This window comes from Bufo bufo, chromosome 2, assembly GCF_905171765.1.
Source record: "Bufo bufo chromosome 2, aBufBuf1.1, whole genome shotgun sequence".
Lineage (NCBI taxonomy): Eukaryota > Metazoa > Chordata > Amphibia > Anura > Bufonidae > Bufo > Bufo bufo.
In genome coordinates, this window is record NC_053390.1 from 348,564,726 (window position 1) to 348,708,904 (window position 144,179).

Consider the following 144,179-nt stretch of genomic DNA (forward strand, 5'->3'; position numbering starts at 1 on the left):
GGAACACCCGCGATTTTTCCGCGCGAGTGCAAAACATTGTTTAACTATGCATTCTGTATTCAGAAGGCTATTATTTTCCCTTATAACCATGTTATAAGGGAAAATAATACAATCTACAGAACACCGATCCCAAGCCCGAACTTCTGTGAAGAAGTTCGGGTTTGGGTACCAAACATGCGCGATTTTTCTCACGCATTACAATGTTTTGCACTCGCGCGGAAAAATCGTGGGTGTTCCGGCAACGCACCCGCACATTTTCCCGCAACGCCCGTGTGACAGGGGCCTAAGGCCTCTTTCACACGAGCGTGACGAATTAGGTCCGGATGCGTTCAGGATGCGTTCAGTGAAACTCGCACTATTTTGCAAGCAAGTTCAGTCAGTTTTGTCTGCGATTGCGTTCAGCTTTTTCTGCGCGGGTGTAATGCGTTTTGATGCGTTCTTCACGCACGTGATAAAAAAATTAAAGGTTTTTAAACAACATCTCTTAGCAACCATCAGTGAAAAACGCATTGCACCCACACTTGCTTGCGGATGCAATGCGTTTTTCACGCAGCCCCATTCACTTCTATGGAGCCAGGGCTGCGTGAAAAAACAGAATATAGAACATGCTGCGATTTTCACGCAACGCAGAACTGATGCGTGAAAAACAACGCTCATGTACACAGACCTATTGAAATGAATGGGTCAGGATTCAGTGCGGGTGCTATGCGTTCACGTCACGCATTGCACCCGAGCGGAAAACTCGCTCGTGTGAAAGGTGCCTAAGGCCTCGTTCCCACTTCAGTGTTTGGTCAGTGATTTCCATCAGTGATTTGTGAGCCAAAACCAGAAGTGGGCTCCTTCACAGGGAGGCGTGGCTGGGCTCCAAGAAGGTTCGTACAGCCCCTTGGGCACCTTACAAGGCTCATTTACATATCTCTAAAATCCTTTTTTTAACAAAATAAAAGGACACAGCCCTATAGGACCGGTATATTGCAGACATGCTAGCGGCGATCTAGTCATGCATGTCCGCATCTCTATAAGCTAAAACGAGGTGACAATCCCTTTAACAAGGCTTTGTGTACAAACTCTGTCATTGTTGGAAAACACTGCTCAGCTGACCTAGAGTATCTCATGGTTAAGTGTAGACCGTTCTATCTGCTGAGGGAGTCCACCTCCACTATAATAACAGCTGCATATATCCCACCGGATGCTAATGCCAAGCTTGCTATGAACGAACTTCATGCGGTCATCAGCAAACAACAATCTGCACACCCCGAGGCTGACTAACCACTACCCGCTACAACCTAAAGTCAGTACTACCTAAATTTCATCAACATGTCTCCTGCCATACTAGAAGGGATAACACCTTGGACCATGTCTATACAACATTGTTGGAGCCTACAAGGCAACGCCCCTCCCCCAACTGGGACAGTCTGATCACCTGTCTTTGTTTCTCACCCCCAAGTACTTGCCGTTTATTAACAGCGTGAAACCATCAGTGAAGACCATCAAAGTGTGGCCAGCGGGGTTAGATTCTGTACTCCAGGACAGGTTTAAAGTCACGGACTGGAGCATGTTTGCCTCTCAGGCCACCTGTGGTTCTCACACTAACATCACACTCGTGTTTTGGTCATGGACGGATCCATTCAGAAAATACAACCGCATGCATCCGTTCTGAACGGATCAGTTTGTATTATCTTTAACATAGCCAAGACGGGTCCGTCTTGAATACCATTGAAAGTCAATGAAGGACGGATCCATTTTCTATTGTGCCAGATTGTGTCAGTGAAAAAAGGATCTGCTCAGAATGCCTCAGTTTGCCTCCGTTCAGTCACCATTCCGCTTTGGATACAGACACCAAAACGCTGCTTGCAGCGCTTGGAATCCGTCTGATGAAACTGAGCCAAACGGATCCGTCCTGGCACATCCCCATTGTAAGTCAATGGGGACGGATCAGTTTAGCTCAGTTTCATCAGACGGACACCCCGCTTCAATCAGTTTTTTTTGGAGGGCGACTGGTATATGACACCGGTAGAAATTATTTGTTCCAATAACGCTTGTCCCTCTATATACCTGCAGTATCGCAGCAGAACCGCACACAACTGCTGCACAATACAAATGCACTATAATATACTTTCTAACATAGAAAGTATATTATAACATTGTACAAGGAAGGCAATCCATTAGAATATACATAAAGATAAAACGTAACCTTTAATAATGTGACTATGAGGGGCCATTTACACGTCCGTAAGTGTTTTGCGGATCCGCAAAACACGGACACCGGCAATGTGCATTCCGCAATTTGCGGACCGCACATAGCCGGCACTATCATAGAAAATGCCTAATCTTGTCTGCAATTGCGGACAAGAATAGGACATGTTCTATTTTTTTGCGGAAACGGAAGCACGGATGCGGCCCCATTTAAAATGAATGGGTCTGCACCGGTTCCGCAAAATTGCGGAACGGATGCGGACCCATTTTGTGGACGTGTAAATGGAAAAGATATCCCTCAAAATGAAAATAAATTAAATTATTAAAGTTAAGCAAAAAGCATAGATGTGGTAGGCAATAACAAGTGCTCGGCGGCACCAAATCAGAAACCATATGTCCTACCACAATCCGGGGGGTTCCAGTGCACATCCATGAATCCCGGAGGGAAAGCAAAAACCATCTATCCCTGGGCTAGATGATGATGTGGTATTGAAGGACAGGTTGGGCAAAGAACTGTCCCTGATATTGCCCTACAGGGGGGTGCTATTCTGGCCCTGATAGTCTAACCACAGACCACCCGCCCTGATAAGAGGACCCCGTCCGGAACCTTACCCTATATAAAAATGGCCCTAGTAAGCCCCTAGCCCCTAGGCCCCTAGGCCCCTGACTTCCAGGTGATCACTATATAGATCTATGTGTTTTTGACTTATTATAAAAGTATATTATAAGTATATCGCACCCCTCTGTGTATCACACCTATCGATAGCACACCTATACCAGTCCTTAAAATGACTTTTGTAGGCCTATTAGCTAGTGTTTGGTGTCCCTAACAGCCTGTCCCTGCTCCACACAGCAACCTCCCCCTACACTGGCAATAAACTGAATGTAAAATGGCGGCCAGATCAGGTTTATTTATAAGGTAGAGGGTATGTCCATGTGCTGAAATGTCTCAATTGGCTGTCCTGTACCACCTGATGGATGTGTCATCGGTCAAAGTTCTTCACAATGTAAAAGAATATGGCGGACGCGAATATCTCCATATGTTTGTATGTTCGGCGAATCGCGTACACGCAAAGTTCGCTGCAAACCGACCGCCAGGCGAAACGCAAGGCCATCTTTACTCACGAGATACGGTATAGACGTGACGTTATGCCCTCCCTGGGAGCGTAAAGGTCCGCTTGGTACAGTTTACACAGACGCCTCCTGTCCAAGCTGGCACAGAGAGTCCACAAGCTGAGAGAGCCTTTCCACTGACCCAGGGAAACAGCGCTGTCTCAGCTGGTAGACTGCCACCAGTTCCTCGTTTGATATAAGCCTGGTCCGCTAACGAGATTATATAGGGTGAGAAACCAACCCGCAGTAGCGTATGACTTTGCCGAAACACGGACGTGGGGATTCGTGATCGAGATTCAAGGACAGCACAAGATTAAATTATATATTTAATTGCCTTAAGGGCGCACTAGACATAACACAATATACACAGAAAATATATACAGTGGTCAGATGTGCAAATACAGATGATATGGTACAGCCAACGACCCACAAAACCCATTAGGGCTCATAGCTCCAGACCAGAAGGTCACAGGGAGATGGTTCTCGGACCAACGGAGCCGCCTGGGTTCCGGCTACAGGTAGAGCACAAACATGGTACCATTACTAGGTTTCTGTGGGGAGATCTGTGTATCTCCCCTTCCTGGCACCCTACTACCAACCTATGACCAGGGGCATATGTGTCTTGGCCCCGGGGTCACAGATATATAACTGACTTTTGCCTGTGATGGACAAGCGATTCATAATTCCTTATGAATCGCCGGTTCCATGATGTCTGAGGGATCTGATTGATCTGGGCAATGGTTGAGACCCACTATAGAGAGGTTTTTCCTGTTAAATTAGCTGGGCTCCTGGCTGGCTGTGTGAAGGTGTGAAATGTAAACAAGTGGCCTGCTTGAACCAGGACCTCCTGCGTAGTTCTCTGCCATCTGACAGCAGATGGCTGGAATTGGATCATGGCTGGCATAGATCATAATTCCATATATCTCAAACACGTAACATTGCATTAAAGATTAGGTGACGATCAGGCCTATAGTACATCCCGGGCAGACCTGAAGAGGGGCATCAAGAAGGCCAAGCACAGCTACAAGCTGAAGGTGGAGAAACACTTTGTCAACTCTGACCCACAACGCATGTGACTGGGCATTCAGGCCATCTCTGACTTCAAGCTCAGCAATTCCACACAGACAGCCATTACTGTGTCCTCCCTCAATGAGCTAAATGACTTCTACGCTCGTTTTGACAATAAGTTTTGTTTGTTAAGGACAATAAAGAAAAGTTTGCCAAAACCCTACCTCCCTGTGATGACTGCCATACCCTCACTCTCACCATCATAAATATCCATAACGCACTGAGCAGTATCAACGCTCGCAAGGCTGCTGGCCCTGTTGGCATTCCTGGACGTGTGCTTTGAGCATGTACTGAGCAGCTTGCAGGGGTCATCACTGACATCTTTAACCTGTCGCTTGCCCAGGCAGTAGTACCAGCACGCTTCAAGACCACCTCTATTGTGCCAGTGCTGAAATGTCACCAATCACCAATGTGCCTAAACGACTATCGCCCCCCTGTAGCACTCACGCCTATAGTTATGAAGTGCTTTGACGGCTGGTCCTGGCACATCTAAAGTTATGCTTGCCCCCCACACTGGATCCTCACCAATTTGCCTATCGAAGTAATAGGAGTACAGCGGATGCTGTATCTACAGCGCTTCACTGTGTACTCTAACATCTGGATAACAAGAATACTTATGCAAAAATGCTGTTTGTTGATTTCAGCTCAGCATTCAATACAGTCATTCCTTCCAAGTTGATCACTAAACTTGTGGATCTTGGAATCAGTAACCCTATCTGTAACTGGATCATGGACTTTTTGACCAACAGACCCCAGCATGTTAGGTCAGGAAATAAATGTTCCTCCACCATCACACTCAACACTGGCACTCCACAGGGCTGCGTGCTGAGCCCATCCCTCTTCTCCCTTTTCACCTGTGACTGCAGGCCTAGGTATGGATCCAATTCCATCATCAAGTTTGCAGATGACACCACGGTGATTGGTCTCATCACTGACAATGATGAGTCTGACTATAGGAAAGAGGTAAAGCACCTAGCTGTGGGGTGCACTGACAATAACCTGATCCTGAATACCAGCAAAACAAAAGAGCTCATTGTGGACTTCAGGAAGGAGAAGAGAGACATAAATGGCACAGCTGTTGAACGGGTTTCCAGCTTTAAGTTCCTGGGGACCTACAGTACAGACCAAAAGTTTGGACACACCTTCTCATTCAAAGAGTTTTCTTTATTTTCATGACTATGAAGGCATCAAAACTATGAATTAACACGTGGAATTATATACATAACAAACAAGTGTGAAACAACTCAAAATATGTCATATTCTAGGTTCTTCAAAGTTCTATTCTAGGTTCTTCTAGGTTCTTCAAAGTGCTAAGCATCTCTGGGAACTCCTTCAAGACTGTTGGAAGACCATTTCAGGGGACTACCTCTTGAAGCTCATCAAGAGAATGCCAAGAGTGTGCAAAGCAGTAATCAAAGCAAAAGGCTTTGATTACTGCTTTGCACACTCTTGGCATTCTCTTGATGAGCTTCAAGAGGTAGTCCCCTGAAATGGTCTTCCAACAGTCTTGAAGGAGTTCCCAGAGATGCTTAGCACTTGTTGGCCCTTTTGCCTTCACTCTGCGGTCCAGCTCACCCCAAACCATCTCGATTGGGTTCAGGTCCAGTGACTGTGGAGGCCAGGTCATCTGGCGCAGCAGCCCATCACTCTCCTTCATGGTCAAATAGCCCTTACTTTCAAAGTTTTCCCAATTTTTCAGCTGACTGACTGACCTTCATTTCTTAAAGTAATGATGGCCACTCATTTTTTGTTACTTAGCTGCTTTTTTCTTGCCATAATACAAATTCTAACAGTCTATTCAGTAGGACTATCAGCTGTGTATCCACCTGACTTCTCCTCAACGCAACTGATGATCCCAACCCCATTTATAAGGCAAGAAATTCCACTTATTAAACCTGACAGGGCACACCTGTGAAGTGAAAACCATTTCAGGGGTCTACCTCTTGAAGCTCATCAAGAGAATGCCAAGAGTGTGCAAAGCAGTAATCAAAGCAAAAGGTGGCTACTTTGAAGAACCTAGAATATGACATATTTTCAGTTGTTTCACACTTGTTTGTTATGTATATAATTCCACATGTGTTAATTCATAGTTTTGATGCCTTCAGTGTAAATCTACAATTTTCATAGTCATGAAAATAAAGAAAACTCTTTGAATGAGAAGGTGTGTCCAAACTTTTGGTCTGTACTGTACATCTCTGAGAATCTGTCCTGGTCAACCAACATCTCTAGTCTGGTCAAGAAGGCACATCAGCTCCTCTTTTTTTGAGGACACTGAAGAAAAACCTCCTGCCTGCTGACATACTGGGTAACTTTTATCGCTGAGCGATAGAGAGCATCCTGACCAACTGTGTTACAGTCTGGTATGGGAATTCCTCTGTTGCTGACCGCAAGGCATTGCAGCGGGTGGTGAAAACCGCCCAACACATCACAGGGACTCCACTTCCTACTATTGAGGATATTCAAAAGAAGAGATGTCTACGTCGGGCACGCATCATTCTTATGGACTCTTCTCATCCTGTCAATAAACTCTTCCAGTTACTTCCTTCAAGAAGGTGCTACAGGAACCTTCAGACTAAAACCAGCAGGTTTAGGAATAGTTTCTTTCTCACAGCTGTCACCCTACTGAACTCAGTCCTCCGCTAAACCCTTTCATCCACACTCACTTAACCCTCTACACTCCTCCTCCCTCCATCCCTTCCTATGATCATGACTGTCATTCATTCATTCTCAACGTTCACGTATGTTCACATTGGTTACTGCTATAGTTGGGTCATAGCATAAGTCTCTGTTATAGTACGTACTTACACTTACACTGTTCACTATTATAGTCTGTTCATAGTGCTACTCTTCCACTTCTGGAGCTATATTCATAGCATTCTGCAGATCTGTTTGCTTATACATCTGTAAATTTGTACAAACCGGATTCCAAAAAAGTTGGGACACTAAACAAATTGTGAATAAAAACTGAATGCAATGATGTGGAGATGGCAAATGTCAATATTTTATTTGTAATAGAACGTAGATGACAGATCAAATATTTAATCCGAGTAAATGTATCATTTTAAAGGAAAAATAAGTTGATTCCAATTTTCACGGTGTCAACAAATCCCCAAAAAGTTGGGACAAGTAGCAATAAGAGGCTGGAAAAAGTAAATTTGAGCATAACGAAGAGCTGGAAGACCAATTAACACTAATTAGGTCAATTGGCAACATGATTGGGTATAAAAAGAGCTTCTCAGAGTGGCAGTGTCTCTCAGAAGCCAAGATTGGTAGAGGATCACTAATTCCCACAATGTTGCTCAGAAAGATAGTGGAGCAATATCAGAAAGGTGTTACCCAGCGAAAAATTGCAAAGACTTTGCATCTATCATCATCAACTGTGCATAACATCATCCGAAGATTCAGAGAATCTGGAACAATCTCTGTGCGCAAGGGTCAAGGCGGTAAAACCATACTGGATGCCCGGGATCTCCGGGCCCTTAAACGACACTGCACCATAAACAGGAATGCTACTGTAAAGGAAATCACAGAATGGGCTCAGGAATACTTCCAGAAACCATTGTCAGTGAACACAATCCACCGTGCCATCCGCCATTGCCAGCTGAAACTCTACAGTGCAAAGAAGAAGCCATTTCTAAGCAAGATCCACAAGCTCAGGCGCTTTCACTGGGCCAGGGATCATTTAAAATGGAGTGTGGAAAAATGGAAGACTGTTCTGTGGTCAGACGAGTCACGATTCGAAGTTCTTTTTGGAAATCTGGGACGCCATGTCATCCGGACCAAAGAGGACAAGGACAACCCAAGTTGTTATCAACGCTCAGTTCAGAAGCCTGCATCTCTGATGGTATGGGGTTGCATGAGTACGTTTGGCATGGGCAGCTTGCATGTCTGGAAAGGCACCATCAATGCAGAAAAATATATTCAGGTTCTAGAACAACATATGCTCCCATCCAGACGTCATCTCTTTCAGGGAAGACCCTGCATTTTTCAACAAGATAATGCCAGACCACATTCTGCATCAATCACAACATCATGGCTGCGTAGAAGAAGGATCCGGGTACTGAAATGGCCAATCTGCAGTCCAGATCTTTCACCTATAGAGAACATTTGGCGCATCATAAAGAGGAAGGTGCAACAAAGAAGGCCCAAGACGATTGAACAGTTAGAGGCCTGTATTAGACAAGAATGGGAGAGCATTCCTATTTCTAAACTTGAGAAACTGGTCTCCTCGGTCCCCAGATGTCTGTTGAGTGTTGTAAGAAGAAGGGGAGATGCCACACAGTGGTGAAAATGGCCTTGTCCCAACTTTTTTGGGATTTGTTGACACCATGAAATTCTGATTCAACATATTTTTCCCTTAAAATTGTACATTTTCTCAGTTTAAACTTTTGTTCCGTGATTTATGTTCTATTCTGAATAAAATATTAGAAGTTGGCACCTCCACATCATTGCATTCAGTTTTTATTCATGATTTGTATAGTGTCCCAACTTTTTTGGAATCCGGTTTGTATATACTATACGTAGCACATCTGTATACTTGTTCATAGTACATCTGTATACTTGTTCATAGTACATCTGTGTATTCGCCGTCTGTATAGCAATAGAACAGTTTAATTGTATATATGTATATATCAGTACATCTGTATATTTGTCAATAGTACATCTGTATATTTGCTCTCTATATAGCAATATAAACACCTGTATACTTAACTTATTTGTACATAATCTGTACATAACTATTCCTATTTTCTACACTATCCTTATCTGTATATAACTGGTTTTTATTGCACTGCTTCCCTTTGCACTTCTGATTAGATGCAAACTGTATTTCGTTACCCACTTACCCTGTATTTATACATGTGTAATGACAATAAAGTTAAATCAAATCAAATTAGTTGGAGACTGCCAATTTCAACAGCAGTAACCACATCTAAATTCAATTCAATGTACTGTATATTAAAACTAAATAGGGCAAAAAGAGGACCTGTCGTCTCTCCTAACAAGTCTGTTTTAGTAACTACTTCTGGGGCATCTATTCTTAGGTAGGTGGTGTAAAAATTGGTGAAACATCTCTAGACATATTTAAAGATTCAACAAATTTATTAGTATTGCGTGATATTTTGATACATTTGTTGTAAATAATAGCAACATTGCATCCAGAAAAAGTGAAAAAATGCAGCACAAATACTGCCTTATAAGTCCAAATAGCAAATGTTACTTGTCATGGGCTGTGCAGTGAAGTCCCAAAACAACACCCGCTCTCTGACATCACTTCCTGTTCTGCTTTCTCCTTCTCTTCAGGTAATTCCATTTGCTTTCTGGTTCAAATACAGTAGGTAAAACATTCTCAGTATTAATTTTATGTGCAGCGTGAAGGCAGGCGGTGAAGAGAAAAGGAAATCTGTAAGGTTCAACTTCATCCAATAGGTGCGGAGCAGGAAGTGATGTCAGGGGTTGCATTGGCAATTTCCCCTGTGCAGCCATTTTGTTATTTCCTGTGGTTCTGAGGACTCATAATATACAGAGTACCTTGAAAAAGTCCCAGACTTTGATATTGATGGATTATCTTTAGAATAGATAATATCAGATAGGTGGGGGGCTCAACACCCAGGCAACGATCGACTGCTAGCCACCATTGGGGATGTAGACAGCTCCCATTCACTAGACTGTGAGAGTTTCTGGCTCCATAAACTCTCGTAGTTCTGGTGGCCATGGCTTCTACTAGAAGTTTATCAATAGGGTTGCCAGGTGTCAGAAATCCTCTGATCTGATATTGATGACCTATCCTAAGGAATGATATAATATTAAAGTCCTGGAAGACCCATTAAGGGACCAGAGTGAAAGGAATAACAACCTTGATAGGATCAATAAGTTCATTTCACTAATTTTAAAATGATTACTGTAATAACAGTTTCTAATACATTAGAAGGAGATTACAAGCCACCTCATGATGCTGTGTAATTATATGATCTAAAATGACTCCTGCATAGCTATTCCTATCCATCAATATGCATAGAAGTGGAAAGAAGAAGAGGAAGTCTGTACTTTTCCTTATTACCCTAAGTATTATGCTAGTACAATGGAATAGGTCAACTTAATTACTGAGCTAATGTGCAGAACCAAATTAAAAGTTAAATAGAGGGAATTAGAATAACCTTTGATGGTTGTAATTCATTAATATATGGCAGTGCTGACGACTGGCCATGTGGATGGCTAAGTTGCTATGACAACTATCAAGAGGATATGCATTTATGAAGTAGAGAATGGGTCAGGGTAATGCATTTGTCATTGGATAACCAGTTTTTAAGAGGACCGAGATGATTGTTACTTCACATATCAGCAGTGCAGGGTCACATATTTACTATATCTACAATGGTAATCACTGCATAACAGCAAGATTTTTGAAAGATGTAGGGATTGGCATTTCCTGACAGTGCACACTGATTTTGATCATTTTTCAATGCTGTAAAACACCATGACCCAGACTCACTCATATAACATTAAAATACTGATTGGCAAAATTTAACAGTTTGTCTTAGTATTTTTATGGTGGTTTCAAGCAAAGCATTTTTTTTAAACACAGCCACAGTTTTAAAGCAGTTTTTTGTGCCAAAGCCAGGAGGGGATTCAAAAGAAATTGGAAATATTAAAGAAGGACTGTGGCTGCTTTCACACAGTCAGTGTTTGGTCAGTGATTTCCACCAGTGATTATTAGCTAAACCTGGTGTGGGTCAAAAACACAGAATAGGAGCAAATCATTCCATTATACCTTAACTCTGTGTCGACTCCACTCCTAGTTTTGGTTACAATCACTGATGGAAATCACTGAGCAAATACTGACTGTGTGAAAGCAGCCTTATTGCTCCTCATTCCCACCTGATCAAAACCACATAAAAACGGCAGTGGCTTTTTTCCAATGATGTGTGTGAAACCATCCTTATACAATAACTTTTTCAATTTCAATTCAACCTTCACAGCTGAACTCTGTCAATAGTGACTGGACTGTAGCCTCTAAGTAGATTAAGAGGGAGAGGGATCCCTCGGTCACCCATCTGCACCTGAGAATGGGATTGTGGGATGCCAATGCCTTTACATGACAGCCGGAGGTCTATTGAAGTCCCCTATCTCTGCCTTTAGTGTATGCCTATTAGGCTTTGCCAGAGGCACAGCCTATTACAGTTACTGCCAGTTTCCCACTGACAGCATAATGCATTGTACTACGTATAGTAATAGTCAAAAGGTTGGACTCACCTTTTCATTAAATGATTTTTCTTTTTCCCCCCTCTATTTTCTATATTTGTAGATTTACACTGAAGATGTGAAAATGACAAAGGGACACATATGAGATCAAGTAGTAAACAAATATATTAAATAGTAAATATGTTGTTAGCCCCCTTTTTGCTTTGACGACAGCGTTGAACACTTGGCATTCTGTCAATCAGCTTAATGAGGTAGTCACCTGGAATAGTTTTTAATTGACAGGTATGACTGAGTTAATTTGTAGAATTTCTTGAGTTAATTTGTAGAATTTCTTGCCTTCATAATGTGTTTGAGATCAGTTGTGTTGTGGAGATGTAGAATTTTTATTCCACTACTGTTCTATTCCACATTATGACAGATATCACTCAAGTAATTAAAAAGAAATGCCAGTCCATCATTACTTTAAGATATAAAGGTCAGTCAATACAGAAAATTTTCTGAACTTTGAAGGTATACTCAAGTGGAGTCAACTGCTTCAGGAAAGGAAGACCAGGAGTTATGTCTGCTGCAGAGGATACGTTCATTAGAATTACCATCCTCAGAAACTGCAAATTAACAGCATCTCAAATAAGAACCTACATAAATGATTTACAGAAATCAAGTACCAGACACATCTCAAATTCAACTGTTCAGAGGAGACTGTGAAAATTTATGGTCGAATTGCTGCAAAGAAGAGGAACAAGAAGAAGATCAGAATTGCTAGGGCCAAGAAACAATGAATCTGTGGAAATCTGCACTTTGGTTTGATGACTCAAAATTTGAGATTTTTTATTCCAACCGCCATGTCTTTATGAGATGTGCCCTAGGATATCAGCCATATACTTTTCCTCCTCCTCACTGTCCTGATTTTGGCTGTAAGACAAGTGGTTGTATAAGCAGCCACCTCATGCCTCCTTAGTTTAGTAGGACACAAATTTAGTTAAGCCTCACCCATTGCCTAAGCCCTCCCAATCCCTGTCCATAAATGCCGAACCCCACCCAGTCCCTATATGGTCCTGATGAGTCTGTTCACAGTATTGATGGCCCCTTAGTGCCCCCTAACAGTAAAGAATACCCCTAAGTCTCCTTTCACAGATTTAACGGTCCTTAGTGTTCCCCTACACAGATGCCCTCTTAGTGCCATAGTGACCCTAATGGAGTCCTCTTAGTTTCCCTTACACAGCATAATGCCCGCTTAGTCCATTTACATACTGTATGATGCCCCTTAGCCCCTCCCCACACAGTATGATCCCACCTAAGTGTCCCCCCATAGAATATGATACCCCTTTACTTCCTGCCCACACAATTTCATGACTATAAATTTCCCCACACAGTACTATGCCCCTCACACAGTATGGATGCCCCCTTAGTCCCTCCCCTCACAGTATGATGCACCCCAAGTGCCCCTCACACAGTATGATGCTCCATTAAGTGCCCCCACATAGTATAATGCCCCCTTAGTCCCTCCCCACACAGTATGATGCCCCCTTAAGTGCCCACAACATAATGCACCTTTAGTACCAAAATCCATTTCTGCAACTGTTTAAATGCCACTGCAACCTTATATTCGTTACTTTCATTTTTACAATGCCCTCTCCAGGTTTGTGAGTAGGGGTTGACCTTGGCCCATTTACTCTTGTAAATAATAGCTGAAATCTACAACAGCCCCAAGCTGCTGTAGATTTTTTTTTTTAATCATTCTCTTTTTATTTTGTTTATCAACACCAAAAAGCATATAAGTACATATACACAAGATCTTTAGAAAAGTCAGAACCAGTGCAACTGGTCAAATAGATCTATACATCGTGAATCACAAATATGACCTATAGCAAAATTAGAATAAGGGTCATCCGACCTAGCTTATCACGCATTGTGAATCTTACGATTTCTGATACATTCTTGATTCCAAGATCTGAGCATGTCAAACATCAACAAAAAGGAAAAAGGGTCGAACATGTTCACGTCATAATCAAACCTGACATAAGCATAAATCAAGATACTGCTTAATGCTATATTTAACTTCACACATTATTCTCCTATTCAGATACCAACAGAATGGTGTAGTAGGAAAGAGCAGTTTGACCTATGACTTGCCTGTTCCCAAGGTTCTAGCAAACCATTAAACCATAATTTCTAATCAGAAGGCCCTTGATCACTCTAATCAGAGTGAGTGTCCTTCCTCTGCTGTACTCCGATATGTGTCAACCATGGTTGCCAAGTGTTTAGGAAACCTTGTCTGTTATGAGTCTCCCAACTCGCCAACTCCTCCATTCTGCACAGTTGGTTCATTTTCTCGTACCACATGGTTACGCTTGGCGGTTCAGGAGATCTCCACAGCGCTGGGATGAGTAGCTTGGCTGCCATAATCATATGTGTCTGTAAGTTATTTTTATGGGGAGTGAAGTTGCCTTCGGGTTTCCATAGCAATACTAGTGGGGCAGTGAGTGTTAAGTGACCTGGGCAAATCTTATTAATGATGTCCTCAATTGTTCCCCAAAACTGCATGATTTTTGGGCAGGACCGCCAGATGTGGGATAGGCTGCCTGTGCCCTCTAGACACCTCCAACAGTCACTTGAATTACTTAAGTGAATTTTATATAGGAATTCAGGTGTGCGGTACCATCTAGTGAGAGTTTTAAGTGAATTATCTTGCACCCTGACACATCTGGAGAATCCAAGTGAGTGGGACAGTATGAAGGATCTACTAGACTCTTCTAAACTTATACCTAGTTCACGTTCCCAGTCTCTCAAGTAAGAGGGAGGTTTATCATCTCTTTTCTCTAAGATCTGTCTGTATATCAGTGAAAGGCTCTTAGGTGGTAATAAGACCATGGTCTCAAACCATGATGGATCCGTCATCGGAAGGTGTTTGGATGACTTAAACCTCCTGCACGTAACCTCAAAATCCCATCTTTGTATATTAGTACCAACTCTCGGCTATTCGCCCAGGAGGGACCAGTAATAATCAGAGGAGGTGGACAACCTTGAGAGATCACCCAATCTGAGCTCAGAAACTGAGTCCCACACCAGATTAGTCTCAACCACCCTGTCAGAGAGTATATGAGGCAAAGCATCTAGAGGGGTTACGGGGGATAAGCGGCCCTTACTGAGATTCAGCTCAGGAGACCTCTGACACCACTTAATAGTGCTGCTCGTGATACCACTTATAAGCCCCGAGGTGCCTGATGCAGGAACTTTGTGCCAAATCAAATGTTCACCCTGCTTCCCTAGAACTGCTCTTTCCATGCGCACGTGCAGGAGTGCATCACTCGGTCTGACTAAAGCTAACCATCTCTCTAAATGTATAGCCTGGACATATGCATACATATCCGGTAGTGAAATCCCTCCTTGTTTCTTCTTTCGTGTAAGTAGGGAGTAAGGTAGTCTAGCTTTCTTATTGGCCCATAGATATTTCCCCATGATGGACCTCAACTTATCTAGAAAGGCTTTAGGTACAGAGATTGGTAGGGAATGCAGTACATATAATAGCTGGGGAAGGATGTATGTAGTTAACACGTTTTTTCCTACCTATCCAGGAAATGCTAGGGATCAAGGATTTGTTCAAAAATGTTTGAACTTTCGCTACTAGGGGAGAGTAGTTTAGACAAAACATGTGGGCAGGATTAGCTGATATCAACACTCCTAGATATTTAATCGCAGAGGTGGGCCATTTGAATGGGGATATATCTTTAATCCGTCTCAGTTGGGTGGGGGTTAATGAAACCCTATGGCCTCGGATTTCTCAAGGTTATTTTAAAATTGGAGATCTCTCCAAAGGTTCTGAAGATATCTAATACCCGTGTCATGGCTTCATTAGGGTTGGTGATCATCAGTAGCAAATCGTCGCAAAGGCCGCCATCTTGTGTGTGTCGCCACTTAGTTGGACTCCTTTGATATCACAATCTTGTCTAAATTTCAACAGCAATGTTTTGAGGACTAAGATGAAAAGAGTTGGGGAGAGAGGGCAGCCCTGTCTAGTACCGTTCCTAATAATAAAAGGGTCAGACAGGGAGCCGTTTACCATAATGCGGGCTGTGGGAGCTGAATACAAGGAGAAAATAGCTGTTATGAATTCCATTGGGAAACCAAACGCTAGTAATGCGCTACGCATGTAAGTCCATCCTACTCTGTCGAAGGCCTTTTCGGCATCGGTCCCCAATAGGACTAAAGGCATGTTTTTCTTCCTGGCATAACAGACCTCGTTTACCACCCGGCTGATATTATGCCTCCCCTCTCTAGCTGGCACAAATCCTACTTGTTCCTCTCCCACAAGCCCAGGCAACAAACCCGCCATGCGGGGACTTAGTAGTTTAGCCCACCATTTTAGATCAGTGTTAAGGAGCGAAATCGGACGATAGCTTCCACATGCCTCTGGATCTTTCCCCTCTTTGGGGATGATAGTGATATTCGCCTCCTGGGCCTGTGGAGGAAGAGCCGAACCACATAGCAGGGAATTACATAGCTTAGTAAAATATGGGATCAATGTGTCAGCAAATTTTTTATAATATACTATAGGGAGACCATCCGCTCCTGGGCTTTTCCCTGATGGAATGCTATGGAGAACTTTAGCAACTTCATCCTCTGTAAAGGGTTTTAGTAGCTCTGTTTTATCCTCAGCAGATAAGGTAGGTATAATAATGGATTTTAAAAAATCGTTAATGCGGGATTGCAGGGGAAGATTCTCACGTGTTCCAGTCTCACCCTATTCCTCCAGGTTATATAGAGAGGTGTAGAACCTACAGAATTCCCTCGCAATTGCAGGGGTAGCGGTTAATCTATGCCCTTCCTTAGATTTAATTACCGGGATAAAAGATTTATTTCTCTGAGACTTCAACAGGTTCGACATTAATTTGGAACCTTTGTCTCCATGTAAGTAATATTTAAAACGCAATGCCTGAAGTATTTTAGCAGATTTAACATTCAGTTTATCCTTTAGTTGAGATCTAAGGGATTTTAGCTGATTCAGTACCTCGGCAGTCTGGGCTGCTTTATGTATTTTTTCTAAAGTGGAAATTTGCAAGAGCAGGAAATCTATAATCTGGGTCCTTTGTCGTTTGACTTTGGATCCTAAGCTGATAAATTCTCCTTTTACTACTGCCTTGTGGGCTTCCCACAAAATCGGGCTCGTAATCTGGAGGGTCTCATTCAGACTAAAGTAATCTAAGAGTACCTTATTAACACGTTTCCTATGCGCAATCTCATCTAACAAAGTGGTGTTCAACCTCCAGGACCAGGACTTCCTGGGCATATTTCTGATTTGTAACTTCATGCTCACAGGGGCATGATCCGAAATTGTGATAGACCCTATGGAAGCATTCATAACCGCAGTTATATCACTGTTAGAAAGGAACACATAATCTAGGCGCTGGTAGGTGCCATGGACCTTAGAGAAAAAGGTAAAGTCCTTAACCTCCGGGTAAAATAATCTCCATACATCAGATAGTCCCACGTCTGCCAGAGCTACTTTAAATCTACGTTTTTGTTTCTCTGATAGATGGGGCGTGACAGACGTGGAATCTACCGCATGATCCAATGCGAGATTAAAATCACCTCCTAATATTAAGTTTCCTTCAGCAAAGTTTTTCAAGGAATCAAGCATCTGAAGTCCCTTATTCGGTGCGTAAATAGCGGCTAAGGTGACCAATGAATTTAGGATTTTCCCCTTAATAAACAAAAACCTTCCATTGGGGTCTATCAATTTCGCTGTCACCTGAAGTGGGAGGTTTTTACTGAGGCCAATGGAGACACCTCTTGATGCCGAGGAATGAGCGGCGTGATGCCATTCTGGGAAATGCTAACTAGTCATATTGGGAACATGGTTGTGTCTGCAATGCATCTCTTGTAAAAACACTATATCTGGATTTTCTTTCCTAAGCGTATGATAAACCTGGCTACGTTTCTGTGGTATGTTCATTCCATTCACATTAAGCGAGTAAAGTGTGATGTGCGCCATGTCATTGTATCTTAGTACTAGCACCAACTTCCATTCTAATGGTTGTGAACCATGTGACTCGACTCAGAAAAACTAAATAATAAGACAGTTAAACAAATATTAACAAGGTAAAGGGCACAAGGGCCCCATAGGCGAAACATAGCGCAGTAGAGCCATGAAATACTGAAGATAAGAGATTGGATGAGGGGACATAGGTAGAGACTTCTAGAAAAATCTAGTTATTCCACTCACCCGATCTCTTGAATTAAATCTAGTAATCTGACCAATCAAATTCACAAAACTAAGCTTAGGAACTGATAGGCGGGGTGTGAAAACAGGAAATACTTCTATCTCACCATGTCCTGATAGCGTGTGGTGATGCTAAAGCACCAAACCCACCCCTCACTTCCAAAGCATGTCATTTTAAACATATGAGCAAAGTGCTAGGGAATGTCTGGGGTTAATCACGTGTGAACGCTGGAAACCCTGAAATCTAAACAGTATAAGGCACTCTTATAGTAAGGAGGAGATAACGTATCTCACTGGAACTAGAGTCAGCATTGAGGAAAGCTGAACCTGAACACATTAACCTCAGGGTTAAATAACTCAGTCCCCTGCCAGCGGCTTCTTCTTCGGTTGCTTTTCCTTGGACATAGCTTGCCAAGGTGTCGGAGCAGTAAGCTTGGGTAGCCTCTCCATGTTGGCAGAAGGAAGCCATGATGGGATATCCAGCGGGGAGATCTCAAGTGCCTCACAAATCTTGGGAAGTTCATCTGGGTGGCGAATGACTATCTGTCAGCCGTTGATTGTGGTGCTAAGACCAAAGGGGAAAAGCCACCTCATGGGGAGCCTCCTCTCTCTCAATTCAGCTGTAAGGGGCTTCAACGCCTTGCGTTTAGCTAGGGTGCTAGCAGCCAAGTCCTGAAACAATAGGATTTTGTTCCCTTCAAAGAGGAATTCTTCCCGTTCTCTTGGTACTTTGAGTACCGCAGCTGTGTCGAGGTAATTTAAGAGGGCGCATATTGTATCCCTAGGCAGGTCGCTTGCAGCAGGCTTCGGCCTGAGCACTCTGTGCGCTCTTTCAATGGTAATGTTATCGGCTCGCTCTGCTCCCACAAGTATGGCGAATATCTGCCTTACACTGTCTGTCAGTGCCTCCGCCGCAACAGATTCGGGGATGCCCCTTATCCTCACATTTTTCCAGGTGAAGATAAACGCTGTCTACTTGGGAACTGAGGGATTTTATTTGGGTTTGAAGTCCCTTGCTGTGCTGTACCACCACTGTCTGAAAGTCCTCCAGCGCCTCCACCCTTTGCCCCACGTGCGTTAACTCAGTTTTAATGGCTGCCAATTCCTTCAGCACCGGAGACAGGGCTTGTGCCAAAGACTGCTGTAGGGAATGTTGCAGAAATGCTCTGGTAATCGGTGCAGGATCGGCACCATCAGGCAGGTCTGAAGGAGAGCAGGAGCTGGCATCTTCCGACTCGATATCCAGGGCAGCCGCGCTGTCCTCAGCCGCCGCCATTTTCCCTCTAACTGCCGGAGAAGCTGCTTTCTTGTATAGGTATTTATTCATGTCTCCATGGGTTCTCTTTGCTCTGACAGCATGCCCGACATCTACGCTCCTCTCTTTGCTGAGTTTGCCCATATTTAGATCGGTAAGAGCGCTGTAAAAGCTGGTAGATCGGGTGATGTGGTGAGCAGCTCAGAGCTCACACGTCTTCCACCATGCTCAGGTGCCCCCCCCCCCCCCCCCCAAGCTGCTGTAGATTTCAGTCTGGTGCATGGACTGCCAGAGAATGCATTTAATTTATGACGAGACCTACGCCAGTCTTGATAATTCCAGGCCATAGTGCGGTAGCACCCCTAGGTGACTTTTACATCTGCTGTTGGTGGTAAAATCATTCCAAGTTGTAGTTTCTTTTTATCAACTATTTCAGTTCTAAGTTAAAAAAAAAAAATTCTCTACACCAGATAATATGACCTTCTGTTTCTATTACATCTACGTATTTAAGGTGTTGTGGATCTTTACCATATCCCTCACACATCTCAATTCAAGGAAAATACAGTTCGGTGTATACACTCAGAATTCAGCAGAGGGCAGTATAGTCTTATACTGTCTCACATAAAGCAAAATCCCACAAGGGGAATGTATACTATACTCTTTCACACAACATACCTTCGTTAAAATGCTCATTTATATTTTATAACTAATATTTTATTGAAAAGTTGAACGCTAACGCATGAATGGAGGTGATGGAGCTCGCTAAAGTGTTGACTGGAGGAAAATAATTGATGGTAGTTTTAAATACATTAAAACATCACAATTACCAGAATAAACAGAGGGAAAAGGTCACATTATATTTTAGCATGCTTGGTTATTGGCAGCATTAGGAAACATGTATTTTCATAGCTATATCATTTGGCTGTGAAGAAAAAAAAAATTCAATTAGCAAATGTGGAACTTGTATATAGACTATGGGGTACATTTATTAAGACCAGTGTTTTAGACGCCAGTCTTAATAAAGCCCTATAGCTGGCAGAGGATCCGCAAAGTCATGAAGAGGCACAGAGAGGCCTCTCCATACCTTCTGCACATCCAGCACCAGTCTAAATGAAAGACAGCTTCCGAGCTGTCTTACATTTAGACCATTTTCTACGACTAAAACAGGTGTAGAAAATGGTGAATGAGACGGGCCTGTCGAACCGCCCCTTCCCCGCCCACGCCACAGCCACAATATTAGAAAAACACATAGTGCAACAGCACTCTACAAACCAAATAGAGTACAAAAGTATATTACAGTGCAAATGCTATGCTATGCTAATAACTTAGAGATGCTTAGCAAATACATTTTGTACAAAATCATTTGAGCCCGTCTGCCGCACGCCAAGGCGATCTCTATAAGACGGGTGCTAACACTAAGTTCACCTGTTATGTGCCATGACAGCGACCATGAAATCCAGGAAGTGCAGGTCCCACATGCATGCTGGGCCCCTTTTGGTTTATATCTGTGTGGTGCCAAAATGGCCTTCATTGAATCCAGGGACTACAAATACCAGCATGCATGCTGAGCAGACTATGTACTCATGCTAATTAAAAATCAGCCTGTGATGCAGAAGAGGGGCTACAGGAGTGCACGACCATAGGAGTCAACCACCTCTCCTATATATAATACTACAAACACAAAAGGGGGGGAGGGGTCAGCACATCCCAATGCGCAGGTGCACGTTGCTTGTGGCTGCAAATATATATCTGACAAACACACTCTACAAACCAAATAGAATACAAAAGTATATTACATTGCAAATGCTATGCTAATAACTTAGAGATGCTTAGCAAATACATTTTGTACAAAATCATTGAGCCCCCCCCTTTGTGCTTATAGTAGTATTATATAGGAGTGGTGGTTGACTCCTATGGTCGTGCACTCCTGTAGCCCCTCTTCTGCCTCACAGGTATCCATCAATGCAACTAATATCATAAAAATATATAGAAATCTTTATTTATCAAAAATCCATAATATTGATGGACATACAATACAGAAAATATACACGGGGCACATTACCAGACAGCGTAATAATCATCCATCAAAATAATAAGAATATGGCCCTAACATTGCAAAATTCCTAATAATATAAGGGAATTATCCCTCACTATAATTCTACCTCAATATTAATAGATAGTGCAAAAAGACCATAAGTATCGTTAGCTGCCTGAACTGTAGACAAATGACAAGCAGACAGGGCCGGTTCTAGGTGAAATGGGGCCCTGGGGCAAAAAACAATAAGGACCCCCCCCACCCCCCGACACTTGCTGACTTTAACGTCCCGTATTGACTCTGGAGATTTAATTTGTGGACGTTCATACAGAAGAAACTGTATATTATGTGGCACAGTGTATGCTATATGTGTATAACAAACATATTTCACATGAAAACTTACAATTACTTGGCTTGGCCCTTGGGGATTTCGGACACCACTTCAACACTTTGTCCGGGGGCTCGGCGGAGCTGATGTTGTGTTTTATCCTAATGAGAAAGATTTCATAATAAGGATTTGGAGAAGGGGCAGAGGGACAGCAGAGAGGCTGGTGCTGCTACTAGGGGGTCATATCATGGGGGAGTAATAAAGCCCACCATAATGCCCCCCCCAGTAGAAATAATTCTCCTTATATTGTGACAGTGCAAAAAATACCCCCTTGTAATGCCCCCATAATGTGCCAGTATAAAATACCCCTATATAGTGCCCCCAGTAAATTCCCCCATAGTGCTCCTCTCCCCCCTCCCTCCTAGTGCCCCCATAATGTACCAGTATAAAATGCCCCATATATAGTGCCCCAGTAGATGCCCTCAGTGTCCCCCATAATTTGCAAGTATAAAATACACCTTCTTAGTTCCCCCGTAGATGACCCCATAGTACTCCTCTCCCCCTTCCCCATAGTACCCACCATAATGTGTCACAGTATAAAATGCTACTGTACAGAGCCCCCCATATAAAATACCCCTTCTTTGTGGCCTCAGTAGATGCCCCTATAGTGCCCACCAATAATGTGCCAGTAAGAAGTGCCCCCATAGATGCCCCACAATCATTGTCACGACCGCTATCCCAGCAGCAGTCGTGTCGCACCAGATGGAGGGGAAGGGGGACCCTTATCTACGGATGGGAAATAGAATGGCCACCCCTGACTAACCCTAAGCTGGCACCTGTCTGCCCTGATACCCTAGACGGGGTGTGAACCCGTGCGGCGAGCAGGATGCCTAAACCCTCAGTCGCCCTAACAAGACTGGACTGGGGAAAGGCCGATGGGAGCGCTAGTCACCATCACTCACGTCTAGGAAAACAACAGGGGAAGACAGCAACAAACAAACAACAGCAGAGATAGACTTATCCAGTCACGAGCAGAGAAGGCGATCCCAAACACGACAGTCCACGCCGGACAAGAGCTCCACAGCAACACCATCAAACGATCTCCTTCCAAGGTCAGAGTAGCACTGGAAGTAAGGACTATATCTGGCAATGACTGCAAGTGAAACTGAAACTAATATAGTAGCTGGGAGTGGCAGACAGGACTCACCTGAGAAGGATGCCTACAAACTCCCAGTCAGGACAAAAAGGTTCACAAGGCAAAACCCAGATGACATACCCTGAACTACGGAGCAAACTCACAAGCTATCGCGAGTAGCAAGTCGCTGCGACCTTCTCCTCCCAGACCTGTCTGGATCAGTCACAGTCGTGACAGTACCCCCCTTTCTACGAGGGGCCCCTGGACCCTCAAGACCAGGCCTCTCCGGATGGGAGCTATGAAAAGCCCGAATGAGTCTGTCCGCTTTTATCTCTGATGCTGGAACCCACATTCTCTCTTCGGAACCATAACCTTTCCAGTGCACCAGGTACTGAAGAGAGCGGCGAACATATCGTGAATCAACAATCTTTTCTACCTGAAACTCAAGACTGCCATCAACAACCACCGGTGGAGGCGGTAGTGGCAATGGTTCAGGAGGTTCTACATATCTCTTAAGCAGAGATCTGTGGAAGACATTATGGATCCTTAGAGTCTGAGGTAGCTCCAGACAAAAAGCCACCGGGTTAATGATCTTAATTACCCTATAAGGACCAATAAATCTCGGACCTAATTTCCACGAGGGAACCTTCAACTTGATATTTCTGGTAGACAACCACACCAAGTCATTCACCCCAAGGTCCGGACCTTCAGAGCGCTTCCTATCAGCCGCACGTTTGTATCTACCACCAATTCTCTTCAAACTTTCTTGCACACTCTGCCACACTGAAGAAAGTGAAGATGCAAATCGTTCCTCCTCGGGAATCCCAGACGGCCCCCCCTCACTAAACGTACAAAATGTGACTTATCAGTGGATTATCGGTGGATTCTTGACGACGATTATTAATGGCAAACTCGGCTAACGGTAAATAAGATGACCATTCCTCCTGATTTTCGGAAACAAAGCATCTCAAATATGTTTCTAGGTTTTGATTGGTACGTTCAGTCTGACCGTTGGACTGCGGATGGAAAGATGAAGAAAACGACAGATGAACCCCTAAACGAGAACAAAAAGCTTTCCAAAATTTAGAAACGAATTGGGTACCACGATCCGAAACAATATCGGAAGGGACCCCGTGAAGCTTCACGATGTGGTCAATAAAAACCTGAGCCAGTGTGTTAGCATTAGGCAATGCGGCAAGAGCAATAAAGCGCACCATTTTACTGAATCTGTCAACAACTACAAGAATAACAGTCTTCCCCGCTGATACTGGTAGATCCGTAATGAAATCCATTGACAGGTGCGTCCAAGGCCTGTTGGGGATGGCCAGAGGTAAAAGACGCCCTGCCGGACGAGTATGATCTACCTTAGAATGAGCACAGGTAGCACATGCAGACACAAAATTCAACACCTCCTGGCGCCATTTAGGCCACCAGAACCGACGAGACACTAACTCAGAGGTAGCCCTACTACCTGGGTGTCCTGCCAGTGTGGAGTTATGGTGTTCTTTTAGTATCTCCAGTCGTAAATTTTCTGGCACAAACAGTTTACCCGAGGGGCAGGAGGCCGGGGCGTCCCCCTGAGCTTCCAACACCCTCCCCTCCAAACCTGAGTGTAATGCAGAGACCACCACCCCCTTTTGCAAAATGGGCTCTGGTACCTCAACATCACCCCCTCTGCTCGTGACTGGATAAGTCTATCTCTGCTGTTGTTTGTTTGTTGCTGTCTTCCCCTGTTGTTTTCCTAGACGTGAGTGATGGTGACTAGCGCTCCCATCGGCCTTTCCCCAGTCCAGTCTTGTTAGGGCGACTGAGGGTTTAGGCATCCTGCTCGCCGCACGGGTTCACACCCCGTCTAGGGTATCAGGGCAGACAGGTGCCAGCTTAGGGTTAGTCAGGGGTGGCCATTCTATTTCCCATCCGTAGATAAGGGTCCCCCTTCCCCTCCGTCTGGTGCGACACGACTGCTGCTGGGATAGCGGTCGTGACAATGATTGTGGGGCATCTATGAGGGCACTTCTTACTGGCACATTATTGGTGGGCACTATAGGGGCATCTACTGAGGCCACAAAGAAGGGGTATTTTATCTCTTTTTTTTTTTTTTTCTGCTCGCTGTTTTGCTTTGTATTTTGTCTGTTCCACTATGGATCCGGTTTCGGTTTTGGCGAAACAATTACAGGGGTTATCCCTTGAAGTGGCAGGATTAAAAGCAACAGTGCTGCAGCAGCAATCCTTGGGTTCCACCGTTGCTACGGGAAACCAAGGTACTCCTGAGCCAAAAGTGGCTTTACCTGATAGGTTCTCAGGAGGGAGAGACCAATTTGTAACCTTCAGAGAAGCTTGCAAATTGTTCTTCAGGTTAAGCCCTAGATCCTCCGGCGGTGAGGAACAACGGGTGGGCATTGTATTTTCTCTCCTGCAAGGAGATCCGCAGGCTTGGGCTTTCTCCCTACTATCAGACTCTCCGGCCTTACGATCAGTGGAGGAGTTTTTTGAAGCCCTGGGTCTCGTATATGATGACCTGGACAGGGTCTCACTGGCTGAGTCTAAGCTACGTAGACTTCGGCAAGAGAACCGGTCTGCTGAACTATATTGTTCCGAATTCCGTAGGTGGGCTACTGATACGTTATGGAACGACTCGGCCCTTAGGAGTCAGTTCTGCCAGGGGTTGTCTGAAAAATTAAAAGACGCGCTGGTGGTATACGAGGTCCCTGGGTCTCTTGAGGCTGCTATGTCTCTGTCCATAAGAATCAACAGACGACTCAGGGAAAGACTATTAAATTTTACGGAGGCCTCTATAGGGCAGGGATCGGTCTGTTATGGTCCAGTCGAACCAATGCAAATAGGGGGCGCCACTAGACGGGTGAATCCTCCTAAGTTCCGCCGTAGGTCAGAGGTTTGTTTTCGTTGTGCGGGAAGGGGTCATTTTGTAAAGGTTTGTCCCTCAGAACCCAAGAGACCACAAACAAAGGAGCCGCCGGAAAACTAGAGTCCCCAGATTGTGCGGAGGAGAACAGTCTGGGCGTATTCGTTTCCTCCATACGCATGTCTCAGTTTTTGTTGTCCGCTACCGTTGAGGCGGCAAATAAAACTGAGATCTGTTCCGTCTTTTTGGACAGTGGGGCGGGGGTCAACTTGGTGGATTCACGGTTTGCTCAGGCTCTGGGTTTTACTCCGGAACCGGTATGCAGAACTATTCCTGTTTTTGCCATCGACTCCTCCCCTCTTACTCAGAGAGAGTTAACTCAGATCATCCATAATATCCATCTGCAGGTAGGGGACCTCCATAAAGAGCATATCTCTTGTTATGTCCTGGACGGTCTTCCGGCTCCTATGGTATTGGGGCTTCCCTGGCTGGTGACTCACAATCCAGTGGTGGATTGGCAGGCCGGGGAGATTGTGGAGTGGAGTGAACATTGTAAGGACAACTGCTTGAGTAGTAGGTGCTCTACACTCTCTGTAACATCTTTACCTGCCTTTCTGTCAGATTTTATGGATGTGTTCTCTGAGAAGGGTTGTCAGGGGTTACCACCTCATCGTCCATATGATTGCCCGATTAATCTATTACCTGGGGCAAAACTACCTAAAACCCGGTTATACAATCTTTCCGGCCCGGAGAGGAAGGCTATGAAAGATTATATTTCGGAGAGTTTGGCTAAGGGACACATCAGACCCTCTTCTTCACCTGTGGCTGCAGGGTTCTTTTTCGTTAAAAAGAAAGATGGGGGCCTACGTCCTTGCCTGGATTTCCGGGAATTAAACCGGATAACTATCCGAGATCCCTATCCTCTTCCTCTCATTCCCGACCTCTTTAATCAGGTTGCTGGTGCTAAATGGTTCTCCAAAATGGATCTCAGAGGAGCCTATAACCTGGTTCGCATCAAAGAGGGGGATGAGTGGAAGACGGCTTTTAATACTCCGGAAGGGCATTATGAAAATCTGGTCATGCCATTTGGTCTTACTAATGCGCCTGCGGTATTCCAACATTTTGTCAACGATATTTTTAGTCACCTTATCGGGAGATTTGTTGTGATATATCTTGATGACATCCTGGTCTATTCCCCGGATCTGGATACTCATAAGATCCATGTGAGACAAGTGCTGCAGATATTAAGGGCCAACAAATTGTTTGCTAAGTTAGAAAAATGTGTGTTCGCCGTAAAAGAACTGCCATTTCTGGGGTATGTGTTGTCAGATTCAGGTTTCCGCATGGATCCAGAGAAAGTCCGGGCGATTATAGACTGGGATCTGCCTGAGAACCTGAAGGCATTGCAACGCTTCCTGGGGTTTGCCAATTTTTATAGAAAGTTTATAAAGAACTATTCCTTGGTGGTCAAACCACTGACGGACATGACCCAAAAGGGATCCGATTTTTCAAAATGGTCACATGCAGCCAAAACTGCCTTTGCATCTCTGAAGGAGAGATTCACCTTGGCCTCTATTCTCGTACAGCCAGATGTCTCGCTTCCTTTTATTGTAGAGGTTGACGCATCAGAGTTGGGGGTGGGAGCGGTACTATCTCAGGGCCCGTCCCCTTGTGAATGGCGTCCGTGTGCTTTCTTTTCGAAGAAATTGTCTACTGCAGAAAGGAACTATGATATTGGCAACAGGGAACTTTTGGCTATTAAGTTGGCTTTTGAGGAGTGGCGTCATTTTTTGGAGGGGGCGGTTCATCCCGTCACGGTGATTACTGATCACAAAAACTTATTATATCTGGAGTCTGCTAAACGTCTCACCCCTAGACAGGCTCGGTGGTTGTTATTTTTTACTAGGTTTAATTTTGTAATAACCTATCGCCCGGGGGCAAAAAATACTAAGGCGTCTAGGAAAACAACAGGGGAAGACAGCAACAAACAAACAACAGCAGAGATAGACTTATCCAGTCACGAGCAGAGGGGGTGATGTTGAGGTACCAGAGCCCATTTTGCAAAAGGGGGTGGTGGTCTCTGCATTACACTCAGGTTTGGAGGGGATGGTGTTGGAAGCTCAGGGGGACGCCCCGGCCTCCTGCCCCTCGGGTAAACTGTTTGTGCCAGAAAATTTACGACTGGAGATACTAAAAGAACACCATAACTCCACACTGGCAGGACACCCAGGTAGTAGGGCTACCTCTGAGTTAGTGTCTCGTCGGTTCTGGTGGCCTTAATGGCGCCAGGAGGTGTTGAATTTTGTGTCTGCATGTGCTACCTGTGCTCGTTCTAAGGTAGATCATACTCGTCCGGCAGGGCGTCTTTTACCTCTGGCCATCCCCAACAGGCCTTGGACGCACCTGTCAATGGATTTCATTACGGATCTACCAGTATCAGCGGGGAAGACTGTTATTCTTGTAGTTGTTGACAGATTCAGTAAAATGGTGCGCTTTATTGCTCTTGCCGCATTGCCTAATGCTAACACACTGGCTCAGGTTTTTATTGACCACATCGTGAAGCTTCACGGGGTCCCTTCCGATATTGTTTCGGATCGTGGTACCCAATTCGTTTCTAAATTTTGGAAAGCTTTTTGTTCTCGTTTAGGGGTTCATCTGTCGTTTTCTTCATCTTTCCATCCGCAGTCCAACGGTCAGACTGAACGTACCAATCAAAACCTAGAAACATATTTGAGATGCTTTGTTTCCGAAAATCAGGAGGAATGGTCATCTTATTTACCGTTAGCCGAGTTTGCCATTAATAATCGTCGTCAAGAATCCACCGATAATCCACCGATAAGTCACATTTTGTACGTTTAGTGAGGGGGGGCCGTCTGGGATTCCCGAGGAGGAACGATTTGCATCTTCACTTTCTTCAGTGTGGCAGAGTGTGCAAGAAAGTTTGAAGAGAATTGGTGGTAGATACAAACGTGCGGCTGATAGGAAGCGCTCTGAAGGTCCGGGCTTCAAAAAACTCCTCCACTGATCGTAAGGCCGGAGAGTCTGATGGTAGGGAGAAAGCCCAAGCCTGCGGATCTCCTTGCAGGAGAGAAAATACAATGCCCACCCGTTGTTCCTCACCGCCGGAGGATCTAGGGCGTAACCTGAAGAACAATTTGCAAGCTTCTCTGAAGGTTACAAATTGGTCTCTCCCTCCTGAGAACCTATCAGGTAAAGCCACTTTTGGCTCAGGAGTACCTTGGTTTCCCGTAGCAACGGTGGAACCCAAGGATTGCTGCTGCAGCACTGTTGCTTTTAATCCTGCCACTTCAAGGGATAACCCCTGTAATTGTTTCGCCAAAACCGAAACCGGATCCATAGTGGAACAGACAAAATACAAAGCAAAACAGCAAGCAGTAAAAAAAAAAAAAAAGAGATAAAATACCCCTTCTTTGTGGCCTCAGTAGATGCCCCTATAGTGCCCACCAATAATGTGCCAGTAAGAAGTGCCCCCATAGATGCCCCACAATCATTGTCACGACCGCTATCCCAGCAGCAGTCGTGTCGCACCAAACGGAGGGGAAGGGGGACCCTTATCTACGGATGGGAAATAGAATGGCCACCCCTGACTAACCCTAAGCTGGCACCTGTCTGCCCTGATACCCTAGACGGGGTGTGAACCCGTGCGGCGAGCAGGATGCCTAAACCCTCAGTCGCCCTAACAAGACTGGACTGGGGAAAGGCCGATGGGAGCGCTAGTCACCATCACTCACGTCTAGGAAAACAACAGGGGAAGACAGCAACAAACAAACAACAGCAGAGATAGACTTATCCAGTCACGAGCAGAGAAGGCGATCCCAAACACGACAGTCCACGCCGGACAAGAGCTCCACAGCAACACCATCAAACGATCTCCTTCCAAGGTCAGAGTAGCACTAGAAGTAAGGACTATATCTGGCAATGACTGCAAGTGAAACTGAAACTAATATAGTAGCTGGGAGTGGCAGACAGGACTCACCTGAGAAGGATGCCTACAAACTCCCAGTCAGGACAAAAAGGTTCACAAGGCAAAACCCAGATGACATACCCTGAACCACGGAGCAAACTCACAAGCTATCGCGAGTAGCAAGTCGCTGCGACCTTCTCCTCCCAGACCTGTCTGGATCAGTCACAGTCGTGACAATCATGTGCCAGTAATAAGAGCCCCCCCACCATCTTCTGCCAGTAACAAGATCCCCCCATATCATGTGCCAGTAGCCAGAGACCCCCCATCATGTGTCAGTAGCCAGAGCCCCCCATCATGTGCCAGTAGCCAGAGCCCCCCCATCATGTGGCAGTAGCCAGAGCCCCCCCATCATGTGCCAGTAGCCAGAGCCCCCCCATATCATGTGCCAGTAGCCAGAGCCCCCCCATCATGTGCCAGTAGCCAGAGCCCCCCCATCATGTGCCAGTAGCCAGAGCCCCCCCCCCTATAATGTACCAGTAGCCAGAGCCCCCCCTATAATGTGCCAGTAGCCAGAGCCCCCTATAATGTGCCAGTAGCCAGAGGCCCCCCTATAATGTGCCAGTAGCCAGAGCCACCGCTATCATGTGCCAGTAGCCAGAGCCACCGCTATCATGTGCCAGTAGCCAGAGCCTCCCCTATAATGTGCCAGTATCCAGAGCCCCCTATAATGTGCCAGTAGCCAGAGGCCCCCCTACAATGTGCCAGTAGCCAGAGCCACCCCTATCTTGCGCCAGTAGCCAGAGCCTCCCTATAATTTGCCAGTAGCCAGAGCCCCCCTATAATGTGCCAGTATCCATAGGCCCCCCTATCATGTGCCAGTAGCCATAGGCCCCCCTATAATGTGCCAGTAGCAAGAGCCCCCCCTATAATGTGCCAGTAGCCAGAGTCCCCCCTATAATGTGCCAGTAGCCAGAGCCCCCCCTATCATGTGCCAGTAGCCAGAGCCCCCCCTATAATATGCCAGTAGCCAGAGCCCCCCCCCCCCCCCCCTTCATATCAGTAGCCGCCAGTATTGTACACAAAAAACACACACACAAAAAAAATAATACTTATACTTACCTCCATGTCAGTGATGCGATGCAGGCCTCTTCCGGCCTGTGTCCCGCGCTGTACGGCTCAGGCGGCGCGATGACATCCTCACGCCACCTGCGCCAGCCTCTGATAGGCTGCCGGCCTAGTGCCGGCAGTCTATCAGAGGAACAGGGGAGGGACACACCTCTCACTCCCCTGTCGCACAGCCATCTGTATCGCTGTCCTGAGGACGGCGATACAGATGACTATGGAGATGAGCGCGTCCCCAATGGAAGCACTCATCTCCCTGTGCCCTGCCGCCGCTGCCCCCACTTGCCGCCACGAGGGACGGGGCCCACGAAAATATATTTAGTTGCGGGCCAGCAGGGGCCCCTAGGACTTGGGGGCCCAGGGGTAATTGCCCCCCTTGCCTTAATGGAAGCGCCGGCCCTGCAAGCAGGTGCGCTTTTAGAATAACAAAAGTACACACACTGAATCACACCTAGATATAGATATCTGGTGTAATAAATTAAATATAATATCAATAGGCACACATGCTTATCTCCCCAATTCTGCAGCATAAATACACTTGTTGCACTTATAAGTCCATCTATGAATATAGGACTGACTATAATAAGTCTAAGACATACCCAGGGACATGGTTCGCAGAAACTGGAATGTCACCCCATGTACTGACACCTCGACACGTGTTTCGCCTCGCCAGGCTTCATCAGTGAAAGTCAGTGGTGTCTGGTGTTAGGGTCAGCTTTTAGGGTCAGAGATAGTTACATAGTTACATAGTTGTTAAGGTTGGAAAAAGACAAAAGTCCATCAAGTTTAAGTTGTTTATAGATACATTTCCAAGGAAAGGAATTAGCTCACTGCTTAGTGGTCATCTGGCGTGGAATCTGCGTGGAGATAGGTGCATGGAGAAATGCCAGGCCCGTTGCCACATAGTAAATAAGAAGGTAAATTAAGAAAGTCCAGCACCCTCAGTGAAAAATATTTTTTTTTACATTTAAATATTCATGTTAAGAACGAATGGTGGTGCGCATCCAGAGAAGTCAGCTGTATTTCAAACCCCTTCAGAATTCTTTGTCAACTAGGAACCCTAAAGGGATTAGAATTAAAAATGCATAAGCGGAATGGTCCCCTGTGAATGAACACTTTGTTTATAACATGAAAATTTAAGTAAAAGTTGGATTTTGAAGGTGCTGGACATTCATTTCCTTCATCAGTTATTGTTTGTTTGTTCAATCAATCAACCATTCGATCATTTTTTCACTATATCATCGCCAACATCTGTTTGTTCCATCATCTGACTACCATCACCATCCTGTTCCAGTCATCTATTGGTGATTTCCTATTCTCTTGCCTTCTTTTTACCAGCTAGTGTTGTGATATGTGCTTCACATAAGTTCGAGTTCGGGACCCGAACTTAACCCCGAACCCCATTGAAGTCAATGGGTACCCGAACTTTTGAGCACTAAAATGGCTGTAAAAATGTCATGGAAAGGGCTAGAGGGCTGCAAATGTCGTCAAAATGTGGTTAAGAGCATGGAAAGTGCTCTGCAAACAAATGTGGATAGGGAAAGGACTTAAAAAAAACATAAAATACGTAAAAATAAAAAATAATAATCTTGATCTAGGAGGACCAGGTCCATATGGAGTAGGAGGTTGAGGAGGCGGTGGATGTGGCGGTGTAGGTAGAATTGGCGGTGGAGGAGGTAGCCTACACTGGTTTTTGGTTTAAAAATTTTTTTGATTTTTTTAAATTAGTGTACACCCCAAAACATTGGGAAATGTAACCCTCCAGTCGTGCTAAACACACGTTCAGACAATACACTGGCTGCAGGGCAGGCCAGCACCTCCAAGGCGTAAAGGGCAAGCTCAGGCCATGTGCCCAATTTGGAGACCCATAAGTTGCAGGGGCTGACCCCTGTCAGTTAGTTCGTGTAGGCGTGTGCATACTTACTGCCCCACCATGTCGCACGTCGCCGTGATGTTCATGATCCAATTTGATATCTTTCGATGTTCTTTTATGCGCCTACCATGGTGATTACGGGTGGCGGGGAATCAGGGTTCAAGGCCGGAGAGGGAGCGTGAGAAAAAAAGAGACCAAATTTAAGGGAGATAAATTTATTTGAAAAAATTGGGATCGAGCAGAAATGTGGGAAAAGCTATTGAGGCGCAAATGTGGGACAAATTACAGAAGCCCAAATGTGGGCCAAAAGAGTCAAGCGGAAATATGGGAAAAGCTATTGAGGCGCAAATGTTGGCCAAAAGAGTATAGCGGAAATGTGGGACAAAGTATTGGAGCTTAAATGTGGTACAACTTGAATCAAAGGAGATGGCGCGCATCAATTAAATAAGCATTTCAGAAATTGTATTCCCTGTCACCTATGCAGAGCAGGGGTTTATTCACATCTAAAATTGTATAATGTCAACCCAAGAATGTAGCAGAAAAATTACAGAAATTTATTAACCTGTCTACTTGGTAGAGCAGGGGTCTATGACAGAAAACAATTGTTTATTGTCACCCGAAAATGTAAAATAAAAATTATTGAAATTTATTAAGCTGTCAACTAGGTAGAGGAGGGGTATATTACACCCAAAAATTGGTGAATTTGACCATAAAATGTAACTGACAAATGTTATTTTTTTTTTTACCGGTCTAATAGGTATAGCAGTGGTACATCACACCAAAAAATTGCTTGAATTTCACCAGAAAATGTAACTGCCAATTATTTTTTTTACCGGTTTACTAGGTATAGCAGTGGTACTTCACACCCCAAAAATTGTTGAATTTCAACTGAAAATGTAACTGACAATTTTATAATTTTTTTTAACCGGCCTACTAGGTATAGCACTGGTACTATACACCCATAAATTGGTGAATTTCACCCGAAAATGTCAATGACAATTTTTATTTTTTTTAACCGGCCTACTAGGTTTAGCAGTGGTACATCACACCCAAAAATTGGTGAATTTCACCATAAGATGTAACAGACAAATTTTTTTATTGTTTAACGAGAGGTTACTAGGTATAGCAGTGGGACTTCACACCCAAAAATTGTTGAATTTCAACTGAAAATGTAACTGACAATTTAATTTTTTTTTTTTTACCGGCCTACTAAGGTATAGCAGTGGTACATCACACCCAAAAATTGGTGAATTTCACCCGAAAATTTAAATGACAATTTATTTATTTTTTAACCGGCCTACTAGGTATAGCAGTGGTACATCACACCCAAAAATTGGTGAATTTCACCCGAAAATGTAAATGACAATTTATTTTTTTTAACTGGTCTACTAGGTGTAGCAGTGGTACTATACACCCAAAAATTACCTTTTGTGAAAGGACTGCTCCTGCGCCATCCTCGGACGCATCCACCTCCACAATAAAAGGTCTCTCCTGATCAGGCTGGAGCGCTACTGAATGCCTTTTTTAATTTTTCAAATGAAGAAATGTACTCAGTAGACCAATTCTCCAAATCCGCCCCTTTCTTAGTAAGGCCGGTCAACGGTTTAGCAATTACGGAAAAATTCATAATAAATTTACGATAGTAATTGGCGAAACCTAAGAACCGTTGTAAGGCCTTTAACCCCTTCAGGACCGGGCTCATTTTCACCTTAAGGACCAGGCCATTTTTTGGAAATCTGACCAGTGTCACTTTAAGTGCTAATAACTTTAAAACGCTTTGACTTATCCAGGCCATTCTGAGATTGTTTTTTCGTCACATATTGTACTTCATGACACTGGTAAAATGAAGTCAAAAAAATTATTTTTTTTGCACAAAAAAATACCTAATTTACCAAAAATTTGGAAAAATTTGCAAATTTAAAAGTTTCAGTTTCTCTACTTCTGTAATACATAGTAATACCCCTAAAAATTGTGATGACTTTACATTCCCCATATGTCTACTTCATGCTTGAATTATTTTGGGAATGATATTTTATTTTTTGGGGCTGTTATAAGGCTTAGAAGTTTAGAAGCAAATCTTGAAATTTTTCCGAAATTTACAAAAACTCAATTTTTAGGGACCAGTTCAGGTCTGAAGTCACTTTGCGAGGCTTACATAATAGAAACCACCCAAAAATGACCCCATCTAAGAAACTACACCCCTCAAGGTATTCAAAACTGATTTTGCATACATTGTTAACCCTTCAGGTGTTGCACAAGAGTTATTGGCAAATGGGGAGGAAATTTGAGAATTTCATTTTTTTTGTCTAATTTTTCATTTTAACCCATTTTTTCCACTAACAAAGCAAGGGTTAACAGCCAAACAAGACTGTATCTTTATTGCCCTGACTCTGCCGTTTACAGAAACACCCAATATGTGGCCGTAAACTACTGTAAGGCCACACAGCGGGGCGTAGAGTGAAAGGTGCGCCGTTTGGTTTTTGGAAGGCAGATTTTTATGGACTGGTTTATTTACACCATGTCCCATTTGAAGCCCCCTGATGCACCCCTAGAGTAGAAACTCCCTAAAAGTGACCCCATCTAAGAAACTACACCCCTCAAGGTATTCAAAACTGATTTTACATACGTCATTAACCCTTTAGGTGTTGCACAAGAGTTATTGGCAAATGGAGATGAAATTTGAGAATTTCATTTTTTTGCCTAATTTTCAATTTTAACCCATTTTTTCCACTAACAAAGCAAGGGTTAACAGCCAAACAAGACTGTATCTTTATTTCCCTGACTCTGCTGTTCACAGAAACACCCCATATGTGGCCGTAAACTACTGTATGGCCACACAGCGGGGCGTAGAGTGAAAGGTGCGCCGTTTGGTTTTTGGAGGGCTAATTTTGCTGGACTGTTTTTTTTACACCATGTCCCATTTGAAGCCCCCCTGATGCACCCCTAGAGTAGAAACTCCATAAAAGTGACCCCATCTAAGAAACTACACCCCTCAAGGTATTCAAAACTGATTTTACAAACGTTGTTAACCCTTTAGGTGTTGCACAAGATTTAATGGAAAATAGAGACACAATTTCAAAATTTCACATTTTTGGCAGATTTTTCATTTTAATATTTTTTTTCCAGTTACAAAGCAAGGGTCAACAGCCAAACAAAACTCATTATTTATGGCCCTGATACTGTAGTTTACAGAAACACCCCATATGTGGTCGTAAACCGCTGTACGGGCACACGGCAGGGCGCAAAAGGAAAGGAATGCCATACGGTTTTTGGAAGGCAGGTTTTGCTGGACTGATTTTTTTGACACCATGTCCCATTTGAAGCCCCCCTGATGCACCTCTAGAGTAGAAACTCCATAAAAGTGACCCCATCTAAGAAAATACACCCCTCAAGGTATTTAAAACTGATTTTTACAAAAGTTGTTAACCCTTTAGGTGTTCCACAAGAATTAATGGAAAATAGAGATTCAATTTCAGAAATTTCCCTTTTTCGGCAGATTTTCCATTTTAATATTTTTTTTTCCAGTAACAAAGCAAGGGTTAACAGCCAAACAAAACTCAATATTTATGGCCCTGATTCTGTAGTTTACAGAAACACCCCATATGTGGTCGTAAACTGCTGTACGGGCACACGGCAGGGCGCAGAAGGAAAGGAACACCATATGGTTTCTGGAAGGCAGATTTTGCTGGATTGTTTTTAGACACCATATCCCATTTAAAGCCCCCTGATGCACCCCTAGGTTAGAAACTCCAAAAAAGTGGCCCCATTTTGGAAACTACGGGATAAGGTGGCAGTTTTGTTGGTACTATTTTAGGGTACATATGATTTTTGGTTGCTCTATATTACACTTTTTGTGAGGCAAAGTAACAAAAAATAGAAATTCAGAAATTTCATCTCCATTTGCCATTAACTCTTGTGGAACACTTAAAGGGTTAACAAAGTTTGTAAAATCAGTTTTGAATACCTTGAGGGGTGTCGTTTCCAAAATGGGGTAATTTTTTGGAGTTTATACTCTAGGGGTGCATCGGGGGGGCTTCAAATGGGACATGGTGTCAAAAAACCAGTCCAGCAAAAACTGCCTTCCAAAAACCATATGGCGCTCCTTTCCTTCTGCGTCCTGCCGTGTGTCCATACAGCAGTTTACGACCACATATGGGGCATTTCTATAAACTAAAGAATCAGGGCAATAAATATTGAGTTTTGTTTGGCTGTTAACCCTTGCTTTGAAAATATGGAAAAATATGGAAAATATGCCAAAAAATAGCTGTTTTAGCACTGTTTTTATTTTTTATTATTTACAACGTTCATCTGACAGGTTAGATCATGTGCTATTTTTATAGAGCAGGTTCTTACGGACGTGATGATACCTAATATGTATACTTTTTTATTTATTTAGGTTTTACACAATAATATCATTTTTGACACAAAAAAAAAACATGTTTTAGTGTCTCCATAGTCTGAGAGCCATAGTTTTTTCAGTTTTTTGGCGATTGTCTCAGGTTGGGTATCATTTTTGCGGGATGAGATGACGGTTAGATTGGTACTATTTTGGGGTGCATATGACTTTTTGATCGCTTGCTATTACACTTTTTGTGATGTAAGGTAACAAAAAATAGCTTTTTTGACACCGTTTTTATTTTTATTTTTTTACAGTGTTCACCTAAGGGGTTAGGTCATGTGGTATTTTTATAGATCAGGTTCTTACGGACATGGCAATACCTAATATGTCTACCTTTTTATAATTTATCAGGGTTTTACACAATAATATCATTTTTGAAACAAAAAAAAATCATGTTTTAGTATCTCCATAGTCTGAGACCCATAGTTTTTTTATTTTTTGGGCCATTGTCTCATGTAAGGGCTCATTTTTTGCAGGATGAGGTGACGGTTTGATTGGTACTATTTTGGCGTACATGCGACTTTTTTGATCACTTTTATTACCTTTTTTGGGAAGTAAGGTGGGCAAAATTTCAATTTCCTCATAGTTTTTATTTTTTTATTTTTATGGCGTTCACCGTGCGGGGAAAGTAACATGACCGTTTTATAGATCAGGTCGTTACGGACGCGGCGATACCTAATATGTGTAGTGTATTTTTTTTTTTTTTTTTTATTCAGTGATAAATGTGTTTTTTTGAAACTTTACTTTTTTAACTTTTTTTAACTTTTTTTTTGACCCAGACCCACTTGGTTCTTGAAGATCCAGTGGGTCTGATGTCTGTATAATACAGTACAGAACAATATATATTGCACTGTACTGTATTTTACACTTGTCTGAACAGATCTATGCCTTTTAGCATAGATCTGTTCAGCACCATGGACAGCAGGACGCCTGAGAGGCGTCCTGTTGCCATGGGAACCTTCCCCGTCTGCTCAGTACTGGTCAGAACTGCGCAAACGGGGAAGGGTAAGCACAGGGCTGAGGGGGGCTCTCTGGGGGCTCTCTCCCTCTCCCATCGGGGGGCTGCAAAGGCACAGCAGCCCCCCGATGGGAGAGGGAGGGAGCTCCCTGCGCTGTTAACCTTTTCCATACAGCGGTCCGTACGGACCGCTGTATGGAAAGGGTTAAACGGCTGACATCGCATCGCAGATGTCAGCCGTTTATACCAGGGTGCCAGCAATGTGCTGGCACCCTGGTATACCCACTAGACACCAACGATGATTCAAGGGGAGGCGGGCGGGGGATCGCGATCCCGCCTGCCGCACCGCCCGCCTCCCGCACCTTACCGCACCTCCGCACCGCTTGCGACACCCCCCCTGCACCACCTGCCCACATAATATTATTCAGGGGTGCAGGGGGGGTGAAAAATATTTATCAGAAACTGCAGAAAGCGCTACAAACCGCAGGTCTGAATTGACCTGCGGTTTGCAGCGATCGCCGACATGGGGGGGTCACAGGACCCCCCTCGGCATTGACCCAAGGTGCCCGGCCGGGATCTCAGCGCTGTCACCATGTCTGCAGACATGGTGACAGTTTATGCCATGACGTGTATACTCATCATGGCGCGCTAAGTAGCAGTGCGCCATGACGAGTATACTCGTCATAGGTCGGGAATATTTTTACACTATCTCCTTCTCTGATCGCTTCCCTGACAGGAATTGGGGCGATCAGAGAAGGAGAAGCACATAGTCCCTCCCTAACCCCCCCTTACCTGCCCCGATGCGCTGCGATTGGTCCCTCTGCAGTAATGTACCAATCACAGCGATCGTGGGCGGGTCAGAGCTACAATACAGCTCCTGCCGGCTTCTCTGGTTGCCTAGCAACCCCAGCACGCCGGCTTCACTGAAGCTTCAGCGCTTCGCTCCCTGCGCTGACAGTGAAAGCCGATCACGTACATGCACGTGGGGATGCGGTGAGGCACCACATTCCCCCACGTACATGTACGTGATGTTGCGTGAAGGGGTTAAGGATGAAGGTCTTACCCATTCCTTAATTGCTAGTACCTTACCAGGATCCATCTTGAAGGCGTGAGGAGTCAGAACATGCCCTAGAAACAGAATCTCCTGTACACCAAAGACACATTTCTCTTGCTTAGCGGATAGCTGATTCTCCCTCAACACCTCTAATACTTGTTTAACATGAGACACATGGGATTCGAAGTCAGGAGAGAATATCAAAATGTCGTCAAGATAGACAATAACAAATTTACCTAAGAATTCTCTAAGAATGTCATTCATGAAGTTTTGGAACACAGCTGGGGCATTGCTGAGTCCAAAAAGCATCACCTGATATTCAAAGTGTCCTGCCGGAGTATTGAACGCCGTCTTCCATTCGTCTCCCTCCTTGATTCGGATTAGATTGTATGCCCCTTTCAGGTCAATCTTGGAAAACCAGGTTGCCCCCAGAACCTGGTTAAATAATTCCGGAATCAATGGGAGGGAGTATCTATTCTGGACTGTGATTTTATTTAATCTCCGGTAATCGATACATGGCCTAAGACCACCATCTTTTTTCTTAACGAAGAAAAACCCACCCCCATAGGAGAGATTATAAATTTGCCCCTTAGGAAACTTGGCCCCCTCTACTAGCTCTATAGTACAATCATAAGGTCTATGGGGGGGTAGAACCTCCGGGGGTTGGTGATGAGAATACATCAGAATATTCCCTAACAACAGTGGGTAAAGTATCAGACTTTACTGAGACCCCAGCCTGTACCACGGACAAGCACGAGTCACACTTAGGCCCCCATCTCACCAACTCCCCCTTGGACCAATCTATAGTGGGGTTATGTAGTCGGAGCCAAGGCAACCCTAGTACCACCAGCACTAAAAGGGAACATCTCTCTGAGTGGCACACACCCACGGTTAGAGAAATCTCTGAGGTACATGAGCTCACCGTACCACCAATAAGAGGAGTAGCATCAATAGCCATGACATGGATAGGAGTTGGTAAAGCAAACATTGGAATACCCAATCTTACAGTGTACTCAGAGTCAATAAAGCTGGCCGCTGAGCCAGAATCAATAAAGGCCTTACCCGGCCATTTATCTACCCCCAGAGAAATCGTAATGGGTACCAAAAGCTTACATTTAGAAAAATCAGGGTGTACCTGGTCTTTAGGTTGCCTTGCCTTAGGAGACTTGACAGAGAGGACCTTCTTAGGACACTGGTTGATCCAATGGTCAGGATCTCCACAGTAAAAGCATTCTCCACGTCTGTGGCGAAGATTCCCTCGGGTCATGCCAACCTGCATGGGTTCCTCGGTGGAGACCTCAGCATTGTCTCTGGGATAGGCCTCTGGCTGGACCACCATCTGGGAAGAGAACTGTTGTTCCTGTCGTCTCTCTCTAACCCGTCGGTCAAGTCGGACAACAAGGGTCATCATCTCCTCTAAGGTCGCTGGAAGTTGATAACTGACCAGAAGATCCTTTAAATTATCAGACAGACCTGACCTGAACTGACTCTTCAGGGCTGGTTCGCTCCATCCTGAGGGGACACACCACCTTCTGAATTGGGTGCAATAATCCTCCGCAGGTAGATTGCCCTGAACCAGTGCCTTTAAAGCCGTCTCGGCTACTAGAACCCTGTCTGGTTCATCATAGAGGGTACCCAGGGCCTGAAAGAACCGCTCCAGCAGGTAAAGAGAACGCCCAGTCCTGGGGATCACCCTGTAGTCGGGAAATGATAATGCCCACGCGTTAACTTTCGGGGCCAGAGGACACGGGGCGCAAACGGAAGTAAAGTCTGCAACTCTCCTTAAAAGAGAGAAACTTCTTCCGGTCTCCAGAAAAGGGTTCTGGGAGCTTAATCTGGGGCTCAAAATGCGGACTGGAGGCCTGAGGAGTGGAAGAACCTTGCCCTAACTCAAAAGAACAGAGTTTTTCCCCTAGCTCCTGCACCATCTGCATCAGATTAGAGACATGGTCAGTCAGGGTCACCAGAGGATTCATTATACAGTGGTTATTAGGCCTGTTAATCTGTAACGGTCACGTACACACACACACAGGGGGGAGGATAGTGACCACTGCTTTCCACCCTCACCGCTGGCCCTGCCTACTTGCCTCACGAGTCCTGATGACAGGGGACAACTGGACGGCAGTCCCTAACTTAGTATACGTGCGGGAAGGACAGACAAGACAAATAACGGATAGTGAACGGACCGGGTCAAAACCAAGAGGACAAAGCAGTACAGAGGGATAAGCAAAGAAAGGTCAGGAGAAGCCGGGGTCATAAATACCAGGAGAGTCGAGAAGTACCAAAGTAGTCCGCAAAGAATAGTCAGGTGGAAGCCGAGGTCAATATACCAGGAAGAATGCGCAGTACAGGAGGAGCAGGCAAAGGATCGTCAGGGAACAGGATCAAGTAAGTACACAGGTATCCAACAACTGCCAGGAACCTAAATTAACAGGCAACCTGTGGCCAGCAGGTTGCCTGCATTTATAGTGGGGAGTGAGGATCATGTGACGTGGCCAGCGTCACATGACCGAAAGACCGACCAGTCGAGCACCGAGTGATCAGCTCGGTGCTCAAGGCAGACCTAGAAGCAGGGAGCCTCCCAGCTAGCAAAGCCGCCCTGGGAACGAGGTCAAACACAAATCCTCGCTCCCGAAGCTAAGCAGCAGGTCTGCGGCTGATGGGAGACCGAGTGTGCCTTCAGCACCCCGTTACAGGGTGTTTAATTAATAGTAGAATAGAACGACAGTATGTAAAGGGTGTATCTCACATGGCCTGAACCAGACTAGGCCTCAATTAATTTTTTTTCCCCCAAAATGGCTGTATTTCAAATGCCTAATTCAAACCCCTGTATGTAGAGGTAGTATCTCAGAGGGCCTGAACCTCTGTAGGCCTGCAGTAAATATATCTTTGCACAAAATGGCTGTATTTCAAATGGCTGTACTTCAAATGGCTGAATCAAACCCCTGTATGTTTAGGGGGGATCTCACACGCCCTGAATCAGTGTAGGCCTGAAGTAAATATATCTTTGCACAAAAAGGCTGTATTTCAAATGGCTGTATTTCAAATGGCTGAATCAAACCCCTGTATGTATAGAGGGGATCTCACACGCCCTGAATCAGTGTAGGCCTGAAGTAAATATATCTTTGCACAAAATGGCTGTATTTCAAATAGCTGTATTTCAAATGGCTGTATTTCAAATGGCTGAATCAAACCCCTGTATGTATAGGGGGGAATCACACACGCCCTGAATCAGTGTAGGCCTGAAGTAAATATATCTTTGCACAAAAAGGCTGTATTTCAAATGGCTGTATTTCAAATGCCTAATTCAAACCCCTGTATGTATAGGGGGGATCACAAACGCCCTGAATCAGTGTAGACCTGAAGTAAATATATCTTTGCACAAAATGGCTGTATTTCAAATGGCTGTATTTCAAATGGTTGAATCAAACCTTTGTATGTATAGAGGGGATCTCAAACACCCTGAATCAGTGTAGGCCTGAAGTAAATATATCTTTGCACAAAAAGGCTGTATTTCAAATGGCTGTATTTCAAATGGCTGAATCAAACCCCTGTATGTATAGGGGGGATCACACACGCCCTGAATCAGTGTAGGCCTGAATTAAAGATTTCTTTGCACAAAATGGCTGTATTTCAAATGGCTGTATTTCAAATGGCTGTACTTCAAATGGTTTAATCAAACCCCTGGATGTAGAGGGGGATCACACACGCCCTGAACCTGTGTAGGCCTGAAGTAAATATATCTTTGAACAAAATGGCTGTATTTCAAATGGCTGTATTTCAAATGCCTGATTCAAACCCCTGTATGTATAGGGGGGATCTCACGTGCCCTGAATCAGTGTAGGCCTGAAGTAAATATATCTTTGCACAAAAAGGCTGTATTTTAAATGGCTGTATTTCAAATGCATAATTCAAACCCCTGTATGTATAGGGGGATCACACACGCCCTGAATCAGTGTAGGCCTGAAGTAAATATATCTTTGAACAAAATGGCTGTATTTCAAATGTCTGTATTTCAAATGGCTGAATCAAACCCCTGTATGTATAGGGGGGATCACACACGCCCTGAATCAGTGTAGGCCTGAAGCAAATATATCTTTGCACAAACAGGCTGTATTTCAAATGGCTGTATTTCAAATGCCTAATTCAAACCCCTCTATGTAGAGGTGGTATCTCACAGGGCCTGAACCTCTGTTGGCCTGAATTCAATATTGGTGCACCAAATGGCGGTATTTAAAATCTCTGAATGTAACCCAAATGTATTAAGGGTGTATCTCACAATGACATCTACATCAAAGGCTGCCAATTAAATTTTTTGTGCCCGAACGACTGTTTGTTTAACAACTGAATTTGATAGCAGTATATAAGCCTGTAATTTCACACGTGCTGATGCTGCAAGGTCTAAAAATTGTGTTTTTGTAAAAAAATTTGTTTTTCAAACCCCAGAAAATGATGGGTGTATTTCTAGCTTAAATTGTACACTGACTAATACAGATGTTGTAGATTGCCCAAAAATCTTTTTTTGCTAACAGAATATGAATGCTATATATATTAAACTTGAATTTAACACTTGCAGATCTGGAAAATACAGTTTTTTGAAAATAAAAGTGTGTTTTTAAAACCCCAGAAAATGATGGGTTTATTTCTACCTTAAATTGCACACTGAATAATCCAGATGTTGTAGTTTGCCCCCAAAAAATGGTGATTTGCAATGTCCCAAAAGCTCAGATGCAGTGCTGGTGCACTGAGCATGCATAAAATGGCCGCCGCCACCCACCTAACTAACAGAATTATAAAAGATTTTTTATTTTTTTGGTCAATGGCCTCAGGGCAGGGTAAAACGATTGTGTCCTGTACCCACACAACTATTTCTAGGTAGATCGCTGAGTTAGATTCTCTCCTATTCTCTCCCTGAAATCACTAGTCCAGCAGCATCCTCTCCCTACACATGTAACAGCAGAGTGACGTACAGCGCTACGTGACTCAAGCTTATATAGAGCCTGGGTCACATGCTGCTCTGGCTATTAGTAGGCATGGCTGTGATGACCTCTTGGGGCAAGTAGTATGACGCTAGTTGATTGGCTGCTGTGCAGCCTTTCAAAAAGCGGCAAGAAAGCGCCGAACAACGAACCCAAACTTTTACGAAAATGTTCGGGTCCGGGGTCCAAAAATCCTAAAGTTCGGTACGAACCCGAACTTTACAGTTCGGGTTAGCTCAACCCTAATTCTGAATATTAATATTAATCCCTTCCTCAGGATACATTGACATAAATACTGGGTCTTAATGGCTAAAACACTCTAGACTACAGGAATACTATTATTAGCTCTTAATGTATCCGCTATCACTAAACTTTAAACCATCCTATGTAATATAATATATGAAAAACATAGTGTGTATTATTGAGGGTGACACAAACATTTTTTGAAATTCCCTATAAAATTCCTGCTTTTGCCCCTGACCTAGTTCCCAATTTTGAAGGACATGGGTCACTGAGTCATTGGACCTATCCAAGTTGTTGCTTGTGGGTCTAAGAACAAATCTGCATACCGTAAATTGTTCATATGTTGTTTTATTTACACATACAATACAGTACATATCACTAAGTCCAGGTCCATATAGGAGGGAGGTCTTCTAAACCGATTCTAAGGGACACCTGAATCAGGCAGATTACTAATGCTCATTCCCAATAGTTGGCCCCTGATAAATGAGCAAAAATCCTTTTTGGGTGATTGCATTTTTGATGCAGCACCCATAATTGTTATTTCCTGGTGGTGGCATGTCACCCTGTATAAACAGTGAATGTGCTGCCCACATTATACAGAATGCATGTGGAATGAATAAACATTCATAATATCTTTACTGCCTTTGGTGCTCTCTCAAAAATGATTTCAAAATAGTTTTTTTTCTAAAACAATCGATAGAGCTCGCCACATGCGTGGTCACCTCTCCATTCTCTGCCTTGTCAGAAGCGGATTGGCTATACACCCTACAGAGAAATTTCCCGGTGGGCTGATGCCCAGAGGGCCCACCTCATGGACACTGGTCAGGTACATACCGATCTCATACTCTCAGCATTATTTAATGCAAGAAGAAACAGGTACTTATGCACCTGGCCAGCAGCTGTGGGTGCCCTCCTGAATTCAACTGTATTGCCATGCTCCGCATGGTGATAAGGCAGTAATTTTAGGCTTCACTGTGGTGGACGATATTTTGTGCTGCACTACGGTATTGCTGGACTCACTTACTTTTGTTGTCCCTGCTACTTGTGGCTTGTGTTGTCCCTGCCTACTTGTGTTGCCTTTTGTCAATTTGGACTCACCTACAACTTGGGGCCAGTTTAAGTTTTTTTTTCCAGAGCCACTTTAAGTTTCCAGACCACCCCTGTGCTTTGTTGAACTCTATGTGTTACCAGAGTAAGGTAATTTAACCTAACAGTATAATTACATGTGGCACATTTACTGCTGTGACTGAAAATCAGTTTGGAACATATGAATGAGATTACTTAAAGAGGACCTTTCATCGGTCCAAACATTGTGAACTAAGTATCATGATCTGTACAGCGGCGCCCAGGGATCTCACTGCACTTACTATTATCCCTGGGCGCCGCTCCATTCTCCCGTTATGTCCTCCGGTATGTTCGGTCACTTGGTTATAATAGGAGGAGACTGCCCTTGTTCTCCTGGGCGTCTCCTTCTCCCAGGCTGTAGCGATGGCCAATCGCAGCGCAGAGCTCACAGCCTGGGAGAAAAACTGGTATTGTATACATGTAAATCCTCTGACATATATGCATTTGCATAGGGCGGGGCCACATTCGACCCCATCGCGGTCCCCCACCGCTGCAGGTAGTAGTCATCCTCAAACATGAAATCATTTTCATATAATACAAGTTTTAATAAATCCAGAAAAAATTACTGCTACCTAATGATCTAACTGCTTGCATGCAAATTACATGGTCAATAGAGGTATATAAACTAACCACGTCTATGGTTACCAAGAGACTATCAGGGGTGACAGATTCTAAGCTGGCAATTGTGTTCAGAAAATGTTGCGTATCAGACAAATAAGATTTAGTATCCCTAATTAAAGGAGTCAATGGTTTTTCTAGCACAATTGCCAGGGGTGATAATATTGACCCTACAGAGGCTACAATAGGTCGCCCTGGAGGGTCCACTAGGGTCTTGTGCACCTTAGGCAAAATATAGAAAACCGGGGTGATAGGTGTGTGATTAATCAGAAACGTATGCAATTTACCATCAATAACCCCTATGGATAAAAAATGGTTAACAGTGTGCACAATTTTATCCGTAATGTGAAAAACTGTATTTCCATCCGAAAGTTGGCGCATAACTTCTGCGACATATTTTCCTCGATCCATCAGAACAATCGCACCGCCTTTATCCGCAGGCTTTAGGACAATATCTTTATCCTCCATTAATGATCGAATAGCCATTTTATCTTGCAGAGTCACATTATGCGCAAACCGTAATTCACCCCTCTTTATCGAATCCATCTGACTCTGTATATCTTTATTAACTAGATGAACATTAGTCTCTATAGGGTGGTATATCTTAGGAGGCATGAAATGACTCTTAATCTTCAGACCTAAATCAGCTAATCTTTCAGTTGTTGTTCGGTGGCAACAATTTGTGCTTGTATCTCACCAATAGCAATCTGTATGCGATTAATAGTCAACAACATAAGATCGTACAAGCATGATCCGTTCAAAATCTTTGCAGTATTCGATATCTTCTGGAAAAAAGGTTGGACGCAAATGCACCCTAAGACCCCTCGGGATTCTCTTTACCTTGTGGTATTCCGCCAAAGTAATGGCATGTAACTCATATGATGTGAGTCGTCTGAGTTCACGTTCCCAGTGTCGCTTTTTAAATTCGCTGGTAGGAATATTCAAAAAATCGGAAGTCGATGTCACTTGGGAAAGGATCCTTTTGGCATCAGCATTATCGAAGCTCAGAGTCATCGAAGTAGTCATCTGGGGTGGTGCACGACTCACAAGAATCAATCACAGGAAAAACAGCCGGCACTCACTCAATGTTGCGCGTTGCACGGGATAGGAAGAAATCTCCACGAATATTCAAAGAAAATCCCAGCAATCGTGTCTTCAAGTATACGGTGTTTATTGCATCAAATCAAAAGATGTCCTCAATCCAGGACGCGTTTTGGCTAGCATGCCTTTATCAACAGGTACCTGTTGATAAAGGCATGCTAGCCGAAACGCGTCCTGGATTGAGGACATCTTTTGATTTGATGCAATAAACACCGTATACTTGAAGACACGATTGCTGGGATTTTCCACAATTCACTGTCTGCTGAAAATGCCGGAGAGGAACAAAAAACAGGTCAAAAGAAGTCCAAAGATGAATCCTATGAACTCCGTTTGATCCTTTAAAAGCAATATACCCATCATGGTATATGCTAAAATACTGTTTTTGGCAATTAAAATGTAAACCACCGACAGAAAGCCCTGTGGAGGGCTAAAACACTATGTGAATGTGTTCCTTTTTTTTTTCTTTTTTTTTTTATTCTTTATTGTTTTCTTAGACAAATGTATACATTTCGCAACGTACAGTTTGCAAATAATAAATAATAAAAAGTGATTATACACAAGATTGATACAGTTAACCCCATTACCCGCCCACCCCCCCTAATTCACTGTTGCGAGGTCCGACCATACCTTTGTTGATACTTTTATTTCAGTTACCAATGCTACAAATGACCGGGGATTAAGGGGCGGAGATCCAACCCATTCTAGCTACGCTTTAATTTTCTTGCTATTCTACCATAGACATCGATGGTGTCCATCAGGGCCAGCCACTCGGAAAAACTAGGGCTATTATTGGTGCCCCAATATTTCACTATCAGGGGAGAAGAAACACAGTATTGCCTGCATAAAGCAACGGTCCAATTGGACCTTGTGTCTTCTAGATAATTCCTCATAGATACAGGTCCAAAAACGACTTATTTCTGGGCACTTCCATAGTATGTGACTCAGATCAGCATTTTCTGCCGAACACTTCCAACACTCATCCTTTTTTTCTTTATATATTTTGGCGAGGAAAGCGGGGGAGTAGTATAGGCGATGTACAATCTTGAACTGGATCAGTCTATATTTCTGGGAGATCAATACTTTTTTTTATATTTTTGTATACTATATCCCAATCCAAGATACTCCCATCGCCCAGTTCAGCTTCCCAGCTTCCCTCGCTTTTAAATGTTATTATTTCACCAAGAGAGTCCCAAAGTCTGTGATATATTTGGGAAAGTGTGAGTTGTGTATCCTTAAATTTAAAACAATAATCCAAAAAGGAGTTTGCCCTAATAGTCAAAAGGCATTTATCTTGAGTGCTCATAAATGCGTGACTGATTTGTGCATATCTATACCTATCTAAAAAAGTGGCAGTTGTTCCTTTTATTAATTTATCTAAGGGGATAATATTGCCATGTGATGAAATGTGAGTTAAATGATTGATAACACGTGCATTCCAATATTTGTAATCTGCAATTAACATAAATTCATTTAAATTATGATTGTGCCAAAGTGGATTAAAGTGAGTGGGATATGTTACGCCTAGTATCTTTTTAATTTTATTCCAGACCTTATTTAACGTATCACTAATTTAGACACTTTTTTCCTTTTCCCCGGGTGACCGGTCTCCAAAATAGAAAAAATATCCGCATACGACCCCTGAAAGTCCTTTGACAGGATACTTAACAACAGGGCAGGTTGGTGATCCCCCCCCCCCCCCCGTCTCACCTACCACATTATCTGAGCTGCAATATAATATCCCTGAAGGAAGGGGAGGGAGAGACCACCATCTCGCTCAGAGAACCAAAGATATTTTTGTTTGATCCTAACCCTACCCCTCCCCCAGATTAACTCATTCAGCAGTCTCTCCAACAGACCAAAGAATGAGTCGTCGATCCATATCGGACACGCAGTCAGAGGTTATAGAACGATGGGGAGGATCACCATCCTGACTAATGTGATCCTTTCCGCCTGTGACAGAGGCAACTTCTGCCAAGTGCTGATCTTCTCCCTCACCTTGTTGATCATAGGGGTAATGTTTAAGTGATTGTATCTAGTCAAATCCGCGCTAATTCTAATACCCAGATATTGAATAGTGTCGGTGGGTTCAAGTGACCTAATACCTAGAGGGCCATCAGGAGGTGATCGAACAAGGGGGAGAAGTTCAGACTTATCCCAGTTTACTTTATATGTGAATGTGTTCTTAAAGGGGTTATCTGACTCTTTGCAACTGATGAACCATCCTTAAGTGAATGGAGCTGACCTGCACTCAGGCTATGTGACCAGTGATTGTGACGGTACCTAGTGTTGGTCTAGGGTAAGCAACGAGAAGGTTGCATTGCTCACAGGAGCTTTAGAGCTTTCTCAAACAGCTGATTGGCGGGGTTCCTGGGTGTTGGACCCCCACCAATCAGATGTTGATTACCTATCCATAGGATACAGTAGATCATCAGCTACAAAGCCCTTTAAGGAGATTGATATGCAAGGTTGAGATAACTTTTACAGCTATTACAGAATATTTTTTTGGCTGCACAAATTAAAATTAATGCATAATATAAAAATACAGGAATTTTGGGACAGTTTTGAGGACAAATTTCCAATATTGCAAGATTACAGTATATATGAAATATTGGAGTCTGGAATGGGCAAATACACCAATAAAGAGCTATGTATTTGAGAGATATATACAGTACAGACCAAAAGTTTGGACACACCTTCTCATTCAAAGAGTTTTCTTTATTTTCATGTCTATGAAAATTGTAGATTCACACTGGAGGCATCAAAACTATGAATTAACACATGTGGAATTATATACATAACAAACAAGTGTGAAACAACTGAAAATATGTCATATTCTAGGTTCTTCAAAGTAGCCACCTTTTGCTTTGATTACTGCTTTGCACACTCTTGGCATTCTCTTGATGAGCTTCAAGAGGTAGTCCCCTGAAATGGTTTTCACTTCACAGGTGTGCCCTGACAGGTTTAATAAGTGGGATTTCTTGCCTTATAAATGGGGTTGGGACCATCAGTGGCGTTGAGGAGAAGTCAGGTGGATACACAGCTGATAGTCCTACTGAATAGACTGTTAGAATTTGTATTATGGCAAGAAAAAAGCAGCTAAGTAAAGAAAAACGAGTGGCCATCATTACTTTAAGAAATGAAGGTCAGTCAGTCAGCCGAAAAATTGGGAAAACTTTGAAAGTAAGGGCTATTTGACCATGAAGGAGACTGATGGGGTGCTGCGCCAGATGACCTGGCCTCCACAGTCACCGGACCTGAACCCAATCGAGATGGTTTGGGGTGAGCTGGACCACAGAGTGAAGGCAAAAGGGCCAACAAGTGCTAAGCATCTCTGGGAACTCCTTCAAGACTGTTGGAAGACCATTTCAGGGGACTACCTCTTGAAGCTCATCAAGAGAATGCCAAGAGTGTGCAAAGCAGTAATCCAAGCAAAAGGTGGCTACTTTGAAGAACCTAGAATATGACATATTTTCAGTTGTTTCACACTTGTTTGTTATGTATATAATTCCACATGTGTTAATTCATAGTTTTGATGCCTTCATAGTCATGAAAATAAAGAAAACTCTTTGAATGAGAAGGTGTGTCCAAACTTTTGGTCTGTACTGTATATACACACACTATTGTATGTTAGTTATCTATAAAAAAAAATCAGGATATTACAGTGTCAAAGTTTTAGGATAACTATTTTCTTTGTGAAAATACAATTTGGATACATATTCTGATCTCTAGATTTCATCAAGTACATAAAAATAGATGGCTGAAATATTTTGTTGAGTTGGTTAAGGAATATGGAATTGGTTATAAGGAAGTATTTCAGAACATTCAACTTAAACATACTATGGGCCAAATGCAGGAAACAAATTGTGAGGAGTATGATAAAAATCCATTGAAAAAAACCCCTACTGAATGTCATGCAAAGATTTTGGGGAAAAACTAGGTTGTTGAAGATATATAAAAGAATTGTGAACAAAATGCAATGGTAGCTATGGAAAATTGGTAACAAGATCTAGGCAAGGTAAATCAGAGCCAATGGGATAAAGTTCTGCTACAAATGTCAAGTACTGGTATTTCCTTTAGACTTACAATTTATAACATACAACTGAATATTGAATATTATTCTCCACATAGGTCCTTGAAAATGTATAAGACCAAAGATGCATGTTGCCTAAAATATGGAGAGCCAGTTGAAGCTGTTTTACCAGAGAGGGTCCTGTTGGTTAATAACACAATTTTGGAAGAAAATGATAGGATGTATTGATGAGGTATATACGGCAAATATCCTTTTGGACCCAGTTATCTGTATTTAAGTAATGGAGTTAACAATTGGTATTCGTTAAATTATTATATTGTGCACATAAAATGATTATGACTGAGTGCATATTAGAGTAATATCCAACAAAGGAAAGTAGGATGATGTATCTAAATAGGATGTGATAAGAGAATATAGAAGAATATAGAAATATTTTTGAAATAAAATATGGGAATGATGTATACACACTTGGGAAATATTAATATGTATGATAAACCATCTGGACATATTTTTCCTTTCTTTATAATTTAAATAATATTTTGAGGTGGGCAGGAGATGGGGATATAAGAGGAATACATATTTATAAAATTAGATTTTTTACATATTTTGAATAAAGATCTATTCAATTATTTTGAATAAAGAATGATCTATTTACAAAATGTTACTATGTTTTTTGGAATGAATCACATTATTAATGGTTTGATGACTGTAATTTTCCATTTTACTGCAAACATTCTGTCTTATTTCCTGGCTTATAAAGTAAAAGGTCTTTAAACCACTGTTTAGTAACAGTTCCAAAAGAACAGTGGGAAACAAAGTGTTCTGAGCAGATCATAGCAGTTCACCTTCCATGACACCACTTTAATCTGTCGGCCTTTTAAAGCTCTGAGTTTCCCTTTCGTGCTTGCTATAGGTAATTTGCTTGGCTCATAACTATGGGATGTTGAAAGTACTATGTTTGGCATAAATAGAGGATGCTTTTCAGACGCTTTTTGGAGGCATCGTAGCCTATGGCACATGAAAATATCACCACAAAGTGATAACAGTTTAAGGATATGAGTCACCGCCATTGTCTTGCAAAGTTTCCTGTTATGAGCTCATATAACAATTTAATTATTAGCAAAGGATGCCCTTTTGGTATTTTGACACCAGAATTACAATCTTGTATGCAAATATCACAGATAAGTAATTAACTTTGTATATTTACATGACAATGCTCCTGATACTTGGGTCAATTAGTCAGCATTTTGTGTGTGTATATGAAAACAGAAAAAGAATCCATAACACAAAATTTCAAACAAATGGACCTGACTACCAGTTAGTCTATCACCACATGTGCATAATATTGGACAAAAGCGCTCTAGTTTTTGTAACTTGGTTTTATTATTTATTATTTGGCTTTAGCTCTAGCTAAAAGCACCATGTGAATTAAAGGGGTTATCTGGGTTACAGATATAGATCACCTATCCTTGGGATAGGTCATCACTATGTGATAGTTAGGGATACAACAGCCAACACTCCCACCAATCAGCTGCTTCGGGCAGCCATAAGAACCAGGAACTATACAGTGTTCTGAGCTGGAAGGAGACAGCTCTGTACACTTTGTGGCCATGCCAGGGTACAGCAGCTCATCTCCCATTCCAGTGAATGGATGGGGAGTAGACAGTACGCTGGCGCCGGAAACTATACAGTGTACGGAACCTTTTGCTTCCATCCATACACTGTATAGTTTCCGACACTATGGCTGCCAACAAGAGGTGATAGGTGGGGATGCTGGGGATCAGACCCCCACAAAACTAATATTGATGACCCATCTTGAGGGTAGGTCATAAATATCTGTATACCGGACAACCTCTAGGGATATTCCAATTTTGCAAAGTAATGGAATAACCACAGGACATGCCTGCTAGGACCCTCACCTATCAAGTGGTTTCCATTACCCTTATTACTTATTTAAAGCAGCCACATTCACCATTGAAATATGGCTATTCTTGCGCCCAGCTCTGTCCTTTGAATTCTATTGGACTTATGAAAAGTTGTGCTTGGCTCCTTCTAAAATACTTGTTGCTGGTGTCCTACCCGTCACATCTGTCTTTTACATACTTCACAAAATCTGATTTCTTGCAGTCTGACGGTTCCTTAATTGTAACAGGCACTTCCTCTGTCTTCCTCTAACTTTTTAGATCCTGTCTTTTAGATAGAAGATCTTTTTCAAGATTTATTAAGAAGGAGGAGGCTCAATACAATCCAGAATACTATATACTACAGAGAAACTGCTGTGCTACTTTGCTCTGAATTATCCTAAATTGAAACTGTTTCATACAATTTTTTTTACAAGTCATGGGAGTAATGGTGCACCACCATATGAACATACACTGTAAAGGAAAAGACGCATGAGTGTCCATGGTGAAAGTTCCGCTGCAGATTTTAGTTGCACTCAAACGACCATGTGTATTTACGGACCACAAAATGCGGATCTGCAAAAAATATGGATGACATCTGTGTAACTTAAAATTTTTTTGTGAACCAATTGTAACAATTCCTATTATTGTCTGAAAAACGGACAAGAAAACTACATGTTCTATCTTTTATGCGGGGCTGCGGAACGGACATATGGATGCGAACAGCACATGGAGTGCTGTCCACATTTTTTACTGCCCCATTGAAATGAATGGGTCCGCATCTGATCCGTAAAAAAAAGGCGGATGTAGAGCTAAACTACGGTCGTGTGAATCCATTAAGTGGAATTTCAAATGCAGACTTGTGGATTTGTCATTGCAAAGAGGGAAATCTGCTGTGAAAATCCACAGCATTAAACTACATGCACACGACCGTATGTGTTTTGCGGTCCGCAAATTGCGGATCCGTAAAAAAAATTGATGACATCCGTATGCCATCCGTTTTTTTTTTTTTTTTTGCAGATCCATTGTAACAACGGACAAGAAATTTTTTTTTGCGGGGCTACGGAACAGACAGACTGATACGGACACATTTTTTGTGTAACGATTGAAATGAATGGGTCCGCATCCTATCAGCAAAAAAAAACTGAACGGACAAGGAAACAAACAATGTTCATGTGCATGTAGCCTTATTTATATCCTGCACAACAGGTCAATTTCCATTATCGATTTTACAGTCAGGTCCATAAATATTGGGACATTGACACAATTGTAACATTTTTGGCTCTATACACCACCACAATGGATTTCAAATGAAACGAACAAAATGTGCTTTAACTGCAGACTGTCAGCTTTAATTTGAGGGTATTTACATCCAAATGAGGGGAACGGTGTAGGAATTACAACAGTTTGAATATGTGCCTCCCACTTGTTAAGGGACCAAAAGTAATGGGACAATTGGCTTCTCAGCTGTTCCATGCCCAGGTGTGTGTTATTCCCTCATTATCCCAATTACAATGAGAAGATAAAAGGTCCAGAGTTCATTTCAAGTGTGCTATTTGCATTTGGAATCTGTTGCTGTCAACTCTCAAGATGAGATCCAAAGAGCTGTCACTATTAGTGAAGCAAACCATCATTAGGCTAAAAAAACAAAACAAACTCATCAGAAAGATAGCAAAAACATTAGGCGTGGCCAAAACAATTGTTTGGAACATTCTTAAAAAGAAGGAAGGCATGGGTGAGCTCAGCAACACCAAAAGACCTAGAAGACCAGGGAAAACAACTGTGGTGGATGACCGAATAATTCCTTCCCTGGTGAAGAAAACACCCTTCACTACAGTTTGCCAGATCAAGAACACTCTCCAGGAGGTAGGTGTATGTGTGTCAAAGTCAACAATCAAGAGAAGACTTCACCAGAGTGAATACAGAGGGTTCACCACAAGATGAAAACCATTGGTAAGCCTCAAAAACAGGAAGGCCAGATTAGAGTTTGCCAAACGACATCTAAAAAAGCCTTCACAGTTCTGGAACAACATCCTATGGACAGATGAGACCAAGATCAACTTGTACCAGAGTGATGGGAAGAGAAGAGTATAGAGAAGGAAAGGAACTGCTCATGATCCTAAGCATACCACCTCATCAGTGAAGCATGGTGGTGGCAGTGTCATGGCGTGGGCATGTATGGCTGCCAATGGAACTGGATCTCTTGTATTTATTGATAATGTGACTGCTGACAAAAGCAGCAGGATGAATTCTGAAGTGTTTCGGGCAATATTATCTGCTCATATTCAGCCAAATGCTTCAGAACTCATTGGACGGCGCTTCACAGTGCAGATGGACAATGACCCAAAGCATACTGCAAAAGCAACCAAAGAGTTTTTTAAGGGAAAGAACTGGAATGTTATGCAATAGCCAAGTCAATCACCTGACCTGAATCCGATTGAGCATGCATTTCACTTGCTGAAGACAAAACTGAAGGGAAAATGCCCCAAGAACAAGCAGGAACTGAAGACAGTTGCAGTAGAGGCCTGGCAGAGAATCACCAGGGATGAAACCCAGTGTCTGTTGATGTCTATGCGTTCCAGACTTCAGGCTGTAATTGACTGCAAAGGATTTGCAACCAAGTATTAAAAAGTGAAAGTTTGATTTATGATTATTACTATGTCCCATTACTTTTGGTCCCTTAACAAGTGGGAGGTACATATGCAAACTGTTGTAATTCGAACACCGTTCACCTGATTTGGATGTAAATACCCCCAAATTAAAGCTGACAGTCTGCAGTTAAAGCACATCGGGTTCGTTTAATTTCAAATCCATTGTGGTGGTGTATAATGTTAGAATTGTGTCGATGTCCCAATATTTATGGACCTGACTGTATATGCAGGATATAGGTGAGATTTGTTCATATCTCATCCTGTTTGTTCCAACACAAGATCTGCTGCATTTACCCCATGTGTGGCTGTACCCTGATAATCAGAAAATGAACTGTGCCAGTGGCTATGCGTTTGACTTTTGAAACTGTCGCAGAGACAAGCTGGAGAAGAACAGAACAAAACTCATGGCTCATCCATTCAGCAATTCACAAGGTTGCGGTCAGCAGCAAAATTTTTAAACAAAGTACAGTATATTACAAGGTGTTAACCAGGGGCGGACTGAGAACCCTCAGGGCCCCCGGGCAAAATAGATAAAGGGCCCCCTTCCAGGCCCCACCCATGTTCTGCCTCCAGCCATGCCCATGTTCCGCCCCCAGCCAAACCCATACCCCGCCTCCACCCCCGGTCGCGGTCGAACCGTGATTGTTACGCCCCTGATCCCATCACTACAGAAATACAGCGCCCCATACCTCTTACATCCAGTGACGTCTCCTTTGATGTAGATGTTCTTTGTCCTCGTCTTCTCCTTTCAGACCAGACCACCATTTTGTTACCATTTTCCGTATGTGCAGTTTGAGAACAAAAAACAAATCTTAGTTTACTACTTTTCCATCATCCTCCCATCTTCTGGACAAATCATCCTTCTACCCCCAATACTGTGCCGCTGTGCTCCCCAATACTATACTGCAGAAACAGATAATACCCCTGATAATACTAGTACCACACAGAGCCCCCCATATAAAATACCCCTTCTTTGTGGCCTCAGTAGAAGCCCCAATAGGGCCCCATAATTATGTGCCAGTAACAAGTGCCTCTCGATGCCCCCCCATGTGCCAGTAACAAGTGCCTATCTTCCCCCATATGCCAGTAACAAGTGCCTATCTTCCCCCATATGCCAGTAACAAGTGCCTCCCCCCATGTGCCAGTAACAAGTGCCTCTCCCCCATGTGCCAGTAACAAGTGCCTCTCCCCCCATATGTCAGTAACAAGTGCCTCTCTCCCCCCATGTGCCAGTAAGAAGCGCCTCCCCCCCCCATATGCCAGTAACAAGTGCCTCCCCCCCCCACCATATGCCAGTAACAAGTGCCTCTCTCCCCCACCATATGCCTGTAACAAGTGCCTCTCTCTCCTCCCATGTGGCAGTAACAAGTGCCTCTCTCCCTCCCATATGCCAGTGACTAGTGCCTCTCCTCCCCCATATGCCAGTAACAAGTGCCTCTCCCCCCATGTGCCAGTAACAAGTGACTCTCTCCCCTCCATGTTCCAGTAACAAGTGACTCTCCCCCCATGTGCCAGTAACAAGTGACTCCCCCTCCATGTGCCAGTAACAAGTGCCTCTCCCCCATGTGCCAGTAACAAGTGCCACCCCCCCATGTGCCAGTAACAAGTGCCTCCCCCTCCCATATGCCAGCTCTTCCCCCATGTGCCAGTATCAAGTGCCTCCCCCCATATGCCAGTAACAAGTGCCTCTCTCCCCTCCATGTGCCAGTAACAAGTGCCTCTCTCCACCTATATGCCAGTTCTCCCTCCCCATGTGCCAGTAACAAGTCCCTCTCTCCCCCCATGTGCCAGTAACAAGTGACTCTCTCCCCTCCATGTTCCAGTAGCAAGTGACTCTCCCCCCATGTGCCAGTAACAAGTGACTCCCCCTCCATGTGCCAGTAACAAGTGCCTCTCCCCCATGTGCCAGTAACAAGTGCCACCCCCCCATGTGCCAGTAACAAGTGCCTCCCCCTCCCATATGCCAGCTCTTCCCCCATGTGCCAGTATCAAGTGCCTCCCCCCATATGCCAGTAACAAGTGCCTCTCTCCCCTCCATGTGCCAGTAACAAGTGCCTCTCTCCACCTATATGCCAGTTCTCCCTCCCCATGTGCCAGTAACAAGTCCCTCTCTCCCCCCATGTGCCAGTAACAAGTGACTCTCTCCCCCCATAACCCATATGCCAGTAACAAGTGCCTCCCCCCATATGCCAGTAACAAGTGCCTCCCCCCCATGTGCCAGTATCAAGTGCCTCCCCCCATATGCCAGTATCAAGTGCCCCCCCATGTGCCAGTAACAAGTGCCTCCCCCCCATGTGCCAGTAGCAAGTGCCTCCCCCCCATGTGCCAGTAACAAGTGCCTCTCTCCTTCCCCCCATGTGCCAGTAACAAGTGCTTCCCCCCATGTGCCAGTAACAAGTGCCTCTCCCATGTGCCAGTAACAAGTGCCTCTCTCCTTCCATCCCCCATGTGCCAGTAACAAGTGCCTCCCCCCATGTGCTAGTATCAAGTGCCTCCCCCCATATGCCAGTATCAAGTGCCCCCACATGTGCCAGTAACAAGTACCTCCCCCCCATGTGCCAGTAACAAGTGCCTCCCCCCCATGTGCCAGTAACAGATAGTCTGGTATAAAAAAAAACCAAAAACTTTTACTTACCTTTTACTTACCTCCGCTGCGATGCAGGCCTCTTCCGGCCTGTGTCCCGTGCTGTACGGCTCAGGCGGCACGGATGACAACGCCTGCACCGACCTCAAAAAGGTTGCGGGCTTGTGCCGGCAGCCTATCAGAGGAACAGTGAAGGGAGTTGCCTCTCCCTCCCCTGCCCCACAGCACTGCCATCTGTATCTCTGTCCTGAGGACGGCGATACAGATGACTATGGAGATGAGCGCTTCCACAATGGAAGTGCTCATCTTCCTGTGACCTGCCGCTGCCGCGGTCCCCCTTCCCAGCCGGGCCCTCGGACCACGTCCGAAGTGCCCGACCGCTCAGTCAGCCCCTGGTGTTAACCCTTTCCGTAGTCATCGACATGGCTTTTACATGAACAACAGACTTTAGTTCCAATTGCCATGTCATGCAACAGCTAGAAGCATGCAACTTTTTTCACTCCATGTGTTTGCTAGGCTCTGTTCACATTGGCATCAAGGGTTCCACTTTATGATAGATACATAATAGCCACATATTTAAAGGGCATCTGTCGGCAGATTTGTACCCAACTGAAGGCCTCATGTTCATATGTGCTAGCATTTCTGAGAAAAATGTTTTAATATATTCAAATGAGCCTCCAGGAGCAATGGGGGCGCTGCCATTAATCCTAGATTCAACTGCACTTCGATTGACAGGGACTGGCAGTGTAAACATCATCTTGCCTGGCACTGTCAAAGTGCAGAGGGCGCTGAAGTTGCAGAGAGAGCAGAGCCTCTAGGAGTAACGGCAATGTCCTCGCTGCTCCTAGAGGCTCATTTGCATATATTAAAACATCATTAGTCTCAGTAATGTGGACACATATGAACATGGGACCAACACAGATGCCTTCAGCTGCCAGGTGTACATGTAACAGGTCAGCCAGTTTCATAAGTACAAGTCTGCTGACAGATTTCCTTTAAATAAATGCATATTTCCATGGCATTTCATACAAATATTTATTATCATTATTTGTTATTCTGAACAATTACATACACTAGTCTTCTGCCTGTGGCAGTAATGTTCTGCAGAATTCTTCTTCACATGTGGTTTTCTGTCCTTGATATTCTATTGCCAAGGCATTTTTGAAAAAACACAATTTGTCCATTAAGTAAGAATCAATCATTTTGCAACTGTAACAGTTCTATGTGATTTGCCAAGTGATTTTGCCAGTTCTATGAGATTAGCCAAGTGAAAACCCAGATCCCACAGAGGTTGTCCCTGAACCTGCAACCCCTGATGCCACCCTATTCATTTTTATAGAGCAATACATGCTCATTGATGGGAGTCAGGTAACAAAACTGCTGGGGGATAACTAGAAACTTTTGTAATATTGTGATATCATATTATATTTAGTATTACTCACTTGTGCAAACAAGGTCTTGGGTTCCTATAACATAACTAGCTAATAACTAGTAATTTTATTACATGACACGGAGGCTCCTATTGCTTTCTCTTTCTTTACTGAACAATCAATAGCAGCAAAGAAAAAACCATAACAAGTAACCATGGTGACAAGACCCTCCCACATAAGACCAGTATAATAGTCCTTGGTTGTCCAGATTCCTCCTCTTTCTTTGCTGCTGACCACTCAGATAAGTATTCACTGTGGTCTTTGTTTCAGAGATAATTTAGAATATTGCCTATATCTTATATATATATGTCTTATTAGGGCTGGGGGCAGGGCCGGCGCCACCTGTAAGGTGACCTAGGCAGCCGCCTAGGGCACAATTTAGCAGGGGGCGCCGTTGGTTAAGTGGCGGCCGGGCCGGTCCTGCCGCAAGTTTTTTTTTAAGTACGGCGGCGGGCCCTCCCCCGCACTGGGCGGCTGCCACACTGCCCGGGCTGGCGCGTCTATGATTGTGCACCGCCCGGGCGCAGCCTGAAGAGAGGGACTGACAGGAGGGAAGTGTGCACTTCCTTTCAGTCCGGCCGGGTACAGGAAACAAATGCTCCAGTACCGCGGACCGAACAGAGCTCGGCCACGCTACACTAGAGGTGGGGGGAATGAGAGTAACAAGGGAGGGGGGGGGCAAATGAGAGTGACAAGGGAGGGGAGGAATGAGAGTGACAAGGGAGGGGAGAATGAGAATGACAAGGGGGAATGAGAGTGACAAGGGGGGGAATGAGAGTGACAAGGGAGGGGGGGGGGAATGAGAGTGACAAGGGAGGGGGGGAATGAGAGTGACCATGGAGGGGGGGAAATCAGAGTGACAAGGGAGGGGGGGAAATGAGAGTGACAAGGGGGGGGGAATGAGAGTGACAAGGGAGGGGGGAAATGAGAGTAACAAGGGAGGGGGGAAATGAGAATGACAAGGGGGGGAATGAGAGTGACAAGGGGGGGGGGGAATGAGAGTGACACGAGAGAGGGGGTGTGAGAGTGACAAGGGAGGGGAGGACGAAATGAGAGTGACAAGGGAGTGGGGGGGAATGAGAGTGACAAGGGAGGGGGGGAATGAAAGTGACAAGGGGGGAATGAAAGTGACAAGGGAGGGGGGGAAATGAGAGTGACAAGGGAGGGGGGGAATGAGAGTGACAAGAGAGGGGGGGAATGAGAGTGACAAGGGGGGGGAATGAGAGTGACAAGGGAGGGGGAGAGAGTGACAAGAGAGGGGGGGGGGAGAAGAGAGTGACAAGGGAGGGAGGGGGGGGGGGGAAGAGAGTGACAAGCGAGGGAGGGGAGGGGGGAGAAGAGAGTGACAAGGGAGGGGGAAGAAGAGAGTGACAAGGGAGGGAGGGGGGGGAGAAGAGAGTGACGAGGGAGGGGGGAAGAAGAGAGTGACAAGGGAGGGAGGGGGGAGAAGAGAGTGACAAGGGAGGGAGGGGGGAGAAGAGAGTGACAAGGGAGGGGGGGAGAAGAGAGTGACAAGGGAGGGAGGGGGGAGAAGAGAGCGACAAGGGAGGGGGGAAGAAGAGAGTGACAAGGGAGGGGGGGAGAAGAGAGTGACAAGGGAGGGAGGGGGGGAGAAGAGTGTGACAAGGGAGGGGGGGTAGAAGAGAGTGACAAGGGAGGGGGGGAAGAGAGTGACAAGGGAGGAGGGGGGAAGAGAGTGACAAGGGGGGAGAAGAGTGTGACAAGGGAGGGGGGGAGAAGAGAGTGACAAGGGAGGGGGGAATGAGAGTGACAAGGGAGGAGGGGGGAAGAGAGTGACAAGGGAGGGGGGGAGAAGAGAGTGACAAGGGAGGGGGGGAGAAGAGAGTGACAAGGGAGGGAGGGGGGAGAAGAGAGTGACAAGGGAGGGGGGGAGAAGAGAGTGACAAGGGAGGGAGGGGGGAGAAGAGAGTGACAAGGGAGGGAGGGGGGGAGAAGAGAGTGACAAGGGAGGGAGGGGGGGAGGGGGGGAGAAGAGAGTGACAAGGGAGGAAGGGGGGAGAAGAGAGTGACAAGGGAGTCCCCAGAGCCAGACCAAGAGCCAGACTGCAGCCAGAGACCAGATCATCTTATTGTCCTGGTGGTAAGTAGACAATGCAATATGTTTATTATGTAATTTTTTAGTTATTAATACTACATTGGAAAGTAATTTTACCTCACATTAAAAGGACACTATAGTCCCAGAACCTTACAGTTTAATGTAGTGGTACTGGTGTCTATAGCCTGTTCCTGCAGAGAAAAGACACTGTGCAGTACTGGTGGTAAAGGAGCACTATAGTGCCAGGAAAACAAACTCCTTTTCCTGGCACTATATAGTTGTTAGGAGTGGGGCACCCTCGTGTCCCCCTCCCACTGGGCTGAAGGGGTTAAAACCCCTTCAGCCACTTACCTTTCTCCAGCGCCGACACTAAGAACTCTTCTCCCCGATCCTCCTCTCAGCTGAGAATGCGCATGCGCACACATTCAGAACTATGTTCCGCGTCTTCCCACTGTAATTTTCACAGTGAGAATCGCGGAAGCACCTCTAGCGGCTGTCAGGGAGGCAGCTACAAGAAGCTTGATTAACCCTAAGGGAAACATAGCAGTTCTTTTAATTTAAATGCTGAGAAAGGGGTGGAACATATGTGATGTCATGATATGGGCAGATCATCTGATAAGGGGGGAAGGGGCGGGGGCGGCAATTTTTATCTTGCCTAGGGTGGCAAAAATCCTTGCAACGGCCCTGGTTGAGGGTCCCCCCCTTGCCTCTGTGTCTATGTGGTAGATATTTACTTGTTTATTCATATATTCAGGTTCTTTACTCTGCGTTTTAAACCCTCTTTACCTTCCCCACTCCCCGCTTTTCATGCTTGATAGATAATTGCCCATTACCTGCCTTTGGCTCCTCTGCTCTCTCCCCTCGGCAGCTGAAGTCTCGCGTGATTTCGGCCACCATTTCCCCTTCTTCTTCTCTGATCGAGATCTCCCTCTTCCTGTGTCTCCCAGCGCGATCGTAATCTCGCGTGATTTCGGACTCATCTCTGACTGATTCATCCTCACTTCTCTCAGCGCCAGGGCGAAATCTCGCGGGATTTCGGGCGCATCTTCAGACAGCTCCGGCTCCCTGCGCCTGTCATTTACCTTGGTCGTCCCCTCAGCCCTCTCCTGCGATTTCTCTATCAGTTTAGCCTGGGAATCTCTACTGTTGCTCCACACCTAGAGAGGACACATTTAATAGACGGTCCCTATTGCAGCTTTTCTATTAACAGACATTATCATGTCTGAGGATAGCCTCCCTATGAATCACCTTGTTCCTGAGGACATGGAGGAGACTCCTCATGCCCAGGAGTCAGATACCACAGCCAATGAAGCACAGGCTCTGTTACTGTAGCTATCCATGCTGCTATGGGCTCCATGTCTACAGCCATCTCTCAGTCTATTTCTGAGGCCCTTATGGCACATCCATCATCCTTCAAGCCCTGTGGCCGCCCAAGACCGCTGAGCTCACGGGCAGCTAACGCTGAACTATTAGCCTCCAGAACTAATAAGATTGGTGTGTTCCCTTCCACCCAAGATGGCACGCTATGTTCGCGCAAAAATGCCTATGCCCGCCAGGCAGAAAAGGCGAGGCCATGGAAATGCGCCAGAGCGCAATATGACACAGATTCTGAGTCAGAACTCAGATCTGAGGAGGAGGCGCAGGCAAAATCCATGGATAGTTCAGAGCAGGAGGACCTGGAACTAGTAGATGTGGACCCTCCTGGGCCATCTTCCGTTCCAGCCACCCCCCCTATTACCTCTACTAAGGTTCCTTCGGAAACCTCAACTGCTGTATTGGATCCCTCTGGGGAGCCTTTTTTCGACCCGGATGCACTCCACCATCCGAGGTCCGCGGAGTGGCTCCCTTCGGACCTTATCGCCAGATACCTAGAGGCCTGGGTGCATCAACCCCTTAGTAAGGAGGCTAGGAACAAATTGAGAGCTGAATGTCCTAGACCCATTGTCCCGAGCAAGGTCTGTGAGACCCATTGTGGACCCCAAAATGTCCCAATTTCTGGCCAAGTCAGGATGGAACCCCCGTAAGGGGCTTGAATCGGCCTTAAGGTCCTGTCAGGACAAACTACTAGACGTCCTAGGCCCCCTTACAAAGATATTCAAATTAACTAAATCCGCCAGAACCCAGAACTTCCAGGTGGATCCGGCGGAACTCCGGGGATGGGTGCAACGTGCTCTGTGCATCACAGGCAACGCAAACACTTCTCTCTCTATTGAGAGACGAAAGGCAATACTGTTCAAAATTGAACCTAAACTCTCTAACCTGGCCTTAACGGAGGCGGGCAAAGATGCCCAGGGCCTCCTATTCGGAGACTCTTTTATTAAAGATCTCTCCCGTTTCGTGGGGGCCTTCACCGCATTAGATAAGGCCCAATCGTCTATAAGACGTGTTTTCCAGGGACGGGTCTCCACCAGGGCCGGCAGTTCTAGGGGCCGTCTGTCCGGCCGGTCAACTTTCCAGGCCCGTGGATCGGGTCGAGGCTCCTTTTCATACAGAACCTCTAACCAAGAAGTCCGTCAGCCTCCCGCCTTCTTCCCCACCCACGATACTTCATGGCGACCCCGAGGTGCCAGGGGATACTCCGGATCCAGACGTCCATTCGGTAAGTCTACCAACCCCATTATCTTCTTCGACTGTTTGGGTAGGGGACAGACTCCATCTTTTTTCCCACGCTTGGTCAGCCATCACGACAGATCCATGGGTTCTTGCTACCGTCCACGGGTTCCATATAGAACTGGTATGTTCCCCGATCTGCATTCCCCCCCCTCACCCCATTATCCTCCCCACCCCAAAACAACTTCTTTTACACAAGGAATTGAAGGCGCTTTTTCTCAAGGGCGCAATAGAACTGGACCCGTCCTCTCCCAATTGCATCCTCAGCAATATGTTTCTGGTGGCCAATAAAGGAGGGCAGATGCGTCCCGTCATCAACCTTCGGGCACTAAAAGCCTCCGTCCGTTATCGCCACTTCAAAATGGAGGGCATTCACCTCCTCAGGGACATGCTCCTCCACGGAGATTGGATGGTCAAATTAGACCTAAAAGATGCCTATTTAACGGTCCCAGTTGCCGAGACATCCAGGGATTTACTTTGCTTCCAAGGGAACACAGAGGTGTGGAGGTTCACTTGCCTCCCCTTCGGGCTCTCCTCAGCTCCTTGGTGCTTCACCAAGTTGTTGCACCCAGTCGTATCCTGTCTCCGCAGTCGATTGTTTATCTAGACGATATCCTCCTCATGGCCCAGGACCGTTCCATCTTGTTGACACACTTGACCCGGACAAGGGACCTATTGTCCCACCTTGGTTTTCTCCTCAACCTGGAAAAGTCCTGCCTTACCCCTTCTCAATCCATGGAATTTCTAGGCTTTACGATCAACTAGACAACAGAGACTCTCAACCTCCCGCCATGCAAAGTCTGTGCCATCCGCAAGGAACTCCGCCACACGCTTTCCCTTCCTCAGGTTTCCTTACGCCACCTGGCCCGCATCATAGGCCTCCTCTCATCTTCGATCCAGGCAGTCCTCCCAGCACCTCTGCACTATTGAGCCTTGCAGAGCCTCAAGATCACCCACATTCACGCGGGGGTATCCTACGCGGACTTGATCACCTTAGACGAGGAAACCAGAGACGAGCTGACATGGTGGATCCGCAACCTGGAAGTCTGGAATGGCAAAGCTATTTTCGGTCCTCGTCCGGATTTCACTATAGATTCGGATGCCAGCCTGTTGGGATAGGGCGCTTATTACGACAGAGTGACCACGGGGGGACGCTGGTCCGAGGAGGAGTCTGGCCTCCATATCAACGCCTTGGAGCTTCTTGCAGGATCTTTCGCTATTCGCAGCTTTGCAAACGGTCTAGCCAGGGCCTGCATCAGACTGCGGATGGACAACATTTCCGCAGTGCGGTATGTCAACGCCATGGGGGGCACGCACTTGACTGTATTATCCCACCTAGCACGGGACTTCTGGACTTTTTGTCTGGCCAGGGATATCACTGTGATTGCGGAATATCTGCCCGGCCTTCACAATACTCACGCGGACTGGAGTTCTCGCTTTCTGTCCGACTCCAGCGATTGGAGATTGCACAGGACGGTCTTCTCATCCATATTCTATTTAGATCTCTTCGCGTCCCGTCTGAACACCCAGCTCTCCAGGTTTTTCATCTGGCGTTCGGACCCAGACACGGAAGCCATAGACACTTTTCTACAGAACTGGTCCGGACACCTCATGTACGCTTTTCCCCCATTTGCTCTGATCCATCGAGTTTTAACCCAGGTGCGCCATCAGAGAGCTGAACTGGTCCTGGTAGTCCCGTTTTGGACCACCCAGCCATGGTTTACACAGCTGCTGGAGTGCTTGATCCAGTGCCCTCTCCTTCTCCCAGTCTTCTTAGACCTCCTATTAGATCCGTCGGGTCTGCAGCACCCTCTCTTTTTAGAAGAATCCCTACAGCTCCTAGCCTGCAGGATCTCAGCGAACCCTGGGGCGTCGCGGGAGTTTCGGACTCAACTAGACGCCTCTTGGAGGACGCATGGGCTCCCGGAACCAGACGGGCAGCCTGGAAATCTTGCAATGACTGGTGCCTGGCTAGACACGTGGATCCCGTTTCAGCACCTGTGACGGAGATCCTTCATTTTCTCACATCGCTTTTCGAAGATGGAAAGGCATATCATACTATCAATGTGTTTCGTTCAGCCATTTCTTCCTCTCACCAGGGATTTGACGGGTGCCCTGTGGGAAAACACCCTTTGGTATGCCGCCTTCTTAGGGGCTCCCATCTTTCTCGTCCTCCCAGACCCCGTTTCACCTCTACCTGGAATGTGTCTTCGGCACAATCCTTGTTCTCTTCTTGGCCATCAAACACGGACCTTTCCTTGCGACAACTTTCGGCTAAGTTGGTTTCCTTATTCTGTTTCATTTCTTGCAAAAGAGTCTCGGATGTCCGGGCCTTGGACCACGACGCTCGTTCCTTTACCCCGGACGGTGTGGTCTTCAATATTACACGTTGCACCAAGACCAACATTTGGTCCGTGTCTTATCCCAGTTTCCCGGATGTTCCGGCCCTCTGGCCAATCGCCTGTCTGAGGGAATATGAGTCTCGTACCACTCCGCATCGCTCTTCAGCGTGCCCTCAGCTTTTTCTGTCCTACCGCCGTCCCTTTCATCCTGTCACCAGCATCACTCTGGCTCGATGGGTTAAGTGGATTATGTCCTCGGCAGGTGTGAACACTTCGGTTTTCACTGCGCACTCCTCGAGAGGAGCTTCTGCGACTTCCATGGCAGTTGCAGGTGCGAGATTGGAGGACATTATAAAACTAGCGGATTGGTCGCGGGTCTCTACGTTTCGTGAGTTTTACTTTTGTGCTCCTGTTCATGTGTTTTCCTCAGTTGTAAGTCAGCTTTAAACTCGCAATAGGAGCCTCTGTGTCATGTAATGAAATTGCATGATTTTCCTAACTTATGACGTAAAGTCATGATTTTATTAAAGACACGGAGGCGAGTATTGCCCCTCCCTTTTAACTATTCCCCCCCCTTTTTTCCTGTTATGGTCTATTTATTATTTCTTATTGATTCTCTCTATGCCTGTGGTCTTATTTGCAATTGATTATGCCTGTATATGCACTTTACAAGACTGCTGCCTTATCCGCATTACTTGCAGTACCGATTACCTGTTCTTCTCTTTGTTTTTCTTTCATAGGATGAAAATTACCAGCAGATACGACCTGGAGTCTGTGGTTGTTTAGTTCTTCTCCAGCTTTGTTATTCATTTGGAGGATTTATGTTCCGTTGTTATTAAATCAGAGTTTCTTCTTCTTCGGCTAGAGAGTAGTTGCCAGACATTCAGCGTTTACAAGGGACAGTCATCGTCAAAGAAAGAGGAGGAATCTAGACAAACAAGGACTATTATACTGGTCTTATGTGGGAGGGTCTTGTCACCATGGTTACTTGTTATGGTTTTTTCTTTGCTGCTATTGGTTGTTCAGTAAAGAAAGAGAAAGCAATATTCGCCTCTGTGTCTTTTATAAAATCATGACTTTACGTCATAAGTTAGGAAAATCATGCAATTTAGCAGAAAAGAGCCAGGAATAAGCAGTTCTGTAATTCTGTGTCACCACAGGTCACAAACTCATGACTTATGGAATGCTTTAGAATGCATGTAAAGCTACTGTAGCCAAGTGAAAACCCAGTTTCCACAGATGTTGTCCCTTAACCTGCAAACCCTGATGCGGCCCTATTCATTTTTATAGAGCAATACGTGCCCATTGATGGGAGTCAGGTAACAAAACTTCTTCTTGTGGATAACTAGAAACTCTTGTAATATTACGATATCATATTATATTTAGTATTACTCACTTGTGTAAACAAGGTCCTGGGTTCCTATAGCATAACTATCTAATAACTAGTAATTTAGCAGCAAAGAACCAGGAATAAGCAGTTCTGTAATTCTGTGTCACCACAGGTCACAAACTCATGACTTATGGAATGCTTTAGAATGCATGTAAAGCTACTGTAAGCTGTGTATCGGGGTGGGCTCCCCAGGATACAGCGAAGTCACGAACGAGGAAAGCAACTCCAACACCAGCTTTTGCCAAAACAGAATTTTACTAACACGTGATAATAAACACAATCACAAATGCTGAGAACATAAAATTAATTTACATACACCCAACCCGAAGGCTAAGACCCATTTGTTGCAGAGCATTGCGCCCTCTGATAGATGCCAAAGGAAATTTTGCGGTAATTTACCTACTGGTGGGCACAACTAAAACTGCCTCGCCGTACCTATTATTACCCTGAAGCAAACACGAACAATTGTTTGGGTGCTTAGTACGGGCTAGTCTGCGGTGCAACACTACAGTTTACAATCTTACCGTGCTCTATAGTATTCCCCCTCCCATAACTAGTCCGGTAGCACGTGCCTGAGTATTACTCCTGAGCAAAACGCTGAACTGGATTGAGTTTGTGGGGCTGTTTATCAGCTCTCAAATGTGCAATGTCCCTTTAAGTAATTGAGTCCTTGTAGTAAAAGTAGCAACACTTTAGGCCTGACACAAAGCAGAGACCCCAACTAGCTAACTACCGCCCTGGTCTCAGTCTCTAGGCTCCAACACTGCAGTGAGGTGCGTGCACGATCTTACCAACCCGGGTCTGCTTTTTATCTGCTGACAACTCTGAACCGAACAACCAGACTCTCCAGCAAGCATGAGGTCCCGAAGGGTATGCAGCTTTGTTCCTTAGCTCTTATCAGCCTTCCTGGAAACAATCCTCCTTTCCCTGGACAGGATCTGGGTCTTGGACAACGATCAGCTTCACTCAGCTGCAGCTGTGGTAACTGAGGGGTCCTCCCACTCCTGGATCCATCTGCTCACACACAGTACCTCAGTCTCAGCTAGCTTCTAAGATGGCTGCTGCTTTTTCTAGCAAGTTTTCAAACCCCACCTCCTTTGAATATTCAAATATCTGCAGTCTATTATCTGTGTTTAGGAAACAGAGGCATCTTGTGACCAAACAGCAGAATATCAGTCCTGATCATTTAATTTAATCCACACACAAACAATGTTCAAGCAATGAGAGCTGTTTCTCAATCTTACACTACACGGTTAAATTTTACAATCCTACTAGTGAAAACACATAAAAACCTTCCTACATAAATATAATTTATGGTTAGGCAGCATAAGGGCATATGACTTCTCACCCTAAAAAACTGATTTTATGCTTCTGGAACATACTGGCCTAATTGCAAGGACAGACACTTTTATAAAGCTTAAAAATATTGTAGGCATAACTCAAACTTAAAAAATCTCAAACAAGCACTAAAACAGCTTAAAGGGGTTATCCGAGCATGGAAATATCCCTTCATATGCCCGGGCCCCTTACACTGATTCTACTTATCTGGTTCCCCGATCCCTGTGTCGCTCCTGATCCCCGCATGGCCGCCGCTGCTGCTTCCCGTGTGTGGATGAAAACATACAGTGTCGGGGGGACAGCCAATGGTAGGCGTTGACGGGGACTAGCATCGCGGGTGTCGCTAGGGAGGCTCCTCCCCATCACCACCTACCATTGGCTGCCCCCCCAACACCTGGTGTTTTCATCCATGCATGGGGAGAAGCAGCGGTAGCCGCGAGGGGACCAGGAGCAGCGCAGGGAGCGGGATCCAGGTAAGTAGAATCAGTGTGAGGGGCCCCGGCGTATGGAGAAGGGGGGGGGGGGGCATTTCCAGGCTCGGATAACCCCTTTAAAAGTAAAAAAATCAAGTTATACTCAACCCTTTCACTAGTGCCATTCTGTGTGCCACTGGCCCGGTCCTACTTCTGCTGCTTCTTTGCAAGCAATGGAAATAAGCTGTATAAGTCCCTGCTGAGGACAGTTATTGGCTGAATTGTTTTTTTGGTTTAGTACAGTGATTGGCTGCAGCAGTGATGTGGCTTTGGACAGTGATTGGCTGCAACGGTGATGTGGTTTAGGACAGCGACTGGTTGCACTGGTGATGTGGCTTAGTTCAGTGATTGGCTGCAGCTGTGACTTGCCATTCAACTGCACGTCAGTGTGCACATCACAGGGTTTGTGGTATGTGTGAGATGGGGAAACAGCTCTCATTGTCTGAACATTGTTTGTGTAGATTAGGTTAAATATCTGGACTGACATTCTGTTGTTTGGCACACAAACACAGCTAACAGACTGCATATTTTTTCATATTCATGGAAGGTGGGGTTACAAAGCCTGGAGAGGAAGAGATAGAGCAGCCATCTTGAGGACGGCTTGAAAGAGGATCCAGGAGCTGTGTGTCAGGAAGATCCTTCGACATCCAGGTGTGGGAGCACCCTTCGGTGACCAGAGCTGCAGCCAAATGAAGCTGAGTGTGTCCAAGGCCCTGATCCTGTCCAGAGGAACGAGTATTGCTTCCAGGAACGCTGATGCGGAGCAAAGCAAGTTACACTGCGGTACCGCATGCTTGTTGGAGAGACATTTGTTCGGTTCACAGTCACCAGTGGAGGCAGAGCAGACCCAGGTTGGTAAGATCGTGCACCCACCTCATTACAGTGTTGGCGCCTAGAATCCTAGAGACTGAGACCAGGCCTGTAGTTAGTTAGACAGGATTTCTTTTTGTGTCAGGCCACAAGTTTTGCTACTGTTCATTGCAAGGACCCCACAATTTAAAGTGACATTTCACATTGGAGAGCTGATAAACTTCCCCACAAACTCAAGCCAGGCTGGCGTTTTGGCTCAGAAGGAATACTCAGGCACATGCTACATAACCAGCTATTGGAGGGGGCATACTGTAGAGCATTGTAAGACTGTAAGCTGTTGTGCTGCACCGCAGGCTAGCCCGTACCACACACCCATACAGTTGTTCTTGATTTTTTAGGGTAATAACAGTTAAGGTATGGCTGTTTAGTTGTGCCCACCAGTAGGCAAATTACGGAACCTTCCTTCTGCATCCATCGGAGGGTGCCGTGCTGTGCAGCACAAGGGTCTCAGCCTTCGGGCTGGGTGTATGTAAATTTATTGTATGTTCCCAGCATTTGTGGTTGTGCTTATTGCCACGTTTAAAACGTAAAATACTTTACGTTTTAACACGTAAAATACTGTTTTGGCAAAAGCTGGTGTTGGAGTTATTTTTTTCGTCTGCGACTTCGGTGTATCCTGGGGAGCCCACCCCGGTACATGGCTTACATATGCACAGTTATGTGCCTGTATATAGCACATTGTTGCTGCAGCCAGTCACTGTACTCAACATTAGGACAGTCATCACTGAAGTCAGTAATAGTTTTTAACCCTGTTTGTGCTGTCATCCAGTGGCATACCAAGGGTGTTTGCCACCCGAAGCGGGTCCTTTCTGTGGCACCCCCCCCCCCAACCTTCACAGTAGTTTTGTCCAGATATGTCCCCCCTCACGGTCGTTATTCCAACACTGTGCCGCCTCACAGTATTTGTGCTCTCACTGGACAACTTTCACAGTAGTTATGCCCACATTGTGCCCCCTAAAAGTACTTATCCCTTCATTGTGCACCCTTCACAGTAGATATGTCCTCATTGTGCCCCCCTCATAGTAGTTATGCCCTCTCTGTGCCCCTTTCACAGTAGTAATGTGCTGTGTCCCCTTCAATGTTGTAATGCCCTCTCTCTGCCCCTTTTACAGTAGTAATGCCCTCTGTGCCCCCTTTATAGTAGTAATGCTCTCTGTGCCCCTTCACAGTGATAATTCCCATTGTGCCCCTCCGTAGTAATAATGCCCATTGTGCCCCATTAATAGTAATAATGCCCTCTGTGCCTCATTAATAGTAATGATGCCCTCTGTGCCCCTTTGTAGTAGTAATACCCTCTGTTCCCCTTCACAGTATAAAGCCCATTGTGCCCCCTCCATAGTAATAATTCCCATTGTGCCCCCTCCATAGTAATTATGCCCTCTGTGCCCCCTTTATAGTAATAGTGCCCTCTGTGCCCCTTCACATTAATAATGCCCATTGTGCCCCCTTCATAGTAATAATGCCCATTGTGCCCCCTTAATAGTAATAATGGCCTCTGTGTCCCTTTGTAGTAGTAATGCCCTCTGTGCTCCCTTCACAGTAATAATGCCCTGACACACGCACACCACAGTGGGTGCTTTTTTTTTAACTGAAACAGCAGCAGGCTCAGTTCGGCTACAGTGTATATTTGCACACACACTGTGACACACAACACTGGTGGTCACTTCAATTCACTACAAGGCACACAGCCGTTTTCAGGAGGACTAGAGAGGAGCACTGGAACGAGTGGCTGCAAAGATGGAAAGTTTTTTCCTGCCTGGAGGAGGGCGAGCGGCGGCCGGCGGCAAGCATACAAGTGAGTGAGATAGGTGCGCGCACACTCTCTGACTCAGAGCACACACGCTACTTCATAGGCTCATCTACCTTCTGCGGCGGTGCCCACGTGACCTCCCCTCCTCTGTCTCTGTCACTGCTGACTGCGCTCATCCCATCTGAGCCATTCAGTTATTGATTCACTGAATGGCAATGGCTGGCCGAGATGCGCTCTCACTCACAGTTCGCTGCCTGATGCCGGCGGCACTGAACCCCCTGTATAGCTGACACCTGGGGTGGACCGCCCCTTCCCCCCGCCCCCACCTTAGCACGCCACTGCTGTCATCACATCCCATTATATTTAGAATCATTTGTATGTGAAAACAGCACTTAATAAAAGAGGCATTTATGCACATCATATAAGGTTAATATTACTGGTACGGGTACTTTCACACTTGCGTTTTTCTTTTCCGGCATAGAGTTCTGTCCTAGAGGCTCTATACCGGGAAAGGACTGATCAGTTTTATCCCCATGCATTCTGAATAGAGGGCAATCCGTTCAGGATGCATCAGGATGTCTTCAGTTCAGGCCTCTTTCACACGACCGTATGTCTTTTTCAGTGTTTTGCGGTCCATTTTTCACGGATCCATTGTTCCGTTTTTTTTGTTTCCGTTGTGTTTCCGTTTCTGTTCCGTTTTTCTGTATGGCATATACAGTATACAGTAATTACATATAAAAAATTGGGCTGGACATAAAATTTTCAATAGATGGTTCCGCAAAACTGGAACGGATACGGAAGACATACGGATGCATTTCCGTATGTGTTCCTTTTTTTTGAGGACCCATTGACTTGAATGGAGCCACAGAACGTGATTTGCGGGCAATAATAGGACATGTTATATCTTTCAACGGAATGGAAAAACGGAAATACGGAAACGGAATGTATACAGAGTACATTCCGTTTTTTTTGTGGAACCATTGAAATGAATGGTTCCGTAAACGGGAAAAAAAAAGGTAGTGTGAAAGAGGCCTCAGTCTTTTTGACTGATCAGGACAGAGAAAAAACCCCAGCATGCTACGGTTTTATCTCCGGTCCAAAAAACTGAACACTTGCCTGAATACTGGATTCGGCATTTCTTTCCATAGGAATGTATTAGTGCCTGATTCGGCATAAAATTTTAAAAAAATAAATGCCGGATCAGTTTTTCTGGATGACACCGGAAAGACGGATCCGGCATTTCAATGGGCATTTCAATGCATTTGTAAGACGGATCAGGATCCTGATTCATCTTACAAATGCCATCAGTTGGCATACGTTTTGCCGAATTCCGGCAAGCAGTTCCGGCGACGGAACTGCTTGCCGGATCACTCTGCCGCAAGTGTGAAAGTAGCCTTAGAGTCCATTCACACGTCCGTGTGTGTTTTGCGGATCGCACATCGCCGGCACTTAATAGAAAATGCCTAATCTTGTCCGCAATTGCGGACAAGAATAGGACATGTTCTATATTTTTCGGGATCAGAATTGCGGACCCGGAAGTGCGGGTCCGCAATTCTGGATCCGGGCAGCACATCGTGCTGCCCCATAGAAATGAATGGGTCCGCAATTCCGTTCCGCAAAATGTGGAACGAAATTGCGGACGTGTGAATGGACCCTTAGTTGTTGAAAACTGCACAGCTTTCCAAATACAAAGCAAATAACTAAACTGTAATGTTCCCTAGAGATTAAAAGATAAATATTGTATCTCATTTTTTCATTTGATGACAATTATTATCAAAAGCAAGCACAGCTGGCTTAAATTCCACAAATCCAGTAACTAGAATAAATTACATGTTTGCACATGATCGTTTTTTTTTTGCTCAGGAAGTATAATTTTCTCTGTTGGCATTTGAAGGTAATTTGGTGTGAAAAGCAGGGCTAAGCAGCTCTCATCATTGGCACATACACTATTAACGAGCCATAATGCTTTGCTGCTTAATTAGCAGGTAGTGAAAAGGAATGCACTTAACACTCATGTCATTACAGTATCAATCTGTTATGTGTAAAATATGTACATTTTGTGAGTTAGGTAATCTCTATAATATCTACATCACTATCTGTCAGTCTATCTACAATGCATTCTTTCACTTTTTTCACATTTCGTTAGGTTGCAGCCTTGTGCTGAAAACAAAGAGGCACATTTATTAAGACCGGCATTTTAGACGCTGGTCTTAATAAAGCCCTAAGCTGGCGGTGGATGCGCTGGAGTTATGAAGAGGCGCCGCCAGTTAGAAATGTAAGACAGCTTCCTACATTAGACCTTTTTCTATGCCTGAAACAGGCGTAGAAAATTGTAAACGAGATGGGCCTGCCGGCCGGTCACCTTTCCCGCCCATGCCACACCCACTTTTTTAGACCTGGCGTGAGCGGGAAGAAGCCGCAGATTGCGGTACAACTAGCTGCCTAATATAGGCTTATTTCAGCCTAGTAAATGACCCCCCAATTTTTTCCCCATCATTCTGCACTCATTACCCTATAATAATGACAAAGTGAAAAAAGAATGTTTCAAATCTTTGCTAATTTAATTAATTGCTCGAGTATCACCTCTTCTTCAGATACATTCTTACTTAAGACTTGCATCCTCCGCCAATTGCCTGCTCCTAATGCTGTCATAAGAACCATATACGGCCCCCCAGCTATGCCCCTGGGAGAAAGCAGAAAGGTGTAAAGTGCATACATGCACATACTGATTTGTGCGTTTATATTGTATAAAGCTGGGGAACTGCTTTCATTGCTCATGTGCCTTGTAATGGGCGGAGGGAGACAGCGGGACGGGTTTAGAGAGCTACTATTATATTTGTTATAATGGGCATGTAAGAAGGGGTCACTGTTCTGGCTCACCAGAGTTTGCAACTAGTGCACATACCACGGGACCCACCTGGCAAGAGACCAGAGTTATGACAACTTATGAAATGAGTCAGTAGCAGCTCCAAATAGCACTAGTTCTGGAAGTCTGTGGGTATGCTGAGAAGCCAAGCTGAATGCAGCTGCCATTCAGTCCATGACAGGCTGGGTGCCAGGCCAGAGATGCAGAGCACAGAATCAGACTAAGACTCCATTCACACGTCCGCAATTCTGTTCCGCATTTTGCTGAACGGAATTGCGGACCCATTCATTTCTATGGGGCCACACTATGTGCTGCCCGGATCCGCACTTCTGGGTCTGCAATTCCGTTCCCCCAAAAAATAGAACATGTCCTATTCTTGTCCACAATTGCTGACAAGATTAGGCATTTTCTATGATAGTGCCGGCGATGTGCAGTCTGCAAAATGCGGAACGTACATTGCCAGTGTCTGTGTTTTGCGGATCCACAAAACACATACGGATGTGTGAATAGACCCTTATGGTTGTACATACATATATTATGTGCTCAGTTTTGTATCCAATAATATCTCTAAATCCATTAGGGTATTCTAAAGGTTAGTTCCTACCTGCAAAAAAAGAATACCAGATTTGGGTAATCATACACATTTGATATAAGTATATTTATGTATCAGACATTGGGTAAAGTACAGTGATCCCTCAAGTTATGATGGCATCAGGATACACTATATTCAACTAACCGGCACACACGGCCCCTGGCTGCTGTCAGCTCAATCCTGATGTCTTCTGCTCGCTCTGCTCTGTCCCTCCCTCCTTCCACAGTAACACAGTGTTATAGATACCTGTACCTTCAGGAATAGAGAGGAGTACACAACTGAGCAAACTGTATTAAAGAAGGAGGAGAGTATCCATGGCGGAGTCTGTAGAGAAGGGTAGGGGGATCACACAGGCTTTACTGTATGACAGTGTGGATAAGGCATCATGCACCATGCCTTTTTTGCGGTGCTCCAAAACGGCGGCTCGGATGCGGACCCAAACAACGGTCGTGTGCATGAGGCCTAAGGAGGAGAAGATCCTCAGCAGAGTCTGCAGATGGAGGTATGAGAACACACAGGCTTTACTGTATGACAGTGTAGATAAAGAGGAGAAGATCCTCAGCAGAGTCTGCAGATGGAGGTATGAGATCACACAGGCTTTACTGTATGACAGTGTAGATAAGGAGGAGAAGATCCTCAGCAGAGTCTGCAGGTGGAGTTATAAGATCACACAGGCTTTACTGTATGACAGTGTAGATAAAGAGGAGAAGATCCTCAGCAGCGTCTGCAGATGGAGGTATGAGATCACACAGGCTTTACTGTATGACAGTGTAGATAAGGAGGAGAAGATCCTCAGCAGAGTCTGCAGATGGAGGTATGAGAACACACAGGCTTTACTGTATGACAGTGTAGATAAGGAGGAGAAGATCCTCAGCAGAGTCTGCAGATGCAGGTATGAGAACACACAGGCTTTACTGTATGACAGTGTAGATAAGGAGGAGAAGATCCTCAGCAGAGTCTGCAGATTGAGGTATGAGAACACACAGGCTTTACTGTATGACAGTGTAGATAAAGAGGAGAAGATCCTCAGCAGAGTCTGCAGGTGGAGGTATGAGATCACACAGGCTTTACTGTATGACAGTGTAGATAAGGAGGAGAAGATCCTCAGCAGAGTCTGCAGATGGAGGTATGAGAACACACAGGCTTTACTGTATGACAGTGTAGATAAGGAGGAGAAGATCCTCAGCAGAGTCTGCAGATGGAGGTATGAGATCACACAGGCTTTACTGTATGACAGTGTAGATAAAGAGGAGAAGATCCTCAGCAGAGTCTGCAGATTGAGGTATGAGATCACACAGGCTTTACTGTATGACAGTGTAGATAAGGAGGAGAAGATCCTCAGCAGAGTCTGCAGATTGAGGTATGAGATCACACAGGCTTTACTGTATGACAGTGTAGATAAGGAGGAGAAGATCCTCAGCAGCGTTTGCAGATGGAGGTATGAGATCACACAGGCTTTACTGTATGACAGTGTAGATAAGGAGGAGAAGATCCTCAGCAGAGTCTGCAGGTGGAGGTATGAGATCACACAGGCTTTACTGTATGACAGTGTAGAAAAGGAGGAGAAGATCCTCAGCAGAGTCTGCAAATGGAGGTATAAGAACACACAGGCTTTACTGTATGACAGTGCAGATAAGGAGGAGAAGATCCTCAGCAGAGTCTGCAGATGGAGGTATGCGATCACACAGGCTTTACTGTATGACAGTGTAGATAAGGAGGAGAAGATCCTCAGCAGAGTCTGCAGGTGGAGGTATGAGATCACACAGGCTTTACTGTATGACAGTGTAGATAAGGAGGAGAAGATCCTCAGCAGCGTCTGCAGCGTACTCAAGTAGTGTGCAGTAGGTGTTTCTGGGTGATGTAGTGCAATATACACTAACCTGGTACAGCTGACTCTCTGCAAGGGCAGGTATAGGTAGAAATAGTTCGTGACGCCAGTGCCAAGTAAACGGTGGCACGCCGTTTGCGGATGCAGGAATAAATTGAGGAAACGTAGTCTTAAAACAGAACTCCAACTTTAGTAGTTTTGAAGCAGAGACAATATTGGAAACGCAGTTCCTTGGCATACAGTCGATTTTGCAATTCGGTCGATGCAGGCAATTCAGTTACAGCAAGGTGATTACAGAGTGTTGAACACAGGACTTGCAGCACAGGAGCTTGCACTCTAATTCTGTCTGATCCTGGAACATAGCATATCTTCACCAAGGCCCATTAACCTAATTCTGGCTTTATATCCTTGGCTATAGCTTTAATAAGTACCTCCTCTGTCTTTCTGAGTACCTCTTGCTTTCCTGATCTTTGCCTCTGTCTCTCTCAGCTTCTGGAAACTTCCTCAGGCTCTTGAGCTAACATATTCCTGTTTCTGCATATGGGAATTCAGGAGGGAATCTTCTCCTGGACAGCAGGCTTCAGGCCTGGACTTGTCTCAGACATTGTCTAATCTCCAACTGTAGATTACAGACACTAGACTCCATCTGCTTTCTACTTCCCTGACTGGGCCTTATATAAACTAGGGCTCTCTAGCTCCCTCTAGCGACTAGAAGCTGGAATGACACCCCTGCAAGCCTGTACATGCAAGTGTCATAGTAACAGGGAAACACACAGCATTGCATTACATGACATTTTATAAAACTGACATATACCAACTTCTCCATAACTAAGGAGGGACGACAGCACACCAAGTGACACTTTGGTAGTGACGGGTATTACAGTTCCCGTACACTACACGTCTGCAGATGGAGGTATGAGATCACACAGGCTTTACTGTATGACAGTGTAGATAAGGAGGAGAAGATCCTCAGCAGAGTCTGCAGATGGAGGTATGAGAACACACAGGCTTTACTGTATGACAGTGTAGATAAGGAGGAGATGATCCTCAGCAGAGTCTGCAGATTGAGGTATGAGAACACACAGGCTTTACTGTATGACAGTGTAGATAAGGAGGAGGAGATCCTCAGCAGAGTCTGCAGATGGAGGTATGAGATCACACAGGCTTTACTGTATGACAGTGTAGATAAGGAGGAGAAGATCCTCAGCAGAGTCTGCAGATGGAGGTATGAGATCACACAGGCTTTACTGTATGACAGTGTAGATAAGGAGGAGAAGATCCTCAGCAGAGTCTGCAGATTGAGGTATGAGAACACACAGGTTTTACTGTATGACAGTGTAGATAAGGAGGAGGAGATCCTCAGCAGAGTCTGCAGATGGAGGTATGAGATCACACAGGCTTTACTGTATGACACTGTAGATAAGGAGGAGAAGATCCTCAGCAGAGTCTGCAGGTGGAGGCATGAGAACACACTGGCTTTACTGTATGACAGTGCAGATAAGGAGGAGAAGATCCTCAGCAGAGTCTGCAGGTGGAGGTATGAGAACACACAGGCTTTACTGTATGACAGTGTAGATAAGGAGGAGAAGATCCTCAGCAGCGTCTGCAGATGGAGGTATGAGATCACACAGGCTTTACTGTATGACAGTGTAGATAAGGAGGAGAAGATCCTCAGCAGAGTCTGCAGGTGGAGGTATAAGAACACACAGGCTTTACTGTATGACAGTGTAGATAAGGAGGAGAAGATCCTCAGCAGAGTCTGCGGGTGGAGGTATGAGATCACACAGGCTTTACTGTATGACAGTGTAGATAAGGAGGAGAAGATCCTCAGCAGAGTCTGCAGGTGGAGGTATGAGATCACACAGGCTTTACTGTATGACAGTGTAGATAAGGAGGAGAAGATCCTCAGCAGAGTCTGCAGATGGAGGTATGAGATCACACAGGCTTTACTGTATGACAGTGTAGATAAGGAGGAGAAGATCCTCAGCAGAGTCTGCAGATTGAGGTATGAGAACACACAGGCTTTACTGTATGACAGTGTAGATAAGGAGGAGGAGATCCTCAGCAGAGTCTGCAGATGGAGGTATGAGATCACACAGGCTTTACTGTATGACAGTGTAGATAAGGAGGAGAAGATCCTCAGCAGAGTCTGCAGATGGAGGTATGAGATCACACAGGCTTTACTGTATGACAGTGTAGATAAGGAGGAGGAGATCCTCAGCAGAGTCTGCAGGTGGAGGTATGAGATCACACAGGCTTTACTGTATGACAGTGTAGATAAGGAGGAGAAGATCCTCAGCAGAGTCTGCAGGTGGAGGTATGAGATCACACAGGCTTTACTGTATGACAGTGTAGATAAGGAGGAGAAGATCCTCAGCAGAGTCTGCAGATGGAGGTATGAGATCACACAGGCTTTACTGTATGACAGTGTAGATGAGGAGGAGAAGATCCTCAGCAGAGTCTGCAGATTGAGGTATGAGAACACACAGGCTTTACTGTATGACAGTGTAGATAAGGAGGAGGAGATCCTCAGCAGAGTCTGCAGATTGAGGTATGAGATCACACAGGCTTTACTGTATGACACTGTAGATAAGGAGGAGAAGATCCTCAGCAGAGTCTGCAGGTGGAGGCATGAGAACACACTGGCTTTACTGTATGACAGTGCAGATAAGAAGGAGAAGATCCTCAGCAGAGTCTGCAGATGGAGGTATGAGAACACACAGGCTTTACTGTATGACAGTGTAGATAAAGAGGAGAAGATCCTCAGCAGAGTCTGCAGGTGGAGGTATGAGAACACACAGGCTTTACTGTATGACAGTGTAGATAAAGAGGAGAAGATCCTAAGCAGAGTCTGCAGGTGGAGGTATGAGAACACACAGGCTTTACTGTATGACAGTGCAGATAAGGAGGAGAAGATCCTCAGCAGAGTCTGCAGATGGAGGTATGCGATCACACAGGCTTTACTGTATGACAGTGTAGATAAGGAGGAGAAGATCCTCAGCAGAGTCTGCAGGTGGAGGTATGAGATCACACAGGCTTTACTGTATGACAGTGTAGATAAGGAGGAGAAGATCCTCAGCAGCGTCTGCAGCGTACTCAAGTAGTGTGCAGTAGGTGTTTCTGGGTGATGTAGTGCAATATACACTAACCTGGTACAGCTGACTCTCTGTAAGGGCAGGTATAGGTAGAAATAGTTCGTGACGCCAGTGCCAAGTAAACGGTGGCACGCCGTTTGCGGATGCAGGAATAAATTGAGGAAACGTAGTCTTAAAACAGAACTCCAACTTTAGTAGTTTTGAAGCAGAGACAATATTGGAAACGCAGTTCCTTGGCATACAGTCGATTTTGCAATTCGGTCGATGCAGGCAATTCAGTTACAGCAAGGTGATTACAGAGTGTTGAACACAGGACTTGCAGCACAGGAGCTTGCACTCTAATTCTGTCTGATCCTGGAACATAGCATATCTTCACCAAGGCCCATTAACCTAATTCTGGCTTTATATCCTTGGCTATAGCTTTAATAAGTACCTCCTCTGTCTTTCTGAGTACCTCTTGCTTTCCTGATCTTTGCCTCTGTCTCTCTCAGCTTCTGGAAACTTCCTCAGGCTCTTGAGCTAACATATTCCTGTTTCTGCATATGGGAATTCAGGAGGGAATCTTCTCCTGGACAGCAGGCTTCAGGCCTGGACTTGTCTCAGACATTGTCTAATCTCCAACTGTAGATTACAGACACTAGACTCCATCTGCTTTCTACTTCCCTGACTGGGCCTTATATAAACTAGGGCTCTCTAGCTCCCTCTAGCGACTAGAAGCTGGAATGACACCCCTGCAAGCCTGTACATGCAAGTGTCATAGTAACAGGGAAACACACAGCATTGCATTACATGACATTTTATAAAACTGACATATACCAACTTCTCCATAACTAAGGAGGGACGACAGCACACCAAGTGACACTTTGGTAGTGACGGGTATTACAGTTCCCGTACACTACACGTCTGCAGATGGAGGTATGAGATCACACAGGCTTTACTGTATGACAGTGTAGATAAGGAGGAGAAGATCCTCAGCAGAGTCTGCAGATGGAGGTATGAGAACACACAGGCTTTACTGTATGACAGTGTAGATAAGGAGGAGATGATCCTCAGCAAAGTCTGCAGATTGAGGTATGAGAACACACAGGCTTTACTGTATGACAGTGTAGATAAGGAGGAGGAGATCCTCAGCAGAGTCTGCAGATGGAGGTATGAGATCACACAGGCTTTACTGTATGACAGTGTAGATAAGGAGGAGAAGATCCTCAGCAGAGTCTGCAGATGGAGGTATGAGATCACATAGGCTTTACTGTATGACAGTGTAGATAAGGAGGAGAAGATCCTCAGCAGAGTCTGCAGATTGAGGTATGAGAACACACAGGTTTTACTGTATGACAGTGTAGATAAGGAGGAGGAGATCCTCAGCAGAGTCTGCAGATGGAGGTATGAGATCACACAGGCTTTACTGTATGACACTGTAGATAAGGAGGAGAAGATCCTCAGCAGAGTCTGCAGGTGGAGGCATGAGAACACACTGGCTTTACTGTATGACAGTGCAGATAAGGAGGAGAAGATCCTCAGCAGAGTCTGCAGATGGAGGTATGAGAACACACAGGCTTTACTGTATGACAGTGTAGATAAAGAGGAGAAGATCCTCAGCAGAGTCTGCAGGTGGAGGTATGAGAACACACAGGCTTTACTGTATGACAGTGTAGATAAGGAGGAGAAGATCCTCAGCAGCGTCTGCAGATGGAGGTATGAGATCACACAGGCTTTACTGTATGACAGTGTAGATAAGGAGGAGAAGATCCTCAGCAGAGTCTGCAGGTGGAGGTATAAGAACACACAGGCTTTACTGTATGACAGTGTAGATAAGGAGGAGAAGATCCTCAGCAGAGTCTGCAGGTGGAGGTATGAGATCACACAGGCTTTACTGTATGACAGTGTAGATAAGGAGGAGAAGATCCTCAGCAGAGTCTGCAGGTGGAGGTATGAGATCACACAGGCTTTACTGTATGACAGTGTAGATAAGGAGGAGAAGATCCTCAGCAGAGTCTGCAGATGGAGGTATGAGATCACACAGGCTTTACTGTATGACAGTGTAGATAAGGAGGAGAAGATCCTCAGCAGAGTCTGCAGATTGAGGTATGAGAACACACAGGCTTTACTGTATGACAGTGTAGATAAGGAGGAGGAGATCCTCAGCAGAGTCTGCAGATGGAGGTATGAGATCACACAGGCTTTACTGTATGACAGTGTAGATAAGGAGGAGAAGATCCTCAGCAGAGTCTGCAGATGGAGGTATGAGATCACACAGGCTTTACTGTATGACAGTGTAGATAAGGAGGAGAAGATCCTCAGCAGAGTCTGCAGATTGAGGTATGAGAACACACAGGCTTTACTGTATGACAGTGTAGATAAGGAGGAGGAGATCCTCAGCAGAGTCTGCAGATTGAGGTATGAGATCACACAGGCTTTACTGTATGACACTGTAGATAAGGAGGAGAAGATCCTCAGCAGAGTCTGCAGGTGGAGGCATGAGAACACACTGGCTTTACTGTATGACAGTGCAGATAAGAAGGAGAAGATCCTCAGCAGAGTCTGCAGATGGAGGTATGAGAACACACAGGCTTTACTGTATGACAGTGTAGATAAAGAGGAGAAGATCCTCAGCAGAGTCTGCAGGTGGAGGTATGAGAACACACAGGCTTTACTATATGACAGTGTAGATAAAGAGGAGAAGATCCTAAGCAGAGTCTGCAGGTGGAGGTATGAGAACACACAGGCTTTACTGTATGACAGTGTAGATAAGGAGGAGAAGATCCTCAGCAGCGTCTGCAGATGGAGGTATGAGATCACACAGGCTTTACTGTATGACAGTGTAGATAAGGAGGAGAAGATCCTCAGCAGAGTCTGCAGATGGAGGTATGAGAACACACAGGCTTTACTGTATGACAGTGTAGATAAGGAGGAGAAGATCCTCAGCAGAGTCTGCAGATGGAGGTATGAGATCACACAGGCTTTACTGTATGACAGTGTAGATAAGGAGGAGAAGATCCTCAGCAGAGTGCAGGTGGAGGTATGAGAACACACAGGCTTTACTGTATGACAGTGTAGATAAGGAGGAGAAGATCCTCAGCAGAGTCTGCAGGTGGATGCATGAGAACACACAGGCTTTACTGTATGACAGTGTAGATAAGAGGAGAAGATCCTCAGCAGAGTCTGCAGATTGAGGTATGAGAACACACAGGCTTTACTGTATGACAGTGTAGATAAGGAGGAGGAGATCCTCAGCAGAGTCTGCAGATTGAGGTATGAGAACACACAGGCTTTACTGTATGACAGTGTAGATAAAGAGGAGAAGATCCTCAGCAGAGTCTGCAGGTGGAGGTATGAGAACACACAGGCTTTACTGTATTACAGTGTAGATAAGGAGGAGAAGATCCTCAGCAGAGTCTGCAGGTGGAGGCATGAGAACACACAGGCTTTACTGTATGACAGTGTAGATAAAGAGGAGAAGATCCTCAGCAGAGTTTGCAGGTGGAGGTATGAGATCACACAGGCTTTACTGTATGACACTGTAGATAAGGAGGAGAAGATCCTCAGCAGAGTCTGCAGATGGAGGTATGAGAACACACAGGCTTTACTGTATGACAGTGTAGATAAGGAGGAGAAGATCCTCAGCAGAGTCTGCAGATGGAGGTATGAGATCACACAGGCTTTACTGTATGACAGTGTAGATAAGGAGGAGAAGATCCTCAGCAGCGTCTGCAGATGGAGGTATGAGATCACACTGGCTTTACTGTATGACAGTGTAGATAAGGAGGAGAAGATCCTCAGCAGAGTCTGCAAATGGAGGTATAAGAACACTCAGGCTTTACTGTATGACAGTGTAGATAAGGAGGAGAAGATCCTCAGCAGAGTCTGCAGATGGAGGTATGAAATCACACAGGCTTTACTGTATGACAGTGTAGATAAGGAGGAGAAGATCCTCAGCAGAGTCTGCAGATGGAGGTATGAGAACACACAGTCTTTACTGTATGACAGTGTAGATAAGGAGGAGATGATCCTCAGCAGAGTCTGCAGATTGAGGTATGAGAACACACAGGCTTTACTGTATGACAGTGTAAATAAGGAGGAGGAGATCCTCAGCAGAGTCTGCAGATGGAGGTATGAGATCACACAGGCTTTACTGTATGACAGTGTAGATAAGGAGGAGAAGATCCTCAGCAGAGTCTGCAGATGGAGGTATGAGATCACACAGGCTTTACTGTATGACAGTGTAGATAAGGAGGAGAAGATCCTCAGCAGAGTCTGCAGATTGAGGTATGAGAACACACAGGCTTTACTGTATGACAGTGTAGATAAGGAGGAGGAGATCCTCAGCAGAGTCTGCAGATGGAGGTATGAGATCACACAGGCTTTACTGTATGACAGTGTAGATAAGGAGGAGAAGATCCTCAGCAGAGTCTGCAGATGGAGGTATGAGATCACACAGGCTTTACTGTATGACAGTGTAGATAAGGAGGAGAAGATCCTCAGCAGAGTCTGCAGTTGGAGGCATGAGAACACACTGGCTTTACTGTATGACAGTGCAGATAAGGAGGAGAAGATCCTCAGCAGAGTCTGCAGATGGAGGTATGAGAACACACAGGCTTTACTGTATGACAGTGTAGATAAAGAGGAGAAGATCCTCAGCAGAGTCTGCAGGTGGAGGTATGAGAACATACAGGCTTTACTGTATGACAGTGTAGATAAGGAGGAGGAGATCCTCAGCAGAGTCTGCAGATTGAGGTATGAGATCACACAGGCTTTACTGTATGACACTGTAGATAAGGAGGAGAAGATCCTCAGCAGAGTCTGCAGGTGGAGGCATGAGAACACTCTGGCTTTACTGTATGACAGTGCAGATAAGGAGGAGAAGATCCTCAGCAGAGTCTGCAGATGGAGGTATGAGAACACACAGGCTTTACTGTATGACAGTGTAGATAAAGAGGAGAAGATCCTCAGCAGAGTCTGCAGGTGGAGGTATGAGAACACACAGGCTTTACTGTATGACAGTGTAGATAAAGAGGAGAAGATCCTCAGCAGAGTCTGCAGGTGGAGGTATGAGAACACACAGGCTTTACTGTATGACAGTGTAGATAAGGAGGAGAAGATCCTCAGCAGAGTCTGCAGGTGGAGGCATGAGAACACACAGGCTTTACTTGTCACGGATGGTGTACAAGAAACAAGACAATACAATATAAACGATGACTCACTGGATCCACAACTAAGGAACAAAAGGGAGACCCCTGCATGAGACCTGCCGCTCTCCCTTATTGCTCAGCCTATGCGACCACCCCAAAGGTGGATGGGCGCATATCCACGTACCTCGACTATCTTACACCTGAAGACCCTACAATAGTGAGGGGACCCGACCACCGGCTCCCTACACAGACACGGAGGGAGTCAGGGTCACCTGGATCCAGAAACAGAAAATCATAAATACATAAACAGCACTTATCTTGCAGACGACTGGGGAGTGGGGACTGTGGACTGTGGACTGTGGACTGGGAACTAGGAACAGCATGCACACACACTCCAGGAAGTTGTATAAGCCGCACACTACTGCATTCTGGGGAGGAACTTAAAGGGCAGCAATCAGTCCAACTGCATGACAGCTGAGATAGACTAACGAGATGAGGAACTTAACCAAAACAAAGAAACTCAAGGAGGAGGATCTGGAAAGCTCCTGTCAGAGCTTCTCAACTGTCTGGTTGTGACAGTACCCCTCCCTCTACGAGTGGACTCCGGAAACTCAGGGCCCACCTTCTCAGGATGGGACCTATGGAAAGCCCTGATGAGACGAGTGGCCTTAATGTCCGTCACTGGGACCCACATCCTCTCCTCAGGACCATAAACCTCCCAATGAACGAGGTACTGGAGGGAACCGCGGACAAGACGAGAATCCACAATCCTAGAGACCTGAAATTCAAGATTTCCATCAACCATAATCGGAGGAGGAGGCAAAGGCGAGGGTACAATAGGTTGAACATAAGGTTTCAATAAGGACTTATGAAAAACATTATGGATCTTCCAAGTCTGAGGAAGATCAAGACGGTAGGCAACAGGATTGATGACAGACAGGATCTTGTAAGGCCCAATAAACCTAGGACCCAACTTCCAGGAGGGAACCTTCAATTTGATATTCTTGGTAGACAACCACACCAGATCACCAACATTCAGGTCCGGACCAGGCACACGTCTCTTATCTGCCACACGCTTATATCTCTCACTCATGCTCTTTAGATTATCCTGAATCTTTTGCCAAATAGATGACAAAGACGAGGAGAATCTGTCCTCATCAGGTAAACCAGAAGACCCCTCTCCCGAGAAAGTCCCAAACTGCGGATGAAACCCATATGCACCAAAAAATGGTGACTTATCAGAGGACTCCTGACGACGGTTATTTAAAGCAAACTCAGCAAGGGACAAAAAAGAACACCAATCCTCCTGATTCTCCGCCACAAAACAGCGCAGATATGTCTCCAGATTCTGATTGACGCGCTCTGTCTGGCCATTCGACTGCGGGTGGAAAGCAGAAGAGAACGACAACCGAACCCCCAAGCGAGAACAGAAAGCCTTCCAGAATCTGGAAACAAACTGCGTGCCCCTATCAGAGACTATGTCTGAAGGAATACCATGCAATTTGACAATGTGGTCAATAAATGCCTGCGCCAGCGTCTTAGCATTGGGCAAACCAGGAAAAGGGATGAAATGCACCATTTTGCTAAAACGGTCCACCACCACCAGAATCACAGTCTTCCCCGAGGAACGAGGCAAGTCCGTTATGAAGTCCATGGACAGATGTGTCCAAGGACGGGAAGGAATGGGTAAGGGAAGGAGAGGACCTGATGGCCGTGAATGAGGGACTTTGGCACGAGCGCAAGTCTCGCAAGCTGCCACAAAACCCTCAACCGACTTACGAAGCGCAGGCCACCAGAATCTCTGAGCGATGAGATCCAGTGTGGCTCTTGCCCCCGGGTGCCCAGCAAGGACCGTATCGTGGTGTTCCTTAAAAATCTTGTGTCTCGAAGCGAGAGGCACAAACAACCTCCCAGGAGGACAAAGATCAGGAGCCTCTGACTGGGCTGCCTGCACCTCTGCCTCCAATTCAGGAAAAAGAGCAGAGACCACCACACCTTCAGCCAAAATGGGACCCGGGTCTTCAAAATTCCCACCTCCCGGAAAACAACGTGGCAGGGCATCTGCCTTCACATTCTTAACCCCAGGGCGGAACGTAACAACAAAATTAAACCTTGAAAAGAACAAAGACCATCTGGCCTGTCTCGGGTTCAGACGCTTGGCTGACTCCAAGTAGGCCAGATTTTTATGGTCAGTAAACACGGTAATAGGGTGTCTGGCTCCCTCTAGCCAATGGCGCCATTCCTCAAAAGCCAACTTGATGGCCAACAATTCCCTATCTCCCACATCATAATTTCTCTCTGCGGAGGAGAGTTTCTTCGAGAAAAAGGCACATGGTTGCCATTTGGCAGGAGAGGAACCCTGAGACAAGACCGCACCCACCCCTACCTCAGAAGCATCAACCTCAACTATGAAGGGTAACGAAATATCAGGTTGTACCAGGATGGGAGCGGAAGCAAAACTCTCCTTGATATTAGAAAAGGCCTTACGCGCCTCTACCGACCAGGAAGAAAAATCTACCCCCTTTCTGGTCATATCAGTGAGTGGTTTAACAACAGAGGAATAATTCAAAATAAATTTCCTGTAATAATTGGCAAAGCCCAAAAAACGCATCAGCGCCTTCTGATTCTCAGGAAGCTCCCACTCAAGTACAGCGCGGACCTTCTCGGGGTCCATGCGAAAACCAGAAGCGGAGAGAAGAAACCCCAGAAATTGAATTTCTGGAACCGCAAACACACATTTTTCCAGTTTCGCGTATAATTTATTCTCCCGCAGGATGAGCAAGACCTGACGTAAATGTTCCTTATGAGTCTTGAAATCAGGAGAAAAAATCTAAATGTCATCCAAATACACTAATACAAATTTTCCCATTAAATGAGAAAAAATGCTGTTCACGAAATGCTGAAAAACGGCTGGGGCATTCATCAAACCAAAAGGCATAAACAAATTCTCAAAATGGCCCTCAGGGGTATTGAAAGCCGTCTTCCATTTGTCTCCTTCTCTGACCCTGACCAGGTTGTATGCCCCTCTTAGGTCTAATTTGGAAAAGACTTTAGCCCCAACAACCTGGTTAAACAGTTCCGGGACCAGAGAAAGCGGATAAGGGTCACGAATAGTGATACTGTTCAGCTCCCTGAAATCCAGACAAGGTCTTAAAGAACCATCTTTTTTCTTAACAAAGAAAAAACCAGCGGCAACAGGTGACTTCGAGGGTCGTATGTGTCCTTTTCTCAAACTCTCAGAGATATAAGCACGCATAGCGACCCTCTCAGGTTGGGAAAGATTGTATAAACGAGATTTAGGCAGCTTGGCGCCTGGGATGAGATTAATAGGGCAATCGTACTCCCTGTGCGGGGGCAAATCCTGAACTCCACTCTCAGAGAAGACATCCGAAAATTCAGAGAGGAAAGGTGGTACAGTCTTAGTAGAAACCTCAGAAACAGATGTCATGAGGCAATTCTCTCTGCAAAAGTCACTCCAACCATTTATTTGCCTCGCTTGCCAATCAATGGTGGGGTTATGTTTAGTGTGCCAGGGTAGCCCCAACACTAGAGGAGTAGGCAAACCGCTAAGGACGAAACATGACACATCCTCAACATGAGCATCACTCACAATTAAACGGATATTGTGAACTATGCCCTTTAATGATTTCTGAGAAAGTGGAGCGGAATCAATAGCAAAAACAGGAATATCCTTTCCCAAAGTGCATACCTGGAAACCATGAGTTATTGCAAATTGATTATCAATGAGATTGACAGCTGCTCCACTATCCACAAAAATCTCACAAAAAATGCTTTTGCTCTCTAGCGCCACCCTAGCAGGCAGGACAAAACGGGAACTACAAGCAAACGGAAAACCTTCAATTTCCGCCTCAACCCTGCCAATAGTAACAGACGGAACATTTTTAAAAGATTTTTTCCTTTTTGTTTCTTTATTACTCCCAGAAAACTGCCTGAATCTCCTAGAGGGACAAACATTTGCCAAATGATTTATACCTCCACAACAAAAACAAACCCTCCCATGCGGGCTGAATCTTCTATTGTCAGAGGCAATCAACCCCAGCTGCATGGGCTCCTGCTCAGAAGGGGCTGACAGCGACTGAGACCCCTGCGCACAGGAAGAGACCGCTGCACTGTCCCGGGACTGAGTATGACAGGAAGGAGAGATCTCTCCTCTCTCTCTAAGACGCCTGTCAATACGAACGGCCTGAGACATAGCAGAATCCAAGGAGGTTGGTCTCTCATGAAAGGCAAATGCATCTTTCAATCCCTCTGAAAGACCATGGCAAAATTGACTTCGGAGTGCAGCATCATTCCAACCAGTATCAGCTGCCCATCTCCGAAATTCTGAGCAGTATATCTCTGTGGATTGTTTACCCTGGCATAACAGACGTAGTCTAGACTCAGCCAGAGCAATACGATCCGGATCATCATATATCTGACCCAGGGCTAAAAAGAATTCATCCACTGAACGGAGGGGCCGTGCCCCCTCCGGCAGCGAAAAGGCCAAGGATTGAGCGTTACCCCTGAGCAGCGATATAATGATCCCCACCCTCCGTTCTTCATCACCAGAGGAATGGGGAAGAAGGCGAAAATGGAGTTTGCAAGCCTCTCTAAAACGCACAAAATACTCACTACCCCCGGAGAACGTATCCGGGAGCGAGATCTTAGGCTCAGAACAAACTCCATGAACGCAAGCTGAACCGGTCACTTGAAACTGAGAAAAAGTCTTACGGATCCATGCTTGAGACGGTTATGGCGGCTTATAATGTCACGGATGGTGTACAGGAAACAAGACAATACAATATAAACAATGACTCACTGGATCCACAACTAAGGAACAAAAGGGAGACCCCTGCATGAGACCTGCCGCTCTCCCTTATTGCTCAGCCTATGCGACCACCCCAAAGGTGGATGGGCGCATATCCACGTACCTCGACTATCTTACACCTGAAGACCCTACAATAGTGAGGGGACCCGACCACCGGCTCCCTACACAGACACGGAGGGAGTCAGGGTCACCTGGATCCAGAAACAGAAAATCATAAATACATAAACAGCACTTATCTTGCAGACGACTGGGGACTGGGGACTGGGGACTGTGGACTGTGGACTGTGGACTGTGGACTGGGAACTGGGAACTGGGAACTGGGAACAGCATGCACACACACTCCAGGAAGTTGTATAAGCCGCACACTACTGCATTCTGGGGAGGAACTTAAAGGGCAGCAATCAGTCCAACTGCATGACAGCTGAGATAGACTAACGAGATGAGGAACTTAACCAAAACAAAGAAACTCAAGGAGGAGGATCTGGAAAGCTCCTGTCAGAGCTTCTCAACTGTCTGGTTGTGACATTACTGTATGACAGTGCAGATAAGGAGGAGAAGATCCTCAGCAGAGTCTGCAGATGGAGGTATGAGAACACACAGGCTTTACTGTATGACAGTGTAGATAAAGAGGAGAAGATCCTCAGCAGAGTCTGCAGGTGGAGGTATGAGAACACACAGGCTTTACTGTATGACAGTGTAGATAAGGAGGAGAAGATCCTCAGCAGAGTCTGCAGGTGGATGCATGAGAACACACAGGCTTTACTGTATGACAGTGTAGATAAGAGGAGAAGATCCTCAGCAGAGTCTGCAGATTGAGGTATGAGAACACACAGGCTTTACTGTATGACAGTGTAGATAAGGAGGAGGAGATCCTCAGCAGAGTCTGCAGATTGAGGTATGAGAACACACAGGCTTTACTGTATGACAGTGTAGATAAAGAGGAGAAGATCCTCAGCAGAGTCTGCAGGTGGAGGTATGAGAACACACAGGCTTTACTGTATTACAGTGTAGATAAGGAGGAGAAGATCCTCAGCAGAGTCTGTAGGTGGAGGCATGAGAACACACAGGCTTTACTGTATGACAGTGTAGATAAAGAGGAGAAGATCCTCAGCAGAGTTTGCAGGTGGAGGTATGAGATCACACAGGCTTTACTGTATGACACTGTAGATAAGGAGGAGAAGATCCTCAGCAGAGTCTGCAGATGGAGGTATGAGAACACACAGGCTTTACTGTATGACAGTGTAGAAAAGGAGGAGAAGATCCTCAGCAGAGTCTGCAGGTGGAGGTATGAGAACACACAGGCTTTACTGTATGACAGTGTAGATAAGGAGGAGAAGATCCTCAGCAGAGTCTGCAGGTGGAGGTATGAGAACACACAGGCTTTACTGTATGACAGTGTAGATAAGGAGGAGAAGATCCTCAGCAGAGTCTGCAGGTGGAGGTATGAGATCACACAGGCTTCACTGTATGACAGTGTAGATAAGGAGGAGAAGATCCTCCTCAGCAGAGTCTGCAGATGGAGGTATGAGAACACACAGGCTTTGGAAAGGGAAGACAAAACCCACAACAGAGTCTGAGGAAGAGGGAAGAGAATTCACAAACAGCATTAAAAGGGTTTTCCGAAATTTTAATACTGATGACCTATCCTCTTGCAGCTTTCCCTATCCTAGGGAAAGCTGTGAGAAGGCTGCGGCGCTCACAGGAGCACCACTGCCTTCTCATACAGCGGATTGCTGGGGGTCCTGGGTGTCAGACACCCACTGATCAGATACTGAAGATCTATCCAGAGGATAGGTCATCAGTATAAAAATCTCGGAAAACCCCTCTAATGTCTATTTGGGCACAAGGGAGATAAGATCACACATGTTCTTTATCAGAAGGGGAAGACAGGAAGATACATGAGGCTTAAAGGGGTTTTCCAGGATTTCAATGTATCTCATTCTTCCCCATGTTTTTTCAGTTTAGACTCTCCTGACCTGTTTTCATCATGGATCACTCTGGTTATTACATCCTGTATGCAGCACTTCCTGTTGCTGTATACAACCGAACCCATGATGCACTTCTCCTTTCTCTGCCACAGCTCCAGCACCGCCCCTAACAACACCCTGCTAATTTATAGCTCCTCCCACCATCTAGTTACATAGACACTCCCCTATCACTGCTCCTATCAACACCCAGCTAGTTTATAGCTCCTCCCACCCTGCTAGTTACATAGACACTCCCCTAACACTGCCCCTAACAACACCCTGCTAATTTATAGCTCCTCCCACCATTTAGTTAGATAGACACTCCCCTATCACTGCTCCTATCAACACCCAGCTAGTTTATAGCTCCTCCCACCCCACTGGTTACATAGACACTCCCCTAACACTGCCCCTAACAACACCCAGCTAGTTTATAGCTCCTCCTACCAGCTAGTTACATAGACACTCCCCTATCACTGCTCCTAACAACACCCAGCTAGTTTATAGCTCCTCCCACCAGCTAGTTACATAGACACTCCCCTATCGCTGCCCCTAATAACACCCAGCTAGTTTATAGCTCCTCCCACCAGCTAGTTACATAGACACTCCCCTATCACTGCCCTTAACAACACCTAGCTAGTTTATAGCTCCTCCCACCCACCTCGCTACATAGACACTCCCTTACCATAATACAACCGCATGCATCTGTCATGAACGGATCCGGTTGTGTTATGTCTTCTATAACCATGACGGATCCGTCATGAACACCATTGAAAGTCAATGGAGGACGGATCCGTCCCCATTGACTTATATTGTGAGTCAGGACGGATCCGTCTTGCTCCACACCACATCGCAGACAGAAAACAGCTTCTTGCAGCATTATTCTGCCCGCGATGGGAGCGCAACCAAACGGAACGGAATTCTTTCTCGTGCATTCCGTTTTATTCAGTCTTGTCCCTATTGACAATAAATGGGGACAAAACTGAAGCGTTTTCTTCCGCTATTGAAATCCTATGACGGATCTCCCTATGGCGGAATTGAAAACGCTTATGTGAAACTAGCCTTATACACATACTGTATGTGTAAAAATCATTTTCCATAAGAAATGTATACATAGCCTTCAATGTACAGTGCAAGTCATTTTTTGAAGAATTTAGGCTACTTTCACACTAGCGTTCGGGTGTCCGCTCGTGCGCTCCGTTTGAAGGGGCTCACGAGCGGCCCTGAACACATCCGTACTGCTCTAATGCATTCTGAGTGGAGGCGGATCCGCTCAGAATGCATCCGCCTGCCAGCGTTCAGCCTCCGCTCCGCTCAGTGAGCGGACACCTGAACGCTGCTTGCAGCGTTCGGGTGTCCGCCTGGCCGTGCGGAGGCGAGCGGATCCGTCCACACTTACAATGTAAGTCAATGGGGACGGATCCGTTTGAAGATGACACTATATGGCTCAATCTTCAAGCGGATCCGTCCCCCGTTGACTTTCAATGTAAAGTCTGAACGGATCCGCTCAGGCTACTTTCAGACTTAGAAAATTTTCTAAGTAATAATGCAGACGCATCCGTTCTGAACGGATGCAAACGTCTGCATTATCGGAGCGGATCCGTCTGATGAAACATCAGACGGATCCGCTCCGAACGCTAGTGTGAAAGTAGCCTTACACTGATGAGCAAAAGGGTAACAATGTTTTGCACTTTAGACATTCAGGCTCCATATCTCACCATCCACTACAGCTTCAAACGTGAGATCATCATCATTTTATAGACAGTCATCTTGGCTATCTCTGACATAAATTGGACTTGCAACTATTTAGCATATGATTATTTTTGCAGATTCTTGTCATGTGACTGCAGTGTTACTGTTTTGCTCCTGGTGGTGGAACAATCTTTCTCTTCTTGTATGCTACAAATTACAGCCTATTCTCACATTCCCTTATAGCTCAGTGTGTTATTAGGTTGATTCCCAAGTGAAAGGTCACTGCTTCGAATCCAGGAGAAGCCATAAAGAAGATTTCCAGAGAAAAGAGAAAGCATTTTCCAGCTCATCGATAGCGGTATCTTGGGCAAGAAAATTGCCACAGTGCATCATGTGAGTGCCATGACAGTTGGAAGAATACAAAATTAAGTCAGTCCATCCATTCCAAAGCCAAGAGGTGGACGTCCAGGCCAAATATCAGAGTCAGCAAATTGGCTCATTGCAAGGTCTATCAGTTCTGGTGCAACAAACACGGCAGTGGAGGTGGCTCGTATGCTTCATAATAGTGAGATCACAGACGTCCGTGCAAGCACAGTATGACGGGCATTGCATGAGTCCAGAATGGTGGGCTGAAAAAAAGGTGAAGAAGCATCGGGTTCAATATCGCCATAAGAAGTGTCGGCTCAAGTTTGCAAAAAAGTGGACAGTAGAAGATTGGAAAAGGGTGATTTGGAGCGATGAGACGAAAGTCAATAGACTGGGCTCTGATGGGTGCAAATGGATCTGGAAGAAACAAGTCAAAAGGGCCCTAATGGATTGGGAACATGTAGATGAGACCTGGGAACATATTTTGGTCGAGACATGCTTGAATCTGATCGAGAGGTGATGGTGAACTCACTAAAAGAGTTCACGAGGGGCCTGGATGTAATTCTGGAGTGTAATAATATTACCGGTTATAGCAGGGATGGACTGGGAATTTAAAGTGGCCCTGGAAAAAATACTAAAAGTGGCCCCATTTTGTAGTTGGGTCCAAATATCTAGAAGGCAGGGCCAACACAAGTACGCAGGTACAGCAATACCATATTGCAGCATATTATACCACCCTAACAGAGCCAAATACCACAGTCCATCACAAAATACTGCCGCCAGCAGCACAAAATACATCCACTGGCCGGCTGTGAGGAGGGCTCAGGTGGCCCCCTGGGCATCAGCCCACCGGGAAATTTCCCTGTAAGGTCTATGGCCAACCCGCCCCTGGGTTATAGTTACTAGAGAGGGGTCGTTGATCCAGGGAGTTATTCTGATTGCCTGATTGGAGTCGTGAAGGTATTTTTTACCCTAAGGCCTCATGCACACGACAGTATTTTTTTGTGGTCCGCAAAAAGCTGTTCCATTGTTCCGTGATCCGTTTTTGTTTCCGTGTGTCTTCCTTGATTTTTGGAGGATCACCAGACATGAAAAGTGAAAAAAAAATCTAAGTCAAGTTTGCCTTGCAAATGATAGGAAAAAAACGGACGCGTTTGACAATATTGTGTGCCTCCGTGTTTTTTCACGGACCCATTGACTTGAATGGGTCTGCGAACCGTTGTCCGTGAAAAAAATAGGACAGGTCATTTTTTTGACGGACTGGAAACACGGATCACGGACGTGGATGACAAACGGTGCATTATCCAAGTTTTCAACGGACCCATTGAAAGTCAATGTCTCCGCAGAAAATCACGGAAAACGGAACAACGGACACGGAACACAACAACGGTCGTGTGCATGAGGCCTAAAGTGAAGAAAATTGGCTTCTACCTCACAGTTTTTTTTTTTGCCTTCCTTTGGATCAACTTGCAAGATAACAGGCCGAACTGGATGGACAAATGTCTTTATTCGGCCTTATAAACTACAGTCAGGTCCATAAATATTGGGAGATCGACACAATTCTAACATTTTTGGCTCTATACACCACCACAATGAATTTGAAATGAAACAAACAAGATGTGCTTTAACTACAGACTGTCAGCTTTAATTTGTGGGTATTCACATCCAAATCAGGTGAACGGTGTAGGAATTATAAACAGAATAATAATCATAAATCAAACTTTCACTTTTTAATACTTGGTTGCAAATCCTTTGCAGTCAATCACAGCCTGAAGTCTGGAACGCATAGACATCACCAGACGCTGGGTTTCATCCCTGGTGATGCTCTGCCAGGCCTCTACTGCAACTGTCTTCGGTTCCTGCTTGTTCTTGGGGCATTTTCCCTTCAGTTTTGTCTTCAGCAAGTGAAATGCATGCTCAATCGGATTCAGGTCAGGTGATTGACTTGGCCATTGCTTAACATTCCACTTCTTTCCCTTAAAAAAATCTTTAGTTGCTTTTGCAGTATTCTTTGGGTCATTGTCCATCTGCACTGTGAAGCGCCGTCCAACAAGTTCTGAAGCATTTGGCTGAATATGAGCAGATAATATTGCCCGAAACACTTCAGAATTCATCCTGCTGCTTTTGTCAGCAGTCACATCATCAATAAATACAAAAGAACGGGTTCCATTGGCAGCCATACATGCCCACGCCATGACACTACCACCACCATGCTTCACTAATGAGGTGGTATGCTTAGGATCATGAGCAGTTCCTTTCCTTCTCCATACTCTTCTCTTCCCATCACTCTGGTACAAGTTGATCTTGGTCTCATCTGTCCATAGGATGTTGTTCCAGAACTGTGAAGGCTTTTTTAGATGTCGTTTGGCAAACTCTAATCTGGCCTTCCTGTTTTTGAGGCTCACCAATGGTTTACATCTTGTGATGAACCCTCTGTATTCACTCTGGTGAAGTCTTCTCTTGATTGTTGACTTTGACACACATAAACCTACCTCCTGGAGAGTGTTCCTGATCTGGCCAACTGTTGTGAAGGGTGTTTTCTTCACCAGGGAAAGAATTCTTCGGTCATCCACCACAGTTGTTTTGTGTGCTCTTCCGGGTCTTTTGGTGTTGCTGAGCATACCGATGCGTTCCTTCTTTTTAAGAATGTTCCAAACAGTTGTTTTGGCTACGCCTAATGTTTTTGCTATCTCTCTGATGGGTTTGTTTTGTTTTTTCAGCCTAATAATGGCTTGCTTCACTGATAGTGACAGCTCTTTGGATCTCATGTTGAGAGTTGACAGCAACAGATTCCAAATGCAAATAGCACACTTGGAATGAACTCTGGACCTTTTATCTGCTCATTGTAATTGGGATAATGAGGGAATAACACACACCTGGCCATGGAACAGCTGAGAAGCCAATTGTCCCATTACTTTTGGTTCCTTGACAAGTGTGAGGCACATATGCAAACTGTTGTAATTCTTACACCGTTCACCTGATTTCGATGTAAATACCCTCAAATTAAGCTGACAGTCTGCAGTTAAAGCACATCTTGTTCGTTTCATTTCAAATCCGTTGTGGTGGTGTATAGAGCCAAAAATATTACAATTGTGTCGATGTCCCAATATTTATAGACCTGACTGTATGTTACTATGAGAGCATGCCCAGAAGGATTCAAGCAGTGTTGAAAGCCAAACGTGGATTTTTCAGAATACTAACAAAATAATAAAAATTAAAATTTTGAATTTTAGGAGCAAAACAGTAACAATGCAGTTACATGACAAGAATCTGCATAACTAATCATATGCTAAATAGTTGCAAGTCCAATTTATGTATGAGATAGCCAAGATAATTGTCTATGAAATGATGTTACATTGTTACCCTTTTGCTTGTCAGTGTACTTTTTAATTAGGTTTTGCATAAATGTATAGGTTTAATATACAGTAAACAAATTACATTCAAAGTATATGGCAATATGAAGTTAGCATAATTTTAGCTTCATAGTATTAATGGTGTCATTATTCATATATGCTTTCTACCAACACTGTACTAGTAGGATGTTGGTATAGGCAGCCGTAGTTGGATGTTGAGCTGGTACCTGCTATATTTGTAAGTGTGATTGAAGCTGGTCCCATTGGTCTACTGCTGCTTTACATAGTAACATAGTTTATAAGGCTGAAAAAAGACATTTGTCCATCCAGTTCGGCCTGTTATCCAAAAGTTGATCCAGAGGAAGGCAAAAAAAAACCTGTGAGGTAAAAGCCAATTTTCCCCACTTAAGGGGAAAAAAATTCCTTCCCGACTCCAATCAGGCAATCAGAATATCTCCCTGGATCAACGACCCATCTCTAGTAGCTATAGCCTGTAATATTATTACGCTCCAGAAATACATCCAGGCCCCTCTTGAATTCCTTTATTGTACTCACCATCACCACCTCCTCAGGCAGAGAGCTCCATAGTCTCACTGCTCTTACCGTAAAGAATCCTTTTCTATGTTTGTGTACAAACCTTCTTTCTTCCAGACGCAGGGGATGGCTCCTTGTCACTGTCGCAGTCCTGGGGATGAATAGATGATGGGATCAGGGCTGGGACAAGGTCCACCACCAACAGAGGCTGAGCTGCCGAAGTGCGCCCCCCCCCCTTGGGCGTTCCTTCTAATTTTACCCCATCCAGAACCCCATCAGACCTCAGATCAGACGGAAAAGAATATTATCTTTCTTTAAGAACTATCTTACTTCACTTCAGGGCAGACTCTCACGCTCTATCCCTGCTGGGGCCTGGGCTGGGTCGTGACACAGTGCTGTGCTGCTGCCTGCTGCTGCCCGCGCAGCTCCTGGTCTCCAGAGGGCGCACATGTGAACTGACTGCGTACAGCGCGTCAGGTCAAAGTGCGTGCTGTACTCAGCCAGTCAGGCAAGCGTCGTCGACGATCACAGATTTACACTGTAAATCACCTTTTTTTGTAAATGATTGTCTTATTACAGTCATGGCCGACATATCCTAGCCATATGCCAATTTCAAAGGAAGCAGCACTGAGAATAAACTGGGCAGTGCACTGAGAAGTAATACACAGTCAGAGCATACAGTTACTGTAATGATGGCATCCATTCCCAGCATTATATTTAGAGCCATCACTTTCTCAGATTACAGAGTGGGCAATGCTGCCCAGCTGATGGTGCCAGGTTATAACATGCCAATGCCAGCCTGATGATAGTCATCACTTTCTCAGATTACAGAGTGGGCAATGCTGCCCAGCTGATGGTGCCAGGTTATAACATGCCAATGCCAGCCTGATGATAGTCATCACTTTCTCAGATTACAGAGTGGGCAATGCTGCCCAGCTGATGGTGCCAGGTTATAACATGCCAATGCCAGCCTGATGACAGTGTACTGTCATCAGGCTGATCAGGCTGGCATTGGCATGTTATAACCTGGCACCATCAGCTGGGCAGCATTGCCCACTCTGTAATCTGAGAAAGTGATGGCTCTAAATTATTTAGAGCCATCACTTTCTCAGATTACAGAGTGGACAATGCTGACCAGCTGATGGTGCCAGGTTATAACATGCCAGCCTGATGACAGTGTAGTATGAGTGGCCGGCGCCGACATATCCTAGCCATATGCCAATGTCAAAGGAAGCAGCACTGAGAATAAACTGGGCAGTGCACTGAGAAGTAATACACAGTCAGAGCATACAGTTACTGTAATGATGGCATCCATTCCCAGCATTATATTTAGAGCCATCACTTTCTCAGATTACAGAGTGGGCAATGCTGCCATGCTGATGGTGCCAGGTTATAACATGCCAATGCCAGCCTGATGACAGTCATCACTTTCTCAGATTACAGAGTGGGCAATGCTGCCCAGCTGATGGTGCCAGGTTATAACATGCCAATGCCAGCCTGATGACAGTCATCACTTTCTCAGATTACAGAGTGGGCAATGCTGGCATTGGCATGTTATAACCTGGCACCATCAGCTGGGCAGCATTGCCCACTCTGTAATCTGAGAAAGTGATGGCTCTTATAATGCTGGGAATGGATGCCATCATTACAGTAATGAGTGTAGTATGAGTGGCCGCACATAACGGTAATATAATATACACTACAGCTCCGCTCACCTCTACACCCTGGAGATGCCAGTTGCCAGAGCAGGTGCCCGCTCCCGGTGTGCTGTTGCCTGCTGCTGCCCGGCCCGCGCTGCTCCTGGTCTCCAGAGGGCGCCGCGCACATGTGACCTGACTGCGTACAGCGCGTCAGGTTAAAGTGCGCGCGCTGTACGCAGCCAGTAAGCGTCGACTGAGCAGACAGCAGAGACCAGAGCAGCGGAGCGGCCGAGCCAGGATGCGGAGCAGGGAGGGAGCACGTAAGTCAGTGCAGTGCTCACTACTCCCTCCGTCCTCCAGGCAGCGCGGCCGGCAGCCCGGCATTCGCGGCAGCAGTAGCGACGGCCGCCCAGAGGCTGGGGAGCTGGCCTGCGCCCTGAGGCTGGAGCCTCCCCAGCCTCTGTGTCTGCCCGTCCCTGGATGGGATAGATCTCTGTACTGACCCCTGATATATTTATACAAAGTTATTAGATCTCCCCTCAGTCGTCTTTTTTCTAAAGCGAATAACCCTAATTTTGATAATCTTTCTGGGTACTGTAGTTGCCCCATTCCAGTTATTACTTTAGTTGCCCTCCTCTGAACCCTCTCCAGCTCTGCTATTTCTGCCTTGTTCACAGGAGCCCAGAACTGTACACAGTACTCCATGTGTGGCCTACCAGTGATTTGTAAAGTGGCAGGACTATGTTCTCATCATGGGCATCTCTACCGGTTTTGATGCAACCCATTATCTTATTTTCCTTGGGAGCAGTTGCCTGACACTGGTTTCTACAGTTTAGGCTAGTTTCACATTAGCATTTTCAATTCCTCTATTGAGATCCGCCATAGGATCTCAATAGCGGAAGAAAACGCTTCAGTTTTGTCCCCATTCATTGCCAATGGGGACAAAACTGAACGAAACAGAGTCACTAGAATGCATTCCGTTCCGTTTGGCTGCCTCCCCATCGCAGACAGAATAACGCTGCAAGTAAAAACGGATCCGTCCACCATTGACTTTCAATGGTATTCATGACGGATCCGTCTTGGCTATAGAAGACATAATACAACCGGACGGATCCGCAAAAAAATCTAATGTGAAAGTAGCCTTAGTTTGCTGTTCACTAAAATTCCTAGGTCCTTTTCCATGTCTGTGTAAGGCTTCATGCACACAACCATTTTTTTTTGCGGTCCGCAAAAACGGGGTCCGTTTTTTCTTCCGTGGGTATTCCTTGATTTTTGGAGGATCCACGGACATGAAGGAAAAAGTCGTTTTGGTGTCCGCCTGGCCGTGCAGAGCCAAACGGATGCGTCCTGATTTACAATGCAAGTCAATGGGGACGGATCCGTTTGATGTTGACACAATATGGTGCAATTGCAAATGGATCCGTCCCCCATTGACTTTCAATGTAAAGTCAGGAGTCCTTATTATACCATCGGATCGGAGTTTTCTCCAATCCAATGGTATATTTTAACTTGAAGCGTCCCCATCACCATGGGAACGCCTCTATGTTAGAATATACCATCGGATTTGAGTTACATCGTGAAAACTCATATCCGACAGTATATTCTAACACAGAGGCGTTCCCATAGTGATGGGGACGCTTCAAGTTAAAATATACTACAAACTGTGTACATGACTGCCCCCTGCTGCCTGGCAGCCCCCGATCTCTTACAGGGGGCTGTGATCCGCACAATTAACCCCTCAGGTGCCACACCTGAGTGGTTAATTGTGCGTATCATAGCCCCCTGTAAGAGATCAGGTGCTGCCAGGCAGGAGGGGGCACACCCCCCTCCCTCCCCAGTTTTAAATTTATTGGTGGCCAGTGTGCCCCCCCTCCCTCCCTCCCCTGTATTACATTCATTGGTGGCCAGTGCGGCCCCCCCTCCCTCCCCTGTATTACTGTACATTCATTGGTGGCCAGTGGGCCCCCCCTCCCTCCCTTGTATTACTGTACATTCATTGGTGGCCAGTGGGCCCCCCTCCCTCCCCTGTATTACTGTACATTCATTGGTGGCCAGTGCGGCCCCCCCTCTCTCCCCTGTATTACTGTACATTCATTGGTGGCCAGTGGACCCCCTCCCTCCCCTGTATTACTGTACATTCATTGGTGGCCAGTGGGCCCCCCTCCCTCCCCCTCCTAATTAAACCCCCCCCCCATCATTGGTGGCAGCGGAGAGTTCCGATTGGAGTCCCAGTTTAATCGCTGGGACTCCGATCGGTAACCATGGCAACCAGGACGCTACTGCAGTCCTGGTTGCCATGGTTACTTAGCAATTTTAGAAGCATTATACTTACCTTCGCTGTCTGTGACCGGCCGGGCGCTCATTCTACTGGTAAGTGAAAGGTCTGTGCGGCGCATTGCTTATAGCACAGACCTGTCACTTACCAGTAAGAGGAGCGCCCGGCCGGTCACAGACATCGCAGGTAAGTATAATGCTTCTAAAAATTGCTAAGTAACCATAGGGGGGGATTTTAATTAGGAGGGGGAGGGAGGGGGGGCCGCACTGGCCACCAATGAATGTACAGTAATACAGGGGAGGGAAGGGGGCCCACTGGCCACCAATGAATGTACAGTAATACAGGGGAGGGAGGGGGGGCCCACTGGCGACCAATGAATTTAAAACTGGGGAGGGAGGGGGGGTGCCCCCTCCTGCCTGGCAGCACCTGATCTCTTACAGGGGGCTATGATATGCACAATTAACCCCTTGCGGCACCTGAGGGGTTAATTGTGCGGATCACAGCCCCCTGTAAGAGATCGGGTGCTGCCAGGCAGCAGGGGGCAGTCATGTACACAGTTCTTGGTATATTCTAACTTGAAGCGTCCCCATCACTATGGGAACGCCTCTGTGTTAGAATATACTGTCGGATCGGAGTTTTCACAAAGTGAAAACTCAGCTCTGAAAAAGCTTTTATGCAGGCGGATCTGCGATACGTCTGTGTGAAAGTAGCCTACGGCCACGGATCACGGACGCGGATGCCAATCTTGTGTGCATCCGTGTTTTTTCACGGACCCATTGACTTGAATGGGTCCGTGAACCGTTGTCCGGCAAAAAAATAGGACAGGTCCTATTTTTTGGACGGACAGGAAACACGGATCAGGGCCGCGGATGAACAACGGTGCATTTTACGAGTTTTCAACGGACCCATTGAAAGTCAATGGGTCCGCAGAAAATCACGGAAAATGGAACAACGGCCACGGATGCACACAACGGTCGTGTGCATGAGTATTATTCCTTCCCATGTGCATAACCTTACATTTGTCAGTGTTAAACCTAATCTGCCACTTCTTTGCCCAAGCCTCCAATCTATCCAGATCGATCTGTAGCAGTATACTGTCCTCTTCCGTGTCAATTACTTTACACAGTTTAGTGTCATCTGCAAAAAAGTCGTGATAGACTGTACAGCTAGAGATGTGTACACACACACAGGTATAGGCTGTATTTAGGTATAGGCTGCACATAGGTATAGGCTATATTATAGGTATAGGCTGTATATCAGTATAGACCTTATATAGGTATATACTGTATATAGGTGTAGACTGTATATAGGTATAGGCTGAATATGTATAGATGCTATATAGGTGTAGACTGTATATAGGTGTAGGCTGTATATAGGTATATGCTAAATATAAAGTTAGGTCCATATATATTCGGACACTGACACAAATATATATTTTTTTACCTGTTTACGAAAACATATTCAAGTTATAGTTACCAGTATATCATGGACATGGACATAAAGTCCAGACTTTTAGCTTTCATTTGAAGGGACCCACATCAAAATTGGATGAAGGGTTTAGGAGTTTCAGCTCCTTTACATGTGGCACCCTGTTTTTAAAGGGTTCAAAAGTAATTGGAAAATTGACTCAAAGGCTGTTTCATGGTCAGGTGTGGGCAATTTCTTCATTATTTCATTCTCAATTAAGCACATAAAAGGCCTTAGGTTGATTTGAGGTGTGGTGCCTGCATTTTAAAGATTTTGCTGAGAAGTAAACATACGGTCAAAGGAGCTCTCCATGCAGGTGAAACAAGCCATCCTTCATCTGCGAAAAACAGAAAAAACCCATCTGAGAAATTGCTACACTAATAGGAGTGGCAAAATCTACAGTTTGGTACATCCTGAGAAAGAAGAAAGCACTGGTGACCTCGACAATGCAAAAAGACCTGGACGCCCACGGAAGACAACAGTGGTAGATGATCGCAGAATAATTACCATAAGTGAAGAGAAACCCCTTCACAACAGCCAATCAAGTGAGCAACACTCTCCAGGATATAGGCGTATTAATATCCAAATCTACCATAAAGATAAGACTGCATGAAAGTAAATACAGAGGGTTTACTGCACGGTGCAAGCCACTCAGAAGCCTCAAGAATAAGAAGGCTAGATTGGACTTAGCTAAAAAACATCTTAAAAAACAGCATACTTCTGGAAAAACATTCCTTGGATAGATGAAACCAAGATCAAACTCTACCAGAATGATGGAAAGAAAAAAGTATGGCGAAGGCATGGTACAGCTCATGATCCAAAGCATACCACATCATCAAGGAGGACATAACTATTTTGAAGGGACCACAAGGTGGGCTTAAGTACTGTGAGGGGCCACAAGGTGGGCATTAGCATTGTGAGGGGCCACAATGTGGGCACTAGTACTGTGTGGTAGCACCTAGGGGAAATGTCCCCGATTACCCTACTATACATTGGCATGGCTCAGTCTTACAGGCCAGCACAGCACCCCCTGCTGGTGATTTCACAGGGGCAGTCACAATCACTTTCTTATGTGATTACTCTTTTTTTCTCTATGACCACAGGGACCTCGTTCTGGATCCAGTAGACATCACGCCGACGCCAGCGACACACTGGATGAGGTAGGACCAGATTTTATTAGGACTGGGTGAGTGTATGCATGCATTGGGCTTAGGGCTCTTTAACACGAGCAGATCCTGTGCGGGTAATCCGCTGCGTGAAAGAGTGTCAAGCCCCGTTCCAGACAGCAGATACACGGAGCATTAACATGATTGATAATACTCCGTGCCTCTCTGTGATCTTTTTGCTACAAAATCACGGTGACAACTTTATCTCACTGTGATTTTGTAGTAAAAAGATCACAGAGAGGCAAAGAGCATTATCAATCATGTACTTGCTCAGTGTCTCTGCTGTCCTGAATGGGGCTTGTCTCTCTTTCACGCAGCGGATTTCCCGCACGGCATCCGCTCGTGTGAAAGAGCCCTTAGTGTAAAGAAAATCTTCTGTAAAAATGGGGGGGCCGATCCAAAGTTTGCACTGGGGCCCATAACACCCTAGTTAAGCCACTGGACCGCAGTTTACACACAGGGTATCAAGCTCTGACACTCAGCAGGTCAGCTTCACCAGGCATAAGTCCCACACAGGGGAGAAATCCGGCTTCACTCAGCCTCGTGGTCCCCCAGCACTCCTGGCTGGGACCACACCAAGCCTCACAGGCTTCCTCCTCTCTAGGGTCACTTCCTCTCCCCCAGACTCATAGATGGTTGTTTTATCCCTCTTTGATTAACCTAGCTGGCCTCTCCTGGGGCTGGGGAACCTGTAATGGACTAGTGGTGTGAACTGAGAGTCTCCCACTACCAACCTGTCTCCCAGTCCAAAGAAATACAGCCCATACAATTTTAAACAAAACGATCTCCAGCAAACTATGCCTTACTGAAGCAGCACCATTTCTGGATTGGCTGGTGGCAGGAGATCTGTGAGACTGGCAACACGTGGTTTGATCTGTCATGTTTTCCATAGGGTTTGATAGGATTCTAGGTATCCGATGTATGAACTTGCCTACCTTTGGGGCCTGTTCATACTGGTAGTCTGTCAGGACTGGAGTTAACGTTTTCTCTAGGAGGTGTCCATCTTCCTTCCCTAGTTTCCAGACCTTATTCCAGTATCCCCTTTCCCTCCTATGCTCGGTGTAGCGTTTTCCTCCCACACGCGAGCGTGATAGATACTGCCTCACGTAATCTAAAGTCATACGCTTAAAAAAAACACACACTTGAAATAAAACACGCGAACGCTCACAAACTTGCGTTGTTTGTCTGCTTGTATAAGTGCAGCTCCCAAACAGCTTCACACCAGACTGCTTTTTTTCCTCTGGATTCAAAGGTGGACATTTACTGTGTATTAAGAATGAAGAGAAAGTCCCTCAGCCTTTGTCTGATACTAGACATACGATAATGATTACCTGTATATATGACTAATCCAATTACTTCACTTGCATTGCTTATCTAATTTCCTATGATGAGTGCATATTCTGAACAGCAATATATATGATCAATTCCTTGACCGTGCCCTCAGAACGACTGGTAATTGAAACTAATGTAATTTGTAAACTATAACAATGTATTCATAATACTCTTATGTAACTCAATATTACTTTATATTAATGCCGCCCTAATATGTCTGCCTACCATGTTTCCCAGGCACACCATCTATGCTTGCCTATTCGTGTTTTCAGATATAATGTGTTTTCTGTCCTCAAAAGAAATAAACATATAGTATTTTTTTATTATGATCCAAAACTATAATTCAAATGTATTTCTTCTTTAATATAATTAGGGATGAGCGAATCGACTTCGAATGAAACATCCGAAGTCGATTCGCATAAAACTTTGTTCTAATCCTGTACGGAGCAGGAGCTCCGTACAGTATTAGAATGTATTGGCTCAGATGAGCCGAAGTTATTGCTTTGCAAAGTCTCGCGAGACTTCGGGTAATAACTTCGGCTCATCTGAGCCAATACATTCTAATACTGTACGGAGCTCCTGCTCCATACAGTATTAGAACAAAGTTTTATGCGAATCGACTTCGGATGAAACATTCGCTCATCTCTAAATATAATCAGATGCTGATTACTCATCTCTGCACAAAAATGAAACACACAGCTTTGAAAAACAAAGTTAAAAAACTAATAGCCATCTTTAATCAATTCTTTTTCAGGCAATTAAATAATATTGGATGTTTATTTGCTCCTCCATTGTACATGCAATAAGGAAATCCACCCACCTTTTATAAATCGCATTACTGAGTAATGATAAATGCTTATTGGATGAGGGATTTGGAGATGTATGGTGACAACCTCCATTGAAGTAAAGTACCCTACTATTAGACAGAGGTAAAATACAAGAACAGCACACACACCCATATGAAAACTGAATGACATTCTTCAAGATTCCTAAAATTGGAAATCCAAGCAAAATAAACAAGGGACTGCCATAGTCAGCAATAAGACAGGAATAAAACACATTGAGGAAGTTACATTGTTAATTTAAATATGTTGATCATAGTGCTGCTTCTGGGTATGGGCATCCGATCTGCAAAAAATGCATATTAGATGTGGAATCAAAATACGCCCATATGCATGGGGCCTAAAAGTGAAGCTTTCTTCTGGCCTAGGTGAAAAGGAGTATCTTTTTGATATTATTTTTGCCTGGCTATAGGGCAATATTCGGTGTTATTCAAAGTACCTGTATTGGACAGCACTTGTATAATAATGTATACAGCAGTATGGTTCATTATTTATTAGGTACTATGTATGCTTTCCCCAAAGGGGTTTCCAAGACTTGACAAAAATTGCTATAGGGCTGGACAGGCTGTAAAAACAAAAAAATAAACAGCTTGTCAGTGTTCTAGTCCCAGCGCCGCATCTCCTGTGCAATTTAATGACTAAGTTACTCTGGGCTTAAGTGATGCTGAGCCTCAGTGATCCCATGCTTTTCATGTAGACGTCACCACTGAAGCCGCTGATTGTCCGGCAACGGTTACATGCATGTAGACTACATGTCACACTTCCGGTCTAGTGAGCGCCATAAGCTCTAGGAGCTGCCAAGCTGGAAGTGGGATGTCCAGCCTTTGCAGCCCTTTCCAAATTTTGTCCGGTCTTGGACAACCCTTTGAAGCTGCTTGCACTATTTAAAAGAATGCAGCTATATGTATTAGTTTACATACAGAATGAAAATATATAAAAGTAACTTAGTAAATAAATAGCATTACTTATCATCTGATCTTGAATTACAGGCTGTATAATTTGCATGTATACCAATTTTGGAGGTTTCAGAGCTGAAATCTACCTGCATTCCCTGCTGGATCAATATCTGTGCAGACTTTGTTTTGGTTATTTGCATTGTTGGAAGTGTGGTCTATACACTAGGAACTGTATAGTAATCTCATGAATGAAAATATCCTCTTTCCACATTGTAGAATGGGGGTATAGACATCTGATTGGGGGTCTGTAGAGGTCTAATGGGGGGTCTGGAGGTCTGACTGGGGGTCTGGAGAGGTCTAATGGGGGTATAGATATCTGATTGGGGGTCTGGACAGGTCTAATGGGGGGTCTGGAGGTCTGACTGGGGGTCTGGACTCTTGCACCAGGGCACATAAGCCTTTAGCTATGCCCCTGCTTCTACCAGTTAACTTTGGTCACAGTATTGTGACTCTTTATACACACCAGTAGATGTAATTAGCAGGGAATGTTTGCTATCAGTAATTCTCTTACAGAAATGCTGCTGTGTTTGTAGCATAATCATAGTAAAAACTGCATGCATGAACTACAGGGTTTTTTAGGAGTTCAATATTGATGGCCTATCCTCAAGATAAAATTGAAGAATAAGATGGTAGGGCACACCAATATTTGATACCACACGGATATTTATTATAACAATATTTATTTATTAGTGATATAGCTGTTAAATAAACATACATAAAATGTAACACTCTTAAAAGTAATAAAATACTAAAAAATGGAAAAACTATTGAATACAATAAAACCCAATATAATAATAATATATAAATTAGCAATATTGCGTTTTTGATATCTATGTAATTTCAATAGTTCAACTGTATGTATACCAGGACTCGTTAGATGGTAGACAATATCCTTCCAGATGGGTTCTTTCACCCAAACGATACCCCAAGAAATGGGGATTAATTGGATGGTTTGAATCAAGTCTTTTTGAATAAAGGCTTTTGAAACAAAGATTTTTCTTATATATAAATAAATAAGTAGTCACTGCCGATGTTGCGACTCAATAGTCGCTATGTATATTGAATCAGTGCACTATTGCTGCTTTTTAATACAGGAGAGCCGAAACAATTTTACTCACAGTTTGTAGTGCAGTATTGTCGGCTTTGATAAATCACAGGTGGCGTCCCACGTGTGGTGAACAATAGTTGCTCCAATTGCAGCAAATTAAAGTGGTGCGGCTTTGGGATCCTCGCTGTTTTTCATATAGCTGTGCTGTATTTGGGGGTCAGTCGGTGATGCGTTCCTTCTGTGTTTAAATAAATACTTCACAGGAGTAAACTCTGCCAAACAGCCGACTCTCCAAACAAACAGGTATCCTGCTTATCTTGGATTTTTCAAGCTGGAAAATCAGCGATCCCTTGTTTCTTTATTTCCTTTTTCTTTGCCTTTTCCTTTAGCGCTTTTAGTCCTCCGGAGTGATGCTTTATTCCATAGGGTAATTACCAAACATGTTTCGGAGTTAACTACGACTCCTTCATCAGTGGCTAAACTACCCATGGAAATGACTGACTTTTATATACCTAAATCAGGTGTGAATTAAATTAATTAACTTTGAGTCGGAAGTGACGTACATTTTTTCTCTTCAAAAAGGTGCAAGTAGATTACTTACATATTCAATGTAAAAACCGGTTAAAAATAGATATATTATTAATTAAAAATAGATTAAATATATAACCAAGTATATCACATTCAAGCTGCGGTAGTATATGCTTAAACAATTTAAACTGCGGTAATACATGTATTAAACAATTCACATGTGTATGTTATACACACGCGCATGCATATGTCACCGCAACACCATCATAAAATGTATTTTAATCATCAATTTTATACTATTCGTTCTTACTAATAGAATAGGATAGTAGGTAAATAAGGGGGAAACGATAAATAATATCAAAATCCGCGCACTGTTTGTGCAATTGAATGGAACAATTTTATATGTGTTGCGGTTTCATTGCGTTTTCATTCAACTTCTTCCTACATGGATCCCATATTAGAAGTTCCATTTAGTACTCAAATATAGAGTACATGTATAGATAAATCTGTTTAAAAACATATACAAATATATAAAGGATATAAAAAATCCATAAAATACATAAAATACATATATGTAATTATCAATACAATACATCACTAAAATTAGATGAGACAGATAGATATTTCATACTAATTTATTCATTCTTAATTTATTTGCCCATGGGAGAACTTCATATGTTTCCTCCTCCTTATTATCTACAAACATATGAAGTTCTCCCATGGGCAAATAAATTAAGAATGAATAAATTAGTATGAAATATCTATCTGTCTCATCTAATTTTAGTGATGTATTGTATTGATAATTACATATATGTATTTTATGTATTTTATGGATTTTTTATATCCTTTATATATTTGTATATGTTTTTAAACAGATTTATCTATACATGTACTCTATATTTGAGTACTAAATGGAACTTCTAATATGGGATCCATGTAGGAAGAAGTTGAATGAAAACGCAATGAAACCGCAACACATATAAAATTGTTCCATTCAATTGCACAAACAGTGCGCGGATTTTGATATTATTTATCGTTTCCCCCTTATTTACCTACTATCCTATTCTATTAGTAAGAACGAATAGTATAAAATTGATGATTAAAATACATTTTATGATGGTGTTGCGGTGACATATGCATGCGCGTGTGTATAACATACACATGTGAATTGTTTAATACATGTATTACCGCAGTTTAAATTGTTTAAGCATATACTACCGCAGCTTGAATGTGATATACTTGGTTATATATTTAATCTATTTTTAATTAATAATATATCTATTTTTAACCGGTTTTTACATTGAATATGTAAGTAATCTACTTGCACCTTTTTGAAGAGAAAAAATGTACGTCACTTCCGACTCAAAGTTAATTAATTTAATTCACACCTGATTTAGGTATATAAAAGTCAGTCATTTCCATGGGTAGTTTAGCCACTGATGAAGGAGTCGTAGTTAACTCCGAAACATGTTTGGTAATTACCCTATGGAATAAAGCATCACTCCGGAGGACTAAAAGCGCTAAAGGAAAAGGCAAAGAAAAAGGAAATAAAGAAACAAGGGATCGCTGATTTTCCAGCTTGAAAAATCCAAGATAAGCAGGATACCTGTTTGTTTGGAGAGTCGGCTGTTTGGCAGAGTTTACTCCTGTGAAGTATTTATTTAAACACAGAAGGAACGCATCACCGACTGACCCCCAAATACAGCACAGCTATATGAAAAACAGCGAGGATCCCAAAGCCGCACCACTTTAATTTGCTGCAATTGGAGCAACTATTGTTCACCACACGTGGGACGCCACCTGTGATTTATCAAAGCCGACAATACTGCACTACAAACTGTGAGTAAAATTGTTTCGGCTCTCCTGTATTAAAAAGCAGCAATAGTGCACTGATTCAATATACATAGCGACTATTGAGTCGCAACATCGGCAGTGACTATTTATTTATTTATATATAAGAAAAATCTTTGTTTCAAAAGCCTTTATTCAAAAAGACTTGATTCAAACCATCCAATTAATCCCCATTTCTTGGGGTATCGTTTGGGTGAAAGAACCCATCTGGAAGGATATTGTCTACCATCTAACGAGTCCTGGTATACATACAGTTGAACTATTGAAATTACATAGATATCAAAAACGCAATATTGCTAATTTATATATTATTATTATATTGGGTTTTATTGTATTCAATAGTTTTTCCATTTTTTAGTATTTTATTACTTTTAAGAGTGTTACATTTTATGTATGTTTATTTAACAGCTATATCACTAATAAATAAATATTGTTATAATAAATATCCGTGTGGTATCAAATATTGGTGTGCCCTACCATCTTATTCTTCAATTTTACTACTGTTTTTGAGGATTGGGTGAATCCTCTTGGTAGGTGCACCCATTTTCATTCTTGAGCATTAGGTGAGCCTTCTCTAAATACTTGTATTTTAACTATCCTCAAGATAGTTTGTTAATATCTGATTAATGTGGGTCCAACTCCTGGCACCATGGCGCCGTGGCCTCTTTCTAGGCCAGTGATGTCACATTCATTGGTCACATGGCCTATTTGAAACTCAGTCCTAATCAAGTGAATGGACCTGGGCTGCAATACTACAGCCAGTATACAATGTATGGCGCTGTGCTTGGTGTGCTGTGAGGAGGCTGCAGCGCTCACCGGAGAGCCACTGCCTCTTCAAACAGCCGAATGGCAAGGGTCCTGTCACGGTCTTTGCTGTGTGCGCTGTGACACTTGTGCCATGCTTGCGGTTGCCGGTGGCAACGTGTTGCTGTTATGGCATGTGGTGACAGGGTCTCGGCTTTGGCTGTGTGCGCCGTGACATGGTTGCTTGCCACGCATGCTGTTGGTGGTGGCAATGTGTTGCTGTTATGGCATGTGGTGGCAGTGTCTCGGCTTTGGCTGTGTGAGCCGTGACATGGTTGCCATTCATGCTGTTGCCGGTGGCAACGTGGTGGCTGGTGTGTGCACTTCCCCTTTAAGTTGTAGCCTTCCCCTTTCTGGTGCTGTAAGGGTTAACCCCCTGAGTGGGTGTGGTCGCTTTGGGCTATTTAGCTTCTGCTGAAAGCCTGTAGCTCAGTGTTCCTCCAGGCTTGGTGTGTGCTGGTGGTTCACTGCTCCTGGCTTTACCTTCTGTCCAGTAAGGGCCACCCTTGTGGTCATCAAGGTCTTCTCAGTTTCTCCCTTGTATCCTCTATGTACCCAACCTCACTTGTATGTTTGGTGTGGGTTTATGTTCAGGGTTTGTTGTACGTCTTGTTTGTTGCTACATGTCTGGGCTGTTGTTGGTGTTTGTCCCTGCATGTGTGCAAGACGTTTTCCTTGTGTTTGTTGTACCTCCGCGAGGGGGCTGGTTTCCCGGAGGGGTGAACCATAAGCCTGTATGCAGCGCTGCTTGGGGCTGCCATGCACTGTATGAGCATGGGGGGCTCTGGCAGAGTTTGTATGCTGGATTCCTGTGTGGTTGTTTGTACTGTGACCTGCTGTGTGCTCGGGCTCATGTACTTATGCACGGGTTCCAGTTGTGGAGGCTTCGGCAGGTAAGTGAGTTGTCTTGTTGTTCTTACCTGCCGATCCTCTAGCTGTGTATGGGCTTCCCTTTTTCCTGCTGCTAGGCCATTTGAGACTCCTGTTCATCTATGTCTGGGAAGAACAGGTATTCTCTCCCCTGCTTCTATATGAGGGATTATCAGGGCGACTCAGGGCCATAGGTATCCTGGTATGAGCCGTACTACCATCCAGGTCCACTCATACGGTGAGGAGTCAGGGTGAGGATTAGGGACACAATAGGAGGTGACCAGCTCCTTGATTCCGGCGGCCTAGCTGCTTCCCCTTTAACACTTTACATTCACTCCCCACCGTGAAAGGTCCAGGGAGTCAGATACCTGCCAGTCAGATATTGATGACTAGGGATGAGCGAATCGACTTCGGATGAAACATCCGAGACTTCGCATAATAACTTCTGAAATTGATTTATACTGTAAAAAAAACATTTCCCGAACTCGGGTTCGGTTCCAAGGTACCACTTGGAACCGAACCCGAGTTCGGGAAATGTTTTTTTTTACAGTATAAATCAATTTCTGAAGTTATTATGCGAAGACTCGCGGGACTTCGCGAAGTAATAACGTTGGCTCATTGGAGCCAATACATTCAAATACTGTACGGAGTGCTCGCTCCGTACAGTATTGAAACAAAGTTTTATGCAAATAAACTTCGGATGTTTCATCCGAAGTCGATTCGCTCATCCCTATTGATGATCAATTCTGAGGATATTCCATCAAAATTCAATGCCTGCAAAACCCCTTTAAGATGTTCCAGAAGCACAAAAGTGGTGTTACTATGTGTTGCACCAAAACCATAAATCATGAACTCAGCCCTAGGTATCCTATTTACAAATCTTTTCTAGTAATTCTTATAAGTAAAATTATTATTCCAGATTTTGAAATAGAAAATAATTTGCAATTTAGACTCTGTTCACAAAATGCTTTCATCTACTGTTGGTGTATATGCCGGAAAAGCAAGTGCATATATACCCAAATGTACCAATAGAGCCTCAGTGACCCGATGAATGCTAAAAATATCCTTTTGGAATATGTCCTGGGCATAGGCATAGGCATACTTTTTTGAGCCATATGAAATAACCAGGGGTGATATACCATTGGTTGTGCAGCTGCAAATGGACCCTACAGGTAAGGGTAGCCCACATTACTATAAAAATTACTAATAGATTCTGCTCTATTCAGATGAAGGATTGATGAGAGAGTCATGGCAAGGTACAAGGAGCATTGTGAGAGCCCTTCAGTGTTGATAAATTAACAGTTAAAGAGCAAAATGTCCACATGCTATTTTTGTACAGGGACCCTTTAACATCTATGTCTATCTCTGGAAATAAAGCTATTTAATACAAAGACATCCCATAAAAAACAATATCCTGTACTTAATGTGTATTGAAATACACATGAAATGTATTATAGCCCAGTTTGCCAAGTATTACTGGCGAAATTCAAATATATTTGCCTTTGATTGTTGCACTTATCTTTTAAAAAGCCTTTTGTGTAAAAATATAAAAAAAATTAGGGCCTATTTGCCGTTCAGCAGTGCAGTGAGATATTTTATAGCCCAGTTTGCCGTGTATTACTGGCGAAATACAAATATATTTGCCGTTCATGGTTGTACTTTTCTGTTGAAAAGCCTTTTGTGTAAAAATAGAAAAAAATTTGGGCCTAATTGGCGTTCATCGGTGCAGTTATATGCGGTGAAGCACTTTTCGTGGTATGGACCGAACTACGTAGTGGTGACATTTTTTATGTGAAACAGGCTTTTTTGGGGAAAATTGCTGGGTGATAGTACAACCGAATTCCAACATCCTTTCATTGTTGAAATTTTTAATTTCAACCATGTTTTCTTCTGGAAAATTGATGGGTGATTGTACAACTCCTTTAGCCGTATGGACCGAATTACGTAGTGGTGAAATTTGTTATGTGAAACAGGCGTTTTTTGGGAAAATTGATGGGTGATAGTAGATTTTCTTCTGTATGAACTGAATTCCATTAGCCCTTCTTTGGTGAAAATTTTTATTTTAACCAATTTTTCTTTGGGAAAATTGATGGGTGATTGTACACCTCCTTTAGCGATATGGCCCGAGTTATGTTGTTGTGGGTCCTGCAGTAAACATAATGAAAACGCTGATGACAACACACCAGCAGACTTTCCCTTTACTATCTATTCACAATTAAATCAAGCAGCTTCACTAAGGGTACTTTCACACTAGCGTTTTTCTTTTCCGGCGCTGAGTTCCGTCCTAGGGGCTCAAATCCAGAAAAGAACTGATCAGTTTTATCCCCATGCATTCTGAATGGAGAGTCAGTCCTTCAGGATGCATCAGGATGTCTTCAGTTCAGTCTTTTTGACTGATCAGGCTTTTCAGAAAAACGTAGCATGTTGTATTTTTACCTCCGGCCAAAAATCCTGAACACTTTGACTGAACGCCGGATCAGGCCTTTTTCCCATTGACTTGCATTAACGCCGGATCTGGCGCTGTGTGTTCAGTCAAAACGGATCCGGCTTTTGCATGTTAAACCCGAAAAATGTGGAAAAAAAGTTAAAGTCCATAAATGGCGGATCCGTTTTTTCCAATGCATTTTTTCATTGTGATCAAAATCCTGATCAGGATTCAAATGTAATCCGTTTTCACACGTTTTTCCGGATCCGGCGGGCAGTTCCGGTGTCGGAATTGAACGCCGGATTAAAACAACGCTAGTGTGAAAGTAGCCTAAGTTGAAAACTTTCATGTGTTTTTATCTGCTCTGTCTGCATTCGATCTCCAGAGCACACAAGACATGACAGGAGAGCCTGTGCCTTGGAGTCCAAGTCCAGTTTCTAGAGATCAGGAGTTCCATTAGAATTGTGCATAACAATCTTTCTCCCTGTGCAAAGCTATAACAAAAGGACTCCGTAGGCATACACATAAGAGAAAGCTGAAGCTGGTTGCCCCAACTTTAATTCAGAAGCAGTAAACAGCAGGAAGCAAATAGAGGTGGCTGAACTCCGCTGCTCTGTATCTCTTGTGAAGTCAATGTCTCCAGCAATGCTCCTTCATGTAGAGATCCCAAAATTATGTGGGAGGCATGTAGTGTATGCAAGCCATGTGCGACCCCTCTTAATTAAGGGCCTACTTGCCATTCAGCGGTGCAGTTATATGTGGTAAAGCCCTTTTTGTGGTGAAATTTGTTATGTGACACTGGCTTTTTTTTCAGAAAATGTATGGGTGAATATAAACCTCCTTTTGTGGTATGGAACGACTTACATAGTGGTGAAATTCTTTCTGTGACACTGGCTCTTTTTCAGAAAATGTATGGGTGATTGTACACCTCCTTTTGCGCTATGGAATGACTTACTTAGTGGTGAAATTCTTTCTGTGACACTGGCTCTTTTTCGGAAAATGTATGGGTGAATGCACACCTCCTTTTGTGGTATGAGCCGAATTACGTAGTGGTGAAATGTGTTATGTGAAACATAAAACACCTCCTTTTACTGTATGGGCTGAATCAGGCAGTGTTTAAATTTTAAATTTCAAAGTAACAAAAGTCAGTGAACGGGAACATCATTTATCGCTAGGATATGCAAACACCAACCGATGGGGTGGTAACCGCAGAAGTAGGTCATCAGCACTAAGGAGCAGTCATTTTCACAGCTCGAGGTATCCTCCCGGAAGCTTGACCTCTGCACATCGACAGTCTGCATTGCGAAGCTTGTCTAAAAGAAACATCCCGCAGTGCACCCCCTTGGAGGAAACTCTGGATTTGGCAGAGGCTGCTTTGCTCCTTAAAAAACAATGGACTCTGTACAGCGTGACACCGATGTATAATTTCTCATACACCAGACTGAAAGAGTATTCCAAGCACCTGTCTGCCCACATAGCTGTCGAGAAGCAGAAGGGTCTTGCCATTGAAGTGGGCTCAAAGCTGAACCTAAAAGCCAAATTTTCTTGTTTAACCAGACTCAAAGGAAAGGACAGAGATCCACTGGCTGTGCTCATACAAATTTCATCAAAGCCTCCACTCACCAAGGCAAGCACAGAGGACCGGATTGTGTGGACAGGTTGGTTCTGCGGGACGTACACAGAGGACGATCTATTAGAGGTGTTACCAGAGACATTTACTTGCCTCCTGCTCCTCCTGTATAACGGCTCTGAGGCGCACACGGCTATCGTAGGGACGTGGTTCCAAAGAAACTTTGACTGTTGTTTCGGTAATCTGGTGATCAGTTTTCAGGACCTTACATGGCTAGCAGCGATGTGGACCGGGTATGACGTGTCTGGATCAGTGTCGGCCACAGAGCTTGTTTTCTCTGTGCCTGTCTAACCTCGCATGGACATTTCTTATGCCATCCACGCAGACGACTTCAAGACTTTATGGAATGATATTCATAAATCAAAGGATGAGGTCACGTTGGAGGAAGTGGACAATTTATTCCAATGTCTTTACTCGCATTTCTTCAGACACTTTAGAATCCACTTATCAGCAACCCAGCTCGCCACGGAAAGAGCTGGAGCGGCTTGTTTGCTGGACTGTCCTCCAGTTATCAGCCATAACCCCATACATTTCATGCATTAACCTCGTGGTCACCCCGACACTGGTTGTCAATCCATTCTTGTTGATGAAGCACTTTGTTTTTCCAGTTTGTCTTTTAATTCTTGTGTTTTTTCCCCTTCTGTGTTGTATTTTATGTGTGTTAATATCCTGTTTGTTAAATAAACGTTGTTTTTTCTCCCCTGTTCAAAAAATATATAATTTGTTTGTGATTTGGTAGCCAAAAGCAGGAGTGGGTACAAAACACAGAAGACATGCAACTATTCCATTCACGTGTCATCTCTGTTTTGGATCCACTCCTGTTGTTTTTGGCATTAGCAATACTGATGGATTAGGGCGAGTTCACACTAGCATTAAGGATTCCGTTATGGCTTTCCGTTATAACATGGTTATAACTGAAAATAACGGAATGCTCAGACAGAATGCAAAACGGAAGCCTTTAAAAGGCATTCCATTTGCTTTCCGTCCTAATAGAAGTCTAGGGGAAAGCATAACAGATCCGTCTGGGTCCCGTTATGCAAGACGGGACCCAGACAGGACTTTGTTTTCCGTCTTGCATAACGGGACCCAGACGGATCCGTTTTGATTCCCATAGACTTCTATTAGGACAGAAAGCAAACGGAATGCCTTTTAAAGGCTTCAGTTTTGTATTCCGTCATAATCCGTTCTTCTGTCTTATGGATTCCATTATTTTCCGTTGTAACCATGTTAGAACGGAAAGCCATAACGGAATCCCTAACACTATGTTCTTCTTATGACGGATCAGACGAAGGGCAAAATAATCAGTGACGCCAACACAAACTTACTCCTGACACCCTCTCCACTCTGTCATGGGCATTACTTGTATCAGCTTGTAAAAGTTTTGTAGACATCTCTGTGGAATCAGCTGGCGACGGTGTAAAAGGAGCGCGCTTCTTCTTGGAGCTAACATAGACCTGTAAGGCTGAGTTCATACTTGAGTTATTTGGTCAGTTTTGGCCCCGTAACTGCCCAAATAAGTGAAGTATGCAGTGATTCTAAGAGCGACCCCTGTCATCTGCATGTCATACTGACTCACAGTATTATTTCACTGCCACAGCAGACTCCCTATGCATGTTACTGCAAGGCACAGTGTTCTACACCACTATAAAGGCTCTGTGCAGCCAGGAAATAGCCGTTTTTTAATGTAATTCGCCGTGAATTTATTCGTATCGAACCAAATTAAAAAAAATATAAAATTTGGCGAATCGAATTTTTGAAAAATTCGCTCATCTCTAGGGGTAAGTATTAATTATTTTTTATTTTAGACCATTTTCAGGGGCTGCCAGAGTTTTTATCGAACTCGGACAACCCCTTTAACCATACTGTAACACATGTCGACGGGTAATCCGTCTTAATCAGGACATTTGAATGAAAAAAATAACAGGCTCACACTCTTCATGTGAGATAAATGTCAAATGACCACTTTCATTTATTCGCTAGAGCTTGACCTTATTATATAATGTGATCATTAGAGAAATAAGCAAATGCTGAATGGTTGGACTGCCCCAGACATAACATTCAATAAACATTGTTTGCATGGAGATGGTAATTAGAGAATAATTCAGTCTGTTCACTTTCATTTTAATATTGTCTGTTATTTTCCAGCTATAGAGAATGCTTGTGCATTCATTTTCATAAACTGAGTGACAGTAAAGTAATTAATGGCTATTTATTTTAGCAAGGGTTGTAATGAATGTCCTTCCGGAAATGATCTCTACAGGAATCAAAGCAGAAGATGATAGCATACTGTTCATGAATCCTGAACTCCGCTAGTGATTTACCACCAAATACAAAGCACGATCATTTAAAGGGACACTGAAAACTTTTCATAGCGACCAGTGGAGGTCAGAGTGCTGAGACCCCTACTGATCCCTAGAACGAGAAGAGAGAAGCACTCACACATCATGCTTTCTCTCCTAGCCTCTGGAGACAGAAGTGAGGTAGGCCCATAGACCTTCGATTGAGTCTGTCTTACTTTCTCCTCTGCAGCCAAGAGAGAAAGCTTGATGTGCAAGTGCTTCTCTCTCCTCGTTCTAGTGATCAGTGGGGTGTCATCACTCTGACCCACACTGATCAAAACCTTTGATATGTCGCTATGAAAAGTTTTCTGAAAACTCAGTGTCCCATTAAAAAAGTACAGGAAATAATGATACCGCTGAGATGGTCTGCTGAAACAGTCTGCTACATAAAGCAGAATAGTCATGCCTAAAAGAGAGATTGCACAAAGGAGCCTAAATAATGTATCACCTCTGGTGATTATGTCACTGATGTTTATTAAAGATCCCTCAATCATCAGAGAATGCCGGTAGATGACTGCAAAATACACAATAATGAAGAAAAGAAATGACATATAAAGTCAATACTACATATTGTATAACATTTCAGTTAGGGCTCAGTCAGATGGGCGTATCTTTTGTTCTGCACCTGTTCCGCACTTTTGCGGAATGGGTGTGGCACTGTGGACCCATTCATTTCAATGGGGCCGCAAAAGATGCGGACAGCACACTGTGTGCCATCCGCATCAGTAGTTCCGTTCCGCGGCCCTGCTAAAAATATAGAGCATGTCCTATTCTTGTCCGCAATTGCGGACAAGAATAGGCATTTTCTATGAGCGTGACGACCATGTGCGGTCTGAAAATTGCGGAATGCCCACGGGCTGGTATCTGTGTTTTGCGGATCCGCAATTTGCGGACCGCAATATACATACCTCAAACTGAGGTGGGTTGACTTATCAATAGAGATGAGCGAAGTTATGAAAAATTTGATTCGGCTGTCTGAATCACTGAGATTTCGCAAGGTTTCTGCAATCAAGATTGGTGCGACAGCGGTGAGTATGTTTTGTTTTTTTCACCGCCATTTCAGGAAAAATAGATTTGTTACCACGAAGCATGTGAAAAATCGGATTTTCTGCAAATCTAATTTTTCATGAAATTCAGAGTGAAGTCCATTTCGGACATTTCATTCGCTCAACACTACTTATCAAGATAACCCCTTATCGGCTGGTCACATTTGCAGGTCCTGCTTCTGAAATCGATGGCATTTTGTTGATTTTATTGATAGGTTACATCTGGTATGTGTTATAGGCTGGCTATTAAACTGAAGGACAGACCTGGTAGTGTACTGGTACTGAGACAAAATCTACCAAACAACTGTACAAAAAAAAGTCTGCTTTATTGAACGATGTTCTCCTCTTTGGACATTCCATACTTGTTAGAAGGTTCCCTTGACAATAAACTAATCACAAAGTGTTCCCCAGTTAGGACCCCCAGTAATTTGCTGAAATCAGTGGGGAAAGCTAGTAATACGATTTAAAATTTCCTACAGTGTCATCACAAGGGAACTGAATGATTACTAATCACCCATTAAAATCAATGGGTTATCTGGGTATTGCGGAACCGGACAAGACTTCCAAAGTAATAGATGCACTTTGTAGCTGCTCTCCTCTTTTGCTGAGAAAAAGGATCCTGAAGAAGAGACCATCTTATTAAATCAAAATAGGGTAAGTGGAAAGGGTTTTCTAAACTGAATATATAAGCGGATAGGAAATCAGCCTTTTACATCTTACAAAGAAAATAGTATCTTTTGCAGCAACTGTTGCTATAGGTTACTGTTTGTACCTTTTGCACTGTCAAAACCACCTAGTTGAACTGTAATGTGACTGTTGCTAGAACATGCTAGCAATGTTATGATGTGATGTTTATGCATGCTATTATATCTCCCAGCACTCGTCCTAATGTGATATGCCATGTTGTGATAAAATGTGATTTGGCATGCACTGTGCCACTAGGAGATGCCAGCAAGGGAATAGTAAGTGAATGTTCACTTCTGGGGGAGATACTCTGCAAGTATTCAGACCAAGATGGGAATGTGTAATGATGATATCATGGGGGCAGACCATTTGTACTCACACTCTGGGAGAGTCATATACCTTGGGTAGGATGTGATGGGCATTTCAAAGATCGCACTGTAGACAAGACTGAAAACACCCGGTAAATATATGTATGTACATGTATATAAACATTGAAAAAAATTAAAGGACCTAAATAGATATGTCAGATTGCTCCAAAAGGTAGCATGCATTTATGGGGATATGTAAATGATTACAGGTGTGGTCTGATTATACACTGGGTCTTGTCACAAGAGAACGTAAAAGGGCTTCCCCACTGTCCTATAAAAATGCCCTCAAAGGGAACTTCTTGGTAATGTACCTCTTGGTGAGAGATTCTTGACTGCTAGACATGCCTCTATTTTGACACAATTCCCACCATCTAGGCCATTCTGAGGGCATGCACACATGGCAAACAGGCTCCGGATGGCTCAAACAGACCACCAGTCGATAGCATTGTTTAATCCACCAACAAGCATGAGCAGCTGCCATAGTTTCGTTGTCCACCATTCAGACACAGATGGCACCTTCATTACACACCACTGTCCTTTCCTAGAACATTTCCAGGTGATTAGCAGAAGGAATTTTGGTGTCACAGCGCCCATTACGCATCTTGCCATTGACCGCCAGCCACTATTGCCTTTGTTCACAGTGGTGTTGTTAAAGAGAAACCTGGACTGCTATGGACTGGAACCATATAGTCTATAATGAAGAATTCAAGTTCTGTTTGGGATCCGACAATGATCAGGTTCCAGTATGGAGACCTCATGGTGATCACTTCAATACGATTTTTGCTTTGGAGCAACACACTGCCCCAACTGCTGGTGTGCTGACAACATATGACAGTCGGTCACCCATAGTAGTGAAACGAGGGACACTAACGGCTTATACATCCTCTCATGGCAGGTCTTCCAACTGGTATTTTTCAGCAGGATAATTCTCACCCATACACAGCAAAGGTCTCACAGGAATGTGTCTGCATGATTGCAACAGCTCCTTGGCCTGCCCAGTTGCCATATTTATTGCCAATAGAGCATTTATGAGACCAGCTGGTGTGCAGGATCTACAGGCCATTCTGTGGGTAAATGTGTTGCAGAATACCGTATGGAACCAGTACGCCTCCACTCCCCATGTATGTATATTGAGCAGCTGTTTTATCACAGTTAGATGATTCAATGGATGATGTAATTCCTTTCCAATCATCTGATGTAATTAGCTTCTAATGTTTGTCTGCTGAAAAGAGCTCTTAGAGAGACTGCCCTCTGGAAGGTCCCTCGTTTGCAGTGAAAGCACATGTATGAATGGATAAATAAGAGTGCTTTGCATTCCTCAGTGGAAATGGAAGAGTGAGCTGGTGGCTGCAGTCGGAGACAGATCCAGTGTATATTCTTGCATGTACCTAGCGGACATGGTTACTACTGGAAAGAAATATACAACACTTTTGTGAATTGCTAGGGCAATAGAAGCCGAATACCACAGAGGGTTTGAATCCAGAGCTGAGGGTAAAGAGATGCTACGTAGTCCAGTGGCGGATCCAGAGTCTGGTCTCAGGAGGGGCACTTCCAGATTATTTTCTGTCCGCCGCCACAAAACAATGGTGCTTATAGAACAGACTAGACAGTGTAGAGGTATACTGTACTGTATACTGTGTGGCCAATTCAACACTTGGCCGGGGGCTCGGTGGAGCTGATGTGTTTTATCCTAATGAGAAAGATTTCATAATAAGGATTTGTAGAAAGGGCAGAGGGATAGCAGAGCAGGGAGAGGATGATGCTGCTACTAGGGAGCTCACACTATGGGGGAGTAATAAAGCCCACTATAATGCCCCCCCCCCCCAGTAGTAATAATTCTCCTTATAATGTGATAATGTGAAAAAATACCCACTTGTAATGCCCCCAGTTGAGCTAATGTCCCCATAGTGCCCCATAATGTGCCAGTATAAAATACCCCTATATAGTGCCCCCAGTAAGTGCTCCTCTCCCCCCTTCCTCCTAGTGCCCCCATAATGTACCAGTATAAAATGCCCCAGTAGATGCCCTCAGTGTCCCCCATAGTTTGCAAGTATAAAATACCCCTTCTTAGTGCCCCCGTAGATGACCCCATTGTACTCCTCTCCCCCCTTCCTCATAGTACCCACCATAATGTGTCCCAGTATAAAATTCTACTGTACAGAGCCCCCCATATAAAACACCCCTTCTTTGTGGCCTCAGTAGATGCCCCTATAATGCCCCCAATAATGTGCCAGTAATAACAGCCTCCCCATCATGTGCCAGGAATAACAGCCCCCCATCATGTGCCAGTAATAACAGCCCCCCCATCATGTGCCAGTAATAACAGCCACCCATCATGTGCCAGTAATATGAGCCCCCCCATCATGTGCCAGTAATAACAGCCCCCCCATCATGTGCCAGTAATAACAGCCCCCCCATCATGTGCCAGTAATAAAAGCCCCCCCAATGTGCCAGTAATGACAGCCCCCATTATGTGCCAGTAATGACAGCCCCCATTATGTGCCAGTAATGACAGCCCCCATTATGTGCCAGTATCGACAGCCCCCCATTATGTGCGAGTAATGACAGCCAGAGCCCCCCATTATGTGCCAGTAGCCAGAGCCCCCCATTATGTGCCAGTAGCCAGAGCCCCCCATTATGTGCCAGTAGCCACCAGTATTGTACACCAAAAAAATAAACACTTATACTTACCTCCTTGGCAGCGATGCGATGCAGGCCTCTTCCGGCCTGTGTCCGGTGCGTACGGCGACGTCATCGCGCCGCCTGCGCCGGCCTCTGATAGGCTGCCGGCCTAGTGCCTGCAGCCTATCAGAGGAAGGGAAAGGGACACGCCTCTCCCTCCCCTGCCTAAGCACAGTCATCTGTATCGCTGTCCTGAGGACGGCGATACAGATGACTATGGAGATGAACGCTTTGACAATGGAAGCGTTCATCTCCCTGTGCCCCGCCGCTGCCCCCCCCCCCCCCACTTCTGAGCAGCTCAGGGGGGGGGGGGGGCAATTGCCCCATTGCCTTCCCCCCCCCCTGGATCTGCCAGTGACCTAGTCCATGCATCCTGAAAGGAACCAGGTCATGTAACAGAGACCAGACAACCTGTAAGGAATACTGTTTGAAAGACGGTGTGCAATGTTTGTGAAGCCAGTTACTGCAACCTGGAACTGTGTGTTTTTGCAAGGCAGAGATATTGCGGCAAATAAATGTGTGCACAGTAGTTGTGAAGTGAGATACTGCAAGCGAGAAACTGTGTAGATTGTGCAATACTGCTCTATGTGGAAAGGTATCTGTGGTGATAGGTGCAGATATGGCCATTTACATTGCTTCTAACCTGAGGAGACCAGAGTCAGAGCCAGGTAACAGATTGCAAGGCAAGCCAGACGGTGATTGAGCTGTTATCTCTTAAAGGGACAGTGTCATACTTGTCTGTTGTCACTTAAAGAGACAATGTACCAAAGTATTGTTGCCTGTAACTAAGCCTGTGCCCTCAATGAGAAACCGAGACCACTAAGCCCATTGCCAGTCAATAACTGTTGTAACCATAAGCTTGCTACCGCATGTAAGTCACGAAAAGACCACTTTGCTAAGTTATAATTAAGTTGTTCCGAAAGCAGAACCTGAAAACCAGCACTGAGCAGCGAGGCTGCAACATACTCACTAGTGAGAGAAGGAATGTGCCATCTGGCTTGTGAAGTCTGTGAATGGAGTGTGGGATACACAGCGTTTGGCAACAGGACCATAACACATGGACACCGAAAGCAAACAGAGATACAAACCCTGCAAGTCGGGAGGCAGTAAGAGGCGCAGAGCGCCTGTGTGTTTGCTATGAGTAGATGTCTTCAAAGCACAATGTTTTAATACACAGAGTCCCATATTCTAAACACAAAGAGTGAACTGATTATTGTTCCTATAGATAAGGAACATATTGTCACTAGTTGTGATAAAACGTGGAACCACACTATGTCAGTGGTGGCAAACCTATGGCAAAAGTGTCAGAGGCAGCACTCAGTACCTTCTGCGTGGGCACCCACGCCCTGGAAAAAGTCTATGTTGTACCAATATGCCTTGTACTTTTCATGCCATTCATCAGCGCAGGGCGCACTATGAACAGCACAGGCAGCGCACTGACTGTAGGCAGGCTATTATAGGTAAATGATAAAGTACATGGAAGATATACTATACTGGTATTCAGGGTAAATTGCCGTGTTGACACTTTGCGATAAATAAGTGGGTTTTGGGTTGCAGTTTGGGCGCTCGGTCTCTAAAAGGTTTACCATCAGTGCTCTATGTCAGTATTGTTATTTTGATACATTTTTTATTTATTTATTTTGATACATTTGCCTAATTGTTGGGGATCAGAATTATCAATAAATGGTATATCTTATTATAAACATCTAATATACAGTACAGACCAAAAGTTTGGACACACCTTCTCATTCAAAGAGTTTTCTTTATTTTCATGACTATGAAGGCATCAAAACTATGAATTAACACATGTGGAATTATATACATAACAAACAAGTGTGAAACAACTGAAAATATGTCATATTCTAGGTTCTTCAAAGTAGCCACCTTTTGCTTTGATTACTGCTTTGCACACTCTTGGCATTCTCTTGATGAGCTTCAAGAGATAGTCCCCTGAAATGGTTTTCACTTCACAGGTGTGCCCTGTCAGGTTTAAGAAGTGAATGAATTAGTGTCTTTAAAGTATAAGGCCTCTTTCACACGAGCGTGGCGGATTGGCTCTGGATGTGTTCAGGGAAACTCGCACCATTTTGCAAGAAAGTTCAGTCAGTTTTGTCTGCGATTGCATGTAAACTAAGCATACAGACATTGAGAGCGGCGCCCAGGGATCTCCCTGCACTTACTATTTTCCCTGGGCGCCGCTCCGTTCTCCCGATATAGGCTCCGGTATCTTCAGATTTCTGGCTCAACTGGGAGGAGCCTGCTGGCGTCTCCTTCTCCCAGGCTGGAGTGCTGGCCAATCACAGCGCTCAGCTCATAGCCTGAGAGAAAAATAAACTCTCATGCTATGAGCTGAGCGCTGCCATTGGCCAGCGCTACAGCCTGGGAGAAGGAGACGCCGGCAGGCTCCTCCCAGTTGAGCCGAAAATCTGAAGATACCGGAGCCTATACCGGGAGAACGGAGCGGCGCCCAGGGATAATAGTAAGTGCAGGGAGATCCCCGGGCGCCGCTCTCCATGTCTGTATGCTTAGTTTAGATTTTTTATTGTAGTGAAAGGTCCTCTTTAAGCGTTATCACCAGGTGTAGAGTGCCGGTTTTCATTATACATCTTTATTGTATAATTTCTTTGTATACATTAAACAGATGGCAAAAACATGAGGTGAACCCAGCCTTATCTGTATGTTGTACATTCTCTTTTAGATGTACTTTACACTATGGTGAATATTGCTTTTTGAATCCCATTTGGCAACAGAAGGTTTGGCAAACCAGGACGTTGGCTCCAGGAAGTGCTGTCAGTCGCTTTATACAGTTTCTGAATTAGCATTGACGTCTTTTTAACACTTTTTCTATTACTTCTATTTTACATGCAGTTTTACATGGCTTGAGGGAGGATAGCATTTTTGGATCCCACATTCTCTGATGTTTCCTGACAGAATTATGGTTGAATGATCATTTTATTTTATTTCGGTTTTATGGTACAGTATTCTGTGTAGTGATCTACGCGTCATATGGCACCACTGCTGCCTTTTAGTAGTCTTTATGAGGACACAATGAGAGAACAAGTTAAAACCTTTTGTTTGTCTTCCTCTGATTATTCACACTAGGCCTCTAGAAAGCAATCTGGTACAGTCAGTATGGCTGGTCGGCACTCAAGTAGCCACGGTGCATGTGGAAGGGATGGAATCTCAATCACTCATTTAGCTTGCTATTAGCCTCAGCTGGGGTTAGAAAATGAGAGGCAGGGACTTGAGCAGCAATTGTAATAAGCTATTTAGGTGGCCTAGATACCTAGACCTTTTCTTGAATTTTACCACTGAGCTACACAGATGCTGTTTGACAGTGTATGTGTCCTTCGATCTTGTCCAAGAGGACCTGGATGAATGTGGGATGTGAGTGCCCGTACCGGAACATTTGGGTATCTCTATGAACACACTATGTTGCTGGGACATCGGTGCACGATCAGTTGTCATGAACTTGGTCTACTGTTCTGAGGCCGCTTTGGGAATATAAAAGATATGCTTCATAGATTTCTTTTTAGAATTATTGATAATGAAGTATGTTTTAGGCTACTTTCACACTCGCGTGTGGTGTGGATCCTTCATGGACCTGCACAGACGGATCCGCACCGATAATATAAACGTCTGGATCCGTTCAGAACGGATCCGTTTGTATTATCTTTAACATTGCCAAAACGGATCCGTCTTGAACACCATTGAAAGTCAATTGGGGGCGGATCCATTTTGCATTGTGTCATTGCGTTTGCCTCCGCATAGTCAGGCGGACACCAAAACGCTGCAAGCAGTGTTTTCGTGTTCGCCTCCAAAGCAGAATGGAGGCGGAACGGAGGCAAACTGATGCATTCTGAGCGGATCCTTATCCATTCAGAATGCATTAGGGCAAAACTGATCCATTTTGGACCGCTTGTGAGATCCCCGAACGGATCTCACAAACGGAAAGCCAAAACACCAGTGTGAAAGTAGCCATAATGGTGCCTTATGACAATTTACCAATAATAATGGAAACTACTTTGCAGTAATTTTAGAAATTGACAGAATTATGTCACCATTATGGATGAACTTTGATGCACAAAATCTATTGGGTGAGCCATTACATTTTCACCCGTTAAACAGTTGTGCAGCACATACTATACTTATGCTTGATAAAGGTCACTTAGTGGGTCAAAATGCTGCACCTTTTTTGTATGGGACATGTGGGTTACACCTTTACCTTATTTGGGATTTTGTGGATTGGTGAATTGTGTATCCTATGGCCCAAGTGCTGACTGAGAGTGCTGCTCGCTATTCTTTATATTTGAATCCCTTTAATCTTGGTCATTGACACATTTATATTGCGCTACATCTCTATGATCTTGGAATTGCATCTACAGTCAGGTCCATAAATATTGGGACATCGACACAATTCTAACATTTTTGGCTCTATGCACCACCACAATGGATTTGAAATAAAACGAACAAGATGTGCTTTAACTGCAGACTGTCAGCTTTAATTTGAGGGTATTTACATCGAAATCAGGTGAACGGTGTAGGAATTACAACAGTTTGCATATGGGCCTCCCACTTGTTAAGGGACCAAAAGTAATGGGACAGAATAATAATTTTAAATCAAACTTTCACTTTTTAATACTTGGTTGCAAATCCTTTGCAGTGAATTACAGCCTGAAGTCTGGAACGCATAGACATCACCAGACACTGGGTTTCATCCCTGGTGATGCTCTACCAGGCCTCTACTGCAACTACCTTCAGTTCCTGCTTGTTCTTGGGGCATTTTCCCTTCAGATTTGTCTTCAGCAAGTGAAATGCATGCTCAATCGGATTCAGGTCAGGTGGTTGACTTGGCCATTACATAACATTCCACTTCTTTCTCTTAAAAAACTCTTTGGTTGCTTTTGCAGTATGCTTTGGGTCATTGTCCATCTGCACTGTGAAGCGTCGTCCAATGAGTTCTGAAGCATTTGGCTGAATATAAGCAGATAATATTGCCCGAAACACTTCAGAATTGATCCTGCTGCTTTTGTCAGCAGTCACATCATCAATAAATACAAGAGAACCAGTTCCATTGGCAGCCATACATGCCCACGCCATGACACTACCACCACATGCTTCACTGATGAGGTGGTATGGTTAGGATCATGAGCAGTTCCTTTCCTTCTCCATACTCTTCTCTTCCCATTACTCGTCTGGTACAAGTTGATCTCGGTCTCATCTGTCCATAGGATGTTGTTCCCGAACTGTGAAGGCTTTTTTAGATGTCGTTTGGCAAACTCTAATCTGGCTTTCCTGTTTTTGAGGCTCACAAATGGTTTACATCTTGTGGTGAACCCTCTGCATTCACTCTGGTGAAATCTTCTCTTGATTGTTGACTTTGACACACATACACCCACCTCCTGGAGAGTGTTCTTGATCTGGCCAACTGTTGTGAAGGGTGTTTTCTTCACCGGGTAAATAATTCTTCGGTCATCCACCACAGTTGTTTTCAGTGGTCTTTCGGGTCATTTGGTGTTGCTGAGCTCACCGTTGCATTCCTTCTTTTTAAGAATGTTCCAAACAGTTGTTTTGGCCACGCCTAATGTTTTTGCTATCTCTCTTATGGGTTTGTTTTGTTTTTTTCAGCCTAATGATGGCTTGCTTCACTGATAGTGACAGCTCTTTGGATCTCATCTTGAGAGTTGACAGCAACAGATTCCAAATGCAAATAGAACACTTGAAATGAACTCTGGACCTTTTATTTGCTCATTGTAATTGGGATAATGAGGGAATAATACACACCTGGCCATGGAACAGCTGAGAAGCCAATTGTCCCATTACTTTTGGTCCCTTAACAAGTGGGAGGCACATATGCAAACTGCTGTAATTCCTACACCGTTCACCTGATTTGGATGTAAATACCCTCAAATTAAAGCTGACAGTCTGCAGTTAAAGCACATCTTGTTCGTCTCATTTCAAATCCATTGTGGTGGTGCATAGAGCCAAAAATTTTACAATTGTGTCAATGTCCCAATATTTATGGACCTGACTGTATGTGTTAGAGGAAGTAAACATTTGTGGTACATTATAGTGACACCATGGTTAGTGTCTTCTACTTTGGACAATCCCTACTTATTAGATCGGTTCCTTGACAATAAACCAGTCACAAAATGTTCCCTGCTGGGTGTAATCTGTGGGAAAAATTTCCAGGAAGTGTTCAATATCCCACAGGAGAAATTAAGCATTACATCATGTCCATTCAAATCAAGTGGTTGTCTGTGAAATGAAGTAAAACATGCCAGATTCTCCAGAGTGTTAGATTAGAGACCCTCCTACTAAGGGCTCATGCACACGACCGTATGTATTTTGTGGTCTGCAAAAAACAGATCCGCAAAAACACGGATGTCGTCCGTGTGCATTCCGTATTTTGCGGAATGGAACAGCTGGCCCCTAATAGAAGAGTCCTATCATTTTCCGTAATGTGGACAATAATAGGAAATGTTCTATTTTTTTGCAGAACGGAAATACGGAAATGGAATGCACGTTTCGTTTTTTTGCGGACCCATTGAAATGAATAGTTCCACATACGGTCCTCAAAAAAAAACGTAACGGACACGGAAAGAAAATACGTTCGTATGCATGAGCCCTAACTAAGAATTCATTAATAGGGTTTGTGAAAAAGAGTTTTATATACTAGACAACACTTTAAGGAGGGACTTTCATTCATCTTCTTAATGACTCTTTGTAACACCAGTGGCAAGTACCCACCAGTAGTTTCCTGCTCTTGGCTAGCATGGTCTTTGTAATGCTCACCTGTCTTGCTGCTTTAATTCTCCTACAGGCTATGCCCATTGGTGTCTCTCGTCTGCTTCATGGTGGGCATGGCCAACAGAGTGGTATTGGTGATGTCCACTCCACACTAGGACTGCAGCCTCCCTCATCTTGCCTGCAGTCTTCTCTGCCTGTAGGGCACATATGCTGGTCCTTTAAGAACCAGAGAGAGAATGTGTGCCATATAACAACATTAGTCCTCAGCCTATGGCCGAATGGACACGGCTGTGTTCTGCGGCCGAGAGCGGTCCGTGGTATACCGGGCTGGATTCCTGTTCAGAGCAGGAGTGCATGGCGTCATTGGTTGCTATGACGCCGTGCGCTTCATGCCGCTGCTGCACTACAGTAATACACTATACGAGTGTATTACTGTAGTGCAGCGGCGGCATGAAGAGCACTGCATCATAGCAACCAATGACGCCGTGCGCTCCTCTCTGAACAGGAATCCAGCCCGGCATACCATGGACCGCTCTCGGCCGCGGAACACGGCCATGTGCATTTGGCCTATGGCTGGCTTTCCCTGGTTATGGAGAAAAGGTCCCTTGCTCGCTAGTCCCTCCCTGAGATTATGATTGGTGTCATCTGATCTTCCATACCTCACCCACTCTGATCTCTGCCTCTTTATAGTACTGACCCTGTTCTATCTTCCCCAAGCCCCCAAAGTTTGGCCTGTTTGCTAGATTGAATAAACTCTGTCTGCCCTGACTTTGGTTTGTCTACTGACTACATCTCTGCTTGTCCCCTTTGGAGCTGCAGACCAGTGTCCTTTGACCCACTTGGGTCAGCTGCCAGTGAACAGAGAATACGCCAAGATGTAGAAGCCTGGTGGTTCCCCTGCAGCATGGACCAGGTCCTGTATAGAGGGGGTCACTTAAAAGTAGACATAAGCTAAATCTGTTCAGTGCACCCACTGCATTACACTCAATACTACACAACACTATTAAATAATAGTGCAGGTAATTATGAGAAACTTTGTAATATATCGTATCACAGAAAAATGTGTCTTTCTCCTCCTATCAGCTGTTTTACTGCCCGTCCACACTTCCTAAACTAACATTCTCTCTGAATGTTCTGCTAATTACATATTGTAAGAATAAGACAGGCTGTACGCTCAATAAAGGACCATATTACAAGCACCCATAGTAGTGTATGAAGAGGGGAGTAGGAGTGGGCTGCATTTACAAAGACAGACACAACCACAGACAGTGCTGAAGCTAATAGTAAGTGTTAAATATCATACCAAGTGCTTTATTCGCACCAATATTGTTCCAATCTTCTATGTCATGTCCTTTGTGGTGCTTCTATGTGATTCTTAGTCTGTATGTGTATTCTATGGAGAGACATCATAGTGGCTATTTTCCACCCATCAGCTTAGGGACAACTGAGAATTAGAGATAGAGTCTGTGGAGGGAAAAATGCCAGATAAAAGTTGTTAGAGGCAATTGTTGTGGAACCACTGTGCCAACTAACCATTTTGACTTTGGACTATTCCTCAGAGCATTGTCCTTTCACTCTTTAACCCTGATAAAAACATCCTGACTTTGCTCCATGGATGCCACCAGGCCGCTATCTCTTTGAATAGTCCCGGTGTAGTTGGCAGTTGACCCACGGGGGTCAGAGGCACCGAAGCAAAGGCACCAAGGTATAATGCAATAGTCTTAGTCAGGAAGCAGGCAGTGGTCTGGGCAGGCAGAGTTTATGCAAATCCGTGAAACAACCCAAAGTCAGGGTAGGTGGCACAAGGTCAGTACAGTGAATAAGCACAGGTCAGTACAGGTGGCAGAGAGGCAGAATACAGAAATCAGGCAGAATTGGGCACACAGGTAGCCATACCGATTATAGCTCTTTAGCAGGGTGTAGCAAGCTAGCAGAACCTGTTGCACAGACCAAGATGTTGAACTAGAACTCACAGCACAGTTTTAATAGGAGGGCTGATGAACAGTGATGGCCAGTTCGCAGTGTTCGCCAGCGAACACATGCGGGCTGCCATCTTGACTCACAAGTCCGGCGATGCACAGGTAAGCCCTTAGCCGGTCTAAAATCAAATGCGGTCACCGGGAGCAGGCAGTTCCAAGAACAGCTGCCGGGGGCCTTCATCGGGCTGTTCTCAGAACTGCCGTACTCCCGGTGACCGCATTTGTTTCAGACCGACTCCCGGCACAGGCACAGGTAAGGGCTTACCTGTGCAGCGCCGGACTTGTGAGTCAAGATGGCAGCCCGCATGTGTTCGCTGGCGAACACTGCGAACTGGCCATCACTGCTGATGAACTCATTAGTAAAATAGCTGAACACACAGAGCAAGACAAGGTTAACCTTGCAGTACTACAACTGAGATGAAATACAATGAAAAATGGCCCTAATTCACACACAGGAAGCTGGCAACTGTGCTCATGGGACAAAAGAAGCATGAACCCCCATTGTAACAAAAGTCATATAATGGTCAGATATAGTGTTATCACTCGTGTGATATTTTTATATCCCTTTTTATATCAATTTTGTAAGATTTTTAATAAACAGTTATTATAAATAAATTGGATTCAGTATAAATCTTTGTTCTACAAGTTAAAATGTTTGAAACTATTATGGCATGATATGCACATTCAATAAATTGCATTACATTAAATTACCAACAAACACACTATAATTATATCCTGACATATGCCAGCAAATCTAGTTCACTCTGAACATAAACAGCAACAGATTCTATTGATTTCAGTTTCACATCAGATCAGAGCAGATTATTAACATGCAGAAGAAAAAAAGTCAAATCTTTCAGCTTTCACCTTTCAGCAAGTAAATGTTGATAGTCTAGATAGATAGCATCTCTGTCTTTATTGAATACGTGGAAGGAATACTGTTTCATTTGATTTACTGGATTGATGTCATTCAATACAAGGATTTAGAGAAAACGTAGACACAAGAAACAAGTACAAAGGAAGCAAATGCAACCAAACATATTCTCTATGAAATTTTGACTGCAGTACTCCTCTATAATTCATACAATAGAACATTTTTTTTTACCAACAAATGAACCACACACATATTAACCCCTTCAGGACCAGGTAAATTTTTGTTTTTGCTTTTTTTCCCCCTTCCCTGCCTTCCAAGAGTCATAACTATTTTACTTTTCTGTTCACATAGACGTATTAAGGCTTGTTCTTTACAGGACAGTTTGTATTTTGTAAAGGTACTGTACCCCTTAATTAATTTACCATGTATTCTATTGGAAAACAGGAAACAAATTCTTTGTGGGATGAAATTGGAAAAAACCTACAAATAAAAACCTTTAAAGAAATGCATTGCTATATTCTGATACCCATGTAGATTTCCATGTACAGAGCTGTATGAGGGATTTTCATTTTTTTCTTTTCAGGATAAGCTATAGTTATTATTGGTGGCATTTTTAGGTACATATAATCACTTCTATTAAATTTATTTCAAGGGACAAGGTGACCAAAAAATCTGACTTGCCATTTAGATTTTTTTGTTATTGCGGCATTCACAATGCATCATAAATTTAGTGTTCCTCTAGGGCACAGTAAGTGAAGTAGATCACCTTGTGAACATGCTGCATACATCCCTCCCACACTTTGGACATACAGTTTATTTATATTATGCACTTATATAGTGCTACTATATTCTGCAGTGCTTTACATACATTAGCATCACACTGGGGCTCACAATCTAAGATTCCTATCAGTATATCTTTGGAATGTGGCAGGCAGTGATGGCCAGTTCGCATTGTTCGCCCGCGAACATATGCGGGCTGCCATCTTTTTTCACAAGTCCGGCGAGGAACAGGTAAGCCCTTACCTGTGCCTGTGCCGCGAGCCGGTCTGAAAACAAGTGCGGTCAGCGGGAGCAGGCAGTTCCGAGAACAGCCACCAGGGGCCTTCATCGGGCTGTTCTCGGAACTGCCTGCTCCCGGTGACCGCATTTGTTTTCAGACCGGCTCGCGGCACAGGTAAGGGCTTTCCTGTGCCTCGCTGGACTTGTGAAAAAAGATGGCAGCCCGCATATGTTTGCGGGCGAACAATGCGAACTGGCCATCACTGGTGGCAGGAAACCCACGCAAACACGGGGAGAACATACAAACTCCATGCAGATGTTGTCCTTGATCCTTATGCAAATGAGCAGTTGCAGAAGTGCACCTGGGACTTTGTGTAACCTTGCCTCTCCTGCTTCCTATGCAAGCTCCTCCCTCTCCTTCTTTACTAGCAGGGCCAGGACTATGCCACAACCTGTCAAACAAGAATTAGAGGAAGCAAGAGAAAAAAAGTGCAGAGAGTGGCACCTTTAACTGCTTACCATTATATGGAGTAAAAATATGTTTTTAAAATACTTTTTCTTCAAAATGATATAGTATAATCTAGTGTTCACATTTTCAGAATCTCTAGTGGTGCTACATTTAAAATAAAAATAAAAAGCAATTCTAATCACTCCCTTTTCCCATTTTAAAAATAAAATAGACAAACAAAAAGAAACATAATTAGTATCACCGTGTCCAAAAATGTCCTAACTAGTAAAATATAAAAATATTCATCCCATACATTTATGTTGTAATGTTAAAATAAAATCGAAATTGCCATTTTTGTTTAATAAAAAATTATGTAACAGTCATACATACCTCATAATACAGTCCTGATCAAAAGTTTAAGACCACTTGAAAAATTGCAAAAAAATCATATTTAGCATGGCTGGATCTTAACAAGGTTCCAAGTAGAGCTTCAACATGCAACAAGAAGAAATGAGAGTGAGACAAAACATTTTTTGAGCATTCAATTTAATGAACATAACGATTAAACTGAAACAGGCTGTTTTTTAGCTGATCCAAATTTTAGGACCACATGCCTTTAAAAGGCCAAATCTGTGCAAACATGTGGATTCATTGTCATTTTCTGTCAGGTAGTCACACGTTGTGATGGCAAAGGCAAAAAAACTCTCCCTTTTTGAACGTGGTCGGGTTGTTGAACTGCATAAGCAGGGTCTCTCACAGCGCGCCAGCGTGGGACATCAAGGGCACCTCAACCACCATCTTGGCTGATGCCTCCCTACTACAGAGCGTGCCCAGAGCGAGGATTTCGTGCTGTCCACCTCAACACTGTGCTGCCAACCCAGGGAGGCTTTCTGCTAACCGTGAGTAAACTGATGAACTGGTGGTTATTATTTGGCCCCTCATCGGTCCACCGTGCACCTCACGTGTTGCCCCTGCACTACTGGCTGGCTGCAGATGTCCAAAAGAACCTGGACTTATCCTTTGGGCGTAGAGTTCTTGCCGCTGTTGTCCTGCCCTAGTAGATTACTCTGCTAATCCTCCTGTCAGTGCCGTTGTGGAGGTGCCGGGGAAAAGTGTAAATTACTCTTACCAGTAATTGGATTTTCCCTCCCAATTGAAATGTATGTTTATTGATTACTGCAAGTATTATGTTTCTTATATTGTCAAATCATGTAATTTAATATTTAATACAATTTTCTTTTGCATCTTCTTCGAGTACTCTCTTACTGACTGTTGAGGTAAGGGGGAGGAGGCCTTTTTGAATATTTGCTCCTGCGTTGTTTCCTGTCCTGGGGGCGGGGACACCCTCCTGTCAGTGCCGTTGTGGAGGTTACTGGAAAATCCAATTACCAGTAAGAGTAATTTACACTTTCTTTTTAAGTTTTTTTCTTTTTTTTTAAGTATTGAAGTGTTAGAAAAACTACCCTATTTACATGACTATAAGATGGACCCAGGTTTAGAAAAAATAACATTAGACTACTAGTTACAGGCCCCGGCCTGTGGCAAGCTTCAGAACTGATGCACTTTGGATTGATGGATTGTAGTGTAGGTCTTTCTAGCACTTCAACCAAGTGGTGGCATCACACATCACTCAATCAGCCTCACTTCCAGAGTTTGCCACAGGTCCTTGATCACAAATCTAAGTGTCTGTGCCCACAAGCCTGCCCAGACTACAGAATACTATCACCCATGCATAGACCATCCAGCATCGCCACCCCCTGGGCTACAACTGTCAGCCAAGAGGCAGGCACTTGATGAATGCTTCAGTTTTGGTGTATGTGAGCGGGACAGTAGTAGGCCAATTAATATATGCAGCACAGTAGTCTATCCATCTACAGAGGGAGCACAAGTCATTAAAGGGAACCTGTCACCAACTTTATGCTGCCCATACTAATGGCATCATAAAGTAGAGACAGGTGAGTTTATTTCAGCAGTCTGTCATTTATAAGTTAAAAGTAAGTGGTTGCAGAGAACCAACATCACAATCATTGCAGACTGGGCCTGGAAAAGAGTCCCGGCCATCTGAGAAGAGTCCTGGTTATTCATAAATTCCTGCTTTCCCTGCCCACCTGCTGATGATCGACAGGCTTCTACCTAGTTTTCTCCCTTTCTGTCTAGGAGAGAACTGCCAATCATCAGCAGATTGGCAGGAAGTGCAGGAGATTATGAATATCCATGACTCTTCTCAGGTAGATTTGACTCTTTTCAAGGCCTGTGCTGTAATGGTTATGATGCTGATTCTCTTACTTTTAGCTCATAAATGACACACCACTGAAATCAGCATTTCTGTCACTATTTTATGCTGCCCACAGTGAGGACAGCATAAAGTTGATGACAGGTTCCCTTTAAGGAAGCAGTCAGAGGCCCTGAGTGTGAGATAGTAGATGCAAGAACATTTTAGCAATTTAAAATAAAGTATATAAATTTGATATTGATGTTATCACACTGACTTGCAGAATAAAGATAACATCATTTTTATCTTCAGGTGAATGATATGAAAAAGAAACTTGTAAGACAGTGGGGAAATTGAGTTTTTTTTTTTTCCATTTCCACCCCATTAATATGTTTTTCAGCTTCCCAATATATTGCATGTAATATTAAATTATGCTGCAAAAATCAAGCTCATATGGCTATATGAACAGAAAAATAAAAGTGTTATGGCTCTTTGACTGTAAGGAGGTAAAAATGGAAACAATGTTTTTCATTACAAAATGAAAAAAAATATATATATAAAAAAATATATAACTTTATAAATTGTCTTTGTTGCTATTCTTAGCAGCCAATCACAGCTCAACTTTTATTTTTCAAGAACACTACATATATTTTTAGCATTTTTGGTGATTTTATTAAAGTATTCCATATTACTGGTTATATAAATTTAAAAAAAATGTGTCTATTATAAGTGACACATTCTCTTTAAATGTTTTAATTACTTAATGACTTTTATCTATTTTTCTTTCCCACAAAGATTGCCTTCGCACTATATGATGGGGGTGCCTACAAATACTATAGTCACTTCTCAAGACATTTTGTGTCATTATGACTAAGTTAATAGAGGTATGTAGGGGGCTAGGTGCTTATTAGTCAGGATTACCCCCAAGACCCTCCCAAGTTAGGCCCAAAGTGACAGATATAGTTGGCAACATTTCAGAATTTACAGGGACTGTCCGTAATTTTCAAAGACAAACCCAGCACAATCAGGCTCTATCAGGCTAAAAATGGAAATGGGTTTGTGTGTTCCTGGGGCTGGGACTTAAATGCCCTAAATTTTCCAACATAAATTTTGGCAAGTAAGAGTAATGAGGCTTCAGATTTGAACTGTTGATTAGGAATAGTGTTGAGCGAAGCAAAGCATTCAAAGTGAATTTCGATCCAAAATTTAGGAAAACTTGGACTTGTAACGAATCCGAATTTTCTTGCTCGTTATGGTAACAAATCAGGTTTTCCTAAAATGGTGGCTGCATATGTTACAAAGCAAAAACTCCTGCAGTGGAGACCAGAATCCTGTCCAGGGGTGAAAGGGTGAAGATTATGGGGACATTTTCACAACGCCCTGAGGAGTAGCCCCAATGCATATTTGATCATTGACATGGCAGATCCACATCCACTTCTGTAATAATATTTATGTAAATGTATAGCAAATGTGATCATATGTTCTTCAAAATATTTCTCTTAAATACTGTTTATTTGGCAAAATATTGTGCCTTTTCATATAAACTTAGTTTCAGAAGTTAACACAAAATATAATAATGGTGCTTAGGTTTAATGCAGAAGCATTGGAGCAACAAGATATAAAAAAAACCCTGAATATTTAAAAATATAACCAGCGTTGTTTATAAAAAAATATGACAATAGAACCTGATTACTAATAATACTTGTTCTAGCTAAAGCAACAACATAATTTTCCTTCCATTCTAGTTATATACAATGACAGCCCTGTATTTCATGGTTTAGCCAGCAGCATTGCAGCAATTAAACATAAGTACAAGGACAGAGCTCTTCAATTAACCCTTAATTTGCATATTCATAAATAGAGCTTAAATAAATATTTCAGAATAGCCGCAATAGAACTGTACCCTACAAAGCAGCTATATCTCAGTTTCCTAATTTCCTGCTTCTTGCGTGATCTCTGCCATTGTCTTGTGAGCTGAGCATAGGGAGATGTGGCAAGCACTCATGTGCTAGGGACAGAGTTGCTGAAAATGATTAATATAGGAATATTGGAGAAGGGAGGGTGCAGGGAGAGTGCAGGGAGACTTATTCGGTGTCAGTTTTATTCATTTATTCCTACATTTACATATTCCTACATCAGCCATAAACTAAGATATGTAATTCAATACCAAAAAGCTGAAAGACTTTATTATTCCAGTTCCAGTGTGCCTACCAATACTATCTAGTCTCCACCCCTTAGGGGGGCATGGTCTTAATTATGACCATCCTCATCATTTGCTGGCTTTACTTCTTCCAAATCATCCTTCAAAGTCTCCATGTCCTAGAAAAGTCAGCAAGATGCAGAGAGAGGAGGAGCTGGATGTTCCTGAAGACATATTCTCATCAATATTAGATGATGTGGAAAAGGAGGAAAAGCAGATGGCAGAAGGGCTCCCACCTGTAGGGCAGGAGAGTGCTTGGGTTGGAGAAGTGGGTCTGCCAGAGCAGATTGATATTCAGTGCTTACTGTCAAATAACCTACAGGAGATTGCAGGCCAGAACAGCAATAAATTGCATATTGTCCTCCCACCTAAACAGCCAAACCCCATACCAGCAACAGCCTTTGTTTAAAGGTGCATTAAAGTTGCCCTACTGGGGCAGGCTGCTCCCAATCCTCCATGGTGTTCTGAACCCTCCACACCTTCACTTGGCTGGTGAGCTATATTGCTTTCCCCCACCAACTCAAAGAAAGGTGATGCTTCCTCTCATCTCTCTCTCTCTCTAGGTCATTCTGTCTCTCTGACCTTTCTATAGGAGCTGTGGCGTGGACTCGTATGTCTTGTTCTGCTACCTGGGCATCACTCATAACAGGAAACAACAAGAGCTACTAGCCTCCATTGGGCGGCAAACATCCCTTTTCAAAAAATCCAACTCCAGCTACTCTTCCGAGTAATGTCACGGCAAGCAGTTCATGGTCACTAGAAGTCACCCCTCCCCTATCTAACTAACTCCAACATGTGCCCAGTGAAGGACTACCATCTTCCTTTCAAGAAGACTTTAAACAAAACATTTTACAGACAGCAGTGTTAAATTGTAAGGTGGGTGCTGCTACCCCCTTACGAGGGCAACAATCATTTATTAATCAGAGAGCAGCTGCAAAGAGTATCTCTTGCTCTAGAGAACTAAATATGTCCATACTTTCAAAGGAAATGCAATCCTTCTTTTCATCTGTGGTGGCACTGCAGAAGATCTGGGGTGGAATTATACATGACAGGTTTTGTTGCAAAAATTTCTGACTGTTCCATTATCTGAATTTCTGATTTCTGCTGAATGGTACAGCCACATACATTTATGCCGTATATATGAATCCTTCCTTGGACACTGCTGCCAGGTTCCCACACAGATCATAGCTGATCATTGGGGGCTCCAGAAGCAGGAGACTCCATGATCTGCAAACATGGCCAGGGCAACCATCTAAAAAGATGGCAGGCAATCATTTTAATAAAGAATAAAATGGATTTAGTTATATGGATGAAGAGAGCTACTCTACACTGGACACAATACAGTTATATTTTCAATAGTAGTAAAATGGTCTTTTGGATGTGACTTATCGAATGTGAAATAAAGCAGATTTTCTTCAATTACGAGACACAGCTGCTGGGATCTTTTAATGCATATGTGGAGTCCGCTCCTTCCCTCTGCAGCGTGTACTGAGGATCGAGTGCTGGCTGGATCGCTATATTTTCAATAGTGACAGTAGTTACTCTCAAAAATGTAATGCTTAGTATTAAAAAATGTCTTAAAGGGGTTGTCTCACTACAACAATTTATTCCCTATCCACAGGATAGGGAATAAGGGGCGCATTTATTAAGACCAGAGATTTACCTGCCGGTCCTCACAGTATCTGTTTTGCTGGAGGAAGAGGTAAAGTTATGTGAAAGCGCATTTTGGGTCTCTTCCTCAGGATGTGCAACGTCTAAATTCTACACTACCTCCTTTGCTGGCGTAGACATAAGTAATTTTGTATATCAAAAACTGGCATACAAAATGATGAATGAGACAGGCCTGCCAGCCCGTCCTTTTGCCTATCCACACCCTGCCCCCTTTCAAACTATGGGAGGAGAAAAGTCACAAAATGGCTTGCAACAAAATCTACGAGCGATATATACGCCACAAAAGTAGTGTATATTAGTTAATAATGAGCCCTAAGTGTCTAATTGGCTGGGTCTGACCGCGGGGGTCTCTGCCAGTCACAAGATAGGGATAAGTCCCCATCCTTAGTTCAATGAGTCTGCCAGAGATAGCTGAGTGCAAGTGCTTAGCTATCTCTGGAAGCCCCATAAACGTCCATGAAGCGGCAGCGTGCATACGCATCTGCCACTCAATTTAAATTGGTAACACAGACCACTGTTCTCGTACCCCTGTTGTCAGACACTTAACCCCATCCTTTATGACCCTTGTGCAAAGAGAGAAAGATCAAGAAAAGAGTAAGGCCTCTTTCACACGGGCGTCATGGATTTGGGCCGGATAAGATGCTGGTGTGGCGATTTTTCCGCACAAGTGCGAAACATTTTAATGCGTTTTGTACACGCATGAGAAAAATCGGCATGTTTGGTACCCAAACCCGAACTTCTTCATAGAAGTTCGGGTTTGGGTTAGGTGTTGTGTAGATTTTATTATTTTCCCTTATAACATGGTTAAAAGGGAAAATAATAGCATTCTTAATACAGAATGCTTAGTAAAATAGGGCTGGAGGGGTTAAAAAAAAAAAATCTTTTAACTCACCTTAATCCACTTGTTCACGCTCTTTCTTTGTTCAGGACCTGGGTAAAGGACCTTTGATGACATCACTGCGCTCATCACATGATCCATCACCATGGCGATGGATCATGTGACGGACCATGTGATGAGCGCAGTGACGTCACCACAGGTCCTTTTCCTGCTGCCCGAACAAGTGGATTAAGGTGAGTAAAATTTTATGGGAAAATAATAATGATCGGGTCCCCATCCCTATCATCTCCTAGCAACCATGCGTGAAAATCGCACCAAATTCGCACTTGCTTGCGGATGCTTGCGATTTTCATGCAGCTCCATTCACTTCTATGGGGCCTGCGTTGCGTGAAAAACGCACAAAATAGAGCATGCTGCGATTTTCACGCAAAGCACAAGTGATGCGTGAAACTCACCGCTCATGCGCACAGCCTCATAGAAATGAATGGGTCCGGATTCAGTGCGGGTGCAATGCGTTCACCTCACGCATTGCACCCGCGCGGAAATCTTGCCCGTGTGAAAGGGGCCTAAGAGTAAGTATACTTTGTGTGGATTCAGTTCACATTTTGTTGCCTGCTCACAGTATAAAAAAAGAAGATCAAATGAAAACAGATAACACTGTATAAAATGCTAATTTCCTGCTATCACCCGATATTCCATTTGTTCTATTTTATCTAAAAATCTACAGGTAGTATTTTTCATCTTAATAATTAACCCCTTAAGGACTCGGCCCTATTTCACCTTAAGGACTTGGCCATTTTTTGCAAATCTGACCACTGTCACTTTAAGTGCTGATAACTTTAAAACGCTTTGACTTACCCAGGCCGTTCTGAGATTGTTTTTTCGTCACATATTGTACTTCATGACACTGCTAAAATTGGGTCAAAAAAGTTAATTTTTTTGCATAAAAAAATACAGTTTTTACCAAAAATTTTGAAAAATTAGCAAATTTCAAACTTTCAGTTTCTCTACTTCTGTAATACATAGTAATACCCCCAAAAATTGTGATGATTTTACATTCCCCATATGTCTACTTCATGTTTGTAGCATTTTGGGAATGATATTTTATTTTTTGGGGATGTTACAAGGCTTAGAAGTTTAGAAGCAAATTTTGAAATTTTCTGAAATCTTCAAAATCCCACTTTTTATGGACCAGTTCAGGTTTGAGGTCATATTGTGAGGCTTAGATAATAGAAACCTCCCAAAAATGACCCCATTCTAGAAACTACACCCCTCAAGGTATTCAAAACTGTTTTTTCAAACTTTATTAACCCTTTAGGTCTTCCACAAGAGTTAATGGCAGATGGAGAAACAATTTTGAAATTTATATTTTTTGGAAAATTTTCCAATATAATCAATTTTTTCCAGTAGTAAAACAAGGGTTAACTGCCTAACAAAACTCAAAATGGGTTGCCCCGATTCTGTAGTTTGCAGAAACACCCCATATGTGGTCGTAAACTACTGTTTGGCCGAACGGGAGCACATAGAAGGAGGGGAACACCATATGGGTTTTGGAAGGCAGATTTTGCAGGACTGGTTTTGTTTATACCATGTCCCATTTGAAGCCCCCTGTTGCACCCCTAGAATAGAAATTTCAAAAAAGTGACTCCATCTAAGAAAGTACACCCCTCAAGGTATTCAAAACTGGGTTTACAAACTTTGTTAACCCTTTAGGTGTTCCACAAGAGTTGATGGCAGATGGAGAAACAATTTTGAAATTTCTATTTTTTGGAA